At 52.6% G+C, this 141,266-nt stretch overlaps 1 protein-coding gene across 7 annotated transcripts; it reads left to right on the forward strand.

The window, feature by feature from the left end:
* Window positions 1-10,252: 10,252 nt before the first annotated feature.
* On the forward strand, window positions 10,253-120,210 carry GTF2IRD1 (GTF2I repeat domain containing 1). Of its 7 annotated transcripts, none has more exons than XM_037002799.2 (27): window positions 10,264-10,456; window positions 50,914-51,042; window positions 53,609-53,750; window positions 56,165-56,320; window positions 57,933-58,116; window positions 58,871-59,178; window positions 60,229-60,318; window positions 61,963-62,046; window positions 66,445-66,628; window positions 71,318-71,343; window positions 72,254-72,362; window positions 73,221-73,258; window positions 73,751-73,831; window positions 74,446-74,535; window positions 80,095-80,142; window positions 80,949-81,014; window positions 81,939-82,122; window positions 88,379-88,428; window positions 88,649-88,705; window positions 90,088-90,171; window positions 92,691-92,874; window positions 93,374-93,402; window positions 113,069-113,146; window positions 114,475-114,667; window positions 116,603-116,640; window positions 118,757-118,893; window positions 119,995-120,210. In XM_037002799.2, the coding sequence occupies exons 2-27, from the start codon at window positions 50,920-50,922 to the stop codon at window positions 120,061-120,063; spliced, it is 2,832 nt and encodes a 943-aa protein (XP_036858694.1). In that variant the 5' UTR covers window positions 10,264-10,456; window positions 50,914-50,919; the 3' UTR covers window positions 120,064-120,210. The 7 variants fall into 7 exon arrangements, 5 of the variants coding, with proteins under 5 accessions (XP_073071306.1, XP_073071305.1, XP_036858694.1 ...); XM_017649861.3 differs by lacking the exon at window positions 10,264-10,456 and adding an exon at window positions 25,118-25,227; XM_073215204.1 differs by lacking the exon at window positions 56,165-56,320 and having other exon boundaries at window positions 10,263-10,456.
* Window positions 120,211-141,266: the final 21,056 nt, after the last annotated feature.

The following is a 141,266-nucleotide window of genomic DNA, read 5'->3' on the forward strand; positions in this document are numbered from 1 at the left end:
GCCAAAATGATGACATAGAAGGAAAGGTAGAGACAGGGCAACTCACAGCCTCTTTTCCCTTCAGTCCTTCTTTCTACATGATAGGCAGAAGGCAGAGGGGGCTGGCTTAATGCATGCGTATCCAAAATGAAACATACACAGGTGGGTTTGGGGCAATGTTTCTACTGTTGGTGTAAGAATGAAATTTATGTGCACGTATCAATTGTATAAATATGGTGATTCCATACTGAAATTAAATGCTCTTATATGTGCAGTTGGACAACATAAAGAGGAACACATGGTTAAGAACAAAATGGCAACATGCTAATAATTTTACATTTTAATTTTTCTTTACTTAGAAGGACACTAAATAGCAAACTTTTAAGAAAACCGTATAAGTTGAAAGAGAGACTATGGGAGAAGAGATCATGTTTTGTATGTTAGTACCTTTAAGGACACATTTTTCCTACTTTTTGAACAGTAAGCCCCCCATTTTCATTCTACAATTCCACAGCAGGCCCCCATCCTGGGTCTGAACAATTGAGGGCCTGGGCAGGAAGAGAAGTGTGTCTTGTGTCGTTTTCATTTTCTTCTTTATCCAATTCTCTACAGACCCAAATGAGCAAGGGCAGTGTGCTGTGGGCCTGAGGGGGCCCAGACAGGTAGCTGACCAGCCTGAAATCAGGGATTCCTTCCTGGAGGCAGTGACATAAAAAGAGCTGGGCCTAGAGAGGTGAGTGGAAGATGGGCAGGCAGACAAGGGGACTTCAAGTATACCCAGTGGCCATCCATCTCAGAGCCTCAGGGTTCTCTGCGTGCCTGGCTGGCCCTGGTACGTGTGTCCCCTGAGCAGCAGCTGCAGGAGAACTTCAGCCTCAGCCCCAGAATAGCCACCACAAGATGAGGGTAGCTGTGCCTCAGGGATGGGGCCCCAGTGCCCCCAGGCCAGGCCCCAGACAGGCCCACCCACCCCTCATTCAATGAACACACACCTCTGAGCTTCTTCAGGACATTGGGCAGATGACACAGACCTCTAAGGAGGTCCCAGCAGGCAGGGGCCTGGTGGCCTAGACCTGGTGGCCTCTGAGCAAATTAGAAAGTGGCTCTGCTCTGGGCAGATGCCGTGCTGGGGTGCTAAGCATGATGAGCTGACCTGGATGCAGCCCTGAAACACTGCACCCTGGTGAGCTCAGCACGGCCTGGCCTTCAGCCCCGGCTCGCCTGCCCACCCAGAGGCCAGGAGCAGCAAGTCTTGATGCCTGGTGTGTCTGTCCTCTCAGTTGCCCAGCCTGCCTCCCCACCAGGGCCCCTTGGGCTGCCGAGGACTGGGGCTGAGGCTGGGTAGTGGGGACACACACAGCAAAGGCCACGGAGCCTTACATGTGCCACGCCCAGTTCTGACCATTTGGTGCACAAGGACCCATTGAGTTCCCATGGCACCTCCTCAAGGTGGGCAAGCTCCATTTGATCAGTGAGGTCATCAATGCACAGAGAGGTGAGGTTATTTGCCCAAAGCCACACAGCTGGCAAGGGGCAGAGATGGGGTTTCCCCTGTTAACCACAGGGCTGAATAACCTCTTCCTCCTTATCTCTTGGGTCCCTTTGGTTCTGGCTTAGATGGCCCCCTTTAGACACCACTTAGGATGAAGCTGAGGGAAATTCATTGGGTTAGATAACTGCTCGTTTTACAAATGAAAAAACTGAGGCTCAGAGAGGGGAAGCGACTTGCCTGCAGCAGTACAGCAACTCCGAGCTCCCTGCCCCAAAGTGAACAGTCACTCGGACACTTCCGGTCTGAGATCTCAGTGGGTCCCAGCACTCACCCTGGGGAGCCTGCCAGGCGAGGCCTTAGTGCTTAGGCAGCTTGTGCTGAGGGGACAGGTGGGGGGTGAAACCAGCCCACACTCAGCTTGCCAAGCTCATGGTCTCAGGCTCCGCCATCCAGGGGCCCCAGGTGAGGGGACAGAAGTAGGCCACCTGTGGCTTTCCTGGGGCTCAGAGGAGCCTGGGCACACCGCCTCCGAGTGCACCGCATTTTCTGCTCACTGATTTATTTTCAGAGCAGGGAAGTGTATCTGAAATGCTCCTTCTGCTTGTTTGCCCCTGGAGGAATGTCGGGCTTATGAACAAGGCAGCACATGGGGACAGGGGCCACGAGGCTCCGTCTTCCCCCACAAGGCTCCCAGTCACCATATGGGCCCAGGGCAAATCCTGCCCTGCCACTTGCTGCTCTGCGAGTTTGGGGTCTTTCTGCACTTCAGCCCCCCAGTCAAATGGGGTCAACTGCACCTCTCCTAGCCACAGGCGGCCCGTGGAGAGCTGGCCCCATCCTTGCTGCCTCTGCCCTCTCCTTGGGCATCGCTGTCCTTGCTCGGGCATCCACTCTGACGCCCAGAGTCCACCAGCCTTTGCTACACACGGGCTTACTTACTGGCACCAACAGGTGAAGAGAGCCGAGGCTGAGCTAACACCAGGCTGCTGGAGGATGCGGGCTGACCGGGGGCCCGGTTCCTCTGCGATGGAGCCTGCTCAGCTCAGTGTGGGGCCTTGGGGCGGCCGCAGGAGCACCTCTTTCCCAACCTCGGATTGTCTGTGTGCTCTCTTAGGGGCTAATTGTACATCCAACACTAATTGTTACAGTCCTTGTTCCTTGCTTCTCCTGTAGAAAGGGAGGCCTTAGGATGCTAGCAATGTCCCCTGTTCCCCAAGGACCATGCCTGGGGCTGTGGCCCTGTCCTGCCCTTTAGCCCCTTGCCAAGAGCCCTCAGGCCACCTCTGAATTCCTTTGGGACTCAGTCACCAGTCAAACCCAACTTGGGTATGGAAGGACCATCCTTTCTGGCTTGCCTTACCTCACCTCCCCAGAGGAAGTTACCCCACAGCCCCGGAGTGCCCTCTGCTGGTGGGGTGACAGACAGATGGCATGCCCCCACACCCTGCAGGCTTCTCAATGCTTATTGCTGAGCCTAAGGCAGGAATGACTCACATTGGACACGGGGAGGACTGTTGGGTGTTAAAATGGGTGAGGAAATGTTGGGGTGGCGAGTTCTCTGGAGAGGGGTGGGTAGGAGAGCTCCCTCAAGTTCTGGGAGGCAGTGACCTCATGCTACTCCCTATCATAATATTTACCAAGAGTGCTGCAACTGAGCCAGGCAGCTTGGCAATTATAATTACGTTATCATTATAGCTGATAATTTCAATCATAAGCATAAATTATAAACAAGCGGGGCACAGCGGGTAGGAGTGGGGGCAGGGCCACCTCTGGGAGGGCATGGGGGTGAGCCTGGCCTCCCTTCCCACTCATTCACTCCCACTCCCCTCCTGTTTCTGTCCACGTGTCCCCTCCAGAGCCTGGCCCACAGAGGTGATAGCTCCAGGTGGCCCTTTTCCCACCAGGGTCCCAGGGCTGTCCTGGCCACCTCACACCAAGTCTCATTCTGCCTCACAGACACTATTAAGGCACAATTATTACAGAGGCAGTCGTTCCAAATTGATCTTTCAGTTACTCCACAGCTGCAGCCACGGAGACGGCCCCAACTCAATCACACGCCTCTATTCTGACAGATTCCAGGGGAGGAGGAGGCCGAGTGAGGACGACCAAGACAGGCGTGGGGAGAGAGAGACGCAGAGAGCACGGGAGACAAAGACCCCCCAGACACAGAGAGAGACAGAAACACAGAGACCCAGAGACAGAGAGAGATGACCCACAGTAACTGGGAGAGAGAAAGGCTCAGAGAGCGCCCTGCGGCAGAGCATCCCAGGAAAGACAGCTGACTGAGACAGAGACAGGGAATCGGAGAGGCGGCTGGAGCCAGACACTGATTAAATCTGCAAGAAGGGGGTCAGAGGCCAGTGCGGAAACAGGGACACAGGAACAGACCCACACGCACATTTTGCTGGCGAGAGCAACCTAAAGAGACGGAAAATAAGAAATCAATAAGTCAGCTGACAACAAACAGATGAAGCCCGTTTTTCATTCATTCATTCATTCATTCATTCATTCATTCATTCATTCAGCAGATGTGTGCAGAGCTCTACTGTGTGGCAGGCTGGGTGCCGCTGAGGTGCGTGAGGAACCCTGCCCCGCCTCTGCCCTCCTGTGAGCTTAGTCAGATGGGGATCAAAGTCACTCACCCCATGTAAAATTTGGACCAGGCAGAGTGCTCAGAGCCCTGAGTGGCTCTGGGAGCCATGGTCAGGTGGTGGTGCAGGCAGTGTGGACAGGAGGGCTAAAATCTGGAGGAGAAGCTGACCTGGCAGTGGTAGGCAGGGCAATGGGCTTAGGACTGTGGGTGCAAAGACCCCATGTGAAGGCCTGCTTTCCACTTGATGCAAAAGCAAAACCTTGGTTCCAAGGCCTAGGCCAGACCCCTCCTTGGGGAGGTGGGTAGGAAAGGCTGGTGGGGGAGAAAGGGAGACCCTGGGTGATAAGTCTTCTCCTGGGGGTGAGGAGGGTACAGCAGGGCCGTGGATTGCCAGACAATCCGGGGACGGGAGAGGAGTTGGTTCACCATTCCCCAGGGGCCCAGAGGGGCAGGGCCTCAGGCTGGGTTGGATGCCTCTCTGGCTCCAGTGCCCGGGGCCCCAGAGCTGCCAGGGCCGGGGTTTGCATCTCCGTGACACCACAGAGAGAGGGCACTTTGGTGTGGAACTGGGGTCCTTCCATCTCAGGGCTGGTCTGATGCAGACACATGCCAGGCCTGTGGCAGAGGAGCAGCATTGAGTACCCCGTGGCACAAGGGATGTGGCTGTGGGCAGGGACAGCATGGCCGAGTGAGGTTGAGCCAAGAGGCCAGAGTCTGAACAGCTCCCAGGCTTGAATGGGTATTAGAAAGACCTGGGAACTGTGTTCTCAAAAAAGAAAAAAAAAGTCCTGGGCTTCTCTGCCCGTCCTCTGCCCCCAGTGTCTGAGCCAACACATCTCCTGGGGCGGGGTGGACCTACATTTTTAACAAGCACACAGATGAGGAAACGGAGGCCCAGGACCCCCAAAGTCAGTAGCTGAGATGGAAGATGCTCCCACATGATGCCCCAGGTCTGGCCCTGTCACATCTGGTCCCTGCCCCGTGCCAAGTGCAGGGCTGGGGCTGTACTCACCATAGGCCTTGGGCATGCGAGAAACCCCACCGCAGATAAGGAAACTGAGGCTGGGAAAGAAGAAACCGCCCCAGGGCGATGCAGCTGAGTCCCTGTTTCTTGCTGTACTCAGTGGGCTTCTGGCAGGGAGGGGGTGTCTGCCTGCTCAGCAACCCCTCTGCCCCCAACCCTCCACTGAGACGTTCAGAGACCATGTCCTCCTCAATCTTTCTAACTGAACTTAGCTTTTTCTGATGGCATCTGGGGAAGTTGCTTTGAAGGGCTTTCCCCTCATATTTCCTTTTCTGGCCCTGAAGTTGTTCTAAACATTCACCCGTTTACAATTAGATTTGCTTAGCAGAACAGCTGCCTGTTGCCTGCTGGACAACCGAACCTGCTGGGTCCCACTGGGGTTGGGGGTGCTGGGCCCAGGTGAGAGGAGCAGGGGCCCTTCCTGGGGGATGATGCAAGGGGCAGTGACTTTGCTCCACTCTGGGTGGGGTGCTGGACTTCTGAAGTTAACTGTGTACCCTCAGGCATCTCTCTGAGCCTCTGTCTTCCAGAGAATGGGCACAATGTAAGATGTTTAGCACCATGCCTGGCTTGCAGTAAGTATCCAATAAATGTTAGTTATTAACAGTTAGTTATTAATGGTTGCTCTCTGGGGCAGGCAAAGGAGGGGTGGGAAGTGGAGGTAGGGGGCCTATAGAGGCCTCTCAGAGGAACTAGGGGATGAAGGGACTGGAGAGAGCAGCCCTAGGACCCCCATCCCTGCACCTATCCGGAGCAGCACCATTCTTCTCCCGTATCTATGCTAAAGAGTATCTATGCTAAAGTTTACTCGGAAAAAAGGTCTATGGCTTGAAAAGGGTTGGAAAATTACCCCTTGAACCTGCATTACCCAATATATGGCCACTAGTCACATAGTAAAGTCGATCTCATCCAAACTGAGATGTGTTGTAACTGTAAAATAGACACTAGATTTTCAAGACAGTGCAAGAAAAAGAATATAAGATGTCTCAATTTAAAAAAAAGTTACTACATGTTGAAATGAACACAATTTGGGTATGTTGGGTTAAATAAAATGTTATTAAAATTTATTTCACCTGCTTCACTTTTTTAACATGGCTCCTAGGAAACTAAAAATTTCCTCTGTGCTCTGCATTTGTGGCTCGCATCCTATCCCTGTTGGCCATGCTGCCCTTAACTACTCACCAGGGCCCAACCCCGGCCCTGGGAGGCTGGGCTGCATTGCCCCGGTCCTAATGGAAGACCTTCTTGCTTCCAGGTTGTCCCTGCCCCAGCTTGTTAGGGTGCCTGAAATCCCAGAACCAGCGTTTTACGTTGGGGGGTCCTTAGCAGCCTGGACAAGCCATGGCAACAAAGATGCAGGAGGACAGGGCCCAGACAGGGAATGAAGGAGACGCTGGAGGCCTGAAGGATGGCCCTTCTGGGGGTGGGGGTGCGGTGGAGATTTGGGTCAAACTCAGGGGGTCCCCAGGCAAGCCCATCACCTACCCTTTGCCCCCTCATAGCCCCCATCTCACCTGCGGATCCTGGCTGGTAGGGGCAACATTTAACATCGCAGCTACAGATTCTATGCACACCTTGTCTGCCCTTGTTTTATGGGTCCTTGCTTGCTGCCTTGAAAGCTTATTTTCATACATCAAATCCTATTTTCCCTTTGACTTCCACGATGGGGCAGGAGATATGTTGTTGGTTGCTTCCAGAGCCACTCAAGTCTTGTTTTTACAGGATAAATACTAATTATCAGATCAAATCATTTCCTGAAAATCCAAGGAATGACCCAGAGACTGACAAAAAGGAGTGGCACTGGGGTGGGGTGGAGGAGATGGGGAGACCTGGGGTCCACCCCTGCCATTCCCTGCTGGGCAGCTGTGGGTCAGTCCTGCCCCCCTTGGTACCCCAGGCTGCCTACCTGCAAGATAAGGGCACTGCGTTCACTTTGGTTCTTGTGGTCACATCCGGGACACCCCAGCCCCAGGCTCCCTCTGGGCTTGCTCCAACGTTCAGAAAGGGGTTACCTTGTTGGGAATGGCCGGGCTGTCCCTCTACCTGTACTTCCTGGCCCCCGTGGAGTCTCAAGGAGCAAGGAACAAGGAGCCAGGAGAAGTGGCCCAGAATTGTGAGAAAGGAAATAATGCAGGACTGAGGTCAGGGACCCAGGGCTGGGCCCAAACTCCAGGGGAGCAGGGGCCTGAGGGCCTATGGGCATTCTCTCTGGTGGCCACTCTGTGGGTCAGAGACCCTGGAGCTCACGCACTGGGCCAGAAGGGAGAGATGAGATCTGCCCGGGAGATCCTGAGCTGATGGGGATACAGGATGCACAGGTGCACACTCACTTCTGCAGATGACCTGGCGTCCTCCATCCCCACCTGTGAAACAGGGGTTGTCAGGAAGGTGAAGTGAATGAGGGCACGGAAAGGGCTCTGTAAGGGGAAGAGCCCTGTGGCTCTGAGGTTGTTAATGGAGCCTCAGTTTCCACATCTGCATAGTAGGGCGGACCCAGCCAGGCCCTGGGGAGGATGAGGCAGGGCCAGTGCAAATGTGCTTCATAGAGCCCCGAGAGGTTCCTGTAGGTGGGAAGCAGCCACTGGCAAGGACTTCTCAACCCAATTCCCCTCTCAGCTGAGGGAGCCGCTGCTGCCCTTCTCAGAATGAATTGAACTTGACAAAAATGGAATGCCTATGACCTTGTCTTTAGAATTTCCACCTCATCAGGAAGAGCAGTTCAAGCAGACTCTGAATCTGACTTGGCCCCTAGATGAAGCCAATAAATAAATTCAGACCTACCTCTTATCAAGCATCTATATTATGTGCCAGGTACTACACTAAGCATTTTTCCTGTATCAGTGTCACTGAATCCTCACAGCAGTCTTATGAAGAAAGGACTATCTTGGCTCCATTTTACAGATGAGGAAGCTGAGGTCCAGGGAGACCAATCCACTTGGCCTAGCATACACAGCCAGTAAACGTGATGCCAGGCATCATGCGCCGTTCATACCCAGCTGAGTAGGGCCTGGACATAAGATGCCAAGGCCTTTTGCTGGACCGCATTGCCCCCAGTCTCTGCCTGGGCGTGGCTGGGGTCAGACTGGCTCTTCTGGATTGGCAGAGCAGCCCAAAGGCTGGAAGGTAGCCTTCATCCCCAGCCCTCCACCTGTATTATTGCTGCTCTGGATTCCGCCTGCAGAGGGCAGTACTGAGCACACATCCCAGTACTCCCCCACTACCAGGACTCAGCTCTTTTAGCCTCATCTGGCACTCTGCCAGGACTAGGGAGTGCAGGAAGCATTCTGCTCATAAACCAACAGGCCGGCCAGCCAGCCAGCCCTTTCTCAGACCACGTTTCCTTAGCTGGGCCTTCTGAGGCCATGCCTTACCCCCAACACCTCACGGGCCGATGCAGATGTAACAGCGGGACCACAGGTCATTGGGCAGAACCAGGGCTGTGGAGCCAGTTCCAGCATCATCACTGACATGATGTATGTCCCTAAGAAAGTCACTTCACTTCACTGTAAAACAAGGCCAAGAGGACACCCCCCACCCACCCTGCCACCAGTTTAGTGTAAAGAACAGAGAGAGATCTTATATGCATGCAATATGACCAACACCAAATAGATGCTGAACAAGGGTCCCCATCACCACTGTCACCCACTGTGCGGCCACAGTCTGGTTGACTGAGAGGCTGTGGGAAGGGGAAAATGGAGACAGAGAACTGGGAAATGGAGAGCTGCCTTGCCCAAGGTCACATGGTGGTAAGAGGGAACCAGGATTTGAACATCCCAGTCAGACTCCAGATCCGTGCTCTTCCCCTCAGCCATTGCTGCCACACCAGGGCATGCATAGGGCAGGTGGGGAAATGGGTGCCCTGAGGTATCCCCAGACCTCCTGGCAATGAGGGGGATTGGCAAGTAGCCCCAAGAGAGCAAGGGGAAGCATGGGGTAGAGGGAATGTCTGTGACCTCATTCCCAGTCCCTGCTGCTCTGGCCAACACCATTTGTGGGCAAGGCATTCAGTGGGTGCAAGGGTCCCTCTGGGCTCAGACTTGGCTGGGCACTGTGGACCGGGTCTGCCCAGGAGGAGCTCTGTCTGATGGGCTGTGGGCTCACCAGGGGGACACCTCGTCAGCCAACGTTACCCTTTACCAAGTGCCCACTGCATGGCCAGGAGGCTGGGGTAAGACTGTCTGGGCTTTGCTAGGACCTAGGAGATTCCTGATCTACCATTTGGGTGTGTCCATCTGGGCCAGGAGTTCCCTGGGGTTGGGGATGGCCTGGCGTGTGTCTCTATCAGCTGTGTCCAGTGTGCCAGGGGCCTAGGGCCAGGCTCAGGGGACTCCTTGGGGTGGATGAGGATCTATGAATTTGGAAAGAATGGGAGAAGTGCTACCAGATTCCCTAGGTTGGCTGGATGTGGAGCAGTGGTGGGGAAGCCTGAGTCCGGGTATCAGAAGGAGGGCTCCCCAGACAATATGGGACCTGGAGTGTCCACCTGGGTCTGCTGTGACCTTGGGCATGTCACTGCCTTCCTTCCCATCCCAGGGGACAAAGGCTGAAAGAGGCACCTAGGACGGGCCACGGGAAGATAACCCAGGCAAGGTGGGAGTGACCAGCGAGCGGACTTCAGTTTCCCCAGCCAACGCGCAGGGCCCTGGACTCTCCTCCTGGGATCCTCCCCGAGCCCGCTGGGTGACCTTGACCCTCTGCCCTGCGCCCCGCGCCCCGCTCTGAGCTGGCTCTCCAATCCAGAAGGGAAGGCGCTGGGGAGGCGGAGGGGTGTTGCCGGGCAGCCAGGGGGCGCCCAGGCCGCTGGCGCCCCTCCCGCAGGCCGCCCTGGCGGCGGGCGCTGGGGCGGCGCGCGCTCGGGGCGCCGGGGGCGGGGCGGGGGCACGGCGCTCCCCCCGCGGTGCCCAGGCCGGGGCGCGGGGTGGGCCGAGCGGGCTAATCCCGTATGTAAATGGCAGCCAATGGAGGGTGGTGTTGCGCGGGGCTGGGATTAGGGCCGGGGCGAATGGCTGGCAATCTTACTGGGATTACAGAACAAAGAGCCTCCCTGCGCTCCCGCTCTCGGCTCCGCGCCCCGCGCCGCGCCCCGCCCTCCGCCGCAGCCCGCGCCGGGGGTGGGGGCCGCCGAGCGCCAGCCCCCCGGCCGGCCCGAGAGCCCCCGCCGCGGCCCCTCCCCGCCCCGCGCCCCGCGCCCCGCGCTCCCCCGCCCGCCCCTCCGCCGCGCCGCCCGCCCGCCCGCGCCTCCCTCTGCCTCTCCTTCCCTCATTCTCCCGGATTAATTAAGGAGGCAGCGGCAGGAGGCTGAGTCCTGGCCGCGGGCCGGGGCCGGGGCCGGGGCGCCGCTGGCAGGAGCGCTTGGGGATCCTTCAAGGTAGGAGAAAGTTTTGCGGGGGGCGGGCGCAGAGGCCCTTCTCGCCTTCTCCTCCCACCCCCGTGGCCCCCGCCCCTCCCCCTCAAGGTGTTACAGAATCTGGGTCCGGCTTTTAGGTGCATTGGGAGGCACGTGACAGGGATTATAATTCGGGCGGGGGGGAGGGGAGGGACGGCCGCCCCCACCTGCCAGGAGGGGCCGGGAGCTGTCACCCCTGGCCTTCTGGAGGTGGGGGGTTGCTCCGGGCGGGCAGCGGGTGCCCGCAGGCTGCTGCAGTTGGCGAATGAGGTCAGTTCTGCTGCCCGTGGCGGCGGGCGCCAGTGTGGGAGCAGAGGGGGCTGGGAAGGCCGCGGGTCTCCACCCCCCCACCTCTGCCTCCCTCGGGCTGGGCCACCTCCTGACCCGGGCTCCCCTCCCTCCCCCCCCACGCGCACAGGCAGAGTCCAACACTGGAGTACTGCCCCAGCACAGTGGTTTCTGTTAGAGCCCTCAGGGCAGGGTTGACCCAAGCAGTGTGGCAGCTGAACCTCCGGTTGAGGGGAGGAGACTCAAAGGATGGCAAAGGGGAACATAAAGCGTTAAGAGGAGCAAGTTGGGGGTGCCCCGTCTGTGGGTGGTCTGTGAGTTCCTGCAGTTGGGTGGGAGGCCGTTGGAGGGGCCACAGGGTGCTTGATGCCCACCCTCCAGCCTGAGTCCCTTGGAATGATCGGCTTGTCGCCTCTCCTGGGCTCCAGGCCTGGCCTGCAGCCAAGGAGAGGGATGATGCCCTGGCCTGGGCCCAGGGCAGGGGGGACCATGCAGCTAATGGAGTGGGCTTGAGCTGTGCATGTCCGGCCCTGTGACCCAGCCTCCCGGGAAGAGACCTGGGATGGGAGACTCCTGTGTCCTCATCTTAGCCCAAGTGAAGCAGCTCAGCATGTCAGCGTCTCCCTGCCTGCCTCCTGGAGGACCCTGGCCTCAGATGGGTGGTACCTGTGATGTGGGGTGTGGGGCTGCCCTGGGTTTGCCCTGGGCCTGGTAGCAGGGTGAGGGGCAGACTCGTACAGCTTCTGGAGGAGTGGGCATTTGTGGGGCTTTCTCTTACTGCTCACCGCAGGAGGAAGGGGTGGCTGGATGTGGCTGTGACCCCCTCTGGCCATCATCTCCTTCCGAGTGTTTGGTTGCCCTGTGGCTAGTGACTGCTCGCTCCTCTGCCCTGGCCCAGTGCCTCGGGGTTTGGGAGGTGCCTCGGAACAGCCCGTTTATTTCAGCAGCGTCATTCCCAAAGGGAAAGGGCACTTCCATCGATTTATTTGGAACAGGAGGTGGCTGTGGCTGGGAGGCTGCTGGCTGCTGGTGGGGAGGGGCTGGGCACAGGGCCATCAAGGATGGGGGCAGTCAGGTGGCCAGGATGAGCCACCTAGTGTGGGGCCCAGGAGGGTGTGAGGTGGACTCTGACCTCTTCTGAAAAGGGACTGTTGGACCAAGAGACAGGCTTGGACCCAAGATGACAGGTGTTGGAACCCCCAACCTGTTTTTGGGATGTGCAGGGCTTAAGACCGCACCCCGTTCTGCAGCCTGCTCTGAGGGTGACCTAGAAAGTCACGATCTGACTCAGAGGACCCCAGTGGAGGAAACAATCAAGGATTGGAACTATGCAGCCACTCATGGCCCGCTCATTTAAAACATGGGAGCTTGGGGCCAAAGGCTGCAAAACTGGGTCTTGAAGACAGCCTTGTGGGGGCATGCTTAACCTACTTAAGGGGACTGCTCTTAGAGCTCGAGGAAGGGTCTTTTATTTGCAATGTGCTGATCACAAATACTTTTTATCTGTTCCTATAAGGCAGTCTCCCAGAGCCAGGCTAGCCTGACACGGTGACGGTTGCCAGTGTTTGATGCTCTGAAAGGCAGACTAATTGTAGGGGTCTCAGAGGCGGCTGTTCTTGCAGCCTGCCTGTCTCCAGCAGCAAGGGTGTCTACAGTCTGGTGGTGGTCCGGTTGTCCGACACCCCAGGCGAAGGTCTCAGGGTGACGTGGTGGGTGATGGCTTGGGGCATTCATGGGCTAAGCGTGACCTTGGAACCGCAGACCACATCTCCTGGTCCATCCTGGTTTCTGGTTCATTTCCTCTGGCTCTCATCTGCTTCCTCAATCAATCCTGGAAGGCTGCAGTTTTCCTGGAAGGCCTTTGCACGTGCTGTTCCCCTTACCTGGAAGGTTCTTCCCACCCTTCCCCTGCGGGGGATGAGGGGCTTCCTTTAATGGCTCTGCCTGGCTGGGATGGGAGTAGGGGTTGAAGAACCTGCATCTTTGCTCTCCTCCTTCAGGACCTAGTTGGCTGTCTTATCCTTGGGCTGGAAGCCTTCTCCATCCTCAGGGTGGCCAACATGCTAGCTCTGTGTCCCCATGACATCCTGTCCTTCCATTGTCCCAACATTGAACTCCCTCAGAAGTTACATGTCTGTCTTCCCAGGTACACAAGGGACAGGGCAGGAGCAGAGCCTTGCTTTTGAATCCCTGGTGCCCCAGGGCTGGTACCCAGTACTCACCGAATGGCTACTTCAGTGAAGGAATGAATAAATGACATCCTGCTTCAGAACCCTGGCCCACATTGCTAAGCAGACTCTCTGCTATTCCTCAAGTCCCATCTCTGGGGCATGTCCCCCACAATGGTAGGAATCCCAGGGTTTTTCCCTGAGCTTCCTGCTCTCCATTTCCCTGGGACTTCCTCTCCCCATCACCCCAGACCGTGTCTTCCCCCACATCTGAGCCAGGGGTTTTGCTCCCTGAATGTCACCCATCCTGCTTCCTTCAGCCCTTGGACTCTTGGCCATTTGGAGGCATAATTCCATATCACAGCCAAGTTCTCTGGGACAAGCCAGTCACGTGCACCCAGCTCCATGGGTCTGTGGAAGCCTCAAGGGGCCCCCAGAAGCAAGACCTGGAGGGTTGATTGACAAACTCTGGGGAGCAGAGCAGGACCCAGGACCCAGGACCCAGGGCTAGGGACCTTCTGGGAGGACATGGGGCCCAGGAGACGTGAACCCTGGAGGAGACTGGAAGGGAATTCCTGGCGGGAATTCATAAGCAGGACAGAGTGGTGGAAAGGATTGGGTTATGTGGGAGCCCTGTAGGGGACAAACCTGAAGACAGATGTCCCCCCTTTGGTAGCAGTGTAACAGGTGGTGTCCAGGGGAGCCAGTCCCCTTACTGGGATCTCCAGTCCCTCATTTGCAGTAGTATCTGGCTGGGACCCTTTGTGATCCTAATGTTCACCCAGGGAAATACTTGACTTCAGTCTCAGTGCTCTGGGTGACGGCTGATGACAGCAGAGGGGCCACAGCCAGTGAGAGAGCAGTGCAAGAGCCTGAGCCCTTGTTCCCTCTGGGGCGAGTTAGATTTGCTGAAGGAGCTGGGTGAGGCTGTACTCTGTCCATACACAGGCCTGGGGTGACCTGGAGGGGGTTAGGGTTGTGTCTCAGGCAGTGAGCAGAACTCTCATTCCAAACACCCTCTTGGTTTGGAGCTAGGCCTGGCTGACCAGAGCTATTTGTGTGCCCACCTGTCTCCCTCCTTCAGGACCACCTGCTTTGGGTTGCCAGATTTGGCTAATAAAAATAGGGCTACCCAGTTAACTTTGGATTTCAGATAAGCAAGGAATAATGCAGGATTGGGGACATAACTTACACTAAAAACTTTTCTGTTTATCTGAAGTTCAGACTGAATCAGGGTCTTGTGTTTTGTTTGGCAACCTTATAGCTGTTGGGGGCTGGGGAGGGGCTCAGGCTGTGGCTGGAGCCTGGAGTTCCCGGGGTGCCCTGGAGTGAGTTGGAATCAGCACTGATTCTAATTCCTTGGTCAGGCTTTCTCTAGTTTATGGTGGAAGGGTCCAGATTTCCTATAGGCCTGGGTGGTGTGGGGGGCTCAGGGATCCCCAGCTTGGGAAGCCCAGGTTTTCAGGGTCTTCTGTGCTATTGTGGAGAATATGGTGTATTCAGAAGTGTTGGGATGAGGAAGAGGGGGTAAGTCGCCAGGGGCATCTTTTTAGAAACCAGATTGGGATTTGTAGTTAAAATTTGCAGAGCCAGGCTTGAGTCCTGGGAGGCCATTCCTCTGATTACCCCCTTCAAGGCTCAGAGATCCTGCCTATGGGGCCCCTAGTAAGGGAGGGTCCTCACTGGTCTGGGTCACATTTTGAGGGGCTGTTCCCTTGGAGGGGCGTCAGATGAGTGACACCATGGTTTCTGGAAATAGCTGTCCCTCTACCACACTGCCGTCCGAGGCAGGAGTCCCCGGCCTCTGTGCAGTGCTGAGGCCCCTGGAATGTAGGGGGGCTGTGGGCCAGGCAGGGGCAGGGTCTTGTTATCCACGTTCCCTCTCCCCCCAGTCTGGGCCACCTGCTCATATGTAAAATGGAGATGCTACCCCTTGTCTTCCTAGAGCTCTGGGGTGGCACTGTGGTTCCTCAGAGGGTTACTCCACAGCGTGGGTATTTGGGTCACCCCAGTTCAGGTCCGGGGTGGAGACAGGGTGGGAAACCAGAGGTAGGAGGTCCTGGCTTGAGGGCTTGGGGTCCTAGGCAGCTTGCAGATGCCCAGCTGGGCTGTGTAGTTGGGGAGGGAGGGCCCGCTGTGAGCTGGAGGCAGCTGGGACCTTGTCCCTTCTGGGCCTTTGCTGCTCTCCTGGGAGCTTGGGCAGAGCCAGGCCTGTTTGCTGGTTGGGGTCTAATGGGGTATGAAGGTTCATTTTCTGGCAGAACTACCACATGGGGGGTCTGTATCTGTCTGTCATTCCACCAGCCAGTGAAAAACGTACAGTGGTACCCTGTCTGCAGGGTCTCAGGTCCTGGCAGCCAGCCCTAGGCTGGCACATAGGAGGGGCTCACCCAACAAGATATTAGATGTGTTGTGAAGGGATGAGGGATCTGTAATGAAATGCCCAGGTCTTCAGTATGCCGGCCAAGGAGCTTGACAAGTGCACGCATTTCACATAGCCTGACCCCGCAAGACATCAGACATTCGTAGACCCCTAAAAGTCCCCTCAGCCTGTTTGCAGCCAGCCCCCTCCTTTCCCTGGCCTCTGGCAACCACCAGTCACTTTTGTGTCTCTAGTTTTGCATCTGCTGGAGTGTCACACAAATGTGCTCACACAGTGTGCAGCCTGAGTCCGGCTTCCTATACTGGGCATAACACATCTCTCCATCTTGGTGTATCAGGAGCTGGTTCCTTTGGGTGGCTGAGTAGTATTCCATTGTATGGGTGCATCACAGAGTTGCCCCCACTCTCCTGGGGGTGGAGATCAAGCCCACTGTCCTTGCCAGCCACCCTGAGGAGGGTACCTTTTTCTAATTTTTACAAAGGCACTGCCTCCCCCTACTGCTGCCACCCCCACCGAGAGCTGACCCCAAGCCAGGAGAGCTGCACACCTCCGTCCGCAGAGCTGGAATTTCATCCTCCGTTTCTGGTGACTCACACACGCAGTGAGCCCCCGATGAAATTACACCTGCCTGCGGCTGCCCTGGGGCTGCAGTCACTGTCGTGCAGCTGGGCTCCCAAGCAATGATGCTCTAGGACCTGCTCGGCTCGGGGTGGCCCAGGCCTGGGAACTGCTGTGTCCTGTGCCCCTTGCTCCTCTCTGTGTGACTCCCCTGGGAGTCTGGGGTCCCTGGTCTCCACACATGCAGCTTTCTAGCCTGGGGGTAGAAATTCTGTGTTCTCCTGAAACAAGGGCAGGGCTTCCTCTGGGAGAAGGGAAGGAGGGCAGTGGGGCCGGCATTGCAGTCAGGAGCATGGTTTAGGGTCAAACAGGATGGGGCCACGTGACCTCGGGATGCTGATTTCATGCCTCTGAGCTTCGGTCTGTTCATCTGAGCGGGACAACAGAGCATCTGTGCGCAGGGCCAGTGTGAAACTCAGCCGGGGTTACACAGACGGTGGGCTTCCAGGAAGCCCTGGGGGGCATGGGCCTGTTAAGGGGGAGGTGGGGACATGTGGGTCTCCAGGCACCTGTACCCACTGTGAGCCAGTTCGGGTGACTTTTACCTGAGTTACCTCTTTGGGCTCTAAATACAGTGCTGGCTGAAGAGAACGTTTGCGATCCCCCTTTGCCTGTAGCTGGTTCCACAAGAGCAGCAGCCCTTCTGATCGTTTCTGTCGGCAGCACTGAGCTTTCAGCTGGTCACGGAAGCTTCTAGTCAGACCTGCTGCAGCCCTGCCACCTGCCTGGCCGGCTGAGCCTCAGTTTGACCATCTAGACAGTGGAGGCAGCAGTACCATGTGGGGCTGCCAGGGCTGCCCTGTGCGGGGGCCCAGCAAGGGCTTGTCACTCTCCCAGGGCCCGTAGGCTCCTCAGGAGCGCTTCCGTGGTGATGACATGGCCTGTGTGGGTATCTTGAGAGATCTGGGGGTTTTAACTTTGTTTTTTTGTGAGGAAGGCATTTCCTTTTCCCAGTGAGCTGGGCTGCCCCCAGCACCCGTCCCCTACACACACAGTGTCCTCAAAGGCAGGACCCCTCGGTCTGCCCCTGACTGTACTTGGTGGGCAGCCTAGAAGGACTGTGGTAGGGAAGCCTCATGCAGAAGGGCCCTGGGGGGCTCCTAGGTGGCTCCCTGGAGTGGGCAGGACCTCTACCCGCCCTCCTGTCCAGCGCCAGGGTGGTCCTGGCGGGCTCCAAGGGGGTCTTGTGACTGGCCCAGTCTGGTGTCTCTCTCATGTTTATCCAGGAGCTGGTTTTTCAGGTGTGACGGCTTTCAGCAGAGAGGCCCAGGCTGGGGGAGGCAGGGCCTTTGGGAAGGAGGTGGTTGCCCCTGTTCTCTGTGCACTCCGCTTCCAGCTGGTGGCGCAGCCCTCTGGGCAGGTAGGCTAACCACATCCTCCCTCTGATCCTGGTCCATCACCTGCCAGCCTGCCTGCCAGCCTGGGGCTAGCTGCTACCTGAGACACTGTTCTCAGCATATCCAAGGGAGAGATCTCTTGGTTCCCTGGGTCGGAGGCCAGTGCCCCTTCCTGGGGGCTGCTCAGGGCTTCCCAGCTTCCCAGAGTGGTGCTGTGAAACCATCAGGGCCCTTGAAGCCAGATAGATATGAGTTCAAGTCTCAGTTCTACCACTGATTTGCTGTGCAGCTTTAGGCAAGTGACTTTACCTCTCTGAGCCTTGTCTGAACAAATGAGGATGGTTATCCCTACTTTGCAGGGTCCTTGCAGGGCTCAGCACATTCAACTGCAGGAAGCTGGTCATCACCCCAGTTAAGATTCTTTCCTTGACTTGTCACATGATATCTCAGAGGCCAACCCTCTGTTTTTGGGGTGGGGGATTCCCAGCTCTGGTAGCCCCGGTCCTGCCCAGAGAGGAACTGGATGCCATCTTACTCTGCTCTACTCTTACCGTTCCTCAGTTTCTGTTTTTGCAAGCTGGGAAAACCCCAAGGGTACAACTGTTTAGTCGCTTTGGCCCATCACTGCTCAGACCCTCGTAGTGCATGATCGGGCATCACAGATGCCAGGCCCTGCCTTGGGGCTGGGTTACCCAGGGCTCTAGGCCCTGGGGCTGGTTTTTAGAAAGCCTGCCTTCTCCATAGGGAAGGAAGGTGAGATGTCCCTGAGGGCAGCCTGCAGGAGGGGACCTTTCCCTGGGCCCCGGAGGTTGAGTGGGATTCAGACCCAGGGGTTCCAGAACTGGGCTGGGTGGGGATTCAGTGGTCATGGTGGGGGAACTGATGGATGGACAGCCATGTGAGTAAGAGTCCAGAGATAGGAAATGACAGCGTGCATGTGGCCCAGCGAGCATGACGCTCCAGCAGTGACAAGGTGTTCCACTGCGACCAACTTGGGCCATTGTGATGGGTCCAGATGAAGACTTTTATCAGATTGCCTCCATCTCAGACTGGGCATGGCCAGGCCCTGCTTGTTTCTCTGCCAGCTGCAATGAGCTTCCCTCAGTTTCTGGAACATACTGTGCTTCATCTTGCCTCCCATGTGCTGTTGCTTCTCCTTTGAACAGGTTTTAATGTTCCCTTTAATTTCATGGGACTGATTGTTACTTGAACATCTCAGCATGCATGTCACTTCTCTCGAGAAGCCTTCCCTGATGCTCTCTCCCGAGACTGTGTTCGGTGCCCCTCTGTTCCTACCAACCCAGAACTTTCCCAGATAGCCCTCCTCACATACTGTGTTCCATGTCCTGGTACTTGTCCGTCACCCCCCAGTGGGTCAGGGCCATGCTGCCTGTCCCTCCACTCCCTACCCCCAGCACCCTGCCTGGCACAGGGAGTGTCTGATACAAACTTGATGAGTGAGTGGAAGCAAGTTGGGTGTCAGGACCATCGAAATGGGGCCTGAGGGGTGGGGAGCTTTCTCCATTCTTGGGTACCAGCTCTCACGGGGCCACCCCCATCCTCCCCTGTTGTTGTGTCTGCTGGTCTGGTTGTGGCTGAGAGGCACCCAAAGGGTGGTGGGTGATGGTGGGGGTGGGCATGTGTCTCCCTGGGCTGGGTGCAGCCCCACTTTGGGGGTTTCCCCTCGGTGAAGGGCAGCTGGTGTGCGTGGAGAGCGCACAAGTGTGGAGCCTCAGAACAGTTAATCCCTTGGGCTATTTAGACACACTTTTGTGTGTGTACGTGTGTGTGCGCACGTGCATGCACGTTATGTGTGCCATTCCAGAGGCCACCACCGTGACTGTGTCAAAGAACATCACATTGAGCTGAGTCTTGACCACCAGCCTGGGATGAGTACTGCCCAGTGTACAGAGCCCCCCAACCCCAGTAGATAGCAAAGCATAGTCCTCTGTTAGGCGTGCGTTTGGCTCCAGCTAATAGACACCTAACCACAGAGGCTTAAGCAAAGAGGGGTTTATTTATTCCTACAAAAAAAGCCTGTGGGTAGGCAGCTGGAAGCTGGGGGCTCAGCGATGCCTTGGCTCTTTCCCTCCCTGGTTAGGTTTTCTTTTAAGTTTGTTTTTAAAATTAGTCTCTTTAAAGTGTGTTCAAAAAATTGTGCAGAATTCACCACTATCTAGTTTCAGAGCATTTCAAAAAGAAAATCACCCCATGAAGTAGTCACATACCCCATTCCCACCTCCCCCAATCCCCTGGCAAACATGGTTTTACTTTCTGTCTACAGATTTGCCTATTCTGGACATTTCATGCAAATGGAATCATATAACCTGGCTTTTGTGTCTGGTTTTTTTGACTTAGCACAATGTTTTCAAGGGTCATCTCTGTTGTTGTGTAGGTCAGAATTTTATTCCTTTTTATGACCAAATAATATTCCGTTGTAGGGATATACCACATTTTGTTTATCCGTTCATGAGTTAGTGGAAATTTGGGTTGTTTCTACTCTGGACTACTGAATAATGCTGCTGTCTAAAAGTTTTTGTGTGAACTATGTTATCAGTTCTTGTGGCTAAATACCTAGGAGTGGGATTGCTGTGTCATAATGGCAATTTGATGTTTAACATTTTGAGGAAATGCCAGACTGCTTTCCAAAGTGGATGCACTGTTTTATATTCCCACCAGCAATGGGGTGAGGATTCTAGTTTTCCCACATCCTTTTCAGCATTTGGAATCGTCCATCTTTTCTGTTATAGCCATCCTTGTAGGCTATAGGTGAAGCATTTTCTCATATCTTGATTTAGCTTATTGGATTTTGTCTTCATGCTATTGCCTCATGGTCACAAGGTGGCTACATCCCCTCCAGCCCTTACACCCATGGTCCAAATGGAGAGAAGGAGTTAGGGCACTAACATCTACTGTCAAAGCTTTGCCTTCATGAACACTCTCCTCAGGGACTTCTCCAGTGTCATACAGGTCAGGCCTATATCGTACAGTATTCCCTAATTGCAGGGAACCAGGAAGCTGACACCTCAGCTTCATGTCAGCTTCCTGGCCTATGGGGGAAGAAGGGGGCTGGGAATGCTAGTGGGTGAGGATTGCCCCTCTTTGCCCCTCATGACCCAAACCAGTGTGGCATCTTCCCTTCTCCAGGAGCAAGAAGAAGGATGTGGAGCCCTCAAATGGAAGGATGGGGACTTAGATCATGGGTGCCTGATTCTGCTGCAGCTCATAGTCTCCATTGCCCCTCAGGTGTGCCCTGCTCTGGGGCTCAGGGGACCCTACTTTGTGAACGGCAGTATCAGTCACCTCCCATGCCACCCAGATTCTCCTCCCCATCCAGAGGCCTTTTTTCCACTCAGCCCAGGAGACCTGTAGCCCAGGGCTCACTCAGTGCTGCCTCAGGGCCTTTGCTTCTCCCTACCTCCACCCCAGAATGAGCTGTGGGAGGGCTAACCTTTAAAACTGGCCAGGGCTGGGACTCTCATACATGGCTGGTGGGAGTGTAAAGTGGTATGGCCATATATGGAATACAGGTTGGCCATTTTTATTTACTTACTTTTATTGACATAATCATATCATAATTCACTATTTTAAATGTTAATTGGTTTTTCATATATTCACAAGGTTATACAATTGTCACAACTGTCTAATTCCAGAAAATTTTTATCACTCCAAAAAGAAACCCTGTTTCAGCAGTTGACTCCCCATTTCCCCCGACTCTCAGCCCCCTGGTAACCACTAATGATGTCTCTATGGATTTGGGGCAGCTTTTTATAAAGTTAAGCATACTGTACAACCCAGCAAATCCATTGCTAGGTATTTATCCAGAGAAATCAGAACAGGCTCACATAAAAACGTAAAGAGAAATATCTAATACTAGTACTGCAACACCTGCTTTTTTCTCTCTGTTGTTTGCATGGACTGTCTTTCTCCATCCCTTGACTTTTAATCTGTGCATGTCTTTGGGTTTGAGGTGAGTCTCTTGTAAGCAGCATATAGATGGGTCTTGCTTTTTTATCCATTCTATTACTGTGTCTTTTGATTGGTGCATTCCGTCCATTTACTTTTAGGGTGATTTTTGAAAGATATGTACTTATTGCCATTGCAGGCTTTAGATTCATGGTTATCAAAGGTTCAAGGTTAGGTTGTTTACTACCTTACTGTTTGACTTAAGTCACTTATTGAGCTGTTATAAACACAGACTGATGATTATTTATTTCCCTTCTTTTTCCTCCTCCATTCTTCAAATGTTGGGTGTTTTGTTCTGTGCTCTTTTTAGGAGTGCTCCCGTCTAGAACAGTCCCTCTAAGATACCCTGTAGAGGTGGTTTGTGGGAGGCAATTTCCCTCAACTTTTGCTTGTCTGGGAATTGTTTAATCCTTCCTTCATATTTAAATGATAGTCGTGCTGGATACAGTATCCTTGGTTCAAGGCCCTTCTGTTTCATTGCATTAAATATATCATGCCATTCTCTTCTGGCCTGTAAGGTTTCTGTTGAGAAGTCTGATGATAGCCTGATGGGTTTTCCTTTGTAGGTGATCTTTTTTCTCTCTCTGGCTGCCTTTAATACTCTGTCCTTGTCCTTGATCTTTGCCATTTTAATTATTATGTGTCTTGGTGTTGTCTTCTTTGGGTCCCGTCTCTCAGGAGTTCTGTGTGCCTCCGTAGTCTGAGCAACTATTTCCTCCCCCAGTTTGGGGAAGTTCTCAGCAATTATTTCTTCAAAGACACTTTCTATCCCTTTTTTCTCTCTTCTTCCTCTGGTACCCCTATAATGTGGATATTGTTCCTTTTGGATTGGTCACACAGTTCTCTTAATATTGTTTCATTCCTGGAGATCCATTTATCTCTCTCTGTGTCAGCTTCTATGCGTTCCTGTTCTCTGGTTTCTATTCCATCAATGGCCTCTTGCATCTTATCCATTCTGTTTATAAATCCTTCCAGAGTTTGTTTCACTTCTGTAATCTCCCTCCGGACGTCTGTACTCTCCCTCCTGACTTCATCCCTTAGCTCTTGCATATTTCTCTGCACCTCTGTCAGCGTGTTTATGATTTTTATTTTGACTTCTCTTTCAGGGAGACTGGTTAGGTCTGCCTCTGCAGATCCTTTCCCAGGTACTGTTTGAACTATCTTGGACTGGACTAAATTTTTTTGCCTTTTCATGGTGATAGCATGGCTGTAGGCAGGTTGCGGGTGTGTCAGCTGGGAAAAGAAAGTCCTTTCCTGCTTGCTGGATGCCTTGCCCTTCTCCGCTGCCTGTGATGGTTACCTGCACTCCTGAAGCAGCCACCGGGTTAGTCCCATAAGCTGCTGTGGGCGGGGTCTCCGTCAGAGCAGCACAGAGCCCTGTGGGGAGTGGCAGGCACGCCAGGTGCGCTCCTCTGTGCTAGCAGCACCCCTGCCAGGCAGCTGTATGGCAGCAGCGGCCTTTGAGTCTGGCCCAGGCGGCTGTGCGTTGGGCTGGGATTCCAGTAGGCTGCTGGGAGTGTGCCTGTTCCCTCTGGCTCTGCAGCAAGTGTGCGCGGGGCTCTCCTGTGCGGGCCTCTACCGGGCTCCTCTGGCTTCACTGCCGCCGGGGCACACCAGCCGCACCCGGGCTGTTTGGTTGCGCCACTGCAGGCTCGCACAAGCCTCTCCTGGTCCCATCTGGCGCTGCTGGCACACGGATCTGTTCCCAGTCCCTTCCGGCGCTGCTGTCCGTGGCACACACTGCCACTCTCCACTGCTGGGCTGGTGTGTCGGGGTCCACGCCAGTTGGAGGAATGACTGGCAGGCTGCTTAGTGCTGTGAGGGGCTTCAGAGCTGCGCTACCTCCCTGGGGTTTAGGGCGCCTAAGTTTCCCCGAGATTCCCAGCTCCTGGCTATGTGTGCCGCGACAACTTCGTCCAGCTATGGGGTCCCTGTCTCTTTAAGACTTGCAGAAAGTACTTGCTTTTCTTTTGTCTCGGGCGCCGGTTGGGGGGAACCTGCCCACAGGTTTTGCTTTTCCCATGCACTTTGTGTCTGCGTTCCGGGTGCAGATTTCTAGAGCTGGTTGTTTAGCAGTCCTGGGCTTTCACTCCCTCCCTGTTCCCACTCCTTTCTTCCTGCCGGGTTCTGGGGTTGGGGAGGGTTCGGGTCCCGCCTGGCCGTGGCTTGTATCTTACCCCCTTCATGTGATGTTGAGTTCTCACAGATGTAGATGTATCCTGGCTGTTGTACTGCATCCACTGGTGTCTCTTTTAGGAATAGTTGTATTTATTGTATTTTCATAAATATATATGTTTTGGGGAGGAGATTTCCTCTGAACTACTCACGCCACCATCTTCCCATGATCTGAAGAGAAATATCTATAGTGGCTTTATTTGTGATTGTCCAAAATGGGAATTTGTGCCCTAACTCCTCCTCTCAATTTGGACCATGGGTGTAAGGGCTGGAGGGAATTTAGCCACCTTGTGACCATGAGGCATAGCATGAAGGCAAAATCCAATATGCTAAATGTCCAACCATGGCATGGATAAACAAATGTACATCCATTCCATGGAATATTAGTCAACAATGAAAATGAACAAACCCAGTATAGAAACAATATGGATGAATCACAAAAACAGTAAGCTGAGTGAAAGGTGGCAGACCCAGAAGGCTACATCCTATACAATTACATTTATATGACATTTTGGAAAATGTACAACTAGGGACAGAAGTAGATAGGAGGTTGCGTAGGACAGGTGGGTGGGTTGATGATGGGTATGGGGTATCTGGGGTGTTGATGGATTTGTGTCTTGATGGTAGTGCTAGTTATGTGGGTTTGCATTTGTAAAAACTCATGGAGCTATATACACCAAAGAGAGTGAATTTTACTAGGTGTGTATTATGCCTGTTTTGAAAACTCAGCCTGAACTTGGAACCAGCCTTTCCAAATTGACCCCACCTAGGGTTAACCATTCCATTTGTTCTGTTTGGTGCCACTTTCCCTTTTACATGTCACCACTGAGTTTGGGTCTGTCTTCCAGGATGGCTAATGTGACATGCTGGGCGGGGGGGCAGATCTTCAGTGCCCCCTCCTGCCACCTTCCTCAGGCATCCTTCTCCCCCTGCCCCCGTTACTGAGCCTCCCAGATGGGGTATGCCATGTGCTTTTGAGCCATGAACTGTTAGAGCTGGAAGGGACCTCAGAATATGTTGGCCTCCTTTCCTCCAATGGAGAAACTGAGGCCTAGGACTAGGAAGACACATGATGAGAATCAAGATCCCAAACCACATCTCGTGACACTTGGGCCAGGACTGCTTGCCCTCCTGCAGGGGCCCCTGTGCCTCCCTTGCCTGCCCGTCCCAGGAGGCTGGGCAGGTGCTTCAAGGCCAACCAGCTGGCCGGAAGCTTTGGAGCAGACAGTGGCTGATGGGGAGGTGGGGAAGTGAGAGTGGCCAGGGCCTCTGACACAACCCAAAGGAGGAAGGAAAGAGTCTGCTAAGGGACAGGTGTCTGCAGATTCTCCCTGGAGGCAGGATGTGGCAGGTGGTTGATTTTGATGGGTGTGGAATGACTGAAGGCCCCCGGGGACAGGCAGGAGAGGGCACCAGTTTCTACCATCGGAGTCCATCCATGATGGCACCTCAGGTTAAGCTTGAACTTCATTACGAATCCAGGTAAATCCCAACAGACGCAGTCCTCAGGGTGGGGCTGACAACGTGGAAGAACCTGAGAGACCCCTGGAGACCCTGGGAGGGGGCAGATGGGATGTCTTGGGGGGCGGCACTCCTGGGAGGGATGGACCCAGGCTCAGTGATGCAGGCCCCAGTTTATCAGGGTGTTAATGCTGAGTCATTGCCAGTGAGCTGTGTCCACTCTGCTGCCAGGGCTCTACACACTTCTGTGAGGATGGACATCAGGGGAGGGCATGCATGGTGGCACCTCAGGTCCTTGGAGCCAGTTCAGAGCTGTGTCAGCCCCATGAGGAAGATTCTCTGAAGGCCTAGAGCCCAGTGAGTAGGGGCCCTGGGGTGCCAGGGGCAGGGCCTGGGACCCATCTCCACTGATCTGTACCTCAGCAGGGACAGAACTTGGGGGGAGGAGTGACTCTCTCAAACCAGGCTTCAGCTGGGATTCCTGTTGGGCCATGAAACCAATTTCTGCTTGATCCTGTTTTCTGGCTCTCTGCAGACACAACGGGGCTACCCAGAACCTGGGGTCGGCATGGAGGGCTGGAGACAGGAATTCTCCCCGGCTGTCTCCATAACCTGCCCCAGCATCCCAGAGGGCTCTTGATCCTAGTAGCACAGGACCCTTCCCTGGGCTGAGTTTAGGCTCAGAAAATGAGATCTCAGGGTAGCACAGGACCCTTCCCTGGGCTGAGTTTAGGCTCAGAAAATGAGATCTCAGGGTCCCTTCTGGAGTCCCCTCCAGAAAGCCCACCTGTGTCCTCAGACAGGGGGCCCAGCCCCTGTCCTGAAGCCCCTTGCCAGCTGGGAGGAGTCAGAGAAGACAGTTTGTGAGCATTTACGTGCCAGTCTGCATTCAGTCCTGGGCTGTGAGCCTTGCCATGGGGACTGCTAGGGAAGTTGTAGGGGTGTTGGGCACATGTTTGCTTGCTTTGAAGCTTGCCCCTGATTCTTTCAGGCTGTGTGATCTTGGGCAAGTTACTCAGCCTTTCTGAGCATCTGTAATCTCATCTGTCAAATGGGGACAGCACAATTGTGCTTACAGGACACTAACCACATAGCACTGCGTATCACATGTGGCTGCTGCTGCTGTTGATGGCCATGATGTGACTGAGGCTTTGGGGGGAAAGGTGGTCAGCTAGGCCCAAGGCCGAGGTAGGGTTTGGATGGAAAGGCTCCTCTGTGGCTTGGCTCTCACCTCCCACCACTGCTCTGTGCGGGAGGAAGGTGCAGGGTGCTGTCAGTATCTGCATCTTGATTAGAGACAGAGACTGAGGCCCAGGGAGGGGAAGCGGACTGCCCATCATCACACAGCCGGCTAGACCCACATGTCCCAGGGGCTGTTCCCTTCATGAGTCGTTGGACCCGGGGGTTGGGGGATGGGATGGCGTGGTGTGACCTGGGGTGGGCTCCCCTAGGTCCTCCCTGTCCTGGGGTTGGGAGGGAAGGGATGTGGAATCACACCACCTGGACAGAGCTTCAGGCAAGCCCCAGGTTGCTTCGGGTAGATAGAGGTAACCAGGCTCTCCTTGCCCAAGTGAGGTATGGGTGGGAGTAACGAGTGTGAGCCCGCATACAAGCTCACGTGCACACAGTAGGGCAGGGGCAGGGACCAGAGCGTGACTGTGGGCACAGAGTCCCAGCTCCCTCAGGGTCCGTGTGTAATTGTGGGCAGGTCACCTATTCACTGGGCCTCAGGTATCCACATAGGAGGATGATGTCTCTGTTCTGTACTGCCTCCCAGGGTGCTGGGGTTTGGGACGGGATAGTGTCTGGAAGCTGTGTCAAGGAGAGGGGCAGTCAGTGTTCCTGTGTGTGCATGCCTGTGAGTGCCCAGCCATAAAATGCATGTCATCCCCTGGGGATAATATGTGTCATTAACGTGAATCTTCCCCGTTTGGTGGTATTCCTTGCCTGGAGCACACAATAGGTGTACAGTCAGTACAACTCTGAGAAGAATGAAGGCCTGGGCGCTGTCGGGCATTAGCTGTGATGTGTGTGTGAGGGGCAAGGACAATGGGAAGCAGCAGGTGTGGTTGACAGACATCCAGTGCGTGGACATCTGAATGGAGATAGCCTATAACCTGTGGTTTCGCACCCCCTTTCTGGCAGCGCTGGGGCAGGGACTGGGCCTGATTGACCCCAGCTCAGGGCCTGGGTCATAGCAGATGCAGCGAAAACACTTGAGCAATTAGTTGGTGTCCCATAGCATCTGACAGATGGGTCTGAGGCCCAGGGGAGGCCCTGGAATGAGAAGTGTGGGGGCAAAGGGCCTGGAGGCGGGGGGTGTTGGGATGTAAAGGAGTGGGAATGAGAGGTGGGAGGTGGAGTGGGCAGGGCAGGTTTGGAGTCAGGTGCCCGGGGAGGGGTTGGGTGGTCCTTCCATCTGGGGCTGATGGTCAAAAGGCCCTTGGAGAACTTCTAACCCAAGTTCTCAATTGACAGATGGGGAGACTCTGGCCCAGATCGGGGCAGTGCCCAATCTGCACTTTGGAGTGGTAAAGGGGTTAGAAGCCAGGTGTCCTGGGACCTCTGCAGCCCACCCCTAGCAGCTCTGAGGTTGGGGTCCTGGGTTGAGTAGAAGCCAGTGACAGGAGGCAGGAGGGAGACAGCCAGCTTGGGAGGCCAGGCTGCCAGCTGGGGCCTGAGCCCATGAGCCAGCACCGTGGGATTAGATCACCCACAAGTGATTAGCTTTTTTCCGCTCAGCCTTTTCCCGACAAGAAAGGACCTGATGCTCCTCATCTATGTTGCTCATCCTTCTGAGAAGGCCTGTTTATGTCTGACAAGGGGGCCCTCAGGAGACACGATCGCCCCAGGGGTTGGCACCACCCCAGTGCTGTCTTCTCCCCACCAACTTCTGTCACCCAGCCACCAGGCACTGCAGCTGCTTCAGACCAATACGTATTTGCACACTATGCCCATGAGCTTCCCGGACCAGCCAGAGCTGGGGGTGGGGCACCAGTTCCCCTGAATCCTAGCTGAGGGCCAGGCCTGCCTTTCCCACCCAGGGCCCCCAAACCTGGGGCACAGAAATGTCATTGTGCTGCCAGTCCGGAGACCTGTGTGAGTTGCCCCAGAGTCTACGAGACGTGGTGATGTCAGGGCAGGACCACCGCTCAGCAGGTGACACTAGTGCCAGGCAGTCGGCATCATCATTACTGTGTTTCCTTAACCCATCGATGGCCTCCAGGCCTGTGCCAGACACTTCTCACATGTTAGCACGCGGTGCTCATAATGTGGATGGCTGCAGAATTGATGGCGCCATTTTGTTCATGGGGAAACTGAGGCAGGGAGCGTTTGCCTTCATGTAAGTCACAGGCTGGAAATAGTTGGGCGGGGACTTGAGGCCAGCCTGGGGGTGACTCCAGCCCAGCCGTTTCCCCCTCCTCATGCCAATGGGGCAGGCAGGGCTGCAGGGGCTCCAGCCTGCCAGGTAGGGCATGGTAGGGTTGGAAGTGCTGGCCGAGGCCTTGGATGCATCACTTCCCACCTCCCCGGCTCTCAGACTTCCAGCTCCTGTTAGCTATTGATTCATGCACCCGGCAAGGGTGTATGGAGTGCGTGCCATGGTTCTGGGGGACAGCATGAGTGAAATACAGCCCCTGCCCCCACATGCCCATATGAGACCCCCTTCCCGCCACCTCCCTGGGCTGGCCTCTGGGTCCCCTCTGCCATCATCCATGCACAGAATGAATGGCCTACAAGGGGACCTTTCCTTGCCCTAGATTGGAGGAGGACCTGGGCGTGAGGACTCTCATCCCAGTGTTGGGGCCTGTGTGCTGAACTCAGAAGCTTTGGGGTCTATCTGGAGGGACTGGGAGATCCTGCCTCCCATCCGGACACTGTGTGTATTTCCATCCAACCTATTTTTAGGGTTTTCTCACCCTAAAGAATGAAACCTGTGAGGCATCTCCATTCTTTAGGCCTCTGCCGGGCTACCCTGCCCATCTGGTTGGCCACCCCAGTCTTCATGCTCCTCTCGGGTCCTTGACCAGCCCCCTGCCCTCCGGCTCCCACCCCCCCACAGTCCCACCCTTCTCCCCTCCCCTGGCTCTCTGACTTGCCCTCATCCTGGGTCTCCCTGTGATTTCTCCCACCACACTCTCCATCTGGGGCCTTTGCCGCTCTGTATCTCTTAGATCTTGTTCCTTTTGCCCACAGCCTCCCACCAGGTCCCAACCCCTGATCACCCACAGGTTGCAGGTGGCGCCCCTGACCCCAGACTCAGCCTCTCTGCCCCCCCTTTTCTGGCCTCCCTGCTCTGTTCCCTGCTGGGCTGGGGGCACTGTCATCCCCCTCTTCAGAATCAGAAACCTGTGTGTCACTCCAGGCACCCCCTTCCGGGTCCCCTGCACCCCCTTGGTCCCAAAGCGCTGCCCTTCTCAATAGTCAGATTCAGCCTCTCCATCTCCCTGCTGCCGATGCCCTCAGACCTGGTCCTTGCTGGCCGGGCCCATTGCAGGAGCTTGGTGACTCCCAGTTCCCCTGCTTCGGTCCTGCCTCAGTGGTTCACCTGCCACTTCCTGCCAGAATCTCCTACACTGACCACATCTTGCCCCTGCTCCAAACCTTTCCATGGTCCTGACCTCTAAATGATGACAATTTTGAGGTCCTTCTCCTGGCGCCTGCAGCTGAGCCAGTTTCTTGGCCCATCACTTCCTGTGTTGACTGGGACATTCCAGCCTTGCAGAGCTAGCCCCGCCCCACCCACCACCACCCGACCTGCAACATGTGGGTGGCCACGGCTGGTGGTTGGGTTTCCTGGGAAGGCAGTATTTGGCTCCCCTTCAAACACTCCTGCAGTATTTGCTTAGTATTTATTTCTAGGGAGGTGGGCACTGCTGGGGGCAGGGCCGCTGTCCCCTGTGTAGGTAGGCAGTGCCTAGGCATTTTCTCTGGCTTTGCTGTCCTGTGACATGATGCTCAGCTCAAGTGTTGCCTCCTCCAAGAAGCCTCCTTGACTTCACCACCCACCATCCTGTGCTTCTTGCGTGCCACTTATTTTTAGTGGAAGTATAATTTACTAACAGTAAAATGCATAAATCTTAAGTGTCTAGCATGAGTTTTTACCTGTGTATGCACCCATGTAACCACTACTCAGTTCAAGATACATTGCCGTATGTTTTAATCTTTTTTTTTCCCTAGTCTATTATATTGTCCTATCTCCTTAGCCTGAGACACTTCCAAGGGCAGGAGCACCTGCTGTTGATCCCCATGCTACGTAGAAAGAAGTGTTATGATGCAGGTGTGCATGCCTGGCGGCCACATCCCCACATACACAACTGTGTGTGTGTTGGCAGGGGGTGGCAGGGGTTGTGGCCATGGGAATTTGTGTTTGAGTCTGGCTAAGAGCACTGCTCCAAGGCCCCTCCTTCAGTGGGGAGAAGAGTTGGTCCCCTTCCCCAGCCAAGGGCCTCTGCAGGGAGCAGTAGCCCCACCCGGAGAGGCCCCTGCCAGCTCGCAGCCTGGAGATTAGTCTCCAAGGCCGGCACGCCAGTTGCCATAGGCACACAGGCCGAGTCAGGATTGCAGTCTCTCATCCTGGTCACGCAGGCGGCTGCTGCCCCGGCCCGCCCGTCAGGAGCCAGGAGCCAGGAGCCAGGCTTTAAATAACAGGCTGGAAACCTGATCCCAGGGTGGAGAGCTGTCTGCCCACCAGAGCCCAGCCACCTCTCCTGGTGAGTCGGGCATGGGGGTAACTTGGACACCTCATACAACCAACAGCACCCTCCTATCTCTGGAGTGGCAGAGAAATGAGCAAACCTGAGTTTGAGGGTTACTTTTTAGAGCTCAGAGCCTAGGCATGGCCTAACCTAGTCCTAGGGAGCCAGCCCCCTTGGTGAGCCCCTTTTCCACCTGAGAGGGAGCAAGCCTTGCCTTCCAGAATCCTGAACTAAGCAGAGACAGGGCTTCCCATGGCCAGGCCGCAGATCTGCCCCTTCCCCCAGCTCCACCTCCAAGGAGAAAGCAGGAGGCCTCCCTCATTTTCCAGGAAAGCAGCATGCAGCATGTGCTTCCCTGGGTCTGCCCTTTGCCCAACAGGGGCCTGCTTTCCTGTCCTGGGGGTGGGGCGCTGTCTAGGTTAGGTTTGTTGTTTTTTTTTTGTATCATTAATCTACAATTACATGAAGAACATTATGTTTACTAGGCTGCCCCATTCAAGTCCCCCCCACATACCCCTTCACAGTCACTGTCCATCTGCATAGTAAGATGCTGTAAAATCACTACTTGTCTTCTCTGTGTTGCACAGCCCTCCCCGTGCCCCCCACGCACTATACATGCTAATCGTAATGCCCCCTTACTTTTTCCCCACCCTTATCCCTCCCTTCCCACCCATCCTCCCCCAGTCCCTTTCCATTTGGTAACTGTTAGTCCATTCTTGGGTTCTGTGATTCTGCTGCTGTTTTGTTCCTTCAGTTTTCCTTTGTTCTTATACTCCACATATGAGTGAAATCATTTGGTACTTGTCTTTCTCCGCCTGGCTTATTTCACTGAGCATAATACTCTCTAGCTCCATCCATGTTGTTGTGAATGGTAGGATCTGTTTTTTTCTTATGGCTGAGTAATACTCTATTGTGTATATGTACCACATCTTCTTTATCCATTCATCTACTGATGGACATTTAGGTTGCTTCCATATCTTGGCTATTGTAAATAGTGCTGCGATAAACATAGGGGTGCATCCGTCTTTTTCAAACTGGAGTGCTGCATTCTTAGGGTAAATTCCTAGAAGTGGAATTCCTGGGTCAAATGGTATTTCTATTTTGAGCATTTTGAGGAACCTCCACATGCTTTCCACAGTGGTTGAACTAATTCACATTCCCACCAGCAGTGTAGGAGGGTTCCCCTTTCTCCACAGCCTCGCCAACATTTGTTGTAGTTTGTCTTTTCGATGATGGCGATCCTTACTGGTGTGAGGTGATATCTCATTGTGGTTTTAACTTGCATTTCTCTGATGATTAGCGATGTGGAGCATCTTTTCATGTGCCTGTTGGCCATCTGGATTTCTTCTTTAGAGAACTGTCTATTCAGCTCCTCTGCCCATTTTTTAATTGGATTACTTGCTTTTTGTTTGTTGAGGTTTGTAAGCTCTTTATATATTTTGGATGTCAATCTTTTATCGGATCTGTCATTTATGAATATATTCTCCCATACTGTAGGATACCTTTTTGTTCTATTGATGGTATCCTTTGCTGTACAGAAGCTTTTTAGCTTGATATAGTCCCACTTGTTCATTTTTGCCTTTGTTTCCCTTGCCCAGGGGGATATGTTCATGAAGAAGTCACTCATGTTTATGTCCATGAGATTTTTGCCTATGCTTTTTTCTAGGAGTTTTATGATTTCATGACTTACACTCAGGTCTTTGATCCATTTTGAATTTACTTTTGTGTATGGGGTTAGACAGTGATCCAGTTTCATTCTCTTACATGTAGCTGTCCAGTTTTGCCAGCACCATCTGTTGGAGAGACTGTCATTTCCCCATTGTATGTCCATGGCTCCTTTATCGTATATTAATTGGCCATATATGTTTGGGTTAATGTCTGGACTCTCTTTTCTGTTCCACTGGTCTGTGGCTCTGTTCTTGTGCCAGTACCAAATTGTCTTGATTACTGTGACTTTGTAGTAGAGCTTGAAGTTGGGGACCGAGATCCCCCCAACTTTATTCTTCCTTCTCAGGATTGCTGTGGCTATTGGGGGTCTTTGGCGGTTCCATATGAATTTTTGAACTATTTGTTCCAGTCCATTCAAGAATGCTGTTGGTAATTTGATAGGGATTGCATCGAATCTGTATATTGCTTTGGGCAGGATGGCCATTTTGACAATATTAATTCTTCCTAGCCAGGAGCATGGGATGAGTTTCCATTTGTTAGTGTCCTCTTTAATTTCTCTTCAAAGTGTCTTATAGTTTTCAGGGTATAGGTCTTTCACTTCCTTGGTTAGGTTTATTCCTAGGTATTTTATTCTTTTTGATGCTATTTTGAATGGAATTGTTTTCCTGATTTCTCTTTCTGTTAGTTCATTGTTAGTATATAGGAAAGCCATAGATTGCTGTGTGTTAATTTTGTATCCTGCAACTTTGCTGAATTCCGATATTAGTTCTAGTAGTTTTGCAATGGAGTCTTTAGGGTTTTTTATGTACAATATTATGTCATCTGCAAATAGTGACAGTTTAACTTCCTCTTTACCAATCTGGATTCCTTGTATTTCTTTGTTTTGTCTGATTGCCGTGGCTAGGACCTCCAGTACTATGTTGAATAACAGTAGGGAGAGTGGGTATCCCTGTCTTGTTCCTGATCTCAGAGGAAAAGCTTTCAGCCTCTCGCTGTTCAGTATGATGTTAGCTGTGGGTTTATCATATATGGCCTTTATTATGTTGAGGTATTTGCCCTCTATGCCCATTTTGTTGATGAGAGTTTTTATCATGACTGGATGTTGAATTTTGTCGAATGCTTTTTCAGCATCTCTGGAGATGATCATGTGGTTTTTGTCCTTTTTGTTGATGTGGTTGATGATGTTGATGGATTTTCGAATGTTGTACCATCCTTGCATCCCTGGGATGAATCCCTCTTGCGCATGGTGTATGATCCTCTTGATGTATTTTTGAATTCGGTTTGCTAATATTTTGTTGAGTATTTTTGCATCTACATTCATCAGGGATAGTGGTCTGTAGTTTTCTTTTTTGGTGGGGTCTTTGCCTGGTTTTGGTACTAGGGTGATGTTGACTTCATAGAATGAGTTTGGGAGTATTCCCTCCTCTTCCGTTTTTTGGAAAACTTTAAGGAGAATGGGTATTATGTCTTCTCTGTATGTCTGATAAAATTCTGAGGTAAATCCATCTGGCCTGGGGGTTTTGTTCTTGGGTAGTTTTTTGATTACTGATTCAATTTCATTGCTGGTAATTGGTTTATTTAGATTTTCTGTGTCTTTCTGGGTCAGTCTTGGAAGGTTGTATTTTTCTAGAAAGTTGTCCATTTCTCTTAGGTTTTCCAGCTTGTTAGCATATAGGTCTTCATAGTATTCTCTAATAATTCTTTGTATTTCTGTGGGGTCCGTCGTGATTTTTCCTTCTCGTTTCTGATTCTGTTGATGTGTGTTGACTCTCTTTTTCTCTTAATTAGTCTGGCTAGAGGCTTATTTATTTTGTTTATTTTCTTGAAGAAGCAGCTCTTGATTTCATTGATTTTTTTGCTTTATTCTTCTCAGTTTTATTTATTTCTTCTCTAATCTTAATTATGTCCCTTCGTCTGCTGACCTTAGGCCTCATTTGTTCTTGTTTTTCCAATTTTGATAATTGTGACATTAGACTATTCATTTGGGGTTGTTCTTCCTTCTTTACATATGCCTGGATTGCTATATACTTTCCTCTTAAGACTGCTTTTGCAGTGTCCCACAGAAGTTGGGGCTTTGTGTTGTTGTTGTTGTCATTTGTTTCCATATATTGCTGGATCTCCATTTTAATTTGGTCATTGATCCATCGATTATTTAGGAGCATGTTGTTAAGCCTCCATGTGTTTGTGAGCCTTTTTGCTTTCTTTGTACAATTTATTTCTAGTTTCATACCTTTGTGGTCTGAAAAATTGGTTGGTAGGATTTCAATCTTTTGGAATTTACTGCAGCTCTTTTTGTGGCCTATTATATGGTCTATTCTGGAGAATGTTCCATGTGCACTTGAGAAGAATGTGTATCCTATTGCTTTTGGATGTAGAGTTCTGTAGATGTCTATTAGGTCCGTCTGTTCTAGTGTATTGTTCAGTGTCTCTGTGTGTCCTTACTTATTTTCTGTCCGGTGGATCTGTCCTTTGGAGTGAGTGGTGTGTTGAAGTTTCCTAGAATGAATGCATTGCATTCTATTTCCTCCTGTAGTTCTGTTAGTATTTGTTTCAGGTATGTTGGTGCTCCTGTATTGGGTGCATATATATTTAGAATGGTTATATCCTCTTGTCGGACTGAGCCATTTATCATTATGTAATGTCCTTCTTTATCTCTTGTTACTTTCTTTATTTTGAAGCCTATTTTGTCTGATACTAGTATTGCAACACCTGCTTTTTTCTCTCTGTTGTTTGCATGAAATATCTTTTTCCATCCCTTGACTTTTAATCTGTGCATGTCTTTGGGTTTGAGGTGAGTCTCTTGTAAGTAGCGCATAGATGGGTCTTGCTTTTTTATCCATTCTATTACTCTGTGTCTTTTGATTGGTGCATTCAGTCCATTTACATTGAGGGTGATTATTGAAAGATATGTACTTATTGCCATTGCAGGCTTTAGATTCGTGGTTACCAAAGGTTCAAGGTTAGCTTATTTACTACCTTACTGTCTAACTTAACTCACTTATTGAGCTATTATAAACACAGTCTGATGATTATTTCTTTCCCTTCTTATTCCTCCTCCTCCATTCTTCCTATGTTGGGCATTTTGTTCTGTGCTCTTTTTAGGGGTGCTCCCATCTAGAGCAGTCCCTCTAAAATACCCTGTAGAGGTGGTGTGTGGGAGGCAAATTCCCTCAACTTTTGCTTGTCTGGGAATTGTTTAATTCCTCCCTCATATTTAAATGATAATCATGCTGGATATAGTATCCTTGGTTCAAGGCCCTTCTGTTTCATTGCATTAAATATATCATGCCATTCTCTTCTGGCCTGTAAGGTTTCTGTTGAGAAGTCTGATGTTAGCCTGATGGGTTTTCCTTTGTAGGTGACCTTTTTTCTCTCTGGCTGCCTTTAAAACTCTGTCCTTGTCCTTGATCTTTGCCATTTTAATTGTTATGTGTCTTGGTGTTGTCCTCTTTGGGTCCCTTCTGTTGGGAGTTCTGGGTGCTTCTGTAGTCTGAGCAACTATTTCCTCTCCCAGTTTGGGGAAGTTTTCAGCAATTACTTCTTCAAAGACACTGTCTATTCCTTTTTCTCTCTCTTCTTCTTCTGGTACCACTATAATGCAGATATTGTTCCTTTTGGATTGGTCATACAGTTCTTCTAATATTGTTTCATTCCTGGAGATCCATTTATCTCTCTCTGTGTCAGCTTCTATGCGTTCCTGTTCTCTGGTTTCTATTCCATCAATGGCCTCTTGCATCTTATCCATTCTTCGTATAAATCCTTCCAGAAATTGTTTCATTTCTGTAATCTCCCTCTGGATGGCATCCCTTAGCACCTGTATATTTCTCTGCAGCTCTGTCAGCAGGTTTATGATTTTCATTTTGAATTCTTTTTCAGGGAGACCAGTTAGGTCTGTCTCTGCAGATCCTCTCTCAGGGGTTGTCTGAAGTATTTTGGACAGGACTAAATTTTTTGCCTTTTCATGGTGATAGCGTGGCTGTAGGCAGGTTGCGGGTGTGTCAGCTGGGAGAAGAAAGTCCTTTCCTGCTTGCTGGATGCCTTGCCCTTCTCCGCTGCCTGTGTCGGTTACCCGCACTCCTGGAGCAGCCACCAGGTTAGTCCCCTAAGCTGCTGTGGGCGGGGTCTCCATCAGAGCAGCGTGGAGCCCTGTGGGGAGTGGCAGGCATGCCAGGTGCGCTTCTCTGTTACAGCAGCGCCCCTGCCGGGCAGCTGTGTACCAACAGCAGCCTTTGGGTCTGGCCCTTGGGCTGGGATTCCAGTCGGCTGCTGGGACCGTGCCTGCTCTGTCTGGCTCCACTGCAGGTGTGCGCGGGGCTCTCCCATGCGGGCCTCTACTGGGGTCCTCTGGCTCCACTGCCACTGGTGCGCAGGAGCCGCACCCGGGCTTTTCAGTCACTGCCAGTGCGGGCTCACACCAGCCTCTCCTGGTCCCCTCTGGCGCCGTTGGTGCACATGATCTGCTCCCAGTCCCTTCCGGCACCGCCTCCCCCTGCACGTGGTGCCACTCTCCCACTACTGGGTTGGTGTGTCGGGGTCCGCGCCAGTTGGAGGAACGACTGGCAGGCTGCTTAGTGCCGTGAGGGGCTTCAGAGCTGCGCTGCCTCCCTGGGGTTTAGGGCGCCTAAGGTTCCCCGGGATTCCCAGCTGCTGGCTAAGTGTGCCAGGACGACTTTGTCCAGCTATGGGGTCCCTGTCTCTTTAAGACTTGCAGAAAGCACTCGCTTTTCTTTTGTCTCAGGGGCACCGGTTGCGGGGACCTGCCCACAGGTTTTGCTTTTCCATTTCTCTAATATCCAGCACCCTGTCCACCTTGTGTCTGCGCTCTGGGTGCGGATTTCTAGAGCTGCTTGTTTAGCAGTCCTGGGCTTTCACTCCCTCCCCTATCTGACTCCTTTCTTCCCGCTGGGTTCTGGGGTGGGGGGGCGTTCGGATCCCACCTGGCCGCGGCTTGTATCTTACCCCCTTCGTGTGATGTTGAGTTCTCACAGATGTAGATGTATCCTGGCTGTTGTACTACATCCACTGGTGTCTCTTTTAGGAATAGTTGTATTTATTGTATTTTCGTAAATATATATGTTTTGGGGAGGAGATTTCCTCTGAACTACTCACGCTGCCATTTTCCCATGATCCTCAGGGTTGGTTATTTTTAATTGTTTTTTTTTTTTTAAGAATGAGGTTTCTTTTATTTCTTTCTAATTTGCAAAAGTGATACCTCCTGGTCTCAGATGATTTACCAAATACAGAAAAATCGAGGGAAGAAAAGTCATTCAGGAGACCAGCCCACTGAGGTCGAGCTTCCATCCCAGGGTTTTTACATGGGTCTGAGGTCTGTCATCTATACAGGGTTGGTTCCGTCCTCCAGGGGGCACTTGGATTGTCTGCCGCTTCCCTTTTTTGTGTGTGGTGTGTGTGTTTACAGATATATGACATGCTTCAGTGAAATGCCTTTGCACATAAATCTTTGGCTTTTGGACCATTTTCTCAGGATAAACTCATGGAAGTACTAGGTCACGGGGTGGCAACTTGGTTAAACTTCTTGAGATGCGTCAAGACAACATCCCTGTTGTTTGTTGCCTAACTGGGGATCCCAATACCTGACATCTTTTTAAAAGTTTTTATTGAGAAAGAAAGCTGTTTATTGTAAGTCAACAGCTCCATACATTTTTTGGAACCAAACACCCAGGTACCCACCTCATTCAATAACAGAACATTCCCAGTTCCCCAGAAGCCCTTTTCATGCCCCTTTCTAGTGACTATCCCACTACGCCCTGGCGTCGTGGTCATTCCCAACAGGACTACCCTTCTGACTTCTGACATCTGAGCACAGCCTGGGTTTGAACCATACATAAATGGCATCCTGCAGTGTAACCTTTAGAGCCTGGATTCTTTCATCCCATTTGAGAGATTCAGCCATGGTATTGCAGGTAGTTGTGATTTCTTCATATGTCTGATGTCTTTTTCAAAGGCCCAGGCACCAGGGAGAATGCAGTAGAAGTAAACACGTGGGCGCTACCCTGAAAACAGGAGATGCTGTCTGAATTATTGCCTGTTTTCAAAGAAATAAAGTTAGTTTCCTAAAGGACCAACTCTAGTGAAGAGGGAAGAATTTGCAGCTAGTGTAGCAGTGAAGCGCATTGGGGAGCATGCTGGGTTATGGGGCAACCCTGCAAGAGGTGTGCAGAGATCTGGGGTGTGGGTCTCCCTTTTGGGCCTTGGTTGCCCCAGATGCACATGGAGACAGTTGGATGAGGGCCCCATCCAGCTCTAAATGTATGATGTTGTATGTATAGAAGCACTAAGAGCTTACTTTCAAAAGTGGTTGAAGTTTGCTCTTTGATCTCTTCCAACTTGCCTCACTTTCTCACTTTCTACCTAAAGCAAATGTGAACTGTCCTTGACCTCTGTCCACATAACCTCCAGGCCAGGTGAGTTGTGGGAAGATCCTTGCAGATGATGCCCATCTATCCTTTTAAAAACATGCACAGACCCTAAGAGGTCTTGATAAGTGAGCCTCTTCTACCTGAAAACCTCCAGCGATGGGGAGTCCAGTGCCTATGAGGCTCCCTGTTCTTCCACTTGGGCACAGCCCTCCCGGTTGGGTAGTGTTGCCTTGCGTTGAACCAAAACCCGCATCCCTGAACCTTCTGCTGTGACATGCATGAACCCAGGACTTTGCGTGGGGTTTCAGGAGCCATTCCGGGAACCAGGGCCTGGGGTGATGGTGTGCATCACCGAGCCTCCTGTAATGGGTATCACTTGGTAATCCCTCAGTAGACAGTGGCTGCTGCCATTTCCTGTTGTTATTTTTTCATTGTGGTGAAATACCTATCATGTGAAGTTTATCACCTTAACCCTCTTTACGTGTCCAGTTCAGGAGTAAGTACATTCACACTGTTGTGCACCCCATCACCATAACTGTTTTAATCTTCCTGAAATGAAATTCTGGCCCCATTAAATGCCAACTCTCTACCTCCCCTTCTCCCCAGCTCTTGATGCCCACCGTTCTCCTTTCTGCCCCTGTGAGTGTGACTGGTTCAGGGACCTTATACAAGTATAGTTATACTCTGTTTCTCTCTTTGTAACTGGCTTATTTCACTCAGCATGATATCTTCAAGGTTCATCCATGTTGTAGCAAAGCTGGAGGCTTTCCTTCCTTTTTAAAGGCTGAATAACATTCCCTGTATGTGTGTGTGTAGGGGATATACCATATTTTCTTTGTCCATTAATCTGTCAGTGGACACTTGGGTTGCTCCCACTTTTGGCTATTGAAAATAATGCTTCTGTAAACATAATTTGAGACTATTGTTTCATTATTATCAACATTGCTGTAATATGGGTCTCAAACTTGGGATGGACCTGATATGCACCTCTTTCAATCCCTTATCCTGTGCTTGAATCTATCTAACCAGCAGCCTGCGGAGGCTTCTTCCAGCCCTGGCTTGCCAGGGGTGAGATGGGAGTCCCTACCACCTTCTGATACCTCTTGTCTGAGGGCCAGGAACTGGGGTGACTTGGGGTGGAGGAAAGAGGCTTCAGGAGTAGGATCATGGTGAGGGATGACCAGACATCCTCTGGGTCTCCATCCGATGCCTTGCTAGAAGAAAGCAGATGGCGGCTGCAGCAAGAGAAACTCAGGATTGATGCTTGGACAGACTTTCTTCAGTGGCAAGAATTAAGGGAAAACAGTATTTACCAGGAGAGTCTTGGAGAACTGGGGTCCGTAAGAGTAGATTCCATTTCAGTTAACATTAGCACAGTGAGGTGGGTCTGACAGGCCCCATTTTACAGATGAGGAGAGCAGAGTTCAGGGATATGAACAACACGTTCATTAGACTAGCTCTCTGTAAGGCAGGGATTTTCTCTCTTTGAATGGTGCCCAGCACCAGGGCTTTTAAAAGGTTATTGGATTGATTTTCATTTAATTCTTTCCCACCTTATTTCAGAAGTGATTTGAAAGACTTATAAAGAAACACAAACTATAATAAGGTGGAATAAACAAGGCAGTAAAACAAGAGTTGTGGCCTAAAATAAGAGCCAGAAGTGAATCTAAATTTGAAAATGCATACCTTGGAATCTGTTTCCATTAGGAATGTTTTCAGTCACAAATAACCTGATAAACAACAGCCTTAGGAAGTGAGAGGCTTGTTTTCTACTCTAAGGAGAAGTCTGGAGGTGGGCGGGTCTGCCCTGGGGCAGCTGCTCGGGATGTCAAAAAGGGGCCAGCGCCTCTGTTCCCTGGCTTTTCTGTCCTAGGCAGGGACTTTGGTCATCTTAGCCTAAAGAGGCTGCAGGCCGCCAGCAGCAGTCAGAAGGAATGGGGCAGCCAGCACCTGCTCTGTGGGCAGGAGAGAAGAGGATGGAATGGGGGCTGAGTGAGCCAGCTACAGTGCCTGCCACTGGATCCCAGGTTCTTGCTGTGGGTAGATCACCAAATGGGATGCATGCCCTCCAGCTGCCGACTGGAAAGGGAATCTTGGTCTGTTATAAAACAGACCAGGAGACAAAAACAAAAGGTGACTTTACAACTTGGAAAGGCTGACTTAACTAGCATCCTTTTTTTAATCTTTAAAAAAGTGTGATGTCCAGTGTGATGAGTTTTTACCTGTGAATACACCTGTATGTTCAGCTGTGAGGAAAAGAAACCTCTCCTCAAAGTAGCTTAAGCAATATGGGCTTTTATTATCTAAACCAAAGGTTGGAGGTAGCAGACCTGGGGTCATGAAGGGCCAGATTCTTCCATGAGTCAGGTCCACTCTGCTGACCTCCGCATGATGACTTCACCTCCTGGTCTGGCTCCTCTCGCTGTCCGCAGGTCGCTGTCACAGGTGGTGTGAAGGACATCCCTGGTTTCAGTTCCTTTTGAAGGTCAGGGACTCTTTCCTAGAAGCCCTCGGTTCTCAGTGGCCAGAGTTGAGTGACATGCTTCTTAAACTGACTCCAGGTAAGGGAGTGGGATTTAGCCTTAGAGGATCACCGGCATTTGCTGACGCAAGCACCTGCCTTTAGATGCCAGGCCACAGTGGGGCTCTTGTAGCAGGGAGGAGGGGTCAGAGCAGGGATGGAGACTGGGGTGTGTTGACCACAGAGCTGGCCTGCCTTCCACGGCGCTGTGGCCCAAAACTTTCTCAGCAGACAGGAGTGGAGGGCAAGGCTTTGTCCTGTTTTGTCCTCTGAGAGCTGCAGTGATGTGTGGACAGTGGATAGGGGGCAGGAATTCAGGCCCCCAGACAGTTCCATCTCCACTGGGCAGCCCCTGGAACAGAGATGGATCCAGTTGGGGGTGGAGCTGCTGGGGAGGAGGGATGCCCCTCACCCCAGGAGGGGAGAGATTTCTTTTTGTTTGTTCTCTCAAGTGTCTTTTTCAAGAAACACAAGCATATGGAGCGGGTGGCGCGGGGGCTGTGTTTGGGTGGTATGTGTTCCTGCCTTTGCTTTCTGCATGGTTGAGTGTGGTTTTTTTTTCACTAGCTCCAGCACCCAGCTGGTACATTGGGCAGTGAGACTTGAATCAGAGGCGCTCCCCAGCATCCAGAAAAATCCAGCTCTTTCCAGTGGTGGTTCTGGGGTTTCCAATGGGGAAGGGATTGGAGAGCTTTCTAGCAAACCTAGGCCTGAGCTTCATAGTGGCCTGAGCTGAGGAATGTGTGTCCAGGGCGTTAAGGACATGAGCCAGGATTTGTGGGTGCGGTGTGGGGAGTGAAGGGGTTCATTTTATGAGGCTGTTGTAACAAATTACTATAACCTTGGTGCTTTAGAATGACCAAAATTCACTCTCTCACAGTTCTGGAGGCCAGAATAAAAACCAGTATTGCTGGATTAAAATCAAGGTGTCCGCAGGGCGGTGCTACCTCCAGAGGCAGTAGGGGGAATCTGCTCTTGTCCCTTCCAGTTTCTTGGGAAACTTCTGGCATTCTTTGGCTTATGGCCACGTCAATCCCGTATTTAAGGCCAGCATCTTCAGATCTCTCTGTGCCATCTTCACATGGCCTTCTCTTCTGTGTTAAATCTCTTTTGGCCTCCTTAGAAAGATACATGTGATGGCATTTAGGGCCCACCTAGATAATCAGGGTAGTCTCCCCAGCTCAAGGTCGTCATTAATTCAACTGCATTTGCAGAAGAGATTTTTTTCCGTATAAGGTGACAGTTGCAGGCTCCAGGGAATGGGACATGAATGTCTTCTGCGTCTGCCATGAGTCCCTAAGAGCAAATTTGAGCAGGCATTCTTGAAGACGGGCTCCCACAATATACACTGGCTAGGAAGAGGAGGGCAAAAGGATTTCCCAGCTGACTCTCCCCTTCTCTTCCCATTCTCGCCTCTGTTTGCACTGAGGGGGCTGGTGGGGGATGCTTGTGCCCATGCATGTGGACACCCCAGCATGTATCCAAGTTCTGTGCACCCTCCCAAACAGTTGCCCACCAGAGGCACAGCTGTGTGGTCTGCCCTTGGGGTGTATCAGTTACCTCTCACTGTGTCACAAGTAGCCCCAAATTTAACAATGTCAAACAATAATCATTTCTTATTTTAATCTCTCATTTTGAGGCTTAACTGGAGTCAGCTAGATGGTTCTTGCTCAAGGTCTCTCCTACAGTTGCAGTCAAAGATGGCCGGGGATGAAGTATCTTAAAGACCACCTCACTCACTGGTCTGGTGCCCTGCCTGGGAAAGAGTTGGGTCTCCTCAGGCATCTCTAGATGCACATGACCTCTCAAGCGTGGTAGCTGCAGGAGAGATGGACTTCTTGCATGTTAGCTCAGAGCTCCAGTGGTGAATGTCTCAGAGAGAGTGAGAAGCCAGAGGTCTAACACCTTCTGGGACCAGGCCTTAGAGGTCATGTTGTGGCACTTCCAGAGCACTCTGTTCATTAGAAGTGAGTTTTTAAGGCCCATATTCAGAAGGAAGGGAATTGGGTGTTGCCACTTGATGGGAGAAATGTCAAAGAATTTGTCATCATGTTTAAAACTACTGTGGGAAGATGCCCTGGAAAGAGACCCCTGAGGCCCACAACAAGGATTTGTTTGCCTGGTGGATTCCAGGGGCCTAGGCACCCAGAAGATGGTCTGGGGTGGATGCAGGCTGTGAGCAGGGCTCATCCTCCCAGTGTGGGCAGGCTTGCACCATACTTGCCCCATGGAGGCAGGTAGGAGCAGATCTCTAAGTGCAGGCCCAGACTCGGGGGCCTGCGTGGGACGGAACGCTATGTGTTTCCTACTGGACAGGCCCAGAGTCAGCGCGGACTATGTTGAAAGTGCCTCAGCATTGTTCACCAGCCCCCCTACCTCCAAGGACCCTGCCTGCATTGTGCTCGCTTATGCCCAAAGCCTCTGCCCTTACTGCCCCCTCCAGCCCACCCACTTTCTTCGTGCCTCCTGATTCTTCTGAACCTGCATTAACAGCCCTTCCCCTCTGACCCTTTCCAGGCCTAGTTCTGTGTACCAGGCTGTACTTGGCAGGCTCTGGGGGCACACGGGAGCTGGTGGTCTCATGGGGGCCCAGATACCTGTGTATCGTGGCAGAGGCAGAGTTGCTGGGGAGGCTTGAAGAAGGAGCTGTGGGTGCCCGCCATGGGGCAGCAGGCCAGCCTGGTGGGTCAGGACAGAAGGCTCTGACATTCCTGACAACAGTTAAGAGTGAGCCAAAGGGCACAGAGGTGCTGAGTCCCAAAAGTCAGAGGACAGGCATGTCCAGAGGCCTGCAGGCTGGTGTGTAAGGCACTGGAGGCCAGGAGCAGGGACAGGGCCAGCTCACAGTCTGGCAGTGACTCTGGACAGTACAGTGACCCCCGAGGGCAAGGGTTATGTCCTGTCCATCTGTGCCCAGCACTGCTGGGGCCAGGGTTGTACCACTTGCCTGCCAAGCATGGGTTGGCACCTTGTCTGTGAGTCCCTCTCTGCCATCAAATGGACTATATGGGGCTTAGCCCTGGAGGACTTAGATTAGCACACCTATGTGCTCATCTGTACATACCTGTGAGTGGTGCTCACACTCCCCTCTGGACCGGAGAGATGCTGTTCAGGTACATGTCTCCTCTCTTCCCCTTGCCTCATTCCAGCAAAGGCCACTGAGTATCCACTCTAATCAGGATTGACACTCCTGAGTGGAACCTCTGTGAGTGCAAGCAAACACTCACCTTTACTCATGGAGTGAAGGTTGTGTATCTCCCAGCTCAGCATCTTCCTATGCCTCTCTCTACAGAAATGACAGTATTGTCCCACCCTTCCACTCGAGTTCCCAGAGAACTCCTCTTCAACCTTCAAAACCCATCTCAACTGTCATCATCTCAGGGACACCTTATTTGGAGACCTTCATGTTCCCCCAAAGCTAAACAAACAGGAAATGTTTAAATAAAAGGGGTCAAGCTCTTTGCCCTTTTCCCTGAGTCAACTCTCTGCTTGGGCAAGTTCTAGGAAGATAGGTGGGGCTGTCTGAGTTATTTCCATGTCTACTTAGCCTGGGGCAGCTCTCAGAGAGGTTTAAAGTGAATGAGCTGGAGTGAAGCAAGTCCAGGAAGCACCTTCCCTCCCCCACTAGGGCCTCCCCTCAGGTGGGAAGCCTTCAGCTTCTGCTGAGCTCCTGCATGCTGGCCATTCCCCTCCCAAGAGCCCACGGCCTTAGGGCTATGACTCTGCTGGTGGCCCACTGCAGGTGTGCTCTCAGGTCCCTGGGTGGCCTAGCTGGGCGGCTGATGAGCACCTTGGGGTTCAACAAGTACGTGTGGGAGGGAGGGAGGGGTGTCTAGTATGTGTCCTTGATGCAGAGGGACCTGGACACATGGGAGGGGTGCTTGGCTGGTGAAGACCCAGCTTGCGGTTGTGGGCTCACGTGCTGACCCCACCCCCACCCCCTAATATCATGGTTATAGCAGAGCTGGTGGTGTTTGTTTCTTGGTTCAGCCCCACGCCAGTGGGCCGAGTGATCCTCCCCAGCCAGGTGGGGCCAGGCCTCCTGCTCTCTCTCTGGTTCTGTGCGAGTTATGCACACACTGTCTCCATTCCTATCCCTTCTTTCCATCTCTGCTGTCTCTCACACACATTGTCATGTGTGCACACACAAGCAAGTGTGAGCAAGCAGGATGTCTGCTCACACCCCTGCTTAAGCATGTAATTTTCAAGCTCTGGGGAGACTTTAAAAAAGGAGAGGCAGGCTCTGATTCCCAGCTAGGCCACTGGCCAGGGAAAGCATCTGCCACAGGTGGCCCTGGACTCTAGGGACAGGCCCAGGAAGGAGAAGGGGACCCTCCCCGGGGTCTCTTCACCTGTGCCTACCTGGGGCCCCATGGGCAGGGAAGCAGAGCGCTAAGTGGGCCTCCCCTCACTACCAGCCGGCCTGAGCCCACCTATCTGTCGTGTTCCAGAGAGAGTTACGTGAAGGCTGCGTCCCTGTGAAAGGAACCTGGGTTTAGCTGGCGTGATCCCTTCTCTGCCACAGCCTGACTCTAGGGCCTCTGGTCAGGGTGCTCGAGCCTAGAAATCCTGCTCTGTAAAATGAGGGTGGTTGGGCGAATTAACCAGACATCAGGGCCTTGCCATTCCTGGGTACTTGGGAAACAGCCCTCCCTCCTCTGCTGGGCCCCGTCAGAGAGAGCAGCGGCCTGGTGGCCTGGCGCCTGGGGCCAATGGCGGGGCAGCCCTACTCCCTTGGCACTTGCTCTTTTGGCCCCTGTGGGTATCCTTTGTGTGGAGCTCACTGTGTGGAAGATTGGCTCCTGGACTCCAGCCATCAAGTGCGCGAGCAATACCTCGGTTCCTCTCTACCTCCAGCCGTTGGGTCTCATCAGCCACCCGGCGGCAGCCTGGCCTGTCACCACCCCTGGGTTCCCACCATGAGCCCTATTGCTCTGCATTAGGAGTCCTGCCCCCCAGAAGGAGCAAAAAGAGAACTGACTGTGCATGTCAGATACCCTGAATCTGTGTGGCTTTGTCACATGCTTTGAGCAAGAACATCCTGCCTCAAAGTCTTAGTTTCTTTACCCTTGAAACTGGCATAGTCAGGGTCATCCCAGATGCCCAAGTGCTCGTGAAGGGACAGCAGCCTCCCAGGTAAGGTCAAGGCCCTGCTCAAGGGGGCCCTGGTGCCCAGAGCAGGGTGTTGGGCTCAGGAGCCTAGCTAAATGCTGTGTGCTGGCCTTCACATGGCCCCTGGCTGGCTGCAGTGAGCTTTCTGAGCAGACTCCTGCAGGTGCTTCCCTGCCTGAGGCATGTCTGCCTTGGGTTGGGGCACCAGTGACGCATACCTGCACACGGTGCTCAGCTAATCTCTGGCTTGGGGACCGGGCTGCCCTCCAGCGCTTAGTGGCTGGCCAGCAGCGCTGCCACCATCTGGGCAGGGAATCCCTGGCAAGGGAGAGAGGCGGGCGGCAGGCAAGAAGAGCTGAGCTGCTCTGGGACTGGAGTGGGGATGTCGGAGCTGGAAGCACCCCCAGGATTGTGCAGGCCATACCTGGCTACGTGTCAGACTCCCCTGGGAATTAAAAGTGTGGTGTGCTTGGGCTTGGGCCCAGGAGGCTGGGGGCTGGGCTGGTAGATGTTGGCAAAAGCTGGGCTCCCCAGCCCACCTGGCTCCCAGATGCGCAGAGTGAAGCCGGAAAGCCTAGTGATGGGGCAGGTGTTCCTGCAGACCCAGGACCCGGGGTCCTCCCACCACCTGCCCCAGCTCTGTCTTTGGGGCTTCATAAAGCAAGGTTGTGTCCTCTGGCCTATGCCTGACCTTCAGACATGTCAAGATAGTAGCTCCCACCCCTCCTTGAGCCCTTCCTGGATAAGGGGTCCTGCCTCCCCCTCTCTTTCTCCCCTCCTCCGAGGAGCCCCCAAGCCTGTCTGTTTTAGGGGAAGTTGATGATTTTTTAGCCAAAGGTAGGAGTCCTCCTTGTTGGTGTCTGTCTCTTCTCAGTGGCTTGGGCTCTTTGTCCTGAAGGTCCCTATGTTGTGGGGTGACCAACCATCCTGGTTTGCCTGGAACTAGAGGGTCTCCCAGGACAGGGGACTTCATTTACTAAACTCAAGAGGGTTCAAGGCAAACCAGGCTGGTTGGCCACCCTGGCTGTGCATCAGCTGCAGATCGATGGGCTGGTCCTTCTGTTCCCTGCATCCCAGCAAGTGTGAGGAGGACAATCCTCCTGCCACTCGTCAGTAGGAAAGACCAGGCTTAAGGACAGATGGACAGACCTCATCCCCACTACCCACTGTCTGGGAGCCTCGGGCAAGTCCCTTTCCTGTTTCTGGGATGGAGTGATGTTAGCAGGGAAGGTGACTCACGCACAGACACTTACTCCAGATGTCCTGACAAACGTCCCAGGGGGCCAGTGCTGGGTCCTGGGACTGCATATGGGAGAGCGCCCGTCCAGGACACCTGTCTGACTAAGCGGCCTCTGACTTTAAATATGTCCAGAGTCACAGCTTCCCACATTGCTTCTATTTTTTTTTGAGAGCCAGGCAAGTCAAAACTTGTCACTCTGCTTTATAGCTTGCTACCACCCCAGCTCTGGCCTCAGGTGGCCAATTGTCACACTTGTGTTAGTTCCCCCAGTGTTTGTTGAATGCCTAGGAAACCCAAGCAGGTGTTTGAGGTGCTAGGGATACCAGAAACCTGACAGACAGAGCCTGTGGCCCCCCAGAGCTCACGTTCTAGTTTGGGAAATGGATGAGCACACGAGCAAGTCGTGTGTGACTGCAGCAGATCCTATGAAGAGAAGAGATGGGGATGGAGTGTGAGGGGTGGGGCTGTGTGGTCCCAGAAGGCCGGGCCTGATGGGGCAAAGGAGGAAGAGCCTTCTGCATGGGAGGAACTGAGGACATGAGGCCTTGGCGGGGAGCGCATGTGGTATTTGAGGGACAGAAAGAGCAGTGTGGGAACCCAGTGCAGAGGGGAGATTGCTGAGGGGCCAAAGGCGGCTGTGGCCTGGGTTGCAGTGAAAGGAGGTGTGGCTTTCCATTCTGCCTACCGTGGGAACATCCCCTCCCCCAGCTTCTAAGCAGGAGAGTGATATGAGATTTATGTGGCTGCTGTCTGCAGGAGGCACCTGTGGACAAGGGAAGGGAGAGAAGTCCATTGTCATGGGCAAGTGAGGATGATGGCCTGGATGGGGAGGTGGCCCTGGTAGTGACGAGTATTGGACAGATTTGGGTGCATTCTGAGCTAAGCAAGCAGGACTGTCCCAAGGTTGCTGGAGAAAGGAGGGAGAGGGAGTCAGGGAGGTGGTCTCAGGGTCAGCCTGAGCACCTGAGTGGATAACTGGAGTAGGCAGATCTGAGCTGGAAACTCGGGGCCAGGTTGCACTTGAGTTGCTTGTTGGACATGGAAGAGGGGAAGAGGAGGAGGCATGTCAATAGAGGGGATGCAGATAGAGACGGGAGCTGCCAGCACACAGGTGATGCTTAAGCCAAGAGATTGCTGAGCACTGAGGGACAGAGTTGGACAGGGAGGAGGAGAGAGCCCAGGTCCAAGCCCCTGGCATCTGGTGTCGCACGCTCAGCAGTCAGTGCCCAAGGGGAGTGGCCAGGAGGTGGGAGGAAAACCAGGTGGGTGGTGCCCAGGTGGAGCCTGCCCCTGTCTCAAAGGCCCCAGCATTTCCAGGAGGATCTTCCCTCTCCCTCCTCCCCAGTGTGCCTGCATGCCCAGGGCTGGGCCTCTTTGGGCTGTGGCTCAGCACAGAGTGTCCTGGGAGCCCAGGTGGCCAGGACAGGGAGTTGGGATGGCCCCCTCCCTTTCTCCCCTCCCTGTGTCCCTGGTTCCTTCCTAAATGGATTAGGACCTTTGCCAGAAGGAGCCAGCAGCCATCTGGGGCGACCTAGAGGCCCAGGCTGGAGTGCTATCTGGTGCCTCCTGCTTTGCCCTGATTCGATTTGGGCTCCAGCAGCTGGGAAGTTGGCAGCCTGAGGCCTTCCTGGGAATGGCTCAAGGGACTGGTGGGCAGGGGTGGCTGAGGGTGGTGGGAGCCTTCAAGCATCCCAGGTCAGTCACTCAGCAAACCTTCAAGTACAGTTCATGCCACAGAAGGCCCCGCAGCACAGACACGGGGCTGCCTCTTAGTCCATTAGCATGTCCCATCCATGGCTGCCATAGCCCCAGTATCCCTTAATACAGTGGATTTCAAACATTTACCAAATTGCAACCTGGGGGGAGAAATAAATTTTATGAATCTTTAAAAGTAAACCCAGTACACATTTTGGCTAACTGCTGATCTGCCAAAAAAATCAATATTTATGCACCGCCAGATAGTAGGCCTGGGCCAGAACTGAGGCCAGAGCCAGGCTTGGTGCCTCTCTAATTCTTTGAATGTTTCAATACCTGGAGAGGCGGACTTCTCGCTTTGGTCTGTGCAGTGCGCTCTGACACTTGCTGTTCTGTGTTGTTGATTTCATGACTCCCTGAAAGGCTATAGTCCGTGGTTTGGACCACTCTGCCTTCGCCTATCGTGCACATTGGGCCCAAAGCTGGACCCTGGGGGTGCAGCAATGACAGGTAGACCATCTCTGCTCTCACAAGCTTACAGTCCAAGGGCAGCTGTCATGGCAGAAGACATTCTGGGCTTTTAGGCAGCAGGCCTGGCTGTCAGTGCCCCTGTCTGCAGGAAGCGGGGTACAGGATTCACAGGCCCGCTCCTATACCTGCAGCCCTGCTGCCTGCTCGCTCCCCTGACCGGGCTGCCTGCCCCAGGCCTGGGACCTGTATACAGAGCTCCAGAGGGCCTGAGCCCAGAGAAGGAAACCAAGGGCCCTTGCTTCTGCCCTCTACCCTCTCTTTTGCTTGGATTGGTGAAGGGGCAGCTGACTCAAAGGAAGGTGCTGGCATTGGGGTAGCCTTTGGGTGGCCTCCTGGGCCCAATTCCTGGGGTCTGGAAAGCGTCTCTGCCCCATCGTATCTTTGTACCTCTGAGACTGAGTCCCTACAGCCAAGAAGTTGACTGAGGCTTCGAGGCCTCGGGGTTGTGGCCTTGCCTGGGGAGGCAGGTGGCCTAATACAGAGCTGTGAGAGAGGGGTTCAGGGACATGTGGGAGGCCAGTGGGGATACCTGACCCAGGAAGGGCAGGCAGTGGGGCGGTCGGGGGCATCTTCCCAGCAGAGGCTACAGTTAAAGCTGAGTGGTGACAAAGGGGCCAGAAAGGACACCAAGGTCAGGGAGAATGGATCCCGTGACAGCTGGGGAGCCACGCGGGACAGAGGTACATTTGGGGGATGGTGACACTGAGAGCACCTGGAGTGTGGAGTGTGATGGGGAATCAGGGTGAGGGACAGGAGTCTGGACCAGGAACCTTGACTGCCAGAGGAGTCAAGAACTGTGGGCATGAGGAGCCATGGAGGGTATGTGAGCAAGGGAGAACCACACCTGAGCTCGTGCAACCGGCAACTGGTGCCAGGCAGACTGGTTATGGTACAGGCTTGGCTTTGGGGGTGCAGGCTTGGGGGATGTGCCATGGGGCGCACCCCTTGGTTATCCTGCCATCTGCGCTGAGCATATACAGAGCTGTGATCTGCGTGTCCAGGCCTGCTGAGGCTCTGATGCCATAAAGCATATAGGACCCCAAGAAGAAGGAAGGCCAGTTCTGACTTTGTCCTGTTGGGGAAGCAGAGGCTGCCCTGGGGGTGCAGGTGCCCAGCAGGTTGGAGCGGGCAGCGGCCATAGCACCACACCTTGTGGCACACGCCCACCCCTGCCTGCCTCTCACCTCCCCCACCCAGGTGACCATGGCCTTGCTGGGGAAGCGCTGCGACGTCCCCACCAATGGCTGTGGCTCTGACCGCTGGAACTCTGCCTTCGCCCGAAAAAACGAGATCATCACCAGCCTCGTGTCTGCCTTAGATTCCATGGTAAGTGCCCCTGCCTGCCCCAGAGGAGGGGTACCCTCAGTCTTTGTTATCAGGCATCAGAGCTCAAGTCCCATCCCTGCCACTTAGAGGAGCCTTCACCCACCTGAGCCTCAGTAACCCCAACTGCAGCAAGGGCCTCTGCCTACATCAGGGGACAGGAGGCTTAGGTGAGCTCTAGTATGTAAAAACCCAGCCCCAGCAATGTGGACCAGCTCCAGCCGTCATCCCCACCCTTTTTCCTCATCTTGTCACCTCTTGCTGTCCCATCCCTGGGTGGTCCCAAGCCTCCCTCTCAGCAGGTCACCTGGAGGACGGTATATGGGCATTGATTAGAGAAAATTGCAATCCTCGATGTTAAAGCAGTGTCACAACTGTATGTCAGGGCCCAGAGAGAGAAACAGGAGTTCATAAATCACTTGTCTGGCACTGTTGCCTACTGACCTAACTAAGCCTGTAACAGTTCATCCCAGATGGGGAAATAATAATGTCATTTTCCTATAGCCTTTTCCTGGGAGAAAGTTCTGTGATGTGGGGTGAGCAGGTGTCTAAAAAAAAGTCTGTCTGGTGTCTGCTGTACCCCTGCATGTTAGCACAGTGAGGTTGAAGTTCAGAGGAGGCAATACCTTGCCAGTTTTTAAAGTAGACTTTTCTTAAGGTGCAAAGTCTGCAGTTCCTCAAGGATCAAGGGTCTCCTCCTAGGCTTTTCCTAATGTAGGCAGCTCAAGGGCTGCCTAGGTGGTATTTGGGCCAGAGGTAGTCAGCACCCCGGGGGAGCCGGCTGGGTGTGACCCCTCCTCTGTGCAGAGCGGCCTTCACGAGGTGGGGCGCCCCAGGAGCTCAGCCTGTGTCCAGCAGCAGCCCTAACTTGTTGATGGCGGTGTATAGCTGAGACAGGCTGGGATGGCCAACGCTTCAGCTACTAGCTGCACGTGGTGATGGACATTTAAATTACAATTAGTTAAAAGTAAATGAACAACTCAGTTGCTCTTTTGCACTAGCCTCATTTCAAGTGTTCAAGGGCCTCATGTGACTAGTGGCTACAGTATCAGATGGTACAGAAATAAAACATTCCCATCCCCACAGAAAGTGCTGCTGGGCAGCACTGGTCTGGAGGGATTCCAGGGGCAGTTTGGAGGAGCCAGTGACCCTGTGATGATTCTGGTGACATAAACAAGACAGGCTTCCCTGTCCCGGGGGCCCTTTGAGGGTCTCCTGAGAGACCCGTCATGGGTAACAATGGCACTTGCTCAGCAGTGACTTGACTCAGGCAGGGCTTGGGGTGGGGTTCCTCAGGTGGTCCCAGGAATGCTCACCACCCCCGTCTCAGACTTCCTTGCAGCCTCCCTCTGACCCCATTCTCTGCCTTCAGTGAGTCAGTTCCCTGCCATGGCCTCAGCTTCTTCAACTGAGAAGTGACCATACAACAAAGGATCCCCTCCAGCTCTGAAGGCCTCCCCTTGGTTGGAAACAACTGAATCTCTTTGTCCCATATGTTTGTTAATGCTCTGCAGTGTTGCCATGGGAAAGGGAGTAGTAGGTTTTTGTTTTAATCTTAGAAAGCAGGAAATGAACACACACACACCCCACCCACCCATAGGAGGTCCCAGGGGCCAGGCCTGCTAGCCCTGCCACATCCCAGCTTCCTTACCAGAATGACTCTGGGCTGGAGCTGGTACAATAGGAATGACTGTAGCCCAGAGAAGTTGAGGGAACTGTCCTAAGTCACACAGCAGCAGAATTGTGATTAGAAGTCAGACTTCTCATCTGTCTGCAGAGTGCTACCTAACTCAGGTAAAAACCAGCATTTATCGGGCACTGACTGCATGCCATGAGCTTTGCAAGCAGGGTTTTCCCCAGGAAGCAGGTCAGAGGCCTGAGATACTGATGGTCTTGGTTGTAGGGTGCCCTGTATTAAGGCTTCCTCTGCCGTGGGCCTGCCAGCCTCAACTCTGGGGCTGCAAAAATAACCTCTTTGCCTGTATACCCACACAGGATGCCCCAGTTTAGAGACTCATTCCCACCAGCCAAGCCCATTGAAACTCCAGGAGCTGGGCTGCTTGACCCTTCTATACAGATTTGGAAACTGGGGGGCAGAGAGGGATGTGGTTTGCCCTAGTCCCGTGGCAGGAAGTGACTGGCATGGGATTGCAGCCCGGATCTGTTTGAGCTTTGGTTCTTCTGGGTTCCATCTCACCTCCTCCTTATCCAGGACTTTGGGAGAGCCCAGGACAATCTCATCCCTGGGGCTGGCACCAGGCCTAAGGCAGGAAGCTGACCCCGGAATGAAAGGACCTAGGAGGAGGGAGTGTGGCGGCCACGTGTCTGTCGTCTTTCTGCCCCTGTGACCATATCCCCTCCTCACCCTGGCCTTGCTCTGCCGGGTGGGTGTCACTCAGTCGTTCTCACTGCAGATTCTAAGGTCAAGCATGCGGAGGGGTGACCTTTCCCCGGAGCTGCTGTGGGATCTCAGGCAGCTGGGGGCTCTCATCCCACCCCCAGAGATGGCACTGAGATGTCCTGGAGTGCTTGGACTGTCCCCCCACTCACACACCCTGCTTCCCCGCAGTGCTCAGCGCTCTCCAAGCTGAACGCAGAAGTGGCCTGTGTTGCTGTGCATGATGAGAGCGCCTTCGTGGTGGGCACCGAAAAGGGGAGGCTGTTCCTGCACACACGGAAGGAGCTGCAGTCAGACTTCCTCAGGTTCTGCCGTGAGTACCCTGGGGCTCTGGGGGGCCGGGGTGCGGTCCCGTCTCTAGGTCCTCAAACAACTCCTGGGTGGCCATGTGTCAGGGTGGACTGGATAGGAGCAGGGCCACGCATGCTTCCTGACCTGGCAGCATCAGTCACAGCCACAGCTTTGTTGGAATTGTGCCAGCCCCTCAGCTGATGGAGACTGGCTGGCTGCACCCCAGGGCGGGCCTGACCCAGCCACCTTCATCTGCTCACTGACAGAAGGGGACACTGAGGCCCAGGGTCACCCAGACTCTGGGCATCCTAATGAAGGGACCGAGTGCACTTGTTCACTAATATTTAGCAAGCACCTGCTGCGTATAGCACCCTCTACAATGCTAACTGCCCTATCCCAACCTCAGCCCTATGAGGTAGGTACTGTCATTGTTACAGTAATGTAATCTTGGAGCCACCTTCTGGTGGCCAGTGAGGATGAAGTGTCAGGTCGCTTCTAGCACATAGGAAATACTTGGTATGTGCTCTGCCCACTTTTCCCAGCAGGCTCAGGACACAGTTACCACCTGTTTACAAATGAGAAACTGAGGCGCTGTGAGCATAAGCCACTTCCCCAGGGACACACAGCCGACAGGTGATGGAGGCAGGGGTCATAGCCTGGTCTCTCGTTCTGAAACCCTCACTGTTTGTGCTACACCCCTTCAAAACCAGGGACATGCAGCAGGGTACCTCAGAAGCCCTGCAAGGGGTCCTGGTCACTCTGGGAAAAGACCAACACTCAGAGCTGTGAGCCAGGAGCCCTGGCAGAGGGGTCTTTTGGAAGCCCCCAGCTCTTCACTGCTGCTTGAGCCTTCGGGGCCCCTCAGAAGACAGACCCTGCCTCTGTATCCTCCTTCCGGTGCCACCCTCCATTCCCTCAGGCTGCACCATGCTGAAGTGCTAATCGCTTCTCACCTTTGCTCCTGCTGTCCCCTGACCCAGAAGCCCTCACTCTCCTGTGCCTGGCAGATGCCTCCCCATCCTCTGGATTCACATTTCTTCCACAGCAGGCCCCATTGCGTTCCCCCACTCGCAGCAACCATACTGAAGTTACTCCCCACACAGCACCCCTACCCGAGCCCTAAATCCCATCCATGTGTCTAGTGTCCCAGCCTGCCAGTGAGCCCCTAAGGGCAGTCAGGGTCCTGCCCACATTCATGGGGAATTTGGTCCTGCAGGGTTAGTGCCCGGCCCCAGCACTGCAGGCCAGCCCCCAGGCAGGCATCTGAGCCCACAGTTTGAAGCTCAGGACTCTGGGGACTAAGCGCAGGCCCTGCAGTCAGACACCTGGAGCTATAGCCTGGCTCTGCCACTTGCTACCTACTGGGCCTCAACCTACTCATCTGTGAAAGGGAAGACTATGCTAACCTCCTTGCAGGTTGATCTGAGGATCAAACGAATTGATTCAGGGCAAGCACTTAGAACAATGCCTGGCACTTAGTTCACACTCAGTAAGCACCAGCTCTCATTGTCCTTACCATTAGCATTTGCATTATGCCCTAAGTCTGGACCCAAGGATGAACTATTTCAGGGAAGATTGTCCCCTGGCACTGGGCATATCATTGCTGGGCAGCTGCTTCCCAGCTAGTCCTCCTCCCCCTCAGCCCTAAGAGCCTGGACCTTCTCCAGGTTTGGGCAGGGTGCTGGGGTTGGGGAGGGTAGGCAGTAGCAGGGTCCTGTGGCCCTCTGTTGGCCAGTCTGGGGCCTGGGGAAGATGGCACCTGGTTGCCTGGAACCAGGGAGCCGCTATTTATAGCACTGGGAACTCAGCTGGTTTATTTCAAGCTTCACAGATCCCTGGATGAACAGGCTGCAAGCCGGGAGGGGCCTCTGGGCCCTCCTCTCCAACCTATCCCAGTGCAGTTTCTAGCATCTCCCTACCCTCTGATCCACTGATGTTCCCAGGCCCCCACCTTGGCCTGGCCTGGCATGAACCATCCTCCTTGCAGCCCCTCTGCCTCTTGGTGAGGTCCCCATCGTCTCTCCATTTGGCAGAGGAGGAAACTGGCTCCTCGACTGGTTAAGACAGAACGTTAGTGTCAGAGCATAGAAAGGGTGGGGGTGGAACAGACATTCATTGAACCCAAGTTCTGGTCTTCCATGAGAGCTCACAAACTTAGGCCCAGAGAGGAAAGCTATTGCCCAAAGTCACACAGCAAGGTAGAGGTGACCAGGGATGAGATCCAGGGCCTATGCTGGGCACTAGGAACTCTGAGATGATCAGCCCTGGCCCTGGGCAGGGTGGTTGGAGCAGGGCTTACTTATTCATTAATTCTTCATTCATTCATTCATTCATTTGCACTCCATGTTGGGTGCCTGGCTGCAGGGCTCAGCACAGGGCAGTGTGAGAAGTTAGGAAGAGTTCTTGCTGCAACTTCTCATGGTCTGTGTCCCACAGGAGGGACCCCATGGAAGGAGCCAGAGGCAGAGCACCTCAAGAAGGTGCCGCGGGGTGAGGGTGGCAGCCGGCACATCCCACGATCTTCCTTGGAACATGGCTCGGACGTGTACCTTCTGCGGAAGATGGTAGAGGAGGTGTTTGATGTTCTTTATAGTAAGATCCTTCCTCATTCCATTTGGGGCCCCCAGGTGGGTGGGAACCCTGGTCCCTGCCCAGTTGAGGAGGCCTCCTCCTGCCTCACGAAGGACCCTGGGCGAAACCTGACGGCATGGCGCATTTCTCCCAGCCTCCCTCATCCTGTGACCCACACTGTTCCCTGGGCCACCATCCCCACCACCCCCACATGCCCTGATGACTGCCACCTCTTGCCTGGAAATGGCCCCAGGCTTGCCCCAGTCTTCTCACCTCTAGGCCAGCTCCCTGCTTCCCCCACCTGCCCTGTTACCAAGGATATTGTCCCAGAGCACAACTGTGACCAGGAAGTTCTCTCCACTGCCTTCAGGGGCTCCCTATTGCCCTAAGTGTGGTGTAGGTGGCCCCCGTGGCCCACCCCTGCGTACCTCTCCAGCGGTACCAACCTGCCTCAGGGAACTTCTGTGCCCCAGCATGCTCTGGCTTCATTTCACAACTCCTAGCTTTGCGTTGCCCTTTGAGACTACCGTCCCCTCCTGTCCTATTCCTATGGCTCAGCTCTGGCAAGCCCCCGTACACTGGATTAGGGCCCCCTCTGGCACCCATTGGTCCTGTCCCTTCACTAGCCCAGCTGCTCTTCTGGGTCAGGGACTGTACCTGCGTTTTCTGCTGTCCACTGCCTACAGTTCAGGGCCAAGCAGTAGCAGGTGCTCAGAGGGCATTTGTTGAATGACTAAGTGAAGGCTAACTGGTCAGCCAAGTCTTGTCTGTGGGGGTGGCGAGGGGCAGGCTGGCCTTCCTTGGGAAGTGTCAGACTGCAGACAGAGTCTCTGGCCTTCATGCTCCCCGAGTGGCCTTGGGCAGGGCCCTTCCATCCCTAAGGGCCCCGCCTCATTTATTTCTGATAGATGCCCTGGGCAGGCACTCTGGCCACCCTGAGGTGGAGGATTTGTCACACGTGGTTAGCTGTGCCATTGCAGACACTTTTGCCAGCTGCATAATTTGTGCCAAGAGACCCTGCCCCACTGCCCACTCTGCCCTGGCCTCTTGGCCCACGTCAGTGGAATCAGAGGCAGCTGTGAGGTCCGAATGGGGACTGCAGCACTGGGGCAACAACAGCTGTTCCTGAGCCCAGGCCCTCCAGCTATCCCCAGCCCCCAGCCCCCAGTCAGTCTCCCCTTGTCTGCCCCTGCCCGTCCCTCGTCCTCACCCCTTCTCAGTCTGCCCCTGAGTCCCCTCTCTCAGATTCCTCTCCACTTCCTCTCTCTCTCTCTCTCTCTCTCTCTCTCCTCATTCTCCCTCTCTGGGGCTTTCTCCTAGCCGTCTCTCCTGCCCACATCCCAGGGCCCTGGTTTCCCTCCACCCAAAGTGAAGAAGGGACTGGCGAGATGGGGCGCCCTGGCCCTCAGGTGCAGATGGGGGGCCTTGTCTGCAGGCGTCCCCCCGCCATAGCCTGCAGGGCATTCTTCTATGTGAAGTCTGTAGTTAAGGGGTCTGTAGGGCCCCATCTCCTGGGAAACTGGCACCACAGGGAGTCACTCAGCATGCCCCCAGCTCTGGGGCATGCCCGGCCCCCACCCCTGCCTGGCTGCCCTCTCATACCAGGTCCTCTCCTCGATCCCCTCCCCGACAGGCGAGGCCCTGGGAAGGGCCAGCGTGGTGCCACTGCCCTACGAGAGGCTGCTCAGGGAGCCAGGGCTGCTGGCTGTGCAGGGACTGCCTGAGGGCCTGGCCTTCCAGAGGCCAGCTGAGTATGACCCCAAGGCCCTCATGGCCATCTTGGAGCACAGCCACCGTATCCGCTTCAAGCTCAAGAGGTGAGTGGGCCTTGGCCTGGTGGCTGGGCTGTGAGGGACAGGCCAGGAGAGCGACCTGCCTCCATGCTGGCTCAGCCACCTGTGTCCACGTACTCTGCCGGAGGGGAGGAGACTGAAGACACCCACAGGGACCCTGGTTATTAAAGCTCCTAGTCTGACAGGGGAGGTGAGGCAAAGATCCAGTCACAGGGCACCATATGAGCAGGTGTCGAGTCAGTTGTCTTCCCAGGGAAATTCTGTGTGGTAAGGAAGCCAGAAGAGACTTGGCTGGGGAAAAATAGTGCCAGCAGCACTCAGGTGTCAGGAGTGGCCTGGGCACAAGTGCGGAGCGGGAGTCAAATCATGTGTGCAAGCCTGGGCTGTGAACCGAGGGTTACATTGGGGACAATGGGAGGTGAGGTCATGGAGGCCAGCCCTGGGTGGGCACAGGCTGCTGGGGCTCAAGCCTGGAATGGGTGGTGCCGCGGGAGAGGGAGATTGTGAGCTGTGGCTGCAAGGATGTGATTGGTGGGCTGGGGGTCCAGAGGCAGAGGACAGGGCCTGGGTCTTCCAGGGGCCCAGCGTGTGGTCCCGGGCATGTCACACCCCAATCCCAGGCCTGCACCCCCACCTGTAAAATGGGGTCTAGTTCCTGTCCAGCACAGCTCGCAGTCTGTATGTTCTGCAGAGGGAGGCCTGGGGGCCAGTGGAGGAAGAGATACAACTGGCAGGACAGATGTGCAAAGCTGTGTCTGTCCTTCTCTCCTTCACCCAGGCCGCTTGAGGATGGTGGGCGGGACTCCAAGGCCCTGGTGGAGCTGAACGGCGTCTCCCTGATAGCCAAGGGGTCTCGGGACTGCAGCCTGCATGGCCCAGGGCCCAAGGGGGCGCCCCAGGACCTGCCTGCTACCGCCACCTCGTCCGTAGCCAGCTTCCTGTACAGCACTGCACTCCCCAACCACACCGTGAGAGAACTCAAGCAGGAGGCGCCCGCCTGCTCACTTGTCCCCAGTGACCTGGGCCTCAGCCAACCCGGGCCTGAGCCCAAGGCCCCCAGTGCCCAGGACTTCCCTGACTGCTGTGGTAAGCTGCTGCTGCAACCCCCAAGTCTGGGGGTAAAGCAGAGGTCACTCGTGGAGTTACCCTGCCAGGGCAGGTTGGGGTGCTCAGGCTTTCCCAGGGCTGAGGAAGCACATCAGGGCCAGGGGCTGGGGCAGGATAAATGTCATCCTAGCTTAGACCATTTGGATCTGGGGCCTCTGCAAAACCATCTGGAAGAGTGTTCTTGCCCTGGGACCAAGAGACACCCAAGGACCTGCCAGAGGAGTCAGTGGAGGCAGCAAACATCCTAATCAGTCCCATGTATTTAATGAGCGCCAACTACATACCCGGCCGGGATTAGGGCGGTACTGGAAGCAGAAAAGAAGGAACAGCTGGGTGTGAGAAAGACCCAAGTTCATATCCTGGCTTCTCTACATAGCAGCTGTGTGTCCCAGAGCAGATCTCTGCCTCTCTGAACCTCAGTTTCCTCATCTATAAAGTAGAAATGCCAGTAGTACCTACTTTGCAGGGTTGTTCTCCTAAGCATGGTAAAAATGCACAATCTCAGGCCTCTGCACCACCCTCCTGAGTGTGAAGCTCTGGGAGTGGGGCCCAGGCCATCTGTGGTCCACCAAGTGGTTCTGATGGGCTCTCACATTCGAGAACTGCTCTGTTAAAGTGCCAGGTGCAATGCTTGACTCGTAGTAGATGCATGTAAGTTATACTTAACTGTTACTACTATTATGAGAAGAAGAAAAAGGACACACACACACGACACGCATGCATGTATACACACAAATGTGTGTGCTGAGCTGGGAGATGGTACTGAAACAAGTGTCCTCACCTGTAACAGGTGATGTCTGACATCCTGCCCTGCCTGATCAGCCGTTTGGAGAGCAGGTTCTGCTAAAGAATGTCTCAGGCCTCTGGTCAGGGGACTTGCCTTGAGTTCATGATCCCAGAGCTCAGTTCTGGGGTCTCCCCAGTGGCTGAAACTGTTACCCAGAGCCAGAATCTGTGCACTCAGGCCAGATCTGGGGAACCTCTCTTGGGGCCCATCTCGAACCTGTACCTTTCCTCTCCCTTGTCCAGGACAGAAGCCCACAGGGCCTGGTGGTCCTCTCATTCAGAACGTCCATGCCTCTAAGCGTATTCTCTTCTCCATTGTCCATGACAAGTCAGGTAGGATGGCTCCCAGGGCGGCACCCTGACCAGAGTGGGGGTGCGGGGCTGGGGGTAGTGCTTACTGAAACGGAAAGTGTCTACTGGGTCTTTGTGAGAGAAAGGAGGAGCAGCTCTGGGCAAAGGTTTATGATAAAATCAGAGTATAATGGTTACGTATTGCTGTATAACAAACTGCCCCCGGTCTTAGCTTAAAATAGCAAGAGTTTATACCTAACAGGGTCTGTGGGTCAGGAATTCAGGAGCGGTTTAACTGGGTGGTTCTGGTTCAGGATCTCCCGTGAGGTGTAGTCAAGATGCTGGTTGGGGCTGTGATCATCTGAAGGCTTGGCTGGGACTGGAGGGACCACTTCCAAGCTCACTCCTGGGGCTGTGTGCAGGAGGCCTGTTCCTTACTCCATGGCCTCTACAGGGCTGCTTGAGTGTCCTCACAATATGGCAGCTGGTTTCCAGACCTTAGTGATCCAAGAAAGAGTAAGCCACGTGTCGCTTGTGACCTAGCCTCAGAAATCACTGTCACTACTGCCATATTCTGCCCATTAGAAGCCAGAAACCCAATCCAATCCGCACTCAAATGGAGAGAGAGGAATTAAATTCCAGCTCTTGTAAGAAGGAGTATCAAAAAAATGTGCACAGATTTTAAAAGCCCCACACAGAGTACTGAGAGCTGGAAAATTTGGGATTCATTTATACCAAAAAGAAATAAAGGGAGACTTTCTAGCAATTTTGCCTTGTGGAGGACTCAGCCTCACCTTCAGTGAGAGGCTCTTTAAGTAACCCTAGTCCCCAGGGATCAGAGTGCAGCTCCCTACTGCTTCAAACAAGGTCCATCCCTTGCAGGGAGGGGACATGGACATCAGGTGGAACAGCATCATGGGAGGCCATGGTAGGCAAGGGGCCCAAGCTGAGATAGAATCTCCCTCACTGGATACCAACTGGGTGATCTCAGGCAAGATAGCCACTCTGAGCCTCAGTTCTCCCATCTGAAAAATGGTAATAATGTTGATGTTTAGAAGTTGTCGTGAGAGATTAAATAGGATATTACACATATACATTAAGTACTTAGCACAGATAGGCACTTAGTAAATTAAAGATGTTACTTTTATAATTTAATGCACCAAATGATCACTCTTGCCACTAATATCAAATTGAAGCAGCTTTGGTTTTAGGGGAGAGGCCAGCAGGACTGAGGGCTTGAGGGAAGCCGACAGGGCCAAGGCTGGTCAGACCCCAGAAGCACAAGGCTTGAGGGTCCAAAGACTCAAGACTCGGGTCTCCTCACTCAGGGAGAATATTCTCCCAGCCTACTGCCTGTCTGGGGTAGGGGAGGCCCAGGACGGACGCTGACCCTGCATGAAATCCACTGCCCGTGGGGTGGACAGAGGCCAGAAGGGGGAGCAGGTGGGGACATCAGAGCCCCTGGGTCTGTGTAGAGCTGCTTCCTGGAGGAGGTGGGGTGGCCAGCTCCAAGGTAGAAGTGGGTGGAAGGGCTGGGGCTGGCCTCTGGAGGAGAAAGAAAGCCCAATGCGCTGGGCTGTCTATGGGGTACAGCCCCAGCTGGGAGGGTCCCTGGGGTAGCAGGGAGCCTGGCCATGGGGTCTCTGCTCTCACTAGCCCTCACTTGTACCTCCTGTGTTTTGATAGAGAAGTGGGACGCCTTCATAAAGGAAACCGAGGACATCAACACCCTTCGGGAGTGTGTGCAGATCCTGTTTAACAGCAGATATGGTGAGTGGGCGGCTTGGCCTGCCGTGTGGCCCCAGCAGCGTGTTGAGCATCTCATTACATGGCAATCACTTGTGTTCCCTAACATGACAGCGGGAGCCATATGCTGGCACCCGCACACCATCAACGCTGATGTCACCTCCTGTCTGGGGAGGGGGCGGTTGCGTCAATATTTCCCTTCCAGATTCTCCAGGGGCAGGACTGATCGCAGAGCCCCAGACCTTGGCTCACCTGTGGACGCTGGGGACAGACTGCCCATCTTGGGGGCCAGCCAGAGGGCCTAGAAAAGCAGCTGTTGGCCTCATGGGGCTGCATACCCCACAGTACCACTCCATTCCTGCCTCCTTGCCTTTACCAGTGCTGTGCCCTCTGCTGGGTGTGCCCTTGCATCTTTTGGGGCAAACTCCCACTTGTTCTTTAAGACTCAGCCTGGGCCAGGTGGGCCTCCAAAACCCTAATCCCTCTGCATTACACAGTGTACACTTGATGCACCCGGACTTGAGGCCCTCTCTATGTCCCCAGCACCCGGACAGGGCTGGGCTCAGCACATGTCAACCCCCTGCATTTTGGGCAGCAAACACAGGTAGTACCTGTGGCAGTGTGTCTTCCATGTGTTTGAGCTTCATGCCAGATGGAAAGCATAGCTCCTGATTGGCTGGAAAGCAGGGGTAGACCAGGTGGCCTGTGAGACCTTCCCACTCTGGGTCCTTGGACCCCCACTGTGCCTGCCCGTACCTGTTCTCCCTTGTCTCCTGAGCAGTCAGCGCTCACTCTCACTTGCTGCTCAGCCTTTATGGAGCTCCATCCGTAAGCCCCGCTTGTGGTGGGATGTGGTGTAAACCTTGCCTGGGTGGGTGGCTGTCGGTCACTGGGGCAGATGACACAGTGAGAACACGGGTGTGATGTCATTTGACACCACCTGAATGGGGCCCAGGTGGGGGGAGGGGCTCCACCCAGAGCTGCAGGACAGAGAAGAGGTTCAGGGGCCTTGTGAGCTTCCTGCATGTATGAGTGGGGGCCGAGCACTGCACTGGGAGTCCCGAGCCGCTTGCTGGGTGACCTGCCTCTTCTCTCTTTCCCTTTTCTGTCTCCCTCACCTCTTTCTTCCTCTTCCTCCCTTCCCTCCTGCCTTGCTAAAGGAAAACTCTCTACTCAAACACTTCTGACACCAGAACTGTGGGCTTTTCGCCCCAAACCATTCTGCCATCCTCCGAGAACACCAGCTGCATGTCTGCCATTCAGTTCAGTCCTGACACTAACTCCCCAGAGCCACACAGACCCCACTCAGCCCCACAAGTCTGCCCCCACCTCAACGCCAGTCCCAGGTAGCGGGTTCCCAGGGTACCCACACTTCTGTTCAACTTGGGTGCATACCTGCGGTTCCCAAAACCCTACGTCACAGAATTCCAGAAAACACTTTACTTACATCTGTTTATTATGAAGGATACAGATGAACAGCCAGGTGAAGAGGTGCACAGGGTGAGGGCTGGAAGTGTCTTGAGCACAGGAGATTCTGGGGTAGATGCACCAACCCCAAAGCTCTCTGAGTCTCTCCATTTGGAGTTTTTACAGTGGTTCCTTTAAGTGGCATGATTGATTGAGTCATTGACCATTTGCACTTAACTGTCTCCCCTCCCAGGGCATGGTGGGGCCGAAAGTTTGAACCCTCTAATCACAGGACTGGTCCTCAGGCAACCGGCCCCATCCTGAAGCTGCTGGGTACCCACCTAGAGTTACCTCATTCACATAAACTCAGGCATGAAAGGGACTTGTCATGGATAATAAAAGACACCCTTCTCACGTGTTACTTGGAATTACAAAGGTTTTAGGAGCTGTGGGCCAGGAACCAGATAGAAGATCACAGACTTCTTACTCCATCCAGATCACACTTGCTCCGTCCCTGCTTTTTCTTACAAATTTACTGGTTCACTCACTTACAGTTATGCATTTTGAGGCCCCAGCCTCGTTCAGTCAGGCCAACTCTGGTCTCAAGGTGCTTCAGCAGGTGCCCAAAGATGTGTCTACAGCCACAGGAGTAGACAGTCGTATATACACTTCAGTGTAAAGTAGCGTAGTGGGGCGGGGGCCCTCAGAAAGAGAGGACAGCTCAGAGGAAGATGAGGTCTCCATGGGGAGTTGGGGTGGCTTCATAGAGGAGGTACCCTTTTTTTTTTTGACCCACACTGGGGCTGGGGAGCCTGGGCCTTCTGGGTTGGGGTGGGGCTGAGCAAGCTTGTGGCCTTGTTGAGAAGTTGGTTGGCCTTGGTGACTTGAGTGTGGCCACCCTGGCCCACCCACTCCTGCCCTCTGCCTGATCCCTCAGAGGGCTGTGTGCACCTGAGTTCCCCCCTCCTCCGCCCCAGGCAGGTGTGAGCTGGGTGGGTAATAGCGAGAGGGCAGCCGAGGAGGGCTGGCGCAGCAGCCACCAGTCTTCCTGCCTGTTGTGCACCCTGGATGTTTCCAGAGCGCTGAGCCTTTTCCAGATACCGGCACTTGGGTCCCACCATGGCCAAATTCAAGGAGGAGTGTCAAGCTCGGAGTGGTGGAGGCCATGCGCCTCCTCAGGCCAGAGCTCCCTCCAGTTGCACTGGGAGAGAAGTTCCCAGGAGTACTGGGGATCCTGTGGGTGGGGACTTTGCTGGGCAGCCCGTGGCAGCCTGCAGACCCTGGATGAGCAAATCAGGCTCCTGGTTCTGCCTTTGAAAGCCACCAGCTCTGAGTGAAGTGGGCCAGTGACAGGGCTGGGAGTGCAGAGTTAAAAAAAAAAAAAACTTTAGAAAGAGATGGAGGAACCCCCAGCCTCCAGGAAGCCTCAGGGACATTGTCACCTGGGAAGAGGTTGTGATTAGAAGACAGACTGGGGATTGTGTGTGGCAACTCCCTCCTCCCCAGCGGGCAGCGGCTGGAGGCCTGGTGGGGTTATGCGTCTGTCCACTAGGTCTCCTTGCCGCTGAAGAGACAGGCCCAGCAAATCAGATGAAGCCGAGCGGAGGTAAACTCATGTAGACTCAAAGAATCTGTCATTCAAGTGCTGGGGCTGGGGGGCGGCTGTTGATGCTGGGGGTGGGGGGTGGGGGGAAGAAATGGTTTGACAGCTGTTGAGATTTCAGGGGTTTAATTTGACAATGAGCTAGAAGTGTGACTTAGTGGGATCTGGCTGCCAAGACCGCCAACGCAGACCTGGGCCACATCAACAGAAAAACACTGTTGAAGGTGTTCCAGGGAGGGCTCCAGGCGGCGCTGCCCTGCCTCTGCCAGGGGTGGCTGGAGGGCATGCAGCTCTGGGCGGCCACTTTTTGGGACAGACAAAGCAGGATGGGGAGGGGCCAGCAGGAGATGTGGGATCCTTGGCAGAGGCTGGAGTGACAAGACAAGTGAGGTGGACCCCAGCCCAGCTTGTCTCCTGAGACCTCCAGGCCTTGGGGAGAACAGGGACCCATATAAGCTCCACCAAGCTCGTAGTAGGTGCTCAAGAAGTCTTTGATGAGTGCATGAATGAGAACGTGGAGCTGGGGTATGTGAATGACAGAGATGGCAGAAGACCAAACCTCAGGGTCTGGAAGAAATGAACAAGAAACCATTTCATGAGCCTGAATTTTGTCTGCACTGCTGCTGGCAAAGCTTCCAGCTTGCAGCTGGTGCTGCATTTCTATCACTGATGAGAAAGGGGAGTGCCGAGCCCCTTCCTGGAGGCAGGGCCACAGTGTATGGCTGGGGCGTCTTGCCAAGAGCCAGCCTTGGGCCTGGGAGCTTCATCCATTCATTGGCTTGCCAGATACGCAGGGAGAAGCCTGTCTGTGTCCCGCTCTGTCTCAATCCCAGACACAGAGCAGTGACACCCCTGCTCCCAGGGAGCTGGGCTTCCAGACAGTGAACAAGCGCACAGATAAATAACACGCATAGGTCAGAGTATGCTAAATGTGGGGTGAAAAGCAAAGCATGGAGGGATGGAGGGGGCTGCTCGAGGCTGATGAGGTAACATCTGAGGGGTAACTTGAATGGAGAGGGGGAGGGAGGGAAGTGTATAGTCGTCTGGGAGAATAGTGAATAGATAGAAAAGCAAGGCAGAGGTCCTGGGGCAGGTGTGTGCCCAGCGTGTTAGGGAAGTAACAGGTGGGAGAGACTGGAGGGAGCAAGCAGAGGGGTCGAAAAGAGGAAGACAGAGGTGATGGGGTCCTGGTCACATAGAGGCTGTGACTTTGGCCTTCACTGAGTGAGATGGGAGCCTGTAAGCATTCCTAAAGTGAGAAGTGATATGATGTGATATTCAACAGTATCCCTCTGGCTGCTGCCCAGCCACAGTGGCACCGGGCGGGTGGGAGGTGGCGCTAACCGTGGACCCAGGGCCCTGCATGTTTGGCGGCCTCTGTCTCGCGCTCAGCCTTGCCGTTGCCCTTCCAGCGGAAGCCCTGGGCCTGGACCACATGGTCCCCGTCCCCTACAGGAAGATCGCCTGTGACCCGGAGGCTGTGGAAATCGTGGGCATCCCAGATAAGATCCCCTTCAAGCGCCCCTGCACCTACGGGGTCCCCAAGCTGAAGCGGATCCTGGAGGAGAGACACAGCATCCACTTTGTCATTAAGAGGTGCGAGGCAGGGGGTGTGGCCTGGTCTTCTCCCAAGGCTGGGCCTGGGCTTGGGCATAGTATGGAAGGGCTGGGCAGGGGTCACACACCAGGTGTGAGGCAGGGCCCTGAAGAGGAAGTGATGGGCCGGGGTAGGATGAAGGGGTTCTGTAATTTAACAGGATCGGGCATCAGGGCATGGGGGGAGAATTCAGGCTCCCTAACCAACAGCATGAGGCCTCTCCTTCCTGGCCTTTTCTGAGAGTAAATGGAAAGTGCAGGCACTTGGTTAAGTTCTTAGAAGGGTTTTCCTCCCTCTAAAGAAGGCCCGAGTCCTTTGAACTTAACCTGCCACCAGAGGGGATCCCACCTGAGCTCAGGTGGGGCTGGATCAGCCTCTCCCCTTCACACCCCACATTGGGAAGCCCTGTGTGCTGGCAGTTTGCCCCACTTTCCTGTCCTCTTAGGCACCAGCTCCCTTGTCCAGGTGTGGGTAGGTGGGAAGGAGAAGACCGCACAGTGGATTCCAGACCCTCAGCACCCCCACCACCGGGGGAAGAGGGTGAATGCTGGTGCTGCATCTCCCAGACTCCCCACTCGGGCAGGGAGTTTGCTCTAAAGCTGGCGAGCAGGCAAGCATCATCATTTTTCTGCAGGCAATGCCCAGACTTCCTGGGTTGCTTCCTCCTAAATGGTTAGAGATAGAGGGGTGGTGGCCAGAGGCCTGTGCCCTGCATCTGTCCTGGGAGCCCTCTGCAGCGCCCCCGCCCCACTCCCAGTGAATGCAGCACTCACCTTCCTAATGCTTGTTTAATGCCACGAGGCAAAGCAGGGCCTGAGTCTGGCTCATTGTTGAATCCCCAGTGCCTGGAACAGTCCCTGGTATGTGGTAGGTACCCAGTGCATATCTGTGGGGTGCTGACATGAGTGCAGGAGCAAAGGAACAATGGCTTGTCCAAATTTGGACTCCAGCCTTCTCATTTCTTAGAGTTAAGGAAACACACAGGGTGAGGGAAAGATGATGGCAGGGGGGTTCTTTAGGGGGGTCAGGGAGTGTCTGAGAGAAGGCCCTGTTTATTTAGCGAGGCTGGGAGGTTGAGAAGGGCAGCCTGCACCCATCTGGGCAGTGTCTGGGTGGAAGGGTTGGCCTCTGCAGGTAGCCCAGACATCCAGGGGTGCAAGTAGGCCAGGGCATGAGCAGAGACTGGAGAGACTCTAAGCGTGCAGAGCTGTCTAGAAGGGTGGGAAAGACCTCTGCAGGGTTGCAAAAGGCCAGAGCCAGGGTCTGCTGGGCCTTTTCTGTCAGGGGAGTGAGAGGACTCTGTGGGGACCAGAGCAGAGGTCAGGAGTTGTGGCAAGGAGGCTGCAGCAGAGGGCCAGGATGCATGATGGGCAGAGGGAGAAGTGACTGGATTCGGGATGGATTTGGGGCTGGGCTGGGGTTTGCAGGTGGGTGTTAGGAGAGGGGCAGAGAGGATCACCCCCATGTTTCTCAGTATCGGGGAAGCAGGTGGCGGTAGGGTGGTGAGTCCATCTTGGCTGTTAACTTGGGGATGCTCAGGAGAGGGAATTCTCAGAGGCTACATTGAGATGCCAGTAGCTCGAGAGAGAGGGCTCAGTTAAAGATAAAAATCTGGGAGTTATCAACATGGACCAGGAAGGGATCACCAGGGAATAGAGAGATGGAGGTGAGAGGGAGTCCCTCCCTGCACTAAAGGCCAGGGCGAGGAGAAGATGGAGTGGCCACCAGCAAAAAAGGCTGAGAGAAGTAGCCCAGGGAGGTGGGCACCCAGGGAGACTGTTCTGAAAGTCAGCTTTGACCGTATAGGTCTCCTGCCCAGCCGGGCACTGCAGGCCCTCTGCCCTCCAGTCACAGAGAACTCTGCCCTGGCAGCAGCCACTGTGTGTCCTTCCATCCGCTCTGCCTCCCACCCTCTTCCCCAGGCCCACCTGCCTCAGGCCTTTTTGGAAGCCCTGGACCAGCTCCCCACCCACCTTCCCAACTGTCTTGCTTTCCTCTGTCTCAGTCCCCCTGGTCCTCACTGGGAGAGAATTTCACCCTGCGGCCGCAGGAGGGTTTCCCCCTACGCTAGCAACTCACGGCTCTGTCACGGTCCTTACCTGCTCTCCTGCGGCCATGGGACCGCATCTGAGCTGTCTCTTGCACCCTAACCTCTACCGGGGGTCCCACTTGATAAGTCATTCTGGAGCTGAATTAAATCAATTGCCCATCTATCAGGCAGTGCCTACGGTTCTCTAGCTTAAATCTCTCTTGCTGTTGTCTAAGTCCTTTTCCTTCAGTTGATTCTTGGTAGGGCGCCAGGGGGTGAGGGAGAAAGCAGCAAGGACATCCCAGTGTCCCCTTTACATGCCTGACCATGGTATTGTAGTCCTTGCTGAGGCGAGCCTTGATCTCCGACCTTCCAAACTGTAGCTTACTTAATTCTTCACTAGTATTTGTCAAGTACCTCATACAGACCCAGCCTTTTACTGGGCTCTGCTGAGGACTTTGTGAAACAGCAGGCACAGTCCCTACCTGCCTCCAGAAGCCACTGCCAGTCATGGGGATAGTCCCTCCTGCGATGAGTCCAGGGTGCATCAAAACAATGTATTTCCAAGTGTAGAAACAATGGTACCTGACAGCAAGCCTGTGAGACTTCCTGGAGGAGGTAGCTTTGGCATCAGACAGACTGAGCTAGAAGTCTCTTACAGCATGATAACTGAATAGTGCTTCTCTTCTGAGCCTTTTTCTTCATTTGTAGAAATAGAGATAATGATACGCCCATCCCAGGTTTTTTCAACATAAAATGAGGAGGTCAACATAACTGCACATTTGACATGTAGTCGATGCTCCGTGAACACAAGTCCTCTTCCTTAACCTCATCTCCCTCACACACAGAAAGCAGTTAAAGTGCATTGGCACTGATGGCCTGGGTTTGGATCCTGGCCCTACCACTTCCCGGCTGTGTGTCCTTAGGCAAGTTACTTAACTGCTCTGTGCCTCACTTCCCTCATCTGTAAAATGGAGGTAGTGATTGTTCGTGCCTCTTAGTGCTGATTGGACACTGAATAATGGATGTGAGTAGAGTTCTCACGGCAGTGGCCGCTTTGTTGCCGGCCCTCCATCTGCTCCCCACTGTTGCACATCCCAGCCTTGTGAGGGAAGTACTGAGATGGTCCTAGCAGAAGTGAGTCTGGAGAAAAGAGGCTGAAGCAGCTAGGAGGCAGCCTCTGCCCTGGCCCTGGTGCCTGTGAGGTCGGGGGAGGTCAGGAGGAGCAGCTCGACAAGGCTGGTGGGTCTTGTTATTGGGGGTAGGAGGCTCCTGGGCCCCTACTCAAATCCCTTTCCCACCAGGACACAGCCCTGAGGCAGAGGGTCTGAGTGCACACCTGAGGGTCAGATTTGTGGGTTCCACCAAAGCAGAACCTCAGAGGGAAGAGCGTCTGGAGGGAGTCCGAAGACTCTGGAGTGTGCTGGAAGGTTGGCAGCGGCCCTTGGTAAAGGCCCAGCCAGCCAGGCAGCCCGTGAGTGCGTCTGTCATAGCCTTTGAGCCACATCAGACTCTCTCCCTGTCATCTGCCCCCAACTCTGCGAAGAGATCTGTGCCAGGCCCCTCCCGCTGTGCTCCCTGATAAGTAAATAACACCATAAATAATAAAACCGCAGCCATGGCGACAGCCTTCCTGTCACTGGGCAGCACTGAGGAAACAGGCCCCAAAAAGGAGGCCAGTTTCCCCAAAATGACTCCCTGTAGCTGCTCCTGGGCCTCCAGGACCAGCGGGGGAACCAGGGTCTCTCGAAGGGGAATGAGAGTGATGCCCAGGGTCTTGCCCCCTGGTGACCCAGACTGCCTTCCGTTGCTGCCTTCTTTGCCTGATTGAATTTCCCGCTGACCGCCTTGGGCACGATTAGAATCCCTGGTACTGGGACTTGGACATCCCTTCGTTTGTCCCATGTCACCTCTGCAGTCTGAGTTGAGTGATAAAGGTCCTGGTCCTTGTTCAGCCGCTCCATGGCATGTAGGCTGTGACGCAGGCCCCGCAGACCAGCTGCCTGAGGCTTCCCACCCCACAGAGTGCCACCCCTCCCCTGTGCCCCTCCTGGCCCTCCCCTGTGCCTCTACCTGGAGACCCTCTCAGCCGTCCCACCTGAATTTGCCACGCCCTCCTCTCTGAATCTTTCCCAACCCTCTCCCTCCTTGGCTTCTGGGAGACACATGAGGGGTCCTGTGTGTCACCCTGAGTGCCTATGATCTGTTGACAGGCCTGTTTTTGCAGTTAACAACACTTCTTGGGAAAAGAGCCTATCCCCACGCCTGTCCCTGGGACACAGGCAGCGTTGGGCTAAAGCCTACAGGGTCCTGGAGGAAAAAAAGGGAGTGAGTCATCCTGTAGCTGAGGCCAAGGAGGGCTTGGGGCTGGAAGAGGCCCCGGGGGTATCGTGCTGAATAGTTGGACCCGCCAGGACCACCAGGGGCTGAGCCATGCCTTCTGTGGTGTGGAATTGTGATCTGGGGGGTCTGCTGTTCTGGCCTGTACCTTCTCCTGCCCCAACACGTGACCAGCCTGTCGGAGCCCAAGTCTGCAGCTATAGCTGTGCGTGTAGGATTCAAGTAACCTTCACTGAGGGGACCTGGAGGCCAGCTCCCTGAGCCCGGAGGAGCCCTCGGGCCTGCACTACTCTCATGCCTGTCTCTCCTCTCTCCCCAGGATGTTTGATGAGCGAATTTTCACAGGTATGTGGGTACTGTCTAGTCCATCCTGAAGCCACCAAGCTGATGCCCCCAGGAGCCTATCACGCCCTGGGGTGGGTAGGGAGCCTGAGAGTGATTTCTGCATCCTGGGGCAGACACAGGCCTCTCAAGACTTGGGATGCCCCAGACAGGGAATAATAAGCTAACATTTGCTAGATGCTAACATGTGCCAGGTACACTTCCAAGCTATTAGTACATTTAATTTTAATTTAGTTTAGTTTTCAAAAGTTCTATGCCTATGACATGGCTTCTGTTCTTTTCCCTAAAGCCTATCTAGTGGGCAGTGGGGCCTGGCTGCAACCCAGGTGTGTGGCCCGAGGGCCAAGGCCACAACCAGGGGGTGGCACGCCTCTCAGGAGGACAAGATGAGCTCTGCCAGGTGCAGCAAAGGGAGCGACATACCTGGGTCCCCATCCCAGCCCTCCCTCCTGCCAGCTCTGTGACCTTGGGCAGGCCTCAGCTTCCACATCTATGAAATGGGGATGATAGGAACACCTTCCTCTGGGGTCCTGGGGTAATTAAATAAGAGGATGGTCCCGTGATACATCCTTGGGGGAGACTCAGGACTCCCTCAGCCCCAGGAGCCTATGCTGGGTCAGTACAGCTGTTTCTGACTGCCATCCCTCCTTCCTCTTGCCCAGCACTCCCAGATCCCTGGCCGGTACTACCACAGGGGCCCTTTTTGCTTCTCCCAGGGGAGGCGTCTCTCCCTAGGATCCATTCTTGGCTTGGCTGGACATGGAGCCCACAGGAAGGCGGGGCAGAGGCCAGACCGCACCATGGGGCGCCCCCAAGGGCATCACACAGAGCCCCTGCCCAGATGCCCCGCAGGCAGGAGAAGCCTGAAGAGCCTTCGCCCTGACCTCCCTTCCCTTCCTGACTCTCCACCCAGGGAATAAGTTTACCAAAGACCCCACGAAGCTGGAGCCAGCTAGCCCACCAGAGGACACCTCTGCAGAGATCTCCCGTGCCGCCATCCTCAACCTGGCCGGGACTGCTCGGTAATGCTCTCCCCACCCAGCTCTCGGCCCACAGCCACCCCTGCTCGGCTGAGAGAGTGTCACATTCGGGGAGGGTCAAGGCCTGAGATTGGCACAGCATCTCCCGACACCCTGGTGCCCCGTGCGGGCTCTGGGCCCTGCACAGGCACCCCCGCACACACCCGTGTGCCCTCACTCTGCTGTGGCCAGGGAGAATCTAAAGGGACAGAAAAAGGAGAGCACAGTGTCCATGATTTTCTTCCCCTGAGACCTCTTGTCCCCCATGTGTTGCCGGGATCTAGCTGGTCAGAAGCCTCTCCTACCTCCCAGACTGTCAGGCGTCTGCCCCATGTGCCCACAAGGCCCTGTACTGAACTCATGGCCTGGACCCCATCTACGAGTGTTGCCACCCCCATCAGGCTCTGGGGCCAGCAATGGGCCATTTATCCCAGGAATCAATCCCACGTCCAGCCCAGGCCTCTAACCACAGTGCTCTGTGAATTAACCGTATCATCTATCCCGGGGGCCCAGCCGAGCTTTGCTCCTCAAGACCCTTCCCAGACTTCCGTGCCCTCTCCAGGCTGGTGGCCCCACAGCTCTCAATTCCCCCGCCACCCCCAACAAGCACTGATCGAGCTCCCGGCTGGGTGGGGAAGGTGGATGTCCAGACAGTTCACCCCAGGAAAGCAATCAGGATCTTGGCTGGGGCAGCTGGGAGACTGCTATCCGGGAGGCGGGGCACTGGGACTCTTGCTGGGGATGGGAGTGAATGTGGTCAGGGGTGCATTTTGGATTGGCAGCCACTGTGAGCCCCTGACTGCTTGGAGCAGTAGAAGGTTGGGTCTGATGCCATGTCATTTCTCGGCTTCCTTCTGACAGGTCAGACAAGAGTGGTGCCTCTGAGGACTGTGGGCCAGGTGAGGCAGAGCAGGACCGTACTGTGTGTCACGGGCCGGGAGGGCATCCCCCAGCCCCACTTAACAGCCTTGGGGAGGCCAGCTCCGACCACGAGTCTGAAGCACTAATCAGTTTCCCCTGCCCTGACATCCCAGGCCTCAGAGCATGCTGGGAGCTCCCTGGGGGCTGGGAGGGGCAGGTGGCATGTGGGTGACGTCAGTGGGGAGTTGGGAGACCTGGATTCTGGCACCACCACTGCTTTCTAGTGTGTCTTTGGCTAGTGGCTCCCCCTCTACAGGCCTCAGTTACCCGGTTTATAGATTGGAGATGCCAAAACTGGCCTCAGGGCCATCTTGACCCTCCATTTCTGGTCTGGGCAGGAGCATGGGGGCTGACATGACTTTTCCTGGGTGCTTCTAACAAGTCACAAACGAGAATACTCTGGAGTGGTTCATCCTGCCCGGCCAGGCTAGTGCCTACATCTGACCGGATCCCTCATTTCCTCCTTGCAGGAACCTCCAGGGAGCTGGGTGGGCTGAGGCCCATCAAAATTGAGCCAGAGGATCTGGATATCATTCAGGTCACTGTCCCAGGTAAGGGACCAGCGTCTGAAGGGCTCACTGTGCTGTCCTAACCTGAACCTGCAGGAATCAAGTAGCTCCCAAAGAAAGGCTACCTACCAGAGCTACCACGTCCCCTTCCAGGCCATCCCTTCTGTCTCCCAAGGCCGTGCACCTGCTGGGAAGGGGTCTCCATGCCATTGTTTCTCTTGATCCTGAGAGTGCAGGGTCTTGCCTTTGCCTTCTTTGGCCACATCTGCCCTCTGTGCTGGGGAGTCAGGTCCCTCAGCTCCGATTCCTGACAGTCCTCCAGCCTGGCTTTCCTGGGATTTGTGAGGCAGCAGGGAGGAGAAGAAAAGGCATTGGAGGAAGAGAATCGGAGGGACTCCAGACTGAGCCTGAGTTTGTATGTGTTCCCTGGGGGCTCAGCAGGGGGTGACCTCTGGTTGCCCACAGGCCCCTCAGGCCCTTGCCTGGCCTCTGGCACAGCTGATCATTGAACTGATCAGTATGGCTGCCCTCCTGTAGTTCCAGGGCACGGCTTCCCTGCAGGGCCTCTGTGGGCATGCTGGGCTGGGGGCCCCTTAGGCACCTTGATGGGTGGGACAAGCAGAGGGTGCTCTTGTTATCTGGCGTTTTGTCTCCAGACCCTTCGCCAACCTCTGAGGAAATGACAGACTCGATACCCGGGCATCTACCCTCGGAAGATTCTGGTTATGGGATGGAAATGATGACTGGTAAGAAATGGCCTGGGAACCCACCTCCCTGGGGTGTAATGGAGAGAGGGGTGGTCCAGGAATCTCCCAGGTTTTTCTTGGTATTGCCTGCCCCTTTTAGAGGAAATCCAATACTTGCCTGACTCCTCTGCCCAGCCTCAGTTCCTTTCTGAAAACTTGAAGTAGGCATTGATTTATATTAAGTCTGGTTACTACATCTTTCTCAGGAACCCCCATTTGGATAATTTGTTCATTTATTCAACAATAATTTATTGAGCACCTGCTATGTGCCAGATCCTGGCGAACCATTCCAGAACATTCTCGTGTCTGTGACTTGTTAGAAGTGCCCAGGAAAAGTCATGGCAGCCCCTATGCTCCTGCTGAGACCAGGAATAGGGGGTCAGAGGACAGAAGAGTGAACCAAACATAAAAGTCCCTGCCCTTGTGGGGCTGACAGCCCAGTTCAGGGAGACAATCAGCAAGTGAAATAGAAAGTCAGGTGGTGGTAAGTGCTGTGGGGGACAAAGCCAGGAGGGGAAGTGCCAGGGAGGAGGGGGCAATTACTGCAAAACTCAGGTGGTCAGACAGGACCTCACTGAGAAGGTGGCATTAGAGCACAGACCTGAAGGAGGCGTGGGTGGGAGCCATTTGGATGTTAGGAGAGAGTTTCCCAGGCAGAGGGAACAGCAAGTGCAAAGGCCCTGGTTTGGCCTATGCCCAGCATGTCTAAGAAAAAACAAGGCCAGGTGGCTGGAGTAGAATGAGGTCAGGGAGGTGACAGAATATGTACGAAATGAACAGTGCAGAGATCTCTAAAACGTCATGTTCAATGTAAAAAGCAAGTGCAGAAGGATATGTACAATACAGCATTATCTAAATTTGGAGGCATAACAACAGTATTGTTCCATGTTTTATTAAAAAATATATAAGAAGGTTTGCTGTAGGCCCAGACAGGTTGGTACCATGTTAACTGATGACAGAATAAAGGCAGAAGGGCTCTCTCCTCATTTGCTTTCGTCTTCTCTGTCAGAGAAACTGGTCTGGAACCAGGAGCCCAGGTCGGTAAGGAGATGCAAGGGGTCCCCTGAGTGGCTGAGGTCTCCAGCTTTTGATGAGTGGAATCTCAGGCAGATAATTAGCTAACACCCACCATCCACAGTACTTGAGGAGTAAGCTGGACAGAAGATGAGCTGACAATAGAAACACCCTTCAAGGTGAGGGTTTGTCCAAGTTGCAAAAAGGCAGACCTTGAGTCAGTCCTAGGCACTGTTCTGGAACAGTTCTGCATAGACAACTGTGAGCCATTCAACTGTGTGGGGTCATTCATTAGGAGTGAGTCAGCTTGTAGGATGACAGGATCACAGGTTGACCTTGAGCAGCTGGGGAGGCAGGGCTTCAGGGGGCTGCAGCCCCCACCTGGGGAAGGTGCCCTGGAGGGCTCAGTCCTTCTGTCATATTTATTGGTTAGTTAGATAAAGGTACTGCAGGCAGCAAGAATGTGCAATTTGCAGATGCCTTGGGAGAGAATGAGCAGTCCACCCAAGAGTGGTGTTCCCCATGGTCTACACAGACCAGGACACTAGGCTGAAATCCTCAAGAAAAATTCGCTGCCCAAGAAAGGACATGTGTCGTGGGTAGTGTTCCCCGGGAACAGACTCTGAGATGGAGTTCTGTGTGTGGGGTGTTTATTAGGGGCTGCCCTTGGGGACCCACACCTGTGTAAGGGAGGGGCCAGAAGCACAAGGGGACAGGGGGAGCCATGCAGCCATGAGGCAGCCCCAGCGAGAGCCCCCACCCACCCCACAGGGAGGTTGGAGCCAGAATGGCCCCTTAGAAGTGTTCCGAGTCGAACCAGGATACCCTGACCTTTATACCCCTACCTCAAAGAATCATGGGACGTCGGCCACCCACAAGGGCAGCCCTAGAAGGGGTGACCGCTGCAGGCTGCCAGCTGACCACACCCCCTGCTGCTGGGACAAGCTCTTTCTGGACAGGGATGTGAGTGGTACAGTGTGCCAGTGCCTGCCACAACACGAATGACGATTTTGTAAAAAATGAGGGTGACAGTGATTAAATAAACACAGGCAGCCACAGAGAAAGGAGGGAGAGAGTAAAAGGGCATCTCTTTTGTACTTTTTAACTGGAGAGAACTTTGGTCAAGCATAGTGGGAAATGGGTACTCGTACAGCTGGTAAGAAAGCAAATTGACAAGTTGCTTTTTAAAAAACTAGTCAGCTCATAGAGCCATAAAAATGAGTCCCTCCCCAGACTTCCAGGAATCCAGTCCTAGGAAATTATCTGAAATATGGACAGTATTCTGCACAGAGATGTTCTTGGCAGTGTTAACGATGGCAGGGAAAAATTAGACCAGTCCAACTGCCAGGGAACTATTAACAGTACCCTCCCGATGGACTGTTATGCGGCCACTGAAAACAGGCAACAAGGAAGAATGCATAGAACACAGAGTGGATTGTATGCTGTTTACAATTGTGTTGAAAACATAGCCATTTTTTTTTTTAAAGAAATATTGAAACTGTAGCTACATGAGATACCTTCATTTCCGATGTGGTGTGCTTTTAATACCTTGGTAATGAAGAAAGAATACAATTTGTCCAGGCTGGGCATGACTGGACCTGACAACACCATGGGGAGTTTTGTTGACCAGAGGCTCAGAATGAGTGGGCAGAATGGCCAGGCTGCTAAGAGGTCACACAGCTCCCAGCTTCGTTCACAGGAGTTCTTCTCTAACAACTTAGAGGTCTCAATCTGGACACCTGGGGGCTGGGGCACCGCAGACCAGTATAGTGCCATTCCTGTTGGAAAGGCTTCTCCCTCCTGGTTTGACAGAATGGGACACTGAGGCCCTGCAAGGCCAGCCCACCTCCCCAGGATCACCCAGCCCCAGGCCAGAACCCAGCAGGGCACACTCCCTGTCCATGGCTCCTTTCAAGGCACCCCCTCCAAAACTGAGTAGTTTCTGAGGTTTTCAGGACCATGAATTTGAAGGCTGTGTGTGCGTGTCATGTGTGTGCTTTTTATGCTTACACGTGCTCATTGTAACGTAAGTGATGCGGAACTGTGTAACACATACAGAAGCTCCTGTTGCCCCCTGCTCAGGCAGCTAGTTTAGTGTCAATCCTTAGATGTTTTCTCTGCACACGTCACCGTTAACATGCTGTTGTTAATCTGTACGAATTGTCCCTCCTTTCCTCACCTGGTATCCTAGACATCTCTTTACAGGGGCATGGCATGGTATCCTTGGTGTGTCGTTGATCATTTATTGAGGTGGTTTCCAGTTTCTTGGTGTTGGAAATGGGGGAGCAATGAGCAAGTGGGTGGGTTGTCCAGGGTAGATAGCCCAGCCCTCCAAGCCTGGAGGAGAAGCAGGCAGGTTACTCACATTTAAAATTTGGGTCCCCAGTGCACATGGCTCCTTTGAAAGGCCCCCCCAGGTTAGACCCAGCCCAGCTGTTTGGGGTCCCAACAGCAAGGCTCTCAGGAGCCCCTACTAACTGACATCACTTGCCCTGGGCCCCCATGGATGGCTGAGTCTGGTCACCCGCCTGGCTTGCTGGATTGCTTCTACCACCAAGTGGGGTGGCTCTGCACGTAGTCAGTTCATAGCAGGAACATACTCCCTGGCCAGGTCTCCCCTCTCCTGTCCCTCACTGGCCGCCCTGTGAGCTTCATTTGGTGCTCCAGGTGTGACATCTGGACAGCTTCCTTCACCCTGGGACAGATGAAGCTACCTGACTCTCTGTCACATGTCCCTGCTCGGAGAAACCCTTCCTGGTGGCCCCGATTGTCCCTGTCCTCCAACCAGACTCATCTTTTCCTGTCTGCCCCACTCTCCATCTAGAAATGGCAAAAGTGCATTTTATTAGTGGGGTCCCCCAGAAGCTGACCCTGGGACAAATGCATTCTTCCATTTGGGAGGAGCTCCCAGGCACACCATTGTGGGGTGGGAAGCAAACCAGGACAGTTCAGGAGCGTTCCCAGGCCACTCACCGCTTCAGGCCGCGGAGCTGAGGGACCGCAGCCGAGTGAGCAGGGAGCTGGGGTCGTGCTCTGCCAAGCTCCTCTCCTGTTGTTGGCTGAGAGCCGGTTCCAGGCCTTCACTCTGCTGAGCTTACAGCTTGCAGTTGTGCTCCAGCAGCCAAGTAAAGCCTTCAGGCAGAGTCAGACAGGTCCAGCATCTCCTAGCTGCCCATTTCCCTGAGGAAAGTTCAGGCCTGAAGCTCAGGGCTAGCCCTCTACCTTTTCAAGTCAGTGACTGAGCATAGGTGAAACCCTCCAGAGCCTTCTAGCACCTTCCAAGATGAGCCCCAAGGTTTGGGCCTGTCTAGTGATTCCAGGTGCGGGCTGACATTCTCTCCATGGTGAGCGAAACTTGACCATTGACAGCTCTCCCAGTATCAGCCCCTTTCCTTCCAGCTCATGATCCCACATGGGACAGGGAGACAGTACCCTGCATCCCTCGTCCCCAGGCGCTATCTCCAAGAATTGGTGGGAGAGCAGATGGGTGCTGGCTGGGAGTGTGTCAGACCTGGGGTGCCCCTGTTTTTCACTGCTCACCAGCTCAGCTGCGTGTGGTGGGCTGAAATGTCGTGTAAGGGTTAGTTCCGCATGTGAAAGCCCCAGGCCATCAGCATTAGTGAGCTTCCTTAACCACAGCTCCCAAACGGTTATTTCAAGTGTTGAAAATCCCTCCGTGCTTTCCACCAGCCCTGGGAACAAAGGGCGGTGGGCTGAGGGAGGCCTTACAGCCTGCCACTGTAGGGCCTGTCCACCCCTGCTTAACAGACTCCCGCTGTCTACAGTGGTACTTCATCCTCCCGCCAAAGCTGTCATTTCTGAGTTTGCCACCACCCCCATGCTGCCCCTGCCTGTGTCCCTCTCTCCCCCACTGTTTTTCCTAGATACTGGATGCAGCCCAGCTTTTCCCTCCTGGAGGAAGCATTGCCTCCTTGCCCCGCAAAGGCCAGCAGAAGACCCCTACCGTATCCCCATACAGCTTCAGCGCTCCCCTTCCCTACCCACTGCACCACGTCCTCACTGCCTGTGAACAAGCCTCTGGGTCCATTGCTGTAAGCCTAGGCCAGGGCCAGTGGCTTCTCATCAGAGGTCCCCGGGGATCACCTGTCTCAGCGTCACTCCATGCATCCACATGCCTTCTCTGTCCCCTTATCTGACTATTTCTTCATGGTGTCACTGCCATCTAGCATTGTGTCACACATGATGTCACACCAGGAGGACAGGGCTTTGTTCCTGCGTGTCTTTGGAGCCTAGGACAGAACCTAGCACATAGTAGACAGAGGATGGACAGACAGGCATCTGGTCTCAGGAGGGTATGGACCCAGAGCAAGGGGACGCTTGGTCTCTAAACCTGCCCTCTTAGTGTGAAGACCAGGATGAGGTGCCTGTACAGAATCAAGATCCCTAATCCCATCGGGTCACTGTGCCATGCGCAGAGTCTGGGCCTGCCAGCCTGCCATCTCCCACTTGTCTGGCCTGACTTTTGCAGCATAGGGTCCAGGAGATGATGGACGTGGCTTCCTGGCATCCTCTGTTCTCTTTCAGACAAAGGCCCCAGCGAGGACCCGCGGCCGGAGGAGAGGCCCGTGGAGGGTGAGGCGCTGTCTACCTCCCACATATCACCCCACCACCCCATCCCTCCCCACTTCTCTGCCCTTCGTCTCCGATTCTCGCCAACCATCTCTCTCTGACCCCTGGTCTGGGCGTGGGAGACCTGTTTTCTAGAACTGGGAGGTACCTGGTCAGAAGAATGAGCAGCTTTTCTGATAGAAAGTGTAAAGCTTTTGTTGTTTTTATAGACACCCTGCTTCTTTCCACAAAGGTTTTGCAGCTGGGGTCTGAGTCTAGTCTCCCTGAGTAGAATTTAGTCCTGAAAGCACAGACTGGGCTTTGTGTCCAACAGTCATGCTCAGGAACACAGCTCGTGCCTCCCTGCTGGGGCAGTGGGAACAGGACCAGAAGCTAAGGGCGGGTCTGTTTCCTCTTGGAGGGGTCTACCCCTGGAATAGAAGGAGTGGGTGTCAGAGGAGAAAGGGGAGCAGCGTTCTCAGTTTGCAGGCTTGGCCTTCACCCACTAGTTAAGCACTTACCGAGCTGGTCTAGAGTGACACTCACTTAGAAAGGCTCAGGGTCACAAAACCTTCTAAATCTCCATTCATGCCTGGTGACACTCTAGCCCCGATTTCATAAGCAGGTATTTAAGCCCAGGAATTGCATGGCCCTGTCTGGGGGTGCAGTTTCCAAGGAAATAAGTGACCTGCCACCACCAGCCCTGGCCTTCCCCATTCCAGGGTCCTAACTCAAGACCATTCTCAGTGCCAGCAGAACTGGGACATGAGCTGAGTGGTGGGGTGCTGCTGTCAGCAGGGAGACCTAACAGAGTGCCTTTTGCTTTGCAGACAGCCACGGTGATGTGATCCGGCCACTGCGGAAGCAGGTGGAGCTGCTCTTCAACACACAATACGGTGAGCAAGGAGCCAGCGGGGCCCAGGGCATGCTGGTCCTCTCTCCAGCTGCCCTGATTTTGGAGGGACTTTGGACTGGTTCCCCATCCCAGCTGCTCCCTGCATAGAGATGAGAGGGTGGGGTGGCAGGGGCTGGGGGCACCCAGAGAGATTGAGGCACTGAGGCACTGCCAGGAACCCCCCCCCCCCCCCAAAACCTGGCACTCCGGCCACATTAGCCAACATGTGCATGCTCACGCACAGGTAGCCCCACCCTTGGGCTCCAGAGGCCCTTCTCTCTGCTGTGGGACTGCCTCTCCGTCATGGACTCCCGCCTTCAGGGTCCTCAGGGGGACCCAGACATAGCAAGAACCTTCCAAAGTTCAGGAAAGGGGACAGGGGGACAGGATAAGGCAACTCACAAAATCCCTGTGCCCTCACACTCATTTTACAGATGAGGCCTGGGCAAGTGCCGTAGCTTATCCGAGGCCCCACAGCTAGTGAGTGGCAGCACCTGGCCTACCCTCGGATCTGACCTCTTCCCAAGGTGTGGGGCTTGGCCACGTGCAGTTTTGAGGGTTCCCTCTGGAGGGCCTCTGTGGCAGCACACAGGCGAGGGACCTGGGTGGAGCTGGCACCAGGTCTCACCCGCCATCAGTAGTTGTCCTACACAGCCTGGGCGTGCAGGCACGGACTGAGCATGGGCATGAGGGTCTTACTGACTTGGGTTCACGCCCCCCAGCTCGGGGACTCTGTGACCTGAGGCCAGTCGCTTCCCCTCTTACCTGCCAACTTGAGCCACCTCTCAGGAGTGTTGGGAGGGGTCAACTAAGAACCGACTCTAAGGGGCTCTGGCCCTGTGGTGCCCCACACCCTGTGGGAGGTGGGAACTGGGGCTTGTGGCCCATAGCTTTGGGTGGCCCTACAGCAGCTGTGTCTCCACAGCCAAGGCCATTGGCACCTCGGAGCCTGTCAAGGTGCCCTACTCCAAGTTCCTGATGTATCCAGACGAGCTCTTTGTGGTGGGGCTGCCTGAAGGCATCTCCCTCCGCAGGCCCAACTGCTTTGGGATCGCCAAGCTCCGGAAGATCCTGGAGGCCAGCAACAGCATCCAGTTCGTCATCAAGAGGTGAGCCCTGGCAGGGTCCACGGGGGCCCCTGCGGGCTCGCCCAGCCTCAGTGCCGGACTGCCATCTCCCCCCTTTGGTTTGGGGAAGGCTTTTTTCTTTTTTCAACTGCAGGGCGTTAGATGGAGTCTGGCCACAGTTGGGCCAGCATGAGGTTGTCCAGGCCTGCCAGACCCAAAGCAACCAGACTGACGCCCTCCTAGTCCCAGGCGGGCAGGTCCCAGTTTGCCCAGATGTGAAATGGAAATACTCCCCCTTGCGTACTCACCTGGACTGCTGTGGGCATCCTCCAGGCAAATGTGTGGGTGCCTGGTCAGGAGGCAACAGGATACTGACGTGGGCAGTGCCCCATTCTCCCAGGATTAGCACATGGGATGGTGGCATTTTGGGTCCTTTCTGTTAATCCGGGCATCTCATTTTTGCCTGCGAGGACCCAGGGGAGCACCGGCTGCCGGCCTGGCTCGGATATAAGGTCCCTGTAGAGGAGATGAAAGCAGCTACGATTTAAAGATGAGGGGGTCCTGGCTATTGCTTCTGTTATCGTAATGTCTTGTAAGTTTAGGCTTCATTTGGTTGAATGTGGCAAGAAAGAGGAAATTCTTAAGGGTTTGTTCCCCCGGGGGCAGTACATAGCTGTGGCGAATTGGAACATTCATGGCATCCTTCATGCCTCGAGTGGCAGGCTGGTGACAGGGCTTGGGGCAGGGAGCCATCCTACATACAGGGCCTGCAAAAGCAGAGAGGGTGGTGCTCCAAGAGACAACTAACAGCCCTTCAACAAATACGTCTTGAGTGCCAACCATGTGGCAGGCTGTAATACAGCAGCAAATGCCAGTGAGCTCTGTCCTCAAGTTAGCCAGTCTCACCGAATAAAACCGCAACAGCGTGTTGTCAGCTAGAGATAAATGCAGGGTAAGGGGGCAGGGAGGGGCAGGAGGACCTTGTGTAAGTCAGTGACATTGGAGCAGAGACCTAATGAAGCAAGCCATGTCAGTACCTGGTGGAAGAGCATTTAGGCAGCTGGACTAGCAGATGAAAAGGCCCTGAGGCAGGGACATGCTTGCGTGTTTGAAAACTATCAAGGCAGTGGTGTGGCTGGTGTGGAGTGAGCAAGGAAAGAAAGAGTGGTGAGTGGCGAGGCCCTAGTGATAGCAGGCGCCAGATCATACAGGGTCTTGGGGCAGCTTAAAGGGTTTGGATTTTATTTTAAATGTAATGAGAACTCACTGGCAAGTTTTGAAGAGGGTATGACATGATCTGGCTGTTGTTCGTTTCCCCAGCTGTGAGATTGGGGAGATCTAGGGGCCGTGGGCCAGGGCAGAAGCAGAGACCAGCGAGGCTTTACTCTGGCCCAGTGGACCCAGTGGCAGCTCTGACTCGGTAAAGGCAGGGGTAGGGTGGCAAACAGTCAGATTCAGGCAGAGTTTGAAGATGGACTGTCTGAATTTGAAATACTCGAGGTGGGGTGGGAAAGAGGGGCTTGATGCCTTGAGGTTAGAGGCTGAGCACAGGTTGGTGGGAATGCCATTTTCCAAGCTGGTGATGATGCCGGTGGGGGCCACAGTCAAGAGCTGGGTCTGATGTGTGTTAGGTTGGAGGTGTGGGGGGGCCTTCCCGGGAGGGATGCTGGGTGGATAATGGGACTCAGAGACATTAGGACCAGGGGTGAGGTGGGGAGCGAGCTGTCGGTGTTCAGGAGGGATGTAACATAGGGGGGCTGCTTGCCTTGTCCACCCTCTCCAACTGAGAACCTGAAGCACATGGGCTGTTGGAAGGCAGGAGCCAAATCAGCATCAAATCCTTGGGAGGTGATCTTTCTAATTGTTTACTTGCAGAGAGAGCCTCTTTCCTGCGCTCATAAGCATTTTTTTAATGCTACTTTACACATGGAAAGGGAGGCAGCTTAACCTGTGTTCTGTGGCAGGCATGAGGCGCAATCTCCGGGGCCTGAGTCCGGCTCCTCCTGGTACCCTCATGACCCAGGGCAATTTGCTCAGGGTGTTGGGAGGAGCGCGGGGCCACTTCATGGAGTGGCAACCTACCAGAAGTACCCAATCCATATGGCTTTTTTTTAATGTCAGGTTTATTGAAGTTTAATTTGCCTTCAGTAACATTCACCCTAATTTTTAAAGGTACACCTTTTTGAACTTTGACAAACTTGTAGAGTCATACAGCCCCCACCACCATAAGATACAAAACCAGTTGCATCACCCCCAGAAACTTCCCTTGTGCCCTGCTTCTTGGCAGCCCTAGCCCCCAGCCACCACTGATGTGTTTTCTGCTGTCATTTTGCCTTTTCCAGGATGTCACATCAATGGGACGATAATACAGTGTGCAGCCTTTTGTGTCTGGCTTCCTTCACTTACCTTCTGAGATTCATCCGGGTGGTTGCCTGTAGGAAGAGTTCATTTGTTTAAAAATATATCCTTTTTTATTTTATTAAGGTGTCATTGATACACAATCTTATGAAGGTTTCACATGAGCAACACTGTCGGTACTACATTCCCCCCTATTATCAAGACCCCACCACATACCCCATTGCAGTCACTGTCCATCAGAACAGTAAGATGCCATAGAGTCACTACTTGTCTTCTCTGTGCTGTACTGCCTTCCCTGGGCCCCCCCTATATTATGTACTAATACATAATCATAATACCACTTAATCCTCATACCACTTAATCCTCTTCTCCCTTTCCCCCCACCCTCCCATACCCCTTCCCCCCCACCCTCCCATACCCCTTCCCCCCCACCCTCCCATACCCCTTCCCTTTTGGTAACTGTTAGTCCATTCTTGGGCCCTGTGAGTCTGCTGCTGTTTTGTTCCTTCAGTTTTTACTTTGTTGTTATACTCCACAGATGAGTGAAATCATCTGATACTTCTTCTTATGGCTGAATAACATTCTATTGTGTATATGTACCACATCTTCTTTATCCATTCATCTGCTGATGGACACTTAGGTTACTTCCATGTCTTGGCTATTGTAAATAGTGCTGCAATAAACATAGGGGTGCATGTGTCTTTTTGAATCTGTGATCTTGTTTTCTTCGGGTAAATTCCTAGGAGTGGAATTCCCAGGTCAAATGGTATTTCTATTTTTAGTTTTTTGAGGAATCTCTTTATTGCTTTCCACAATGGTTGAACTAATTTCATTCCCACCAGCAGTGTAGGAGGGTTCCCCTTTCTCCGCATCCTTGCCAGCATTTGTTGTTCCTTATCTTTTGGATGGTGGCCATCCTAGCTGGTGCGGGGTGATACCTCATTGTGGTTTTAATTTGCATTTCCCTGATAATTAAGAATGTGGGGCATCTTTTCATGTGTCTGTTGGCCATCTGAATTTCTTCTTTGGAGAAGTGTCTTTTCAGATCCTCTGCCCATTTTTTAATCAGGTTATTTGCTTTTTGTGTATTGAGGCGTGTGAGCTCTTTATATATTTTGGATATTAACCCCTTATGGGATATGTCATTTATGAATATATTCCCCAATACTGTAGGATGCCTTTTTCTTCTGTTGATGGTGTCCTTTGCTGTACAGAAGCTTTTTAGTTTGATGTAGTCCCATTTGTTCATTGTTGCTTTTGTTTCCCTTGCCTGAGGAGATGTGTTCAGGAAAAAGTTGCTCATGTTTACATTCAAGAGAGTTTGCCTATGTTTTCTTCTAAGAATTTTATGGTAAAAATATATCCATTTTTAAAGGTGAATTTAACAATTCCACTCTCCTGAAAGGCAAGTGAAGAAAGTACTTCAAGGAGAGTGATTAACTTTGTTAAATGTAACCTTCGGGGTGGTGGGAAGAAAGCCTAGTTGGGATGATTTTAAAAGGCAATTGGAGGAGAGAGATTGAGCATGTAGTGTGTTTATCTTGTTATTTCTCATTTTAAAAATTAGCAAAAAATACTGTTTGGGATAGTAAGTGAAAAACAGTCACTTCTCATTAATTGTACTTTAAAAAGGATACAGTTTTGGGGTGATGTAAATGTTCTGGAATTACGTAGAAGTATGGTTGCATAAACAGCTTTGTGACTACTTAAAAATCTCCTTGCTTCAAAAAGTGAATTTTATAATATGTGAATTACATCCCATTAAAGCATATGTGTGCCTTGTATGTATGTATATGTGTATATTAGTTTGCTAGGGCTGCCATAACAAAGTACTACAGACTGGGTGGCTTTAACAACAAAAATGTACAGTTCTGGAGGCCAGAAGTTCAAGATCAGGGGGTCAGTAGGTTTGGTCTCTCCTGAGGCCTCTCTCATTGGTTTGCAGATGGCCACCTCCTCCCTGATCCACACAGCCTTCTGTATGCAAAGCTCCCCTAGGCCACCTGCACTTCTGAGCAACTGTCTCCAAATTCAGGGCTTCCCATAACTCCCCCTGGTTCAGTAATTAGCTAGAACAACTCACAAAACTCAGGGAAGTGCTATAGTACAATTAGTTTTATCTAAAGGATACACATCAGGACCAGCCACATGAAGATACACAAAGAGCACAGTCTGGGAGTTTCCACACCCCCTCCTCACAAAATCAGGGCATGTCCCCCTCCCAGCATATGCATGTGGTCACCAAGCAGCTCCATCAAGCCTGAGTGTCCACAATTTTTACTGGGGTTCATTACAAGGACAATTCTTGACTGGATTATTGGCCACGTGATTGAACTCATCTTCAGTCCTGTCCCCTCCCTGGAAGTCGGGAGGGTAGATTGACAGCAGGTGGCTTGAAGTCCCAGTCCACTAATCACATAGCTGGTCTTCCCAAATCCTGGGTCGTCTTGTTAGCATAAACTTAGGGGTGATTCAAGGGGCCACTCCTGTCACTCGAGAAGTCCCAGAGATTTGGAGGTTACCTTCCAGAAACCAGGGACAAAGACCATACAAACTTAATTCTAGAGCACTGGTGCTAAGTCAGTGCAATGATGTCCAGCTAGAGTGGGCCTGTCTGGGTGGCGGTGGTCTGCAGTCTATGGTGGTCTGCAGCTGAGGGCATTGGGCAGGTCAGGCTGGCAAGAGGAGGGCTGAGGGGACAGTGGAGTGGGGCAAGTGGCAGAACCCTAAGGGTGTTGTGGGGAAGGGATGCTGGACCAGCGTTCAGTGCAAGGATGGGGCCATGGGTGAGGCTGTCCCGAGAGGTGATGAGCTCTCCATCCCTGGGACAGCCAAGCAGTGGCACAGAGGAGACCCTGTTTGGAAGTGAGGCCAAAGCACAGACTCTCTGGGCACATCCCTGCCCAGGTCAGGCAGCCAGCAGGGGAGGATTTGCTGTATGTGTTGGCAGTGAATACCTGGGCACTCTCGGCCTCGTGCCTGGCACAGAGCTGGGCTCTTGGGGCCGGGCCAAGGAGGAAGGGGGCACAGCGCTGCCTCAGGAGCTGCAGAGGGCCCAGGCTGCATTTAGACACCCCCTTCCACCTCCGCAGTGTGTGCTCTCTTCACCTTTGGGGAAACTGAGGCCCAGAAAGTGGAACAGTGTCCTGCAGTCACCTATGAGAGTCAGGAGCCGAGCAGGGCTTCACGCACCAAAGTGCTTTCTGCTGTCCCGTTTGCCTCCCCACACTTGGATTTGTAGGGCTCTCTCCTCTCTCTTTGAGCCAAGGCAGGGTTATTGTCCCATTTCAGATGACAAAACAGAGGCCCAGGCTGTGGGTCCCTCAGCTGGAGAGGCTGTGGGGTGAGGACAAAAGGGACGCCCTCATTGAACTCCGCCCCTCCAGCCGTGGGTCCTGAACACGTCACCCACCTTCCGACACCCCAGTCTCCTCATCCAGCACATGGGGTGATGGAAACATTACCCACTGCAAGGATGTCAAGAGGGTTACTTAATGTCTGGGAAGTGCTTTGAGGAGCCTGTGGAGATACGGATGTTAGCACAAAGCCAGACCAGGTCCTCAGGGCCCCTGAGTGAAACGGCAGCTCTCAGGTGTCAGGTGGAGACACGGACCTTCCCCCCACCTCCAAGCCCAGGCTGCACAGCCAACCCCAAGTGCCTCTACACTTCAAACCCTGGGGAGCCCCCCAGACCATGTGCTCTTACCCAGGCCAGTGGCTGTCAAACAGCGTCCTGGCACCGGGTGTGGGCATCAGCCCCACGGGACCAGGACTGGGTTGGTCTTTCTCCCCTCTGGATCCTCAGAACCCAGCACAGCCCCGCCAGATCTCCCATGTGGGTCAGCAGGACACCTGCCTTCAGGGGGAGAGGAGGGACCCCAGAGACAGGAGGGGCTGTGCTAGGGGGCCTCAGTGATGGTCTCACTGTGGTGTTTTCCAGGCCTGAGCTGCTCACCGAGGGAGTCAAAGAGCCCATCACGGAGAGCCAAGGTACCCCACACGAGGTCATGGGCTGAGCTGCGGGCTGGGAGGGGTCCCAGGCCTCTGCCATTGCCCCTCCTCTGGCTTCCTCTGTCCTAGTCCTGTCCTCCCCTGGCATTCCCCCACCATCCTCCTCGTTGCATTTGCCCGAAAGATACCACCTGTCTCTGGGTCCCAGGAGCAGCCTGCTCAACCTGGCTTCTCTCCCCTCCCCTCCCCCTGCCCCCAGAGAGGGATTCCAGGGACCCTCTTGTGGACAAGAGCCTGAAGAGACAGGGCTTTCAAGGTAAGGTTGAAGCTCAGGATGGGGTCAGCTGCTCCAGTGCCATGACCTTGACCTGGCTTGGGTTCAGAGGGCCAGGCTGGGAGTGGGAGGGGCTGGCCCCCAACTTCAGGGCCTGGGGGTCTGAGTGAGGCAGACTGGCAGTCAGGGCGGGGCTGTAGCCTGTCAGCTCCGAGTGCACAGTTCCGCAGGGGCACCAGGGCTGGGGGGACGGCAGGGCCCAGGAGCCCACCAGTGTCCAGCTGGGAAGGCCGCTGGCCTGCCCGCTCCTTGGTAGACAGTCAGCGGTGTTCTTTGTGCTTGAAGTCCAAGGAGGGAGAAGCCGCTGAGGGCAAGGGGTTTCTGGGGAAGAGGACCTACAGCTGGGCCAGGAAGGGGAGAGAGGAAGTGAGTGTGCAGAGAGAGGGATGGAAGATGGGAGAAGCTTGAGCAAAGGTACACAGGGACCATAAGGAGAAATGCGCGGGAAGGGGCCAGGTCTGAGAGCAGAGGCTCTGTCCCTCCCAGCAGTGGCCTTGTGGCTAAGATGGAGAGTAGCGTGGTAGCAGCGAGGTGCGTGTTGGGACAGCGCCGGGATGTGGCTGAGTCCCTGCATTCAAGCATTCCCCAGGCAGGCCCTGGGTGGACATGTGTCTGTGAGGAGAAAGTGGGGTGAGCGAGACCAGCGGCAGGAAGGGCCAGCCAACAGGCCTGGGGGAGCCCGGAGATAGGACCTGACTCTCAGAGGGGCAGCTGCCCACTGCACAGTCTCTGCTACCTTCTCGGCAGCCAGAACTTTCTGTGGTGATGGGGTCCCCATCTCCCACCTAACCGTATACCCACTCCACCCAGCTGCCCAGGGAGCCTCTCTTTCCCTCCATCACTCTCTTCCCATGAGGTACTGCCAGACTGGAATCTCCCCAAGGTAGGAGCCTGTCTGGGGCTCCCCTCGCACATGCCAGCCCCCAGCCTCCTTAACCAGCACCCTGCAGGTGAGAGCTGCATAGCCGGCTCCTGCCTCCATGGGGGCTGCCCGTCAGCCCCTCCCTAGGCCACCCTGACCACGGAAGCCCCTGCTGCCAGCCGCCAAGACACAGGAACCGCCTGCTCCTCAGGGTGTCTCTCACCTCTGGGGCTTCTTTATTGGTTTGGTGGTTCTCAAATGTCAACGATTAACCTTAATTTCCCACTCATTGCTGTTGTCACAACAGTGTGCATGCATCCTTCCGGAAAAACACACATCTCTATCAAGATGTTAGTTCTGAAGGGCTCTGAGGGGCCCACTCCAAGGATCTGATAATTGCCAGAGAAGGAGCTCCCCATAATTAGAAAATCATATTCCTTAAAAGTCACCAAGTGCCTTTTGATTTAACAGCCCAAATCCATAATTGTTTTTCACTTTGCAGAAAATTACGACGCCAGACTCTCACGGATTGACATCGCCAACACGCTGAGGGAGCAAGTCCAAGATCTGTTCAATAAGAAATACGGTAAGCCCCAAGGTGCCCAGGTGGGAGGGAAACCCGGCTGAGGTGGGGGGAGAGGCAGGGGCTCCCCAAGCTCAGCCGTGGTCACCTCTGGGAAAACTATTCACCCTCTTAGCAAATATTTCTTGAGCACTCACTGTGCCAGGCACCAGGGATACAGCAGTGAATAAAAAGTTCCTGCCCTTTTGGGCCCTGCTGGCCAGTGAGTGAGGCAGATGAACAGCAGCTATGCACAGAACCTAGTAACAAGGGGTTGTTCCATGATGTTGCAGGAAGAGAACAGGCTACTTAAGAGAATAACTGGGATACTTACCTTAGGTTGGGGGCCAGGGAAGGCCACTGAAGGATGGTAAGGTTAACCAAGCAGAGTGTAAGGGAAGAGCATTCTGGCTGAGATTCTACATGTGCAAAGGCCTTGAGGCTTGCCTAAGAAAGGACAGAAAGCTGAAGTGTGGGGGTGGGGGAGGGAGGAGCCCTGTGGAGCTGGCTGGGAGACCTCAGGGCCTCCCACTTTCTGGCAGAATGACCACAGCAGGTCCAAACATCCCACCTGCACCCTCCGGAAGAAGGGAGGGCTGGCTTTTCCATAGGTTTTCTCAAGAGAGCCAGGTCATTTCTGTCCCAGAATTCCCTGAGCCCTCCCCTTATTTCTCATCTGTCCCTACTGAGTCACATGTCCACTCCTTAGCCAGTCCCTGGGGCAGGGAGCCACCACGTGCTCACTGGGCTTCCTGGACCTGTCACCGTGATGTAGGTGGGGTGGTGGTGTGGAGCCCACAGCCGCTGGGGACAGGTGGACACCCCTACCATCAGCCAGGGAGAAGGGGCAGCACCCTCCCCGTGGTGGGGGTGCTTGAGTGGGGAGGTGATGGGTTCCATCTTGGACATGTTGAATTTGAGGGCTGAGTAGAGATGACACATAGGCAGCAGAGAAATGGACTGCTGTTCAGGAGAGGCGTCTGGATTGGATGAAAAAATTAGGCCAGTGGGAGTAGACGAGACTCCCCTCGGGGTACACAGGAGGCAGGAAAGAGGACCCAGACCAAAGGCCGGAGCCCCAGTGTTTAGTGATCAGGCTCAGGAGGCAGAGGAGTGGAGGGAAAGAGGGGAAACCAGGAAAATACAGGGCCATGCTCACCAAGGAGGGGGGTGGGTTGTCTGTGTCACATTTTGCCATGAGAACTACATATATGTACTGGACTTGGGAACATGGAGGCCATCGGTCATTGTAGTATGAATTATTTGGAGGTGAGAAGTAAAGGAGAGACAGCAGTGTTCCCACTTATGAATTATGGGTGTAAATTTTTCTGTTTTTTTTTCCAAAAGTTCTCTTTGCAACAGCACATAAACAATTCAGCAACAAAAATAAAGGTTAAATTAGGATAAAGGATATTAACACAGGATAAAGAATTAAAAGCAGGTTGCAAATCCATAGGGACAGAGAGTAGTGATTGCCAGAGCATGGGGAGAAGGGGGAATGGGGCGAGACTGCCACTGGGTACAGGGCTTCTTTTTGGAGTGACAAAAATTCTCAGGAATTAGGTAGTGGTGATAATTTCACAATATCGTGAATATACGAAAAACCTCTGGATTATAGACTTTAAAACGGTCAATTTTATGGTATGTGAATTATACATCAATTTTTAAAAATAGGCTGGAGCAATGGCATGAAGCCAGGGGTAACATGAAGTGGCAGAAATACTGTGCTTGCTAGATGTGGGGCACACATCAGGCTCTGAGTTTCCTGGGAGTGAAAGCAAAAAGGGAAATGAGGTCAGTTACATAATTCCCGGTGTCCTTCAGATAAAAATTATCTCATGGCATCTAGGGCTACAGTGCTAGCCCCTGAGTCCTTGCCCCTGGGGGCAGAAACCACAGGAGGGCCAGCCCAGCAGTGCCTCAGGGGTGGCCCCTGACAGCAGGCCTTGCCCAGCGACTGTCCCCAGGCTCACTGTGAGACCAAGTACAGTCACTGGGGTGGTCCAAAGAGGGTTAGCCAAGGCCAGATGCACAAAGAGAGCCCTGAGGTCTGACCTGCAGACTGGCCGGCCTTGGATCAGCTTCCTTCCTCCCAAATGCTGTCTGCCACCTCAAACCTTGCTAGTCTCAAACCAGGGAGGCAGAGCCCATGGGGCTGATGGAGTGTCAGGCCTTGTAGGGAAGAGCCAGCTGCCCCCACAGGGTCCCATCCTCAAGATGGCCTTGCAGATGCTCAGACTGTGAGGCTGAGAAAAATGGGCCGCTGCCCTCCCCCCAGCAGCCAGAGCCACATGGCCCCTGCCCATCCCCAGCCCACCACGGGCAGACAGACACACCTGGCCCCCTGCACAACACACCCCCTAACTCCCAGTCCCCGTCTCTTGGTGCTCGTGCCTCTCCATGGTGCTGCACAGCAGCTCGCTCACACCCCACAAGCACACCTTGCTATCACACCTGCACATGGAGCCCCCCGTGTACCCCCATGTTCACACACCAGGACTTCCCCAGCTCCTGATGACATCTCCTCTGTCTGTGGTCCACAGGGGAAGCCTTGGGTATCAAGTACCCAGTCCAGGTCCCCTACAAGCGGATCAAGAGTAACCCCGGCTCAGTAATCATCGAGGGGCTGCCCCCAGGCATCCCATTCCGAAAGCCCTGCACCTTTGGCTCCCAGAACCTGGAAAGGATCCTTGCAGTGGCTGACAAGATCAAGTTCACAGTCACCAGGTACTCAGGAGAAGGGGAGGCAAGACTAGCATGGGTGGGGGCTTGCACCAGGGGACCCCCAGCCTTCCCTTCTGTCTGGTCCTGCTTGGTTCTGACCTCCCTGCTAGATAAGGTGGCTCCCCCAGTGCCGTCTTGGGGCGCTGAGCAGTGACTGCAGACCAGCCAGGGCATTAGGAGCCCCACCTCAACTCCTGATGGGGCAGCCTTCATGGGCACCTCCTGCCTGCTCACAGCACCCACTCACTGTGCTCCCAGTCCCCTGGGAGAGGCATCCAGCCCACTTCAGAGGGGAAGAAACCCAGACAGGTGATTTGCCTGAGGTCACAGACCAGCCAGGCCAGAGCTAGCAGGACACCCTGGTCACCTTCCTGCGCAGCAGCCCAGCCACAGCGTCACAGCGTCCTGCCTGTGTACACGACTCACCAAGCATCTTATTAAAATGCCGATTTGGATGCTCCACGCCCTCCCCCTGATGCCCCCGTCTCTCTTTCTCTTCCAGGCCTTTTCAAGGACTCATCCCAAAGCCTGGTAAGAGGCACTGGCTGTGGGGGGGCCTTTTGGCATGGGGAGCCAGCCACAGTGCTGGGGACCAGAGGCTAGAGCTGAGCTTACTGTGGGACCCAGTTTCTGGGGCCCTGGAGCAGGATCCCAGCCCCTGCCCCTCTGTTCTCCCACCTCATCTGGGCACCAGCTCCAGCTGGAAGGAGGATGGCCAAGCTGGAACCTTGTGGAGGGTGGGGGCCCCACACTGGTGACTTTCAAGATCCCCCCAGCCATGGGTCAGGGGGAGGGGCTGGGCCAGGTCAGCACCAGCACTCCTTCTGATAACTGGCCTTGTTGACCTTGGCGAGTGGATGAAATGAGTGGCAGGTAGTTCCGCAGAGGGTGCAGTGTCTGCATGAGGACCGGCAAGCTTGGTGGTAAGATAGGGGAATGCTTACTCAGCCTCAGATAGTTGATGCCTCTGCTTTCAAGGCATCCATCCCCTCCATGGGCTGCATCCTGGCCCTGAATGAGCAGACTGGCCCTGTGGCACGACCACCTAGTGGGCCGTCCAGGCTAGCCGGGATCTCCTGGGAGGAGGCTGCATATGCTGAACTTGAACCCAGAGCCTGCATATGGAGAGACGGAGGCGCCCTGCCACCTCGCCCCAACCCCACACCTCCACCTCCACCCCAGGAGACACAGTGGGGTATGAAGGCTTGTGAAGGCTGCTGTGCGCTTGGGAAGGCTGTGCCAATGTGCTGGGGCTGGGTAATGCCTGGGACAGAGGAAGCCTGCAGTAGAGGAATCCGATCTCATAGTCATGGTGACATCCCCCCTCCGTGGACACTGACCCCTGCTCCTGGAGCTGTTCATCCCTGTGCCCAGGACTGATGTGGTGGGGAAGTGGCAAGAGGCCATCCAACCGGAGAGGGCAAGACTCGCTGAGGGGTGTAGGGACCCCAGGGTGGGGGATAGTGGGCTCCCTGGAGTAAGGAAGGCTCCAGTTGGGCCTCAGAGCCAGTTGGGCCTCTGAGGGGGGTGGGGGCAGGTGCTCGATGAGTGAGCAGTAGGGGTCCCAGGCCGACCCCGAAGGTGTGGCCGAGAGCTCTCGGAGGTGTGAGAACAGTCAGGTGTTAGTAAGGTAGAGAGGGTGGAAGTGGCCACAGCAGAATGCAACAGTGGCCCGGTGGGTATCAGGCCCTGAGCTGACCACTTAGTGTGGGTGCATTTCACAGAAATTTCCGGAGGTCCTCCTAGGGCCAGGCTGAGTTCTGGGCACTAGGGTTACAGCAGTGAACAGATGGGAGGCATCTCACTGCTCCTCAGACCTGGGAGATAGGCGCGAGAGCCCAACTTAACGGGGAAACGGGCTTGAAGTTTCCATGATGTGCCTGCATCGCAGGCTAGCAGGTGGCCTGGTCATCTTCAAGGCCCGTGGTCTAGAGCAACTCCCCATGCAGCTCCGGGATCCCTCTCCTACACCCATGGTGACCACAGCAGAAGTGAGTGTTTCCGCAGGAGGCAGGCTGGGACGGTGGGGACAAGGCAGGGAAGTGACCCCCACATGCTCGTGGGAACAGCGTAGGCCTGTGGACTTGCACAGCTTCCTTCTCATCAGCCATGGGAGCCAGGATGCGCCTTTCCTGCTCCCACCTGGGGCCCCTGGCCCATCCCCAGTCAGTGACAGGCTGCTGGGCCCTCTGTGGCCCTGCCTTGCTCCACGACTGGGGAGGGCAGCCTGTGGTCTGCTCACCTGTCCCTCGACCCATCTGTGATTTCAGGTCCACCCGGCTCCATCTCCAGGGCTGATAGACATGAGCGCTGAGGGCCACTGAGTCAGCTTCCAGCCACTGCCCGCCCCGACTTGGTTTCTACCTGAGTTGGTGTCAGCACTGGGCAACCATGACCCTTCCCATGAGCAGCAACAGGAAGGATGGCTGTCGCCCTGTGCTGATGGAGGGTAGAAACCAGCGAGGCAGTCCATCGGCCTCCCCTCCACATCCCCGTGCATTCCCCGGCCCTCCTTCCAGAAGGAAGGGTTCCCGCAGCTCAAGAACATACAGCTGCTCGAGGAGCAGACCCATTTCAGTGAGTTTGGAAAGCAGGAAACGTCATTTATAACACCTAATATGTGCCGAGCTGCACATGCGGCACAAAGCTTTGACTGTCACCTGTTTCTGTCCCCTTTTTGTGGATGAAGAAACTGAGGTTGAGGGAACAGCAGTGACGTGCCTGGGATGCATTACCTGTAGTAAGGAACCCAAGGCTCAGAGAGCTGGCTCCCTGCATGTCAGGGAGGCCCGTTGGTTCCAGGCTGTGTGTAATTCAGAGCAACCACCAAATAATGGAATGTCAGGCTTTGGGGAGAAACGCTGGGCTGCAGAGGGTCAGCCAGCAACCTTCATGCTCCTGGGCCCTTCCTGGGGGTGACTTCTTCCACTGGCTACCCTCCCTCTCCAGCTAGGGGCCCATCTTGCTGTTTGAGAAGCTTCTCAAATCTTAGCAGTCGTGCCTGTGAGGGCCAGCTGCCCCCAGTCTCTGTGCCTGTCTGCCTGCCCGCCCACCCACCGGCCTCCCCTTTGGCTCCTCTGTTTGCAGAGACAGGCTTTGGAAATGCTTTCTCTGCCCACGTGGTATGGAAGAGGGAATAGGAAAGTAGCCTTAGCCCGGCCCTTAGGAGGGGCCTGCTAGCACCATCCCAGGCATGGGCACCCTGGGCCAGGTGGCAGCCTGGAGGGCCTGGGGCAGAGACGTGCTGGCAGAGCAGCTCCACACATACTCCGCTGTCTGTCATGCTGGGCTGGGAAGGTGTCTGGGCTCTCTGGGGCCTCCGATGGTTCACCAGAGGCCATTGAGAGCTGTTCCTGCCCCGGGAAGGCTGTTCCCAAAACCTCCATGAGACAATCCCTGAAGCCTGGCACAGGCCAGTTCTTGGGGCCTGAGGAGAATTGGAGCAGGGGCTCAGGTCTCTGGGGAAGGTAGAACCTCAGCAGGTGCCAGAGTCTGGAGGAAGGGGGGCTATACCCAGTGCGGGTGGAGGGATGAGCCGTGGGAAAGGATAGGCTGGTGCTCAGACAGACCCCGTTCCAATCCCTGCACTCCATGCACAAGCCCTGGGACTCTGGGCTCCTTATTTCACATCTCTGAGCCCCCAACTTCTCGTCTGTATGATGGAGCCAGGCATACCTGCTACCTAAGTGATCTGAAGCCGGTAAATGCTGGGCATTGGAGGTGGGTGGGTGAGTCATGAGGACTGGTTTCCTCCTGTTGCCTGGGGGGCTTCATCCTGACAGTTGAGTGATGTTTTGAGAAGCCTTCAGACCTGGACCAGCTGTGATGGGAAGTGCTCAGCCACTGGGAGGTGGGGTGGAGGTTATTGGTATTCCTGGAGTTCTGAAAGGCTTCCTGGAGGAGGTGACACTGAGCTGGGCCTTGGAGGTGAGCAGAGCAGTGTGTGGTGCTGACACAGGGCACAGCCTAGGTGAAGGCACAGTGTGGGTGTCTGGGGACATGGCTGGGGAACGGGAGGGTGAAGGAGCTGAGCAGCCAGGAGGGTGTGAAACGTCCTGGCAAAGAGACAGGGCACAGGAGGAGCTCTGAGACTTCTTCCTTTTTCTCTTGTCTTCTCTAAAAATACCTTAGTCTGTGAAGTATTGGACATGTAAGCTTTGTTTTTTATTCTTCTAAAACTGAACTAGGTTCCTACCAAAAGCCCCTATTACATAGTAACAGAAACTTAATCTCAGCCCATTTAGGATCCCCCTTTTCCCTGGGCTTGTGTCCAAGTTCCAAAAGGATTCATAGGGCCAAGAAGTTAGGGGAAGGGGACCCTTCAAGTCTCGAAAGTCATGTGTCCACATTGGTATCCACAAAACATCCATGGGTATCCATCCACACAGGTAGTTGGAGAGATGCCCTTTGTTCTTACCTGCCGAGGCCTCCCCAGGGCCTAGAACTTGCTATGAAGCCCACCCCTACAGCCACTTCCGCACTGCAGAGGGTTTGACCCGTGTCCAGGGAAAGCGCAGGTCAGTGGGATCTTGGTGCAAGGATGGGAGGGCAGAAATAAGGTGTTGAGGGGACCGTGTTAAGGATGGCTGAGACTTCCTAGGTCATTTATTGGAGGCTCCCATAGAAGCCTTTCCTGACAAAACCATCCCCAGGTGAATTTTGAAGAAGGGAAGTATGTTCTGAAGGTAAATTGGTCCTTCAACCTGGGGCTTTCACAGTGCTTCCTGGAGCTCTGGGGCCCAGGTATGGCCATTCCTGGGCCAAAAGAGATGACCCCAGCAGGCCTTTAGTATTGTCACACAGGACACCTCGGTTTCCCCAGTGGTGCCTAGTAGCTCTTCCTGCTCCTGCTCAGCAGCAACCAGGTGCCTGGGTAGAGAGGAATAGGTACTTGGACCAGGTGTCAGAGGACAATAGGTGGAGTTCAGGCCTCTGGTCAGGGGAACTGTGAGCCAGGGGCATCCTAGGAACCTAGGGGGTGGGGATGCTGGCTGGAGGGGGCCTAGTAGGGAGCCTGGGGCTATGGAGAGATGGTGGAGGCAGGCCCTCCACTGGTACAAGAGTGAGTTGCAGCGTTGCCGTCAATGGGCCAAGGTAGCCCAGGCCTGACTCTGCACTGAGAGAGGCCTACAAGGGGTGCACATCCTTGGTACCCACACTCCTTGCCACCCAGCCAGGCTGCTCCCACCTGCTGGCAGCAACACTGAGTTAGGGAGACGGGCAGGGGGCCAGGAGGCGGGTGCCTGGGGACAGTGCCAGGGAGTCTGCCCTCAAAGCCCCAGGCATCCCACTCTCAGAAAATATGCACCAGGAGCCACGGGTCTGGGGGCACCCAACAGGCAAGTCACAGCCCTACAATGATGTTTGCTGTGGGTGGGGCTCTGGGAGGGCCTGGCATCACCCTCTGCGTGCTCAGCAGCACCACGGCATGGCATCTCTCCCAAACCCAGGGGAGCCCAAGACCGGGAAAACCCGGGACAGCAAAGGGGACTGGGTGTTGGGAAGAAGCACTGGTGACTGAGGAAGGAGAGGCCCCCTGCCCGGGTAGCTGGTGCAGAAACAGCTACAGAACCTTCTAATGGACCATAAAAACCTGACAGGAAACCCAAATACATGCCATGGTGGAAATTTGGAAAGTACAGAAGTCTTACTGCCCAGATGGCTATTCATCTTTTTGATAACATTTCTTCCAGATTTAACCCAAAGCTTATTAATTTTACATCTCACTGTTTCTTTCTGTAAATTTACACACACACAGTTACAACAAGCATTTTCCTATGTTTGTAAAACACTTCATAATATCCCCTTGTCAGGCTGCATCATAATTGTGTAATTGCCCTGTCCCCCAACTGTAGACAATTGGGCAAAGCCTTCCCATACCAGCACATGTGATGTCTCACAATAATCAGTCTAACCCAAGGAAACTGAGGCTCAGAGAGATTAAGGAACATGCTTGAGGTCACACAGCATGTGCCCACACCCCCCCCACACACACACACCCCACCCCCGTCTTTCATTCACACTGGGTGGCTCTTTGCTGCCCCCCTCTGGCTACCATTCTCTATTACATTGATCCAGTCTCCAACCCTTTAGGCTCACAGTTAATCCTTTGGGTTCATTTATTAGTACAACCAAAACTTACTGCTCTATGCCAAGCAAGATCTGAGAATACAAAACAGACAGAAATCTCTACCCTCATGGTGTTTATATTCTAGTGGGGTAGACAGATATATAGGAAGGACAAACTATCATATTAGATAGTGACGAGTGCCACGGAGATAAATGCACAGAGATAGGACTGTCAAGAAGGCAACTCTAGATAGACCAGCAGGAGTTAAGGCCTGAAAAAAGTGAGGGTATGAGCCATGTAGAAATCCCAGGAGAAGCATCCGGAGGGAGGAGTCAGTCCATGCAAAGGCCCTGAGGGTGTGGAATATTTTAAAAGTAGGGTCAACAGGTTTGCTGATATGGTGGATGTGGGGTGTGATAACAAGATGTTGCAAGTAGCTGGAGGTGGAGAGGGTCAGTATCTGAGTGGAGGGCAGGTTTGACACCCAAGTGGATAGGCAGCCAGACCTGCAAATCAGAGAACCCTGCAATCGAAAGCCATTCTGTGTGTAACGTATTTTAGTCATGAAACTGGGTCACAGTGGTGTGGGGATGAGTGTGGACATTGGAAGGGGTCCAGGGATGAGCCCTGGGGCCTGTCAGCATTTAACTGTTGGACAGAGAAGTGGCCAGAAGCCAAGTGAGAAGCTGTTGGAGGAGAGCAATCACCTGGGCCGGGTGCTGCCTGCAAGATCAAGTACAGGAGACCTGAGCCAGGACCGTGGGACTGTGCAACCCAGAGGGCACGGCAGCATGATTGAGGGCAGTTTGGGGGAGGGGTGGGACCTGAGCAGGCTCAGGAAAAAATGAGAGTAGAGAGATGGAACTCACCAGGGACAGGTGACCCTTTAGGGGCAGGAGAGGGTTTTAAAGGTAAGAATAGTGACTGTAATTTTAGAGAAACGAGTGAATGGTGGAGAAGGGTGAGGGGAGGGATATCCCGTCAGAAACAGGATGAGTGGAAGTGGGGTGCTGAGTTTGTGCAAGAGCTCCCCTGCCAGCTCCTCAGAGGGGTGATGGGCCTGGCGGCTATAGGACCCAGTGGAATGAAAGACTGCTGGAGTCAGGGTCCTATACGTGAGGGCTGGAAAGATGGGAAGGCCAGAGAAGGGTGCACGATGTAGTCACCATGGAGGGGCCGTTGATGACCAGGAGGCTCAGACATGGCTGGAGAGAGGGGAGGGGGGGCCAGGCATGAGGGGCCAGGGGCTTGGAAGGCATATTTGCACACAGGTTGACCCCAGGAAATATGGGAGCAGTGTTGGCTTCCTGAGCCCCAGCCACTGGGCAGGTCCAGTGCCACATGCAGGCAAAGACCTGGGAGAACTAGCTCTCTGCGGGCAGGTCACCCACATCTGGGAGCCAGGGAAAGCTCCCCAAGATCTGACATTCCCCAGGCGGAGAAGGGAGTGGGGAATTCCAGACTGAGGGGCAGCACTGGCCTGGGAAGGGAGCTGTGGAGCCCCATGCCTGCCCTTCACTGCGTGCCCTCGCCTGCCAGGCCCTGTTCACAGTGTTGTGAAGTCCTCATGACAGGCCCAGCGGGTCAGTGCCATTGTCATTCCCATTTTGCAGCTGAGCACACTGAGGCTGAAAGTCAAAGTCACATGGCGCAGGGCCGAAATCATACCCAAGGCTGTGCTTTTAACCTGATCAGGAGGTGGGGGCCAGTGGGCAAGGAAGGAATGAGGCTGGAATCATAAAAGGCCTTGACCTATACTTTGCTGGTGACTCAAGCTTTATCTCGTATAGCATTGGAGATTTTTTCAGTCAATGAAATGATAGGATCAGATGTGCATTGTCTTATTACCATGGTAACTACACTTCCACCCACCATGAGTGGATTGGAGAAACCAAAACTGGGGCAGCAAAGCCAAGGGAGAGGTGAGGATGCTGAACTCAGGGGGCAGGCAGCAGGACACAGAGATGGGTGGTGGTAGGAGCTAGAGGTGGAGCATAGAGGGAGGGCAGAAAGTTCTTGAAGGGTGAGGGTGGTACCCATGCAAGGCCTGTGAGACATCCAGGTGCAAGCGTGCAGCTGGCAGAACCCAACCAGCACTTACAACTGGCAGGGTGGCAGTGGAGCTGGGTGCGGTGTGTGTGAGGCTGGCAGCTGCCGCCAATACTCAGACAAGTGTGGCCAGAGCACAGAGGGCCCGGGACAGAGCCCAGGGGCACATTGACCTCCAAGGGACCTTGATGGAAAACAGCCAGTGAAAGAACAGAACAGGTGGAGCCTGAGGAAAGGAGGCAGAGGAATTTGTGGGCAAGACAAGCTGGGTCAGGCAGCTGTTTGCAAATCTCAGAAGAGAGAGCAGAGTCCTGGGCAACATCAGAGGGATCAAGGAAATGAACATTCTAGAATTGCTCTCAAATAGTGTTAGTTAAAAAATAACTTTGTAAGGTGTAGTGAATTCCCATAACTGGAGGCACTTGAGCAGAGGTTGAATGGCCACTCTCGACAGGGGCCACTTTCCACAGGCAAGCTGCAGCAGAGGTGGGAGGGGCTTTCCCACCTGATGCCACCTTTGGCCTGAGCACCACCTGCCTACCCAGCTTGAGAAGGGAAATACCCGCCCTTAGACCAGAGAGTCTCCAAAGAAGGGGCCTCCCCACCCACCTAATTGAGTCCCTCTGCTTGCTCTGCCCTTCCCATGTCTGGGAACAAGGATCCCTGATGTTCAGGCCCGGCTGCCCTGGCGCAGCTCCCGTCTGAGCAGACAGGGATTCTCCAGTACCCGGCCAGCGCTGTCTCCTTGGCTCTGCCTGGACCCTGGCAGTGCAGCCCTCCTTGCCAACCTGAGGGAGCTGTCTGGCATAGCCAGAGGCCACAAAGCAGGCCCCACTCTACCCCATCCCAACCCCAGGGCAGGGGCTCCGGGCCTCAGAGACAGAGCAGAGCTGCCGGCTTCCTGTGTGACTCCAGCAAGTCAGTTTGCCTGCCTGGGCCTCGGTTTCCCTACCTGTAAAGTGGGAAAGGCCCACCCCAGGGCTGTCCCTGGGGCCAAGTCAAGGCAGGGAGGGAGGAATGGACAGCCTGTCATGCACAGCAGGTGGCGAGGTGAAGAGGCCAGCCAGGCCAGAGCGTGGAGGGCCTGGAAGGCCTGGCTTTGCAGCGTGGACTAGACCCTGCAGACCCGGCCTTGGCAAGCTCTTCCGCTGACGTCCCCGAGGCGAGGCCAGAGCCGATCACCTGGCAGGGCAAGACCGAAGTTGTGGGGGACCCTGCTTCATCGAGGAGTGCCCCTAGAGTCTACTCCTGAGCTCTCCACTTTAGTCTTAATTTAAGGAACTATGTTAAATTACCTGCCACTGAGGAAAATAATACTTCCTCTTCATCTGCATCACACACCCCAGTGCTGTCTGAGGCCCAGTTTGAGAAGCTCAGCTGTGGGTGGGGACCTGCCAGGCAGAGAGCTATGATCCGTTTGCAGCAGGGTGCAAGTAGGGAAAACCCTAGCCCCTAAGGGGATGGCACCACTTGTCATTGTCCCCATTAGGGCCCCAGATAGGTCTCCTCTGCCAGCTCTCCCGTCACTCTGCAGGTACTGTGGGGAATGGGCTTCCTCAGAAGGGGCTGACCTCAGCAGAAGGTGCTGGGAGGGGGCAGTAGCAAGTCCTCCCATACTCCCGTATAACCGTTCTTGAGCTGTGTGATCTTAGGTAACTAATGTCTGGGCCTTGAGGCCACATGGAGCAGGGACACCTCCACGGTCGCCCTGCCCTCCTCCAGTCACCCACGGGCCCCTCTGGCCCCTGCCTCCCTCTCTTGCACCTTCCCCACCCCCTCTCCACCCTTCCAACTCTGTCAGGCTCTTGAGAGCTCAAAATAAAACCGTCCTTAATCAAGTTTCTAAAGATATCACAATTCCAGCATCAGCCACATGTTTCTCCACTTAATTATCTCTGCTTTTCTTTGTTAATTAGGCTCCAGTAATGATCTCCCTTCTGCCTTCCCAGGAAGAGCTGGCATCTGCTGGGTGGGGCTTGGAGGCTGTTGTGGGCAGACGCCTGGCTGCCAGGCCCAGAATTGGCCCGCTGCCTCCTTTCTTCCAGGCGAGGCACACAGTGGGCGAAGGCAGGATGTGATGTTGGGGAGGGGAGACCACCCTTTTCCTGGCCTGCAGGGGCTCCCCTGGGTCATTGGAGCCCCATCCTGCCCCTGGGGGGGTCAGTGGTCCCAAGCCCTGTCCTCCCCCAGCCCTGCCAGGTTCCCAGCAGTTTTTAGGGGGTCTGCAGGCCCCAGAAGTGAGCAGGGGTGGGGGGAGCTTCAGCCTCTTCTGCAGCATTCCAGAAAACCTCAAACTAGTGCACCAGCTGGGACCACCCAAGCTGACAGGAACAACCAACGCCTTTATTTAGGCTGGAATGAGATCAGCTTGAGGGGTCACCAGGCACCACGCACTGAACAGAAGCTCTCGCTGGCTGATAAGCGCATCTTTGAGCCACAGAAGTGGGGTTGTGGGGGCGGGGCATTAAGTATGGCTCAGCACACATGCTTTCCTGGGTGAAATCCATCTTTCCAGCCTCCTGGGGAAGGGTCTGGTGACAAAAGAGACCTTCAAGTGGGAGTTGGGGATGGGAAACACCAGCCCTAGCCCTCTGGAGCCCCAGGCATGGGGCCTGGGACAGCAGCCCCCGGCACTCCCCATGCCCCACCAGAGAGGCCCATGCAGGGCTTTGGGAGGTCAGGTAGAGTGACCTGGTCTGTGAACAGCTCATGGTGTCTGGGGGGCGTTGGATTAACATTGATTAAAAAAAGCCCTGCCTCATTCTGGTGTGGATGCAGAGAATAAACAATGCCGAGTAAAGTGTTTTAGATGTTAAAAGCAGAAGCAGGGGAGCAGATGGGAGAGGTTGTGTTTATTTTTAGGAGGTTGCAACATTAGATAGAGCCTGGTCAGGGGGATAGGGAAGAGCATTGCAGGCAGAGAGAACAGCTGCTGCAGAGGCCCTGGGGTCATCTGCCAGCCTGTCAGAAGAAGGTGGGGGAAGTGGTGAGAGAGGGGGATCAACCTTGACCCCTGGGATTTTGGCTTAGCTTCTGGAAGGATGGAGGTGCCAGGAGCTGAGCTGGGAAGATGCAGGAGGAGCCAGCTGGGGAGGGGTGGAGCAGCAGGCGCTCAGTTTATGGCATGTTAAACCTAGGGTGCTCTCCAGTTTGGTGTGCAAGTGTGGGGTCCAGGGAGCAGTCTGGCTTGAGGTATAATTTTGGGAGTCACGAGCATATCGGTGGTATTTGAAGCCCTAAAACAGAGTGAGATCATTGGCAGTGAGTCTAATCAAGACTTCAGGAGCCGGTCACAATTCCTGGGCCAGGAAAATGAGGAGCTGGTGAGTCAGAAGGGAACCAGGAGTGGGTGCTGTCCTGGTGCTGAGTTTAAAACCCCATTTCTTCCTGGGGGAGAGCCTTCTCGCCTTGTGGCCAAGAAAATCCCTCTGCCCAGAGACTTGGCTGAACACCTTGCAGAGACATTGGGGTCAATCTCTGACAGGTATGGCTTTTGCAGGACCCAGGGCTCCTATGCAGTATCATAGACACCACACAAGGCAGGGCAGGAAAAGAGGGTTCCCTCTTGGCACTGGATGAAGTAGGGGAGCCCTGAGTTTCCATTATCTGTTCCATGCAACCAAGCAGGTTCCCCATGACCTCTTGGGTATGGACCTGGGGAGTGGCCAGGCAGGGCAAGACACATTTGCTGGTTAAAAAACAGGAAGAATAGTACCAGCAGAGGGTCTTGTTTGGCAGGGGGGAAGGATGGATTTGTTACGTGGGCAAGAGAGCCCTCAGCAGGGTTTAAGTAACAGAAGGACATAGACTGTTTAGAAAAAAGCAGCGTGGCTTGCAGAACAGCGAATGGATTCCCAGAGGCCAGGTGAGAAGTTCTTGTTGCAGTGAGAGGAGAGGACAAGGCCGTTACCATGGGTGAGCTACAAGAAGTTTCTCTGGGCAAGTGGCACCTCATGGCAACCACCTGGAGTGTGGATAAAAGGAATTTTTTTAGGTTTCCTGTGGCTGCTGTAATGCATTACCCAAACATATTAGTTTACAGGGCTAAAGTCAGGGTGTTAGCATGGTGAGTTCCTTTCCTTTTCTTTTCCAGCTTCTGGTGCGCACCCCACCCACCCTGCATTCTCCAGCTCTCCTGGCCCCACCTCCATCTTCCAAGGCCAGTGCTCCAACCCCTGCCTCCCTTGTCCCGTCTCCTTCTGCCTTTGACCTTCTTGCCCCCTTCTTATGAAGACTCTGAAATATAGTGACTGTATTTCAGGCCCGTTTGAATAATCCCAGGAAGTCTCCCCATCTCAAGATCCTGAACTTAGTCCCACCAGCCAAGTCCCTTTTGCCATGTAAATAAACACAGTCACAGGCTCTGGGGGTTAGGACGTGGGCAGCTTGGAGAGCCACTAGCTATAGGGTTGGAGGCAGCTGAGGTTTCCCTCCTGACCCACCATGGGGGAGCCACCACAAGTCCAGGGAGGAGGGACAGGTTTGAATGAGACAGAGAGAGGCCATTGGGGGATGTGCAGAATCAAAAGTGCTTGAGGAGGCAGTTGGAAACGTGAGTTTGAAGGTTGCAGGCAGAGAGAGGGAGAAGGGAGACCTATTCAGCCCGTGAATCATGTCCTTGAAATCAGCCCCCATACCCAGGGAGGCAGAGCAGAGCGTGTGCATCGTGCCTGCCGTAGCCTATGCAGTTAGCTACCCAAGTCTGTCCACCCTTCTTAATCTGTCCACATTGATGCTCAGCTCACCATATTTAGAGCCTGGCCAGTTACGGCCACTGGCCTTGGGACAGTGCCATCCCTGGCCCAGTCAGCTGTGTAGCCGGGTCCTCGGAGGAAGGAAGGGAAGTGGGAAGGAAAATCTTCCCTTGGGAAGGGCCATAAATGTGGCTGGCCCCAGGATTGTCTGTCCAGAACAGGCCCCCAAGAGAGAAAATACGGCACTTGCTCTCCCCAGGCTGGCTCTCAGGTTCGAGCCATAAGGCTGCAGGAGAGTTTGTGAGAAAGCCATCAAGAAGGTGCTGGGCTGTTCTCAGATAGGAAAGCAGTACCCCGGGGTCAGAGAGACCCAGAGCCCAGTCTTCGCACTGCTGATTGCAGACCATATGGCCTTGGTGGCTTTGGACAGGCACTTTGACTCCTCTGAGCCTCAGTTTCCAGATCTATAAAATGGGGATCATAACACCTGGAAGTCAGGCTTGTTGTGAAAAATAATGGGTACCTCTGTGTAAACTGCCAGGCGCAGTCTCCTATGGGCATGTAATCAACAAATGCAGGATTTGCATCCTAGTATCTGGCTGCCAAGAGGCCAGTGAAAGGGTTTGGTAGCCCTTGAACTGGGGAAGCCCCAGACAGGGAGCCCTCTGCCAGCCCGTTTCAGCCCCTGGCATGCAGTGGGTCAGCTGGAGGTCAGACAGCTGGGTTCCAGGGAGCAGCATGGAGCACCTGTCCGGCAGGTTGTGACTCCCCACCCCCACCCCAGGGAACGGAGACGGATTGATGGACAAGGCTTGCTTCCTTCCCTCCCCTCTCCTCCTCTGTGGACCTCATGCACTCATCATATCAGTCATAGTCCCTGGTCCATGACTCACTCTGCCATCTATCCCTGCATGTAACAATCCATTGGTTGATTGATTGATGTTAACTTTTATTTTGAAATAATTTTTAATTTACAAAGAATTGCAAAGATAGTATAGAACTCCCAAATATACCCTTTGACCCACATAGGGACCACATAACCATGGTACATTTGTCAAAACTAAGAAATTACCATTGGTGCAATACAATTAGCTAAAACTATACTTAATCAGTTTTCCAGTAATGTCCTTTTTGTGTTCCAGAATCCAGATACCACATTGCATTTAGCATTAAATTTTTATTCTTCCATTTGTATGCCCTCTTATTTGTTTACTTGTTAATAAGTACTACATTGAATGCACCACCCATCTAAGAATTAGAACAGCAACATACACGTACTTGTGTGCTCAACCTCATCCTATCCTCCACCCAGAATAAGTACAGTGGTCCCACTTTATCCGAGGTTTTGCTTTCCGCAGGTTTAATTACCCACAGTTTCCACCGTGGTCCAGAAGATGATCCTCCTGATGATTCAGTATATTGTTATAATTGGGTTTTTTTATTATTAGTTGCTGTTAACCTCACACTGCGCCTAATTTGTAAAATAAACTTTATCTTAGGTACATGTGTATAGGAAAAAACATAGTGTATATAGGGTTTGGTACCATCCGCGGTATCAAGAAACCACTGGGGGTCCTGGAATGTATCCCCTGCAGATAAAGGGGGACTGCCTGTCCTGAATTTTATACAAGCATACCTCATTTTATCGTGCTTTGTGTTTATTGCTTTTTTTTTTTAACAAATTGAAAGTTTGTGGCAACGCCACATCGGTCAAGTCTGTCAACACCATTTTTCCAACAGCATTTACTCACTTCATGTGTCTGTCACATTTTGGTAATTCTCAAATTCTGAAAATATTTCAAAATTTTTCATTATTATTTGTTATGGTAATATATGGTCAATGATTATGACTCACTGAAAGCTCAGATGGTGGTTAGCACTTTTTTAGCATAAAAGTATTTTTTAATTAAGCTATGTACATTGTTCTTCTAGACGTACTGCTAATCCACATGCAGTGTAAACATAATTTTGCACTGGTAAACCAATGTGTATTTGACTCGCTTTATTGTGACATTCGCTTTATTGTGGTGTTCTGGAATGAAACCCTCAATATCCCCGAGGTAGGCCTGTCAATGTCTTTCTCTTGGGTTTTTCCTCTAAAATTTCAAAACTGCAGAAAAAAAGTCAAAGAATAGTATGATTGCCTGTATATCCTTTCTGTGGATCCTTAATTCTTAACATTCTGCCATGTTTCTCTCCCTCCCCCCTCCCGCCTCCCTCCCACACGCCCAGCCCCAGCCCCATTTATTTCTGTGTCTCCTGTCTTTCTCCACGTAAAGTCACAGACATGTTGACTCTTCATGCCTAAATATTTCACTGCACGTTTCCCACATCTCTTCAGAACAATGCCATCCTTTTACATATCTATTAGAGTACTTGTGAAACTTAATAACTCCCTATCATCTAATATAGTATATATTCAGATTCTCCAAAAGTGTCTTTTATGGATATTCTTTTCCCATAATGTAATAATTATTCACAGGCTGATTGTTTAAGTGGCTCTATTGCCTAACCAAAATTGTTTCATTGTGCTTGTTTTTCACTACTTTTACTTTTACAAGCAAGGTACCTTAGGTAACCTAATGAAATGTGTAGCTGCGGCTTGCTTGTTTCTGCCCCTCTGTAACATGCAGTTGAGAGATTCCACCGGAACTCATTCAGCAGATGTCCTGTCCTGGGCTGTTCAAGTTGCTTCCGTGGTTTTGCTATTACTGGGTGCTGTCAGCACCTTGAACATGTTTCCTTTTGTACATACACTAAAAGTCTCTCTTGGCTACATGAGATCGTGTACTCTCTGAGCCGCAGTTTCTCCATCTGTAAAGCAGAGATGACAGAATTCCTGCCACACCTGCGTGCAGGCCCCAGAAGGGGTTAAAAGGTGAACCTTAGGTTGCTTTATCCTGGCAAAGACCTGGTGCCTGGAAAGGGAGGTGTCTGCAAGCTGCAGGGCCTGAATGAGGGTGGCTTGTCCCCCACCTGAGTGGTCCCTGTAGCTGTCCCACCTAGAGAACCAACAGAACAGCCCTCTGTTCTCTTAAGGTTTTGCTCTCTGCCTCTGGCTGCCCAGGCCTGGTAGAGAGGAGGGGCTCCTAGAAGCTCTGAGAGAGGGGCTAGGAGGAATGAATATTTGCTCCGCCCTTCCCTGCAGATGCCTGTCTGTGCTGTTCATGATCATGATTGTTACAGCATACAGCCATCAACCTGAGCTGCAGACCTCAAGGAAGTGGAGAAAGACCCTAGCTGTTCAGGGCTCTCGTGCTTGCCCCAGGAGAGGGCTGCGGAGCCACCCCAAGCATCACTCCAAGCCAACTGGGTAAAAATTGTGTACATCGCATGGCTGTGCTTTAATAAGCTTGGTTGCTTTCTTTCCCCAGGCAAAATTCAGTTAATCCTCAGGCTAAGAGCAGATTAGAAACAGCAAGATGTGAGCCAGCAGGCAGACAATGGTGAGAGAATTAGCAGGAAGTTGGGGGGGAATGCCAGCAGGATGGGCCTAGCCCCCAGGAGCGTCACTGCCCAGGAGCATTTGGGGTACAGGCCACTGCTGCAGAGATAGGCTTGGCCACGCTTTCTGAACAGGCAGATCCTGAGGGTGACTTCCCCTGCTCCCCCACCATGTGCTTCATAAGAAAGGGTTACTTGATGGGTTTTAGAAAATGTCCTACCCCAAATCGGTAAAACAAGGCATGCAAAAACCAGGGGACTGAAGAGGAAACTTCCATTGTCTGGAAGACTCTCATGTACAGTTTAGTTTCCTGAGACGAGAGGATAAGTGAAACATGGATGCGGTAATAACATCAACAACTTGACTGATGGCATGAGACCTTAATTTTTTAGTATGTGATGTTGGATCCTCCCAAAAGGCCCAGATTCCCATTTGAGGGATATGGAAACTGAGACCCAGAGAGGCTGAGTGACTTTCCAAGCACCACATAGCATTAGGGTTAGAATCAAAATTGCCTTGCAATCTACTGAGCCAGGGACCTTCCCTGTCACTAGCCCTGGGAACCCCCTTCCTCACCACTGCAGACAGGCATTCGAGCTGATACATAGCAGGTGCATGCACACACACACACGTGCACACCCACACACTGCACTGAGCCCTGACTATATGACATTTCCAAATGAAGAACATTCTGAAACTTCTGCAACCCCTGGTGTCCTTCACAGCCAGCTGGGGAACTCAGGCAGGTCCCCCCAGAGTAGATTTGCTGACTCAGGGCTCAGAGCAATAAAACTAGCCCTTAGGCCATGCCCTGGCTCATACCTCCCTGTTGGGGGTCTTGGGAAGACCGATGGGTTTACAGTGGAGGCCCCCAGGGTCCCCTACCCGCCACATTCTCTGAGGCAGTTTCCTGATCTTGTTTTGCCCACGAGCAGACCAGCCTCAGAAGTAACTTTTACTGGGGCTGCCCTGTGCCACCCCAGGCTAGGGCAGCTGCTGCCCATAGCCGTCTCTACAAAGCTCCTGGGTGACCAGCAGGTCTGGCCACCCCCTCTCCAGATGGTGGAGAACCTACCCTGACCTGTTTCATTCAAAAATGTGTCCCTTAAGGAAAATGGAATTATCTTCCTCCAAATTAAATAAAAACCAAGAGGGGGAAGCCGAGTGGCGTCCTTCCTGAGGCCTGATGCTGTGCCGTGAGAATCCAGTGATCTGTGTGCAGCAGGCCTGGCGCGGCCTGGATGTAGGAGGTGCGTACTTCTCAGCAGCAGTGTGGTTACTCTTGGCATTACTGATAGGTCACCCACCCCATGCTCCAGAGGTGTCCAGAGACACCAGCAAGGGCTTCCAGCCCATGTCCCACTTCTCTGAATTTAACTGCTCCACCTTGTCTGGCTTATCTTACTAGGACCCAAGCAGGCTGCTGTTGGCTGCCTCATGGTGTCACTACCCCCTGGCTGCAGCCTCGTTTAGGGGTGCTCTCCCCCCAGACCAGGCAGGACTTGGAAGGAGAGGGGAAGTTTCCACATCCACTAATGTGTGTTGAGCACCTGCGGGATCCCTGGAGCCCTGCCATCCAGATGAAGCTGCCTCCCACAGACCCTTGGGCTGTGCGGCTGTCACCTCCTCTGGGAAGCCCTCCCTGTTTCCTGGCTGGGTTGGGGGGCCCTGCACTGACAGTCATCAAGCCCGGTGGATCCCCAGTTGTTTCTTGCAGTCCCCTGCCTCAGACTAGGACTGTTTTCTGTGTTCTGTGAAAAGCCCAGGGGCAGCACCACACCCAGGTGGAATGGTGCTCATGAAATATTTATCTAAATATCATATCAAGACAGCAGAAATGCTGAGAGGTGACATCAAATGACCCTTGCATGGCAGAGCCATCCCAAGCCCAGCTTTCTGACTCCCAGGTTCTGTGCCCTTCTGGGACCTGGTGTTGCCTCTCTCAAGGGGAGGGCTCAGTGAGCTCAGGCTGGCCCTGTCTAGATGGCTGAGTAGGAGTGAGCCACACACATACTCCCAGACACACCCATATGGACAGGAGACTTTGGCAACCCAGCCACCTCAGCTTAGTGGGCTTTGAAGGGCTGTCCCCACAGCTTTCAGTCCAGCAGGCTTCGCCAAGTACTGACTTTGTCAGCCATGCCCTAGGGTCAGACTGAGAATTCCTGGCACTTAGTAGCTGTGTGACCTTGGGCAAGTTACTTAACCTCTCTGTCCTCAGCTGTGGTGAGGGGTGGCTGTGATCATGTCTGGGAAAGCTGCCAGCAAAGTGTCTGGCACGCATTGCTGTGACTCCCAGCTGCCCTTTCCCTCTCCTCTGTGGGGCTGCAATTCTTATGCAGAATCCTGGCCAGCGGAAGAATCCCTGGTGGCCGGGGGAAAAAGGGAGAGCATTTGCTGAGGCTCTGCAGGGCTGGAGCCCAGGACTCTGTCCTGGTTGTCTACTTGGAACCTGGAGAAGGGTCAAGTTGATTTTTGCCATGTCTGGGGTCCTGAAAACTATCTTAAAGGGCCATGTGGGGCACCTGGGAAGAAGGAGGTTGGGGGGCTGAGTTTGGTGTCTCAGTGTGCCTGGGTAGGGCCTTCATTCCCCAAGATGAGCACATAGGAGGAGGACGGTCTCTGGGAATCCTGTCGTTTTTGGTGTCTCGGGACACCCAGGTGGCTGGTTGGCCCATGGCTGAAGAGAGAGATCTGCCAGAATCCTGAGCTATGGCAGATCCAGATTCCAGAGTCAGGAGTGTGGCCCAAATGAGACCAGACAAGGGACAACCAGGAATTGGGAGGCCCGGCAAGTGAGGGAGTGCCCCCAGACTGGGACCGGAGGCACCTCCCTGGCAGTGGGTGCAAAGGCAGGCCAGACCTCTTGGTCAGGGGTGTGACATGCCAGCAGGGGAAGCTGACACTGGGCAGCAGAGAGCCCCAGCCCGGGAGTTGGCCTCCTGAATGGGAATTGAATTCTGTGAGATTTTCCAGATTAAAATAGGCATGCGTTTTCTCCACGAACCCATTCTGTCTGCTCTGCCCCTCATCTCCAGGCCCTGGCTGCCTGTCTGCTTTCAGCTCCACCCCGCCCCAGGGCCCAGCTGGTGCCAAAGGCCCTTCCTGGAACTCAAGCCCCTCCTCCCCCACCCAAAGCAGAAGCCCAAAGGCTGCTGTTCCCTGGGACCACCCCCAACCATCCCATCCCATCCGCAGCCCAGACCAGGCTCTGTCTGGGGCTCCCCTGACCCCAGCTGCTCCTTTAGGTCCGGGAGCAGGTGCCCATGAAGGGCTGCCCTGGGCAGAGTGTGCAGCCCCCAGAATATGGCCATCTCCCTGGTCACATCACTTGGCCTGGCCCTGGACTCTTGGTCTGCAAGGCAGCCAGGCTGGGCCCATCACAGCCAGCCCTCCTGACACCGCCCTGTGCCTCAGCCACATCCAGCACACCATGACCTTCCACCCATGGGGCCCCTGCCTGGGCCAGTCCTGCCTGGGTGTTTTCCCACCTCTGCCCCATCCATCACAAACCCCTACCTGCCTTCCAAGGCCAGTCAAGTATCCCGCTTTCCCATGGGCCTCTGGACTGGCAGATGGGGGTAGGCACCCTGACTCATGCCCCACATCTCCTTGCAAGTGTCTCTTATGACACTTCTGGGTGAGCTCTGTGATTGTGGCCCATGCCCACTAGGCTGTGAGATCAGAGGAGGAGGAGGAAGAGGTTCACCGCCTCCCTCTCGGGTGCTCCCTGCCTGGGGGCCTGTGCTGGGGAGCTGTTCAGAGAACACGAGGTGCGTACATGTATATGCAGACAGATGACCGAGGCCAGCAGCAGGCTGTGGAGGAGTGGACAGGGCCTGGAAAGACCCCTCCAGCAGGAGGTGCCACATGGGAGAAGGAACAGGTCCAGTGGCCAAGCTGTGCCCACTCTCACTCCCCCTTGTCTTCCTCCTGCAGATGAAGATGACGCCAACAGACTGGGGGAGAAGGTGATCCTCCGGGAGCAGGTGAAAGAGCTCTTCAATGAGAAATACGGTCAGTGCACAGCTGGCAAGGTCATGGGGCCATCCTTCCTGGGGGGCCCCACCTCTCTCTGCAGCCAGCATGGCCTCCAGTTGTCTCCAGCTGTCCTGACTGCTCCCTGGGGATGTAGCTACCCTGCCCGTGACTGATAGGGGCTGATCCCTCACCTTCCTACCTGAGAAAGGGAGAAACACCCCAGTCCGTGGAGTGCGGGGTAGTGACAGTGGTCAGCACTGGGTCTGCACCAGGGCTGGGCTGTGCAGCAGAGGGCATGGCCCATGGCCAAGGGCTTGTTCATGCAGACGCCCATCTGTCCCACACACACTTAGCCCTGAGGAGTCCAGAGGAAGGGGTCTGAGCTCCGCCATCCTGGGGTTCAGAAACTACGGAGAAAGAAGACCACGGAATAGTTGAGAGCCGTGAAATGCTAGGCCCTGTGCTGGAGGCACCCAGGGTACCAGGGAGAACCCAAGATGGGACAATGAATAGTGTGGTTACAACTGGCAGAGCACTTTCTGGATCACTGAGTGCCGGGCTATACTAGGTGGTTTATATACATTTTATTTGTGATGAGTTTAGTGTTATCTCCACTTTGTGTTGTAGCTGAGGGGACAGACAGTAATTTAAAAAACTGTTTTCAGAAGAACTTCAGAGAGTGCTAAAGGGAAAAAAGAGAATGCAGTAGTGTGACCAGGTGTGCTGGAGGAGGCTCCCCAGGAGCAGGGAGAGCTGGGCAGGCCTGACGACGAGGAGCTAGGATTTTATGCTGAGAGTAATGGGAAGTGACTCTGCTGGTGGTTTGTGGCGATGTCTTTTTCACTTTTTATTTTGGAATCAGTTTTCAAGCATTTACAAAAGCCAAGAGAGTGACATCACGACCTACCTTGTAACCAGCTTCTGTGATTACCAACATGTTGCCAATCTTGTTTCATCTGTTTCCACATACATACCTGAATCTTTTTAGTACTTTGAAACAAACCCATGACATCATATCATCTCATCCATAAATACTTCAGACATTTAATTTTTTCTAACATAATAGCAGTGGATTTTACGCAGACATCAAGTCTTCATTTGTCGGTTCTAGGCCTGCACACTTAACAGATCGTTGCTCCAAGCACTGTGAAAGGACCTGTTTCATTGTCAGTGCTGCATATTAAATTTTTAATTTGCTAATTGGATTTTTTTTTAATGCTGCATGTGTGTGGATTTTTTTAACTCTGTGGTTTGGTGGCTCTTGGGGAGGTGGTGGCCATGCCAGGTTCCAGCCCTTTCACCAGAGGGCTTGGTCTTTACCCAGGGGACATCATCCTCTTGCCCTGACCCCCTGTGCCCTGTAGGTGAGGCCCTGGGCCTGAACCGGCCTGTCCTGGTCCCTTACAAACTGATACGGGACAGCCCAGATGCTGTCGAGGTCACAGGACTGCCTGATGACATCCCTTTTCGGAACCCAAACACCTACGACATTCACCGGCTGGAGAAGATCTTGAAGGCCCGGGAGCACGTCCGCATGGTCATCATCAACCAGCTCCAGTGAGTGGCCCAGACTGGGATGGGGAGGGCAGTGGGGCCGAGGGCCATGGGCGAGGGTACTGCCTGGATCCAGGAGCTGATGAAAGACAGAGAAACCTGTCACTTGCGTAGAATCCCGGAGACAGGCTGCCTTCACACTCTCATCTTTAAAGACGAAGAAGCTAATACTCAGAGCGAGAAAAGAGACAGTGTAAATCACAGTAGGTCAGCTAGGATCCAGGCCCAGGTGTCCTACTACATGCAGGCTGCCATAACAGAATACCATCAACCACCAGTTGGCTGTCAACAGCAGACATTTATTTCTCAGCATTACACAGGCTGAAGTCCAAGGCACCGGTAGATTCAGTGTCCGGTGAAGCCCTGCTTCCTAGGTCATGAATACCCATCTTCTCACTGCCCTCACATGGTGGGAGGGACAGGGGAGCTCTCTGGGGTCTCTTTTGTAAGAATACTAATCTTCACGAGGGCTCCTCTCTCAATGCCATAAGCACCTCCCAAAGACTCACCTCCTAACACCACCCCATTGGTTTCAACATAGGAATTTTGAGGGGAACTCACAGTCTATAAGAGCATCAGGCGTCATGATTCCAACACCTTTATGCTGTAACACACAGTCTCAACATGCATGGGTGTTCATCTGTTTTTTAAATGTTAATTAAATTTGATGTTTTCTAACTATATCATTAATTTTTGCCCATTTTAACATATTTAGGAAATAATAGTAATTCAATACTTCCATCATCCAGCGACAATATGGTCCATGTTTTACTGTCTGTCTTTATAGTCTTTAAAAAAAGTGCAATAGTTTGTTTTCAGATTTAAAATCGATAAACATGGTGAGTATAAGTAATAATTCTGTATGGCGTATCTATAAGTTGCTAAGACAGTAGATCATCAGAGTTCTCATCACAAGGAAAAATACTTTTGTAACTATGTATGGGGACAGACTTTAACTAGACTTTTTGGGGTGATCATTTCCAATATATGCAAACACTGTATCATCACATTGTACACCAACTAATTTAATGTATGTCACTTATACCTCAATTAAAAAAATACACAAGCAGACTTGGGAAATATGAAAAGGTAGAAGAAAAAAGCTAACCCATAACTATAACCCTTCCCTTCAGAGCTAACACTGGTGTATTTCTTTCATACTTTCTCCCCTATGCATATTTTCTTTCCACTTTTACACTAAGTCGAGCTTCCCTTCCCCTCCCACCTACGGTCCACCCGCTGAAGTTACTGTTACACAAGGCAGGAAACCACAGGAGAAAATGCCACCCCGTGGACCTACTTCCCAGAAAGAATCACCAGAGACATTTCCACTTTTTTTAATGCCTAATAGATAAACTTTTTGGAAAATGGAACTGAGATCATATGATATTTTTCTGTAGACAGTAAATAAAACTTGGTATTTCCCATCTGGCCATCTTACACCCACTTACACACTATTCATGTCCATGATAATTTCCTTTAAGGACTGATCAGTCATCTGAATACATGGACCATAACATCTCTACCTGTGGACATTTAGGTTATGTCTCATATTTGGGGGTGGTGGTGATAGAAATAATGCTAAAAATAAAATAATGAAATATAAAAAGATACATTAAAAAAATAATACTGGGACCACTAACCATGTACATAAATCTAGACAACATTTCTGATCACTTGGTCAGACACATCCTCTCTCTCTAGACAAGGAAACAAGGCCCAGAGGGCAAGTGCCTGGCATGGCACTGCCAGTACCATGGCTGTCATCTGCCTACTCTAGGGGGCGGATGCTCACTGTTTTCCCTGGATTTCACCTGATTAATGTTCTGGTGATAGCCCAGCATCTCTCGTGAGATGCAGATGCAGCCCATATTCAGGGAACAGGTGAGGAGGAGAAACCTCATTTTCTAACTGCCACTTCCTTTCATGCTTTTTCAGACCTTTTGCAGAAATCTGCAATGACGCCAAGATGCCAGGTAAGCCAGAGGCTGACGAGGCCACCCTTCTGCTTCTTGCAGACCAGAGTCTGTGGACAGATCTGGTCCAGATGGCACGCAATACGTAGCTGACCACCTAGAGAAAGTATAGCTCCTTGCTCTGCCCAGCAGTTCCGCAGGTGCCCTTCAGACGGGGGTCCTGCCATAGCTTGGCTGGGAGTGTCAGATCAGCTGCGAGGCCTGAGGGGCTGGCTGGAGCCAGGAGGAGACTTCAAGTAGGTCTATGGAAGCACCTGGGGAGCAAAGGGGTGGGGTGGGCAAGCATGGCCCACGTCTGGCAGGGACCCCACCATTCTGCCTACATTTGCAGGGCGCACACCTGCACCAGGCCCTGCCATCTTAGAACCTTTCAGTTCATGGGAAGCTGGGAGACCATCTGGTGCCATGATTCTGCTTGAGAAGGCGTGCAACAAGACTGGGGACAATATTCCCCTAGGTGATCGGGAGGGGCTCCCTGAGTAAGGAACACTGACCTAGCCATACCCTCATTGTACAACTGGGAAACTGAGGCCCAGAGAGGGGAAGGGACTTGCCAAGACCACATAGTTGGCAGCCATCTTGAGCCTAGTGTCAGGACCACCCATCTGAACTTTGGGCCCCAGCGTGGCTGCCCAGTGGGGACAGTGATGGGATTTAGTAGGGCTGCCTAACCCCAGCCTGAGACCTGAGGCCCTGACTCCAGATGGGTCTGGGTTCCCCTGGAACTCCACAGCCTCAGATGGCATACCTCCTATCCTGCACTGATCGCAAGGGCCAGGCAGGGCACTGCTCAGGGTAGGGAGGTGACTAGGTTCGGGAGCTGCTCCCAGGGCAAAGGCAGGGATGCAAAGGCCCCATGGAAGCCTCAGGGACAGAGTTTGGGACAAACGATCAGAGGGTGCCATCACTTACGTCAGGCACTTCCCTGCCATAGCCATCTTTAGGGTCTTATCCTGACCCCAGGGTGGCCACAGCCCTGGGCAGCACCTCTGACTTCTTTTTCATGGGGAGCCTCCCATAAAAATCCCTCCTCTCTGGCTCATTCCCTGAGCTCCTTCCTCCGGAGTCTTGTTTCCCAGGGTCTCATTTATACCGTGTCGCTGCCCCCTGGACTCCGGTTTTCTACACCAGCTAGACAAACAATGTCTTGTGGGCCCAGTCTGCCCTCACACTATGTCATCACCACCTTTCTGGTGGGCCATGTTCGATTTCTACACAGTAACCTGTCTACTTACTCAAGCCCCAAACCTTACTCATGTAACAGGTGGTTGCAAATCTTCTTCTTAAGTTTCAGGTGTTGATATCAATTTCAGCAGCCAAACACCTGCTGAGTCCTGCTCCATGTGGGGCTTGCTACTGGGCTGTTTCATATACAGCATCTTCTTTGAGTCTCCATCACACCGCTTTCCCCATTTGGCTCAGAGAAGTTAATGGATTTGCTTAGGGCCACACAGCTTGTAAATGGCAACACTAGTCTTTTAATGTAGGACTTCTGGCTCTAATCCAGCATTTTGTTCCCCTGGGACATTGCCTGTCCACTTATACTAGTGAACTGTCACCTGTCACAGCCTTGTTGTATCAGGGTCATCACACATCAGCGGTAACAGTGGCAACAATATAAATACCAGTTCTCAGTTTCTAAGTATTTATGGGGCCCAGGCATGTGATCTCATGGGACCCTCCCAGCAATGCTGCAGGATTTTATTCACATTTTACTCGCAAGGAAATGGAGGTGCAGGGCCATTAAGTGGCTTTCCCCAAGGCCCCAGTTTGCGTGGCTCCAAGGCTGAGCTCTTCACAGTGGAATGCAGGGCCCCCACCAGCGGGTTTAGGGAGAGGGGGCTCTGGGAGTTCCGGGGAGACGGGACGCCACAGGCTGGATGGTCTGGGAGGGTATAAGGAGGGTGCCTGCGGGGAAAGCATACCTGGGGGATGAGGATACAGTGTTAGCAAAGGCAGGAGGGTGGGCAGATGGGCTGTGGGGTCTGGTTAGGGAAGGAGCCTGGAACGCTGAGAAGGGGGCTTTAAACCTGGAAACAAAGGCCTTCCAGAGGGGCTGGCAAGCCAAGACACAGGGGCCCTGGCATCTGGTGTCAGCAACCTTTCCTCCCACCAGCCAAAGACAGCAGCATTCCCAAGCGCAAGAGGAAGCGGGTCTCCGAAGGGAACTCGGTCTCCTCTTCCTCGTCATCCTCCTCTTCCTCATCCTCTAACCCGGAGTCCGTGGCATCCACCAACCAGATCTCACTCGTGGTAAAGTTGACAGATCTGGGCCTGGTCACTCTTCGCTTTGGCCTTGGCCTTGCACTTGGGCAGGGCCGTCTACTCCGGGACATGGATTTGGGGTACAGGGAGGCCCCGAGCCTCAGGCTTGCACACACATCTGCCTGATCTGTCCACGAATTAGTCCACCCCCTCATCGGGTGCTCACATAGCCACTGGGCAGGGAGTCACATAGCCACTGGGCGGGTGGGCAGGCCGAGACCCAGGAGCAAGAAGGGACCTGCCCAGTCCGGCGGGCAGTGTCAGGCAGGACCCCAAGCAGACTCCAGGTTTCCAGGGCAGCCAGGTGCCAGGCTATTCTCAGTGCTCACATCATACGTCTGAGCCTCGCCACAGCCCTGTGAGGCTGTGGGTGTCACCCGCCACGTGTAAGGAGGAAAACGAGTCGGGCCTGTCAGCTGTGCGGCCTTAGTGGTCAGTGGCAGAGGGGGAACCCCCCTGCAAAGCCCCACCTGTCCTGCCACGTGGCTGGGCCTGGTCCCCGCCCACACAGGAGGAAATCCTCATTAGGGGCACCCACCTCAGAGTTCTTCTGATTTCAAAACACTAGCTTCGAAATCCTGAGTCTAAATGGGGAGAATGTGGGAACACATTTGGCCATGATTTTAGGATTTCTTTAACTGTGTTTCCCTTAAACCCCTTCCTGGAAAACCCAAAAGTTCAGGATTTGCCTTTCCGCACATCTAGGTGTACAAGTGCCCACAGAGGTCACCTCGTCCTCCCACCTTTGAGAGGTGGGACGTGTGGTTTGGGGCCTGAGGCTGCGAGGGGGCTGGGTTTACATGGGTGACTGTTCTGAGCCAAACCCCCATTCCCTCTGGCCCTTGTGTCTGGTCCACGTGATCAGCCCCTGGGACACAGGTGGGACCAGGTCACAAGGCTCCAGCCCAGTCTCCATGGCCACTAGTCAACTGTGTGACCTTGGACAGGTCATGTGCCCTCTCTGGGCCTGCAGCAGCCTCAAAATAAATAGCATTTGAGGAAGTCCTTCAGAAAGCAGAGCTCAGTGTTATGGTGTTCCTTCCGTGTCACCTGGAGTCCTAACTGGACTGTTTGTCCCCCTCTCTCTAGCAATGGCCAATGTACATGGTGGACTATGCCGGCCTGAACGTGCAGCTCCCAGGACCTCTGAATTACTAGACCTCAGTGCTGAATCAGGACCTCACTCAAAGACTAAAGGAAATGTAATTTATGTACAAAGTGTATATTCGGATATGTATCGATGCCTTTTAGTTTTTCCAATGATTTTTACACTATATTCCTGCCACCAAGGCCTTTTTAAATAAGTAAAAAAAAAAAAAAAAAAAAAAAAGCATCACCTTTGCTCTAACTGTGGTGTGTTCTCTTTTGGAATTGTGGCAGCAGCCATCACTATAATGAGGTCAGGACACCCAGTAGAGGCCTGTCCCTGGCCAATGGGCCCTGGTGTCTGAGTACAGACTTCACTCATTTGGCTGCTGCTGGGGCCATGTGACCTCAGGGTGGGGTGTCTTGGGGGCTCTCTTGGCCCCAGTAACTCAGGTGAAGTCAAAAGTATGAAGTACGATCAAGTGTGGAATCTCTGTGGCTGGAAAGCAGGCATTTTGGAGAAGGGGCTGCACTGCACCTGGAGTGGTGGGGTGCATTTATGATAGAGCTCAAGGCATTTGCGCAGCAGGTGATGGGCCATAGCTGTGGCTCAGAAAGACCACCCTCATGATGGGTGGAAAGGAGAAGGAAGGGCTAGGACAGGAGGCAGGAAGACAGGTCAGAGGGGCCTGACACCACAGCTGCTCATTCATTCCTGGTGGGGAAGACAGGCACAGGGCCGCATGTCCACACGGGGAAGGACAGGAAGCCCTGGGAGCATAAGGCAGGGTGACCTCACCTACTGCCAACTCAGGAACCGTCCTTGAAGCTGAGATTGCAAGGGCACATTGGTTAGGCAGGATGGAGTAGGGAGAAATGGGGTAAGACAGTCTTCTAGGAGGAAGAGCCACATATGTTAAGACGAGGAGGCTAGAACTTAAGGTACTAGAGCAGAGGACAAGAGGAGAGTGGCTGGAGGTGGGACACAGGGAGGTGGAGATGGTCAGCAGGCTGTGCTCTGCACTCGGTGCTGGGCTGAAGGGGCGGGGCCCATGCGGGATAGAAGTAGAGCCTGGGTTCTGCTGGCAGAGCCGTGCATTCTGGCCCTGGGCTGCCTCCTTTTCCTCACCAGCCCATATGGAAGGCTTTGTGGGCCAGGCAAAAGAGATTTCCGGAAGGGAAATGAAAGCCAGGAGCAATTCTGCATTTTGGAAGGGTGCGGGGAAAGGTCCGCGGGAGGAGAAGCTGGAAGACCACGTGGGAGGCTCTGTAGTTGTTCCAGCAAGAACTGGCGATGGTTTGGGGCAGGTGGAGAATATAACAAGGAGGTCAGCCAACAGGACTTGGAGGTCAATTGGACAGGAGTGCTAGGGCATGGAGGGGTCAGCGTGACTGCAGGGTCCAGCCAAGCCCAGAAGGAGGCCTATGACTTGGAGGAAATGAGTCCTGACTCAGCTAAGTACACGATCAAAACAGTCCAGGGGCTTCTGCCAGCCCTCTAGGTCAGCCCGGTGCCCAGAGCAGGGAGGCAAGGCCCTGCCCCAGCTTTTGGGACTCAGTTTCCTCCGGGACAGATGCAAGAAGCCAGAAACCACAAGTTTGGCTCCAGGCACAAACTTCCTCTCTCTGCTGGTGACACCACATCTCAGTGGCCCCAGGACCCAGGAGGGTCCTCCACACCATCCTCAGGCCCTGCCTTTTTCTCTGCAGCATCAGGGAGGGGAGACCCCCTACACCGCCACCGCCCACACGGCAGACACTCCCTAGGAAATGAAGGACGGCTTTACCGCCACCACCTTGCTTTCGCCCCCCTCTCCTGGAACCCAACCTAATTCTCTCATCTAATCCTGTCTGTCCCTGGATTATTACAAACCACTGCGTTTCCTTCCCCACAGCTGCCATCTGTCTGTGTTCTCCCTGCAAACTTCTCGGCCCAGGATTCTGGGCTGCTCCGGGTCTGACCCCCTACCCCGCCGTTCTGCGCCTTTCCCCTTCACGGAGCCACTGAGCAGTGCGCGACTGCGGCCCAGGACGTGTGCCCCCCTGGCGCCCCCGTCTGCGGGCAGCCGCCTGGCGCCTGTCGGTCGCCCAAACCGGCCCGGGCCGCCCCGCCCCTGAGCCGCGGCCAGAGCCGGAAGCGGCCCCCGCCGGCCGGGCGGGGCGTGAGAGACGGTGCCCGGGGGCTGCTGCGCGGAGAGGCGGGGAGGAAGAGGGAGGGCCCGGGGACAGGCCGGCCGGCGCGGGAGCCTGCAGAGCGTACCCTCTGCCTTCCATTCTCACCGCACAGATGCGTGCTGATCAGGTTTGGTGCAGCAGAGCCTCGCGCCCTGGTGCGCGACCTCATTCCACAAAAGCAGATGGGAGATACCCACCCAAGTCAACCATTGAACTAAGGAGGTGGTTTGTGTCCCGTTTCCATTCCTGTCCCGGGAGCTCTGGGCTTTGAGCAGTGTGTCCAGGCAGAGAGAGAAGGCAGTGGACGTGCTTGGAGGCCGCAGGCCACCCGCGTCCTGACCTGATGGCGATGCCTACTGAGTATGTTCCTCCTGAGCAGGCCCTGCTTTCTGCAGAAGAGCCCAGATGCTGTTTATGCAACCTCTCCAAAATCTCGGCATACTGTACTTTTTAAAAGTGATTTGATTCAAAGCACTCATTCTTTAATTAAACTTCATTTAGCTGCCATCTGTCTGGGTTCAAAATGGCTTCGTGTTTTACAACTCTAAATGAGAATTGTTATTGGATTTGTAAACACATCCACAGAAAAAAATAATAATCACAAAACACTTTGAAAAGTAATAAATGAGGAATGTGCAGACGGAGTGTTAGGAGCTGCATCTTAAATGCTCTAATTGCCAGGGAATGTATTCTGGTGGGTACATAATCATTTTATACACAAATCTTTGTGTAAAAATCTGGTATCAATGAAAAGATCAAGATTATAGAAAATGCTGGAATTATATCTGACTGAAAACAGTAATAAAGCAATAATCAGCGCAGAGACAAAGCGAGGGGGAGGGGAGGGGGAGGGGAGGGAGGGGGCAGTCACTCTCCTGCACCTGCTCCCTGAAGCCACCTTCCCTCCCCACCCCAGGTGCTCCAAAGAGGAGGGTGATCCTGAGCCCTACCAGCAGGGGCTGCCTGACAGCCCTGCAGGATAGCTCTTCTTAAAGGAGTCAGAGTTTTATTAGTGGTAGCCCACTGACCCCCAAGATGCAGAGTCGCCTCCCTCCCCCCTGGCCCCAGCTGAGAAGAGGTGAAAAGATGGACAGGGATGGGAGCCCCTCTTGTAAGCCTCACGTGGTAGCCCAATGAAGGGGCTATGGTCTTCGGGAAAATGATATTAATGATTCAGGGGAAACTGAGCACAAAGTCAGTGGAGGAGCAAGGCTGCAGGCTGGGTGGGCGTCTCGGGTCGAGAGGCTCTGGGGACACAGCAGTCTTGTTGGCGCCATTTTGGGTGATTAAGGTTTGAGGGCGTGAAAATGGTTCTGTGGAGAGAAGTTGAAGCACGGATTAAAATCCTACAACCCAAGACCCTCTTGGCCTGATCAAGCCTGGGCCCCATATGCTCCTCTGATCTCATCTCAGTCGCAGCATTGCCTTTCTGTTACATGGGATTAGGGACCCTTCTTTCATTTCCTCCAACAACTTCATCCTTCCCAGCTCAGCAGGGAAGCTCCTTCCTGTTTCAACTTGTGCTGAAATGTCTCCTCCCCAAAGAGGCCTTTCCAGAACACCCCATCTAAAGCAGATACCCCCTCACCTCATAATTTTTAAATTTCATCTGCTTTTTGAAAAAAATCATGTTGTGACTATTTTCTGTGCAATTATTTCCTGTCTCCACTCTTCTAAGCTTCGTGGCGGCAGGGACGGCGTCCGTCCTCCACACTCTTATGTTCTACTAGGTACCCCAGAGCCCAGCACATGAAGGCTGCTCACTAAACGTGTGAGTCCCATGTGCACATGAATCAACTACACTTGCTCTGCAAGGGTGCAGAAAACGAGTGCTCCCTGAATTCCTTAAATCCTCCTTCCACGTGATTCCAGGACCTTGCCCCATTCCACCCCCAATCCCAACCCCAGAATCTGCCTATGGGGAACCATGACTAGTGCCTCTGTCTGTCCCCAGCTTACTTTGTTTCTGGTCAAGCATTTGGATTCCAAGAGCCCTAGATTTCAACATCAGTGTCCCTGAAACAACCCACCTGAGATGCAGAAAATGGGACCCAGGAGAAACACTAGGTGTCCCAAGAGGCAGAGGAGGCTAGGCTGCTGCAAGAGGTACCGAAAACACTGCACCTTGCTCACAAGGTGTCACCGCCATTAGGCAAGACCTTTTGTGTGCGCTGTTAATCCTCATGGCCCTGCAAAGTAAATACTACTTCTTCCGTTTACAGATGAAGAATCTGAGGTTCAGAAAGATCAAGAGATATTTCTGAGGTTACGTAACCAGGAAAAATTAAGCCCTGAGCCAGGATTCAAAGCAAAGACTCAGGCCTCTAACTCCACCCCAGGGTGGATCCTGTAACTCAACTGCCCTTCCCATCAGGGATGGAAAAGCAGTGGGCAACTCAGGCTGAGGGGGGATTCTCTCCCAGTTTTCCCCATGTTTGAGAAAGAAGAGAGGTACAGTTGAATCAGAAAAAAGAAATGGGCACCAGTTCGATTGGCTCAGACTAGCCACTACTCAGTCCACAAGCCACAGCTGGAAGGACCACACACGCATACACACACACACACTCACACATTTAAAAACCTGTTAATTAGAGATGTCACAATCCCCAATTACAGTGCTTGGCTCACAGATACTAAGAAATTGCCATCAGTGAAAGAAAATGCACGGGTGAGGAGCCGTCCTCAGCCACAACTCTGAACTTGTCCCGTGCCTGCTTACGCTCGATTCTGCTGGCCTCTGTTGCCCCAGGAGAAAACCCGTGGGCCTCACCCTGGCTTCTGAGTCCCAGCCCCCAACAACTGGCTCCTTCTGAATCTCCCAGTGTGCCTTGGACTTCAGCCAAACCATGTCCTCACTGTTCTCAGAACATTCTAGAGCCTCTCATACCACCATGCCTCTGCTCAGACCTTCTGCCTGACTGTCCCTTCCCCTTTGCTTTGCTTGACAAGGGTCTGCCCTGCTCTGCTTTATGATGTGGCCAAAGGTCCTCTCTGCAGCCTTTCTAGGCAGAGAATAACGAGGAGCCCAGCAGTGGCTCTCAGAGCACCCAGCACAATGTGCTATTGTCCCCTGAAAAATAACTTATTGAAAACACAGCCTAAAACACAAGCTTCTAATATTCCTAAAAAATCCCCCAGCAAAAAGAATGTCCTTTTCTTCTCTGTGCCCTTCCAGACATTCTGCTACAAAGTCTGAGTACAGGTCTTCCTTGCTCAGGAAATCTGCCTCTCCTCTTGAACCCTTTTTTTTTTTTAAACCACACTGTATATCACATCCCCAGGACTTTATTTTATAACTGGAAGTTTATACCTCTTGACCCCCTTTACCCATTTCACTCATCCCCTGCCTCTTGTCAACCACCAATCCATTCTCTGTATCTATAAGTTCAGTTTTGTCTTTGTTTTTTGTTTTTAGATTCCACCTATAAGTGAGATCATATATTTATCTTCCTCTGCCTGATTTATTTCATTTAGCATAATGCCTTAATAATTCATTCTTTATGGATGAATAATATTCCGTTGTGTGTATGTACCACTCCTTTTTTATCCATTCACCCACTGATGGACTCGTGGGTTGTTTCCATGTCTTCGCTATTGCAAATCATGCTGCAGTGAATATTGGGGGTGCAGCTATCTCTTCAGGTTAGTGTTTTTCTTTCCTTTGAATATATACCCAGTAGTAGAATTGTTGGATCATACGGTAGTTGTATTTTTAATCTTTTGAGGAACCTCCACACTGTTTTCCATAGCGGCTGCACCAGTTCACATTCCCCCCAACAATACACAAGGCTTCCTTTTTCTCCACATCCTTGCCAACAATATGTTATCCCTTTTGGATAGTGGCCATTCTAACAGGAGTGAGGTGATGGCTCATCGTGGTTTTGATTTGCATCTCCCTGATGATTAGTGATGTTGAGCACCTTTTCAGGAGCCTGTTGGCCATCTGAATGTCTTCTTGGGGAGAAATGTCTGTTCAGATCCTCTGCCTATTTTTTAATTAGATTGGGTATATTTGCTATTGAGTTGCATGAGTTCTTTGTGTATTTTGGGTATTAACTCTTTAACAGATATATCACTCAGTAAGTTGTTGAAGTCTTACTTGTTGTTGGTGTTGATGTTTTGCTCTCTGACATTTTGTTCTTCCCCATGAGCTCTCCCTGCTGTGGGTCAGCCAGCTGGTTCTGGTTCTGCTTGTCAGGTTTTGCTCTTTGCTTCTGCCTCCTCCCTTCTCTCTCTCTTTTGCAGCTGTCCCCACCTCGTATCAAAAGAGATGCTCATAGTGGCTCACATACTTGCCTTGCCCATTCATTACCTAAGGGGCTTCCTCCTCTCCACTTAGTCGCTAGGCATCCTCAGGGCCCAGGCACCTGGTTCCTTAGGTCCAAACAAGAGAATTTTGGAAACAAAGAAGGGACTGCAGAGGTTGGGGGACTTACATGCTGTGTCTTCACTAAATTTGTGAGACACAGCCTCTTGGATTGGCTGTCAGGCCCAGGAGGTGGAAGTGACTATGGTGTCTTCCCCCAAGAGCATGAGTCCACTGGAGAGAGAATTCGTTGTTTTATTTAGGCATCAAACAAGTATTCTCAAAGCATCTGCATGCACATGCTTCGCCAAGACCCCCTGCCTCCTGTGTCGTCAGATGGATGAGGAAAGAGTAGATGGGCAACATGTAACTATGAATGACCAAAGCTGTGAAGAAAACAAACATGATATACAGGCCAAGGCTGGGTGTGCCAGGCAGCCACATCTGCAGAGACCAGGGTGAAGCCAAGTCCCTCTAGGTTAGTCGGAGTAGGCCAGGCAAAGAGCAGAAGGAGGGCAAACCCTTCCAGAGAGAGGGAGCAGGGTGGGCAGGCCTAAGGCAGGGAGTGAGGGAGGAGGCCTGCTTCTTTCTGTGCAGGTGGCAAGTGGTGGCTGCAGGGAGACAGCCATGAAGCTGGAGAAGTGAGCAGAGCTTCAACTAGAGGAGGAAAGAGTTTTAGTCAGGGGAGCACAAGATAAGACTATCTTTTTTAAAAAATCACTCTGGTTACTGTGTGAAGAATATAAAGAATTATAACTCAACCATAACAACAACAACAAAAAAAACCCCACTACCCAGTTAAAAACTGGGCAAAGGACTTGGGTGGACATTTCTCCAAAGAGGACATACAAAAGGCCAATAATATGTGAGAAGATGTTCAACGTCACTAGTCCTCAGGGAAATGCAAATCAAAACTGTAATGAGCTACCATGTCAATCTGCTAGGATGGCTCTTATAAAAAACAAATCAGAACATAACAAGTGTTAGCGAGGATATGGGGAAATTGGAACTTTCATGCATTGCTGCTGGGAATGTAATATGGTGCAGCCACTGTTGTCAACCACTGGTGGTTTCTCAAAAAGCTAAACATAGATATCATATGACCCAGTGTGATATTGTGATATAATAAATATGTGTTTTGATTTCACCTGTGTTCCTGGCACCTGCTCCTAGAACCTTTGGAACTTTCAAAGTGATAAGAGTGATAAAGGTATCTTTTGCTATTCCTAACAGGCCCTTTGGACCACACCTGAGTTTAGGTTGGTGAAGTGACTTTTGGAAAGCCCCTAAGGATGTGGGCTGTTTGGAAAGTGAACCAGCCAGTGATGAGAGGAACTTTCAGCCTCAGCACTGACCTCTAACAGGGGGTGGGAGGTGGGGAGTGAAGTGGGGAGAGAAGGAGGCTGGAGATTTATTTAATCACCAATGGCCAGTGATCTAATCAGTCATGCCTATGCAATCAAGCCTCCATAAAAATCCCTACAATAGGAATTCAGAGAGCTTCCAGGTCAGTGAACAAAAATGCATCCCTGCCAGGAGGGTGGCACACCTCACACTCCATAGGGACCGAAGCTGCTGTGCTCTGGAACTTTCTGGACCTTGCCCAATGTATCTCCTCAATTGGCTGTTCATCTGTATCTTTAAATATCCTTTTAATAAACTGGAAATCTAGTAAGTGAACTATTTTCCTGAGTTTGTGTCACTCTAACTAATGACTGAACACAAGGAGAGGGTCGTAGAAACCTCTGATGTATAACCAGTCCATCAGAACCACAGCTGACAACCTGGACTTGCTACTGGCCTCTGAAGGGACTGAGCCCTTAATGCTTGGGATCTGCGGCTCTGTCCAGGTAGATAGTGTCAGAATTTAATTAAGTTATAGGACACCCAGCTGGTGTCTGAGAATTGCTTGGTGGTATAGGGAACCTCCATCTGGTTACTTGAAGTACAGAGTGTTGTAAAGTAGAAGAGAAACACGGCATAGTTTTTTCTTTTCATGCAGCATATGCCCTAAAGAATTGAAAGCAGGGACTCATACAGATACTTGTACAGCAGTGTTCACAGCAGCATGGTTCACATAGAAAACAGGTGTAAACAACTCAAGTATCTGCCTACAGATGAATTGATAAGCAAAATATAGCACATCTGTACAATGGAATATTATGCAGTCATAAAAAGGGAATAAAGTTCTGATTCATGCTACCATAGGGATGATCCTTGAAAACATGGTGCTGAGTGAAAGAAGCCAGTCAAAGAAGGACAAATATTGTATGGTTTCACTTGTATGCGGTATTTAGAACAGGCAAATTAATAGAGACAGAAAGTAGATCAGAGGTTACTAGGGGCTGGGAGAGGAGGGGGAAGAGGGGGGAGTTATTGTTTAATGGGTACAGATTTTCTGTTAGGGATGATGAAAAGTTCTGGAAATACTGGTGATGGTTACACAACACTGTGAATATACTTAAATGACACTGAATTGTACACCTAACTAGTAAATGTTATGTTATATATATTTTACCACAATAAGAAACTTTTCTTAAAAAGCACTCTGGTTTCCATGTGGAGGAGAATGGTGGCCTCTAAATTATCCCCTTTGTCCTCAAAATCAAATTCCCTCCTTCTATTTTCCTGCCATCCATCCATGCTGGAAAAAGAAGGTTGTAATTGACCATAAAATCCTCAGCCTGCCATTGAAAGACTCCCACATCAGTCTCTTCTCTGGCCCATCCGGTCGGTAATCTGAACTCCCTGGACACTTAGAGGTGGGCCTCTGGGAGACCCAAGCCTTCTTTGAGCGAATCTAAACCTGCTGGTCCAGGGAAAGCAAGTCCCTCCTTTGTCAACAACAAAGCTCACTGCCACCATGCTGGGGGCTGAAGGAGACAGAGTGGCTGCATGAAGGGCTTTTTGTCAAGGATGGCAGTGCTGCTGCTGGGTACTATGAGAAGTGCCACTGGTAGGCAGTCCTCACAGATCCCTGAGCGCCACTGGCACCTGGAAGAGGGCAGGTGCAGGGCCCAGTGGGGGCTAATTCTCTGTCTAAAGGAGGGAAGTGGAAATTCTATCTCCCTAGATCATGGGGATCCATTTTCATGTCTGTGTCCTCCACATGTTGACTGCTGGCCACCTGCTCAAGGGCCCAGGTGTCCTGCTCTTCTCCCAGACCTGGGCCTAGCACACAGAGCAGGTGCTTGGGATGAATGAATGCATGCATGAGGCCACAGACACCAGCTGCCCAGGGTAACCCACAGGAAGTCAGCGCCCCCTCCCAGCCCAGGTGCCCCCTCCCAGCCCAGCTTTTTCTCCTGGGACATGGTCTCTGGGCCCACAGAAGGAGAGGAGGCTGTTGAGTCATACACATGCTCCCTTCCTGGGGAATTTTTTTCCTTTCTTTAGTTCTCTCTCCTCCTCTCTTTTCCTTTCTGGAAAAAAAAATCTGATTATAACGTTGAAAGCTGAGTCATTTTAGGATCAAGTTGTCAAATTTATCAAAATAAAAAAACAGGATGCTCAGTTAAATGTGAGTTTCAGATAAGCAACAGATAATTCTTTAATATAAGTATGTCCTATGCAATATTCGGGATATAACCCAGTTCAGGAAAATTGCAGCTTCCCTCCACTGCCCCACCCCCCAGAACCTGCTGGGTCCTACCAAACTAAGTTGCCATTCCCTCCATGGCACGCCTTTCAACAATCCCAGAAGCTCTCTACTTGGTCCCAGCCTGCCTGAGTTTCCAAGAGCAAAAGCAGTCCAGACACTTGCTCCAAGATATTGAGAGATAAATGAGGAAGTTCCTCAGCCAGCCAGTGAGGACAGGAAGAGCTGGGCTGCCACAGAGAGGAAATCAGAGCAGAGAGGCAGTGGTACAGAAGGTGAGTCCCAGATAGCAGCTGTCACCTCAGTCCCCACCCCTACCCTGTCCCTTGGTTGCACAGGGGCCACGCACAGAGTGGATGCCATGAAGGTTCCAGGAAGAGAAAGAGCTGCTGAGAAGATAGAGATGGTGTGCACAGTCAGCTGCAGGATTTTGTTGGTGACTTGGTCTAGAACCTGGCTTTCTGTGCCCCAGCCCTACTCAGCCACATGTACCTGCAAGCCCAGGTCCCCAGAGCAGGGAAGGTAACTGAGTCCTGCTCTTGAAAGCAAGGACCCACCTCTGGGGAGCCTGGGACCAGCACTACATGCCAGAGCCATGGTAGCACCACAGGACAGGGCCCTGTCTGTGCATCCCCTCATCCTGGACCCCAGTTCCCCCTTGCCACTTCCCTTCTCTGCGAGGCTGCACCTGCCCCTCTGGGCCTGCTCTCCCCTGGTGGGGGGCTCTGATGATTTCCTGGATGCCATGTTCCCCCAGCAGATGGCTATCACAGATATTAGACTGATGGGGTCAAGCTTGACCCTCCACACCAAGGCCTGTAGAACAACTCCAAAGCTGGTGGTGTTGCTATTATAAGTAAAACTGTTTTTGTAATTGCATTTTTGGATTGAAATACAATTTTTTTTTGTTTTGTATATTGATCTTGTATTCTGTAACCTTGCTGAGGTCACTTATAGGCTCTAACAGGTTTTTGGTGTTTCTTTTAATGGATTCCTATACATGACCATGTCATCTGCAAACAGACATAACTTAGTTCTCTCTCTCCAACCTGGCTGCCTTTTATTTCTTCTTCTTGTGAATTGCCCTGGCTATAGGACCTCCAGTACAACATCGAGTATCAATGGCAAGAATGGACACAACCTCGTCTTGTTCCCATCTTAGGGGGAATGGTTTTAGTCTTTCACCGTTAAGTATGATGTTAGCTGTGAGTTTTTTTGAGGGTGACTTTTATCGGGTTGAGAAACCATAACTTAGACTTAGACAGTGAATTTTCATATAATGTCATAGTGCTTGGCACAGAGAAACCATGGAGAATATTAGTCATTGTCCTCACTGTCATCATCTATTTAATCATCCCCCTGCAATGGGACATTTAGATATTCCCCCTGTTTGACCAGTGAAGAAAATCTGTAGTGATCGATGTGCCCTTTTAAAACCACACAGTAGCCCCAAATCTGAAATACTGCATCACACCAGCTTCAGCTTCACCCACGAAACTTGAGAAGGTGGCACATCTGGCCATCCTCCAGTGGTCAAGCCTTCCATCTTCTCCATAACAGACAATGGGTTGGATTATATCCTTCTAAAAAGATATGTTGAAGTCCTAACTCCCAGCACCTCAGCATGGGACCTTACTTGGAAATAGGGTCTTCACAGAGATAAACAAGTTAAAATGAGGTCATTAGGACAGGTCCTAATCCCATATGACTGATGTCCTTATGAAAGGGGACATTTGCACAGAGAAGCAGGCAAGCCCAGAGGGAGAACCATGTGAAGAGAGATGAGAAGAAAACACAGGTTCAAAGCGGTGCATCTACAAGCCACAGAACGCCGCAGACGGCCGGCAAACTACCAGAAGCTAGGAGATACGAAGGGAACAGGTTCTTCCTGTTGCCTTCATAATGAGCCAACACCGCGAACACCTTGACCTTGGACTTCCGGCCTCTAGAACCATGAGACAATACATTTCGGATATTTTTTATGTCACCTAGTTAAATGTTGTGGTCCTAGGAAACTAACACAATAATGAAGACAGAGAGAGAATAGAGATGTGGGAAGAAAACCTGCGGTCTCTGTGGCTTAGGGCCTGTGCAGGCCACCCTACTCCCAAGCAGGGCTTCTGACGGGTGTGATACCATCACGTGGGCTGTGGGTTCGCTATTATCAACTTTTGCATGCCCAAGGCTGCGTGGAGCCTGGCATCTCCTAAGCCTGGTATAATGTGCACATGTTGGGGCTGGCCTAGGAGTGTGGAGCTAGATCGTGCCAGGGCTGTGGTGTGGATGGTCCCAGCACACACACGCTCACTCTGAGATCACTATTGCAGCACTATTTGTGTGGAAAAGGAGTTTTTCAGTGTCTTATTCTTGCATGCCTGCGTCCACCCAACACAAGTGAGCCTTGGGGATTTCAGAGGTGAATAAGGCCTGTCCTCTGAGAGACAGAGATGCGTGTGGGCAGTTACAACATGGGAGAGTTCACACTTAACAGTCTCCCTCCGTGCCAGGTCCTGCTCTAAGCACCTGATTACTAGTACCTCATTTAAGGTTCATAACAACCTTTTGAGGGGATGCTATTTATTATCTCCCCTTTGCAGCACAGAAAACTTGCCCAGGGTTACACAGCTAGTAATGAGCAGTCAGGATTTGCACTTGGATTTGGCCCTCTCAGCTATCATGCCATTTACTCCCTCTACAAAACTATCACAACACAGCAAATGAAGTGCTACAGCAGTAAATATGGTAACAATAAATGAGATCCTAGCAGTGGGCACCAAGGCCTGCAGAAACCGAGAGGGGAACATCATCCCCTCTACCTGGATGAGTTGAAGGACGTTTCCACAGAGGAGCCATTCCTCAGCTGAGACTTGAAGAGAGAAATCACCCCGACCCAACCTTGGGAAGATGGATTCGGTACGCGCAAAAACAAGCAAGCAGGAGGAAGCTCACTGTGGTCAGCTAGTGTGGGTCTATTTGTTACAGAAGGCTTCTCCTTAATGTAAAAGTGATGAAATGTGATGGGGAACACTTTTTGAATCACTGTGTCTTCTCTGCTCATTTCTTTTTTTTTTATTTTTAATTAAGGTGTCATTGATATACAATCTTATGAAGGTTTCACATGGGCAACATTGTGGTGTCAACATTCGCCCATTATTATCAAGTCCCCCTCCAACCCCACTGCAATCACTGTCCATCAGTGTTTCTCTGCTCATTTCAGTTACAGCCAAAATATTTCTTTACTTTAAAACGAAGTATTGAGAAATTTAAAACGTAAATTTAAAAATTTACATTTAAAGTATTTCTAATCACAGTGTTTCTATGCTAGTCTAACCACTTTCAAACGGACCCAGAATGATATAAAAGCTGCAGTTTGCCCGCCAAAGATTCCCAGGGGTTTTCATACAGGGCACATTGCACAGTAGCGGTAACTAGAAGAAGACGGAGCAAGACAGTAAACATGGATTCTTGCCTAAACAGGAAATTTCTAAAAATTTTCCATGAGGTGGCAGCAGTTCTTCAAGTAGTTATGGAAAACTATCTTGCTTGAAAATTCAAGGTTTGTTTTTTTTTTTTGCCACTCAAGCGATCTCTTCCATGCACTTGAAACTTGCCTGTTTTTAAATAAAGTCTGTGATTTTTTAAAAAAACCCTCTATTTAAAAATTGAAGCTGTTTTCAAGTGTCACTATTTTCTTGACTATATTTTCTGCCAGCTAGTAGACTGAGGTTCTTCTATCTTTCAAGGTCATTTCCAAGTGGTCTAATATGAAAGATGCAAAATCCAATTGCCACATCGGCTACTGGAAAAGCAGTATTTAATTTTAGTCTTGCCAAGCAGAGTGAAGCAAGTAGTTAAGTGATTTTGGCGTCTGTATGTGTTTCATGCTTCAAGACCCGGTGAGTGTGTCCCTTACTTTCCACTCTCACGCTGGCTGCCCTGTGAGTTTCTATTTTCTCAGAAATTAACGCTGATCTCAATTTACAAGTGAGCAAGGAAGAGTAAGAAAAGAATCGTGCTAGCTGAACTGCAGCTCAGAACAAAAAGGAGAACGATGGGCCCTCACAGAAGAGAATTGTTTCAGTCTCAACAAAGGGACAGATGGATTAGGCCAGTCTGAGCCCTGGCTCCGCCTTTTACTAGCTGGGCCCCTCACCTGATCCCTCTAAACCAGTTTTTTCAACCGTAAACAGAATGACAACAATACCTATTCACAGGAGTATAGAGTACAAATGGGGAGAATGTCCTTGAAAACACTTAAAAGACTCTTCAGTGCCAACAAGTTAGAATTATGGCAGACATTTATCAGAAAATAGCAGGTATTTATAATATTACCCATCAACTTTATTTTCTCTTTGCCTGTTTCTCACACAAGAAGGATGAAGGAAGTAAAGTCAAAGTTATCATCCTCTCGTCAATCAGTTCTTGGCTGGTTCGCATCCCTGGCTACACGTCAGAATCACAGGGAGCCGTCGCCCCAGCCCAGGGCAACTGCCACAGTCCCTCTGGGGTGGAGCGTAGACTTGAAGCAGCCACTCCATAAACCCTCTGAATGTCCTTGAAGGGACTTGCCTTCATCTGAGTGGTCACATGGTTTCCTTGCTGAGGACACTGCCAACTAAGAAACCAAAGCTTTCGCTTAAATGAATCTGTTAAAACAGCTGCTTCAAATGCAGCCTAACAGATCCCCCTGGGGTATAAAGTCAGCCTGACCTCACTGAGTTAAATGAATGTACTTTGATTCTGGTCTTAGAGCAGCATTTTAACTAGCATCATTACAGAATTATTCAACATCGAAAGTGGATATCTGTGGCCTGTAATTTGAGAGATCTTTAATTTAATATAATTATAAGGACAGTTCTGACATTAATGTCCAAGTATCTGAAAGCACTAGATGATTATTTCAGTACATTACTCAACACCTTCCTTCTTGCTCTCTTCTGCTGATGCCCCATCTCTTTTCCTAAATGATGCTTAAATTCAGATTTTTACTAATTTACGTATTAATTTGTTGCAACCAAGTTTCTTGAGCCTCCCTAACAAAAATACTAGCAGTTTGGGTTAGTTTTAAGTCAAAGGCATTCATTAAAAAGGAATCTTCAAACGCGAACATCCTAGCAATTTTCTCCCCACCATCTGATCAAGAATAACTTGCTATAATATTACCTTTTCCTAGAAGGTATCTGCACACATTTGAACTGAACTCATTATTTTTCAAAATAAGCCCTAAATTAAAAAATATATTATTTTGTATTGAAACTAAAACAATTTTCACACAACTCTCCTTTCCAGGAATAATAACAAAAGCAGCAAGGCCTTCTCCTGACACTGTCTTGGTGGAAAATAAATGTGCACTGAACCTGCCTCTTCAAGACAGACATACTCTCTGTCCTGCAGCCTTGGAAACTAAGGAAGGGTGACCTAGGGTAGCAACTGCATGCCAAAAATAAAACTCTAGGCTCCACATATGCCTCTGTTAGGGGCCACACATCCACTGGGATGCAGCCACAGTGTACATCTGTAGCAGCCTTGTTACATCATCCTAACCACATCGATGGTCCATCCTGACTTCTGATTCATACTGTGTGCTGCAAAGTGCTTGTATTTGACAACTATCTCTGTACACAAAGCCATCCACTGTTAGGTCTTACAAAGCCACAAAATATTCACACGCTTCTGTAGACCAAGCAAATGTTTTTTTTAACTGTGGTCAGAGGCACATGACACAAAATTTACCATTCTAACAACTTTTAAGCGTACAGTTCGGCAGTGTTAAGTACATTCACGCTGTTGTGCACTGATCTCCAGAAGTCTTTTTATCTTGCAAAACTGAAACTCCATCCCCATTAAACAACAACGCCCCATTCCCCCAACCCCTCAGCCCCTGGCAACCGCCATTCTATTTTCTGTCTCTATGAATGTGACTGCTCTAAGTACCGCACACAAGTGGAATCATACAGTATTTGTTTTTTTGCCCAAGCAAACGTTTTTAATCATAGCTGTGTCACATTAAATTCACAGCCAGAAAGCAGACAATCTGAAAGCTTGAACTTAACGGCTAAGTATGGAAAACACACTCACACACACATACTGGCAGACACACACTTCTTACAGAACTGAGCTTGGGACAAAGTCCACCTGTGGGGGCCACTGAAAACCTGTTTCTTGAAACTGCTGCGCCAGGTGTTTCATCTGGATGAGCAGAAAGGAAAGGTGAGCTTGTGTGGCAACCGGGAAGGGTCAAGGTCTTTCAAGTTATACAGGAATGGACCTGTAGGGAAGGTTCTCAGGTGGCCACCCGGAGCTGAAACCCAGCATGAAACCGGTTGCAAAAGGGAACAGCAGCCATCTCTGAGATCAAACCCAGGGCCAGGTGTGTAAAGGGCCTTGGGGCTCTGAGCTCTGGCCTGGGAACCAGACAGAAGACACGTCTGGTTCTGCAGGTTTGGCTTTGAGGACTTGCTCTGATGCCTCCAGTGTTATCTGCACCTCTGCTGCCAACTTGGCCCAGGGTCAAGGCAGCCTGGATGTAGGAGGAACCTGAGAGCAGGTGCCCTGAGGACTTTGTCAGGAAGCCCATTAAGGACAACTTCTTACTGTCCCGGGGCAGAAAACCAGTGTTCTCACTTTACAACATGTCCGGGGAACTTTGCTCCCGCATGAAAGGTGTTGCTGGCTGCTCGTGGCAGGGCCGGAGTGAGGTCCAGCAAGCAGTGGCAGTCAGGACAACCCAGAGGGGACATGGGGCAGCCTGACCTGTGGCTTCTCCCATAATCCTGAAGTGGGGAGCCAGGAACGCAGGTTGGGAGGGGCCCTCTCCAAAGCCCCAGGGCTGTTATTCTCCCCTGCCCTTCTGCCTTCGCTGCTGTGCAGATTTATCTGGGTAGTTCCATCCTTTTCACACTGCGAAAGCTTGCAAGTGGATCCGTGCAGGCTGTGAGTGCCCAGATGTGCCCAAACACATCTGGCAGGCCGCTTCCCAGGCCTGCCAGGTGGTCTCACCTGTGAGGCATCTCCTGGGGCTACAGGCCTCCATCCCAAGCCTGGTATCCTGCTGGAGTCCACCTCTGCCTGCTGCCACCGGGCCGCCCTGCCTGCCTCCCCTGAGGTCTTGTTGGGGTAGGGAGGTGGCCTAACCGTCACAGGGCCTCAGTCATCTGGGGACACCTGCCCTGGCACTTTCATGGGGGCTCCTCTGGTCCCATGTAATTTACATTCCACATGTTGGGATGAGAGGGGACTTCCTCAGGCTGCTGGCAGTGCCCATGGTGGTTTGGGTTGGAACAGAGGTGATGCATGGATGGGTGATATGGGGGCACCTCTGTGCTTCCTCCGCTCTCCCAGGTAATCCTGCTTCCACCCGTCATAATCCCCCAACTGGCAGAAGGAAGCCAGCCGAATGTCTGTGCTGAGGGTCCCTCTCTCTTTCTCGTCCACTTTCCTTCTTTCTTTCTTTTCCTCCTCTGACCCTCTCTGTGTCCCCTCTTCCCTCCTTATCTTTCTCTTACTTTGGCCATTTTTAAAAAGCTAAACATACATTTATCCTAAGACCCAGTAATTCTACTTATCTAGCTATTTACCAAGAGAAGTGAAAACATGTCCACACAACAACGTACATAAGAGCATCCCTAGTTTTATCCATGAGAACCCCAAACTGCAGGCAATCCCGATGTTTACCATGGATGAACCCACTGTGGTACATCCACACCAAAGGATGGCCTCGGCAGTGAAAAGGAGCAGATCACTAATATACATGATAGCACGAATTAATCTCCAAACCATTAGATGGAGGGAAATACACCTGATCAAAAAGCTACAAATTGTATGAGTCCATTTATATGCAATTCTGGAAAAGCCAAATTAGGGACAGAAAACAGATTGTCGATTGCCAGGGCCGGGGTAGGGGAGGGGTTAATAGAGGCAAAGGGCACAGGGAACATTGTAGAATGATGGAAATGTTCTAGGACTTGGTGGTGGTGGTTGCATGGGCAAATACATTTGTCAAAACTCACTTAACTGCACACACGAAAAGGAATCGTTTTATTCTGTGTAAATAAAATAGTTGCATAAAGGTTTTGTTTTGTTTTAAAGCAGCTTAGTCTAGCTTCCCTGAGTGGGTGGCACAATTTTGCCTGGAAATGGAAACTGGAATGACAGGCATCCTGACCAACATGTCCAGCACAAACTACTTAGGCGGCACAGAAGGCCCATTGTGATCCGGCTTCACTCTCTCTGAAGCCTGGTCTGCACCTGGCCCTGAGCCCCAGTCAGCACAAATGATCTGCCATTCCCTCTGTGCACTGTGCACTTTGGCACTTCCAAGGCTTTGACATGGTCTTCTCTTTGCCCTAATACTCCACCATTTTCCTAGGAAAGCTCTGTGCATCCTTGAAAGCCTGACTCTAGGGTCCCTTCCCCACATCCTCTGGTAGCACTAGTCCAACTGTAGTCTAATCTGTTTATTGATCTGTCCTCCCACAGTCTGTGAACTCCTAGAGGTCAAGGACAGTACCATATTTCTCTCTATTGCCCAAAGCACCTCACACATTCTCTAAAACATAGCAGTGATGCATTCCTTGCTGAATGCCTACTGGGCAACATGTTAAATCTAAAAAAAATTTGCTGAAGAACTTCTCACAGCCTCCTAAGAAATAGATGTTATTCTCCCAACTTGCAGATGAGGAAAATGTGGCTCATTTAGTTTAGGCAACGATGCTGAAGATCTCAAAGGCAGGAGGTGGCAGAGTTAAGTATAAGACTTCAAAGCCTGTGCTCTTTACCTTTACTCAGTCAGTCAACAAACACCAAATGCCTACTGTGCACTAGGCACTTTCTTAGGCTCAAAGGGAAGGACAATGAATGAAGCTCAGTCCCTGCCTTCAGGGAGCCCATAAAGGAGAAAATCTCACAAATCGTGGGAAATACACACTGGAAGGAACGATGAGTGAAAGGACGAATGAGTGCACGCTGCTTTCTTCCTCTTTTGCTGTCTGCACCACTGTGCCCCAGTATGCCAGGCAGGTGCTCCCCCCTCCCCTCCCCTATCCCAGAAGGACTTGACCCATGGAGCCTAGCACACCCCATCGCAAAGGCTGCCAGCTATGGGTCTAAGGAATTAGTTTGACCGATAGATTCATAGTCCTTTGGTGGGCTTATAGTCACCACTCTGTTTTGTATAAACTTAGGTTAATTTATTAACTAGGTTTATGCCGGCAGGCTTGCATTTTTGGCTAGAATTTGAGCTTGGAGTATTTGGCTATCATACCTGTGAGAAGCCCAATAAAAGTTTCCCCTGTTAGTTCATACACTTAATGGCACTGCTGGTGCCCTGAACAGTGCTAGGATACAGTAGATGTTCAGGTATTTGTTGTGAGTAAGTCTTGTCCATTTTGTTTTCTGAAGCTTGATTTTGAGAGTGAATTTATGTAGTCAGATTTTTTTAAAGTCTTTCATTTCCGATGTCTGTCTGCAATATGTCAGGAAATAGCTCAGCGATCACTTCACTTCACTTGAAAACAAAGTATAACCTTTTATCTGCAGCTGGGTGTCACTCATTTTCTCCTCCTTCCCAATTGATTGGTAGAAGAGATCAAATCGTGCTGTATATTTACTTCACGGTACCACCCAGAACAATGCAATTTAGAAATTAATACCTATATTTTACTTTTTGTTTTTATAAGAAAATTTCAAAATATTATGAAACCAAATGATTGCTACTTACAACAATATGGATGAATTTCATAATCATAATATTGAGTGAGGAAAAAGGATATGAAAGAGTACATACACTTTATGATTCCATTTACATAAGGTCCAAAAGGAGGCACCCTGGGAGAACAAACAGGTGGTGCCAAAAATAGGCTAAGGGGATAAACAGCTACAAACTTCCAATTATAACATAAGTAAGTCACAAGGATGGAAAATCCAGGAAGGGGAATAGTCAATAATATTGTACTAACCGTGTATGGTGACAGATGGTACATTGTGGTGAGCATTCATAACATATATTATTGTCAAATCACTGTGCTGTACACCCAAAACCAATAAAGTATTGTATATCAATAATAGTTTAATAAGAATTAAGTAATTTTTTACGAAGAGTAGCAATAGGTCTGTGGTAAAGCAAGCCAGGGCAGTGGCTATCATGGGGGTGGGGCAGTGACCCCTGCAGGTCCCGTGAGGCCTCAGTGTTCTGTGTCTGAGTCCTGATCACACAGATGGGCTCACTGTGAAAGCTTATAAACTTTCGTGCTCTCGTCCGTATGCATGGCATACATCAATAAAAATGTAAATGTGCTGAAACCAAATGTGGGTGTCTTTTCTGGATAAAATAAAGGACTTTGATCCATTCGCCTTTTAGCTTCTGTTAACCAGTGTAGTGCAAATAAGATAACATTTGTCTTTGGTGTTTAACTCTACTTTATTGAATGGTTTCATTTAAGTTAGTCAGCAGTTTGGACCTGTTGTCCTTCCAAGGCAATCGATGAGATGAACTGTATCTGTTTTGACTGATTTCTTAGGATGTTGGCCAGTATGATTGTTTACTTTGTTCCTATTTTTTTTTTCATCAACAAGCATCTTTTAAAAATGAACCACTACATAATAAAGGAAAACAAAATTTTCCCCATATTTCATTTCTGATCAATGAAATGGGGTTAGCATCTTCTGATTTCTTGGTGTGTTTAGTAAACAGTGTTTAGGTATTAAACGTGACCAGGTGAACACACACAAACATGCCACTTTGGTGACAAAGCCCAGAGTAGTTTTCAGATTCCTGAGAATCCAAACCAGCCAATTCTACAAGCTGCAGAACTACTTCTATTCCAATACTAGCGTTTCTCATTTAACTCCTTCCTCTCGTATTTATTTTATTATTTAGCTCACTTTGAACTCAAATAGTTACATGAATTAAAAATCAGGAGAGTTCTACCAAAATCCAAATTTCTGGCTTCTCTTAACCAGAAATATGGGGACAAAAGACCATATTTCTGACTGGCAACAACTAGCTGACTCATATTTACTTTGTCAGGCATCTGTCATGTGTCAGGCACTTGCCCTGTTCCAGGACTAGGGATCAAAAAATGAATGATGTGAGATCTCTGTTCTCAAGAACTTAGAATCAAATAAATAAGATAAGAGAGCTATACAGATATTTATAATACAAGCTAGAATGTGACAATTATCCTAACATATTTATAA

This window comes from Manis javanica, chromosome 10, assembly GCF_040802235.1.
Source record: "Manis javanica isolate MJ-LG chromosome 10, MJ_LKY, whole genome shotgun sequence".
Classification (NCBI taxonomy): domain Eukaryota; kingdom Metazoa; phylum Chordata; class Mammalia; order Pholidota; family Manidae; genus Manis; species Manis javanica.

What these genes read in the sequence shown, in the direction of transcription:
- GTF2IRD1 (XM_037002799.2), top strand. Translation starts at nt 50,920, where the DNA reads ATGGCCTTGCTGGGGAAGCGCTGCGACGTCCCCACCAATGGCTGTGGC. An exon ending in AGACTTCCTCAGGTTCTGCC is followed by an intron (nt 53,751 to 56,164) that starts GTGAGTACCCTG and finishes TGTGTCCCACAG; the next exon opens with GAGGGACCCCATGGAAGGAG. An exon ending in GCTCTTCAACACACAATACG is followed by an intron (nt 81,015 to 81,938) that starts GTGAGCAAGGAG and finishes GTGTCTCCACAG; the next exon opens with CCAAGGCCATTGGCACCTCG.